Source organism: Ciconia boyciana, chromosome 3 (genome assembly GCF_034638445.1).
Source record: "Ciconia boyciana chromosome 3, ASM3463844v1, whole genome shotgun sequence".
Lineage (NCBI taxonomy): Eukaryota > Metazoa > Chordata > Aves > Ciconiiformes > Ciconiidae > Ciconia > Ciconia boyciana.
Window position 1 is genome coordinate 123203131 of NC_132936.1, and position 144179 is coordinate 123347309.

The 144179-nt window shown below is 41.0% G+C and overlaps 2 protein-coding genes across 2 annotated transcripts; both read left to right on the top strand.

Moving 5' to 3' along the window:
* Positions 1-5201: 5201 nt before the first annotated feature.
* On the top strand, positions 5202-32323 carry TMX4 (thioredoxin related transmembrane protein 4). Its single transcript, XM_072857463.1, has 8 exons — positions 5202-5434; positions 14566-14681; positions 19644-19689; positions 20789-20917; positions 21891-21936; positions 24196-24297; positions 26633-26696; positions 28028-32323. Exons 1-8 carry the CDS (start codon positions 5232-5234, stop codon positions 28312-28314), a joined length of 993 nt encoding a protein of 330 aa, XP_072713564.1. The 5' UTR covers positions 5202-5231; the 3' UTR covers positions 28315-32323.
* Positions 32324-37920: 5597 nt separating this feature from the next.
* Positions 37921-64656, top strand: HAO1 (hydroxyacid oxidase 1). Its single transcript, XM_072858578.1, has 8 exons — positions 37921-38057; positions 46510-46661; positions 54984-55239; positions 58684-58859; positions 59820-59911; positions 63261-63419; positions 63691-63760; positions 64149-64656. Exons 1-8 carry the CDS (start codon positions 37921-37923, stop codon positions 64217-64219), a joined length of 1113 nt encoding a protein of 370 aa, XP_072714679.1. The 3' UTR covers positions 64220-64656.
* Positions 64657-144179: the final 79523 nt, after the last annotated feature.

Below are 144179 nucleotides of genomic sequence, written 5' to 3' on the forward strand. Positions count from 1 at the left end.
TAGCCAGCTTGAGCTTGCATCATAATCTAATAAAAACCTAATAATACCTTTTCATCTAACTCACTCAGCCACATATATCAGGCTTTGGAGGTGTCAGGTCTAAAAAGAGAACTGTACTTCTGCCTTGGAGATATTTTTGTTGCTGAGGAAAAATATATTGCAAGAAACAGTTCCTTACACAGCAGGAGAATTCCACTTTGGAAAAATAAAAATTACAGAAAAAAGTCAGGCAATACAAATTCAAATTTCTTATCAGATATGTCCTGATCTGATGCACTCAAACTTGAAAGCTTCTTCTCCTATCTCTTGCAACTTCTTTCTTTAAATTCTGAAGAGGCTTGACAGGCAGAAAATGAACAGATGCACATTAGAGGTGGGAGATGATCTTGTAGGAGGTCTATACTTGAGTTATGCAAAGATAAGGATGCAGAGGCATGCCTGCATGGTGGAGCACTGTGTGGGTAGAGGAATCCCCCAGCATGCACCTCTTTACAGGACTGGATATTACATAAGGCTTGCAAATGACTTCCTGTCCCTCCATTTTGTACCTTGGGAGGTACGTAAAGTTACCAATACAGAGATGTTTCACCAGAAATGGGCTGCCCTTCAGGTTCCAAGTCTCATTCTTTCTGTCTGTTTCCCTGCTGAGCAGTCATCTTTTCAAAGCCAGCAAGCGTGCTGTTCCTCTAGCTCCCACGTAGGCATTGTATGCTTCCTGAACCAGGTTCTCTCTGGCATCTCCGCTCCCTGGAGATTATAGATGCTTCTGGCTGCAGGAAGTACACTGAGCACTGTTGTACTCTGGTGCACTACTGTTCCAGTCTTTGTATGACAAACTTCACCTTAGTAGCCAAGTGTCTTCTGTAGTTGGACATGCAGGCAAGATGCAAAAGCATGGTTTTTTATATTATATTATTTAATAATACAAGATCAAGAGCAGCCATGCAGGAAGGTAGGGCAGAACAGTTAGTGCCTACTAATGTGCCCATAGTGGTGCACATTAACTTCCCTGTATAAGAAGCATAAACAACAAATGAGAGGTGGGGTTTTTTTGTAAGAAGATACATTTTTCAGTGCTGAATACCTTTGATAACTTATCTTCAAATTGGAGTGTTTGACAGGACAACTCTAGCTCTTCACATTTACACAGGACAGCAAAACTCAAAGTGAGTCAGAGATGTTCTTGAAAACTACATTTAACTAGAAGTATTATGGATACAGTACCCTGACTGGCTTTCTTTATGAAGGTGCAAAATATGATTTCCTCTTGTCATTATATATCTACCTTTTGGTGGGTAGTCATTAGATTCATATGAACTTGATTCAAATGAACAAGAAAGCTCTTGATATATTTCTTTTAATATTCCAATGAATTTTGTAGTCTTATTTAGGAAGGACAGATATGAACATTCCTGGTCAAATGTCAAACTCTTGTATAAAAGGTTTTGTTCCTATTAAATAGATATCAAAGGCAGAGCCATGGTGAGTTTTCAACGGTTAGAGTGCTGTGTATTCACTGATCTATCTATTCTAAACTACACCATTCTCCTTAAATATAACAAGCTTTAAGGTTAATAAATCTCTGTTAGAACATGCATGGAATACTTATTTCTGGCCATATATTCTTTATTCTCTACTACATTACTTGTCTGAAATGATAAACCAAGTTTTAAACTCTTTTACCATTCACATTGTGAAAAATATATTGCAACTATTATTTCGTTAGGCACATGTACAGATTAAATTAAAACTGGAAATATCAAAATTGCTATTGTCTGTGTGATAATAACCTCTTATTTTATAGTTTTACAAACAATCCATCAAAAATTCCAAAAGTTTAGGGGGGTAGTTCTGGAAATCCAGTATAGAACTAAAAAAATTACATAGATGGTGATATTAGGCATATTTTAAGAAAATGAGTGTTACAATAAATTATTCTGCTCTTGGCAGTGTCATGAATCCATCATGGCACACAGTGAAAGAAAACAGATCAAGAATGCTGGAATACCTTTCTTTACTTGAGACACCCACACAAATTAATAATAGGACAACATTCAATAAAGTAGAAAATAAACCTACTAGAAACAAACTTACAGAAAAAGTTTTCTAACTATACCCTCTATACCACACACCTAAAATCAAGGAGTTTTTAATTCCTTTCTTTTTCCAGTGGAAAGCCACATTCTCACAGCAGGCTAAATTTTAGTTCAGTGAACATAAAGACTCGACACAGAGGAAACACTTATGGAGCACAAAGCACAGTCTTCCTCATGTCCTTCAAGAGAAACACTGAAATTACTGCTAGGGAAGTCTAGGAAACAATGTATTTTGGTGGTGTCCTCTGTGCAGAGCAGGGACTGGTCACCAAGGTAAATTATCATTCCAGTACAGAAATATTTGTGACATGCGTGCCTGCAGTATCACACAACAGGAGAAAGATACGTTGTTGGCATCTCTCCCTTCATTCAGGTTTACCACACTTACTTGTTCTTTCCATAAGGTAGTTGACCTTTCCATTTTATAATCAGGATTAAAACAAACAGCTACAGAAGTGAACTCCTAAATCTTTTCTTTCCAAATTCTGTCCAAAACTTAACTGTGGTTAATGGGTACACTTCCATCAACAGCTGTCGAAACCTAAACTGACAGCTTGATTCCTAAACCTTTTCTGTAACAGCAGTGGGAACATGGAAGTTGGAAAACTGTAACTCTCAAGTTCTATGCAAAGCCAGCAGAGCAACACACACGTACAGGGTAAAAGTTGAAGATGTACAGGTTTAACAGAAGCCCCATGAAGCTAAAGGAGAGTAAGTTTTGTAAGGGACAGAGTAATTGAAGTAATCACAAAAGTAACAAATGGTCTGGCCCAGACAGTTGTCTTCTCTAACTGGCCCTCCTTGTTTTCTCTTTTTATCCATTTCTCGCTTCATGCTCCTAATGAGGTTCAAATGAGGTGCATCTTCTCCATCTTTGCAAACCTGACCTACTTCAGAGGGATTAGCAACACCGTGACATGTCTCCCCTGTTTTAGGAACGCTCTGTTCTGTTTTAGGAATGAAAGCAACTCTGTGTTGCTCCTGAGCAGACTTTGCCTGATCTGCAAACCTTCTCTGTGTTGAATGTGGCTAGAAATACTTATAAATTACTTATGAAGTAAGTCTTTTGCTCTTTTCATCCTCAAGTCTTTCTTTCCTGGTCCTTTTGAATGCACAAGAATACTCCCATATATTTGGAGCCATCTTTTTACATGTTCTTTCTTAGCCACTTCATGGAGCTTTGTTTTGCTCCCCCCTTCACGCACATGTTCTTTGAGGACACAAATATAATTATTCAGCACCTTGTACCACACAATAAAATGTTCCTCAGCCTTTCCTTTTGCACATCAGCTCTTTATCACATAAATTCTCCTAGTTTGGCTCCACCAGATCTCAAACCTCTCGGTTTTGGCCAATCACCCCCCCCCCCCCCCCCGAATCTATACAAAAACTAGCATGTTTCCCAGTTCTTACTGAGCAGCACAAAAAAGTCCTTTCTGCACTACCTCCTCACAAGGGAACTTCAGCCAAGTGTGTGTCTTCTCAAAAGATTTCTACCACTGTATGTATTTTTCTTCACTACATATCTCAGGTCTAAACATTGCTAAAATACCACATCCAATTTTCAAACTATCTATTCAGGAAGGGCACTGATAAATTAGAGAAAGCTTTTTTTTTTACAAACCACAATAATACCTAAAGGATTAGAAAAATTGTAATATCGAGACTATCGACAGTCTATATGTATCACATGGAAGATATTAGAAGATATATATGTTCCATGAGGCTCTTAATTAATCCTCAGCAGGCATTAATTGCAGTGGCAAGAAGCTTACAGCTTAGGAAGGCAGGGATCTCTACAATGCTGGGAAGCTGACGACAAATCTTCTTTGGTAATGCAGGTACTATTTGAATACCTAGTGAAGAGAGAATATCTGAGTCATTGGAAGAGGTGACCTACTCCTGAGAAGTAGCAAATGAGGAAAATTGCTGTCACTGTTTCATTTCTGCACAGTCTGAGTGGTGGTACGGGCAGGCCTGTCTCCCTGCTCGCTCAGTGTTGGAGGGACAGCGGAAGCCCATAGCTGCTGCTAAACTCCTCCTGACTAGGGGCAATCTTTTGCTTCTGTCCCCAGATGCTAAAGCTGAGTCCACTTCAGTGTCCATAAATAAAGGCCAAACCTATACTCAGGCTTTAAGGAATAGTTTGATCAAAGCCCAGATTCCTATGGAGAAATATGGGAGTAATGAAAAGGAGCCTCATAAGACAAACTGGCCAAGTGTGACAAAATCCAGAGGTGGTAAGATCTACTGTTTCCTCTACTGGGGGAAAACAAGTGTGTAAATGTTTTAACAACAGGGCTTATTAACTTTTGGAGTAACTGTTAGAAAATTCTTCATCACAAGTTACTTCCAAGCCAAGACAGTCTTCAGCAGACAAGAACTAATTTCTGTATCAGACAGGAAGGCAGCTCAGACCTGTACAGCGATGTCTTCTTATTTTTTCTGGTCGATTTACCAGGCTAACTAAGGAAGACGACTGTCCTAATTACCATTGAGAATGCAATCATTCCACTCAAGGGCAGGGCTGCTGTTGAGAGGAACCTGGACAAGCCAAAGGAATGGGGCTGACAGGAATCCCATTGAAGTCAAGGAAAAACACGAAGTCCTGTGTGTGGGATGGGCTATACAATGCATCAGGATAGACAGGCTGCCTGCCCGGGGCAGACGGTCCCTTGGGGCCCTAGTGACACTTGATTAAACTTGATTCTGCAGTGCAGTCTGACAGGGCTGGTAGCTAACAGCATCCCACTGAAGTGATTATCGCATTTTATTCAGCACTCATAACATGGCACCTTGAATACGGCACCCCGTTATGGGCGCCCCAATACAAGAAAGACTCATAAACCTGATGGAGAGCAGTGAAGCCACTGCGACGGTGGGGTCGGAGCACCTGCCCTGTGGCCCTGCTTGGAGCTGGAGCTCGGGCTTGAGACTTCCCCCGCGCCTGTGACAACGGGGCCTTCCCCCGTGAGGGGAAGGGAACTCCGCCGGTCCCGGCGCAGCCCGCCTCAGCGGGCTCCCGCCCAACGCCTCCGGCCCAACGGCCGCGCCGCGCGCTCCCTCGCGCCCGCGCAGGCCCCGCCCCCGCGGCGGCCGCTGGCGCCCTCACTTCCTGGGGCGGGCGGGTTGAACATGGCGGCGCGCCGCTGGGCCGGGCGGCGGCTGCTCTGCGCCGCGGCCGCTCTGCTCCTCCCGGCGGTGCTGGGTCCTGCCGCCGCCGTCTCTTCCTCCTCCTCCTCCCGGGCGGGCAGTCCCGGCGAGCCGCGGAGCCGCGTGCAGGTGTTGGGCGGCTCCAACTGGAGTCTGGTGTTGCAGGGCCAGTGGATGTTGGAGTTGTGAGTAACGGCCGCTTTTCCCGCTCGCCTCAGAGGCACCGTGCCGGGGAGGGGGGGCGGCCTGAGGGGGGGCTGCCCTGTGAGGGCGGCCGGCCTGCCTGCCTCTGCTCGGCGCCTGCCCCGCGGAGCGAGCATGGCCGGTAACGCCTGCCCTGGTGGTGGTGGTGGTTGGGGGGGAGAAGGGCCGGGCGGTGCCGGCCTTCCCACCCCGCGAAGGGAAGTGGGGGAGCAGCCGCGCACCTTCCCCGCCCCTGCAATGGCTGGCCCGGGGAGGGGGGGCACGGGAGGCAGCGGCCGGGCCGCGTCCATGCAGGGACACCTAATGCCCGCGATCCCCTCTTCCACCAGGCGTTGTTGGCCCTGCGCCTGCAGGCACAGGCTCAGCTTAATTCGAGATGATCTGATGGAGATGGCTTTCCTTCAGGTTCTGGTCTGGGGCGGGCATGGAGTGCCGGAGTGCCCCAAGGTTAATCTGGGCACGTTTCATAGATCACATTTCAGCGGTGTTACTCGAGACAGCTGCCTGCTGGGGAACAGTGTCAGGCACTGCACCTTGCATTGCTTACCCATTTGGGGCTTTCACTGGATTCTGTGCAAGCTAGGAAGGCTGAATTTGGTAGGGAATATTTAGCAGGAGGAGGCTTCCAAAATGGTGTTACATAATATCCCGGTACGCCCTCACTTCTAGCCGCCTTGCTCTAAAGTTCTTGTTGCTCAAGGGAGATGCATCAGATTTCATTAACTTCTCAGTGCCGCTGTTGCTTTATCCTGGTGACTGCCAGAGAGGTTTGCCTATTGCCGGCTAGGGTTTTAAGTGCTTCTAGCTAACTGTAGCGGTGTCATGGCTTCACTTGTGACATGATACTGTTCTTGAAATGCACATGACATTTTATGCTTAAAGGCCAGCTCACCTGCTTGTATTTAGAAGGGCGAAAAGGAACTTGAGGGTTTTTTTTTTAAGAGAGCAGTTTAAAAAAAGAAGTACTTTAAATAGGCTGTCTGCTCACATGTGTGGCTATGAAATAGGATTTTGTTGTGGTATGTGTGCTTGAGTTTGAACAGTTTGAAACAGACTGAGTAGCCTGTGAAACAGACTAGGTTGCCTATTGACAGCTGAACTCATGCTCCCTCATAAATACATATCCAGCTGCTTTAAGTTTTGTTTTAGTATTGAACTTGAGTTATCTGCAGTCTCTTATTAGGGGGAGTGACTGTCCCTTCCCCTAGGGCCTTACTGCTCAGGATTCTCCTGGGACACCTGGTGTTAATCAGCGAATAGATGGGAACAATCCTGAAATAGCTGATCGAGAGACCCAGGGATGCCCACTGTTGTGACTAAGGATTTGGGTTTGATTTTGAGTCTCTTTTTCTTCCCTTTTCATTTATTTTGTTCTAACAGGTGGGGGAAGAGATGACCTCGGAGTGGGAGAAAATAAACTTATTTTTGAAATTTTTCCACTTCTGACATGCAAGTCCTATGTGGAAGCTATTGTATGAAAGTTACCTATTCGTATGTGAGTTGGTGAATCTTATGGAGGAAAAAGGTTATTCATGGTGACTCAAAGTTTTTATTTCTAAGAGAAATATTTAAATAACTACTGGTGCATGCCCCTGAAGAAGAAGGAATAGAGGAACTGACTGAAATCAGAAGTGGTTGGGATAGACAACAGTTAAAATGCTTTGTGAGTCTTTACTCCACTTGAAACATTGCACTCTGGTTTGGAGTGACAGGTAGCTGACAATAGCGATGGTGGCAAAGTTAGCTTTAGTGCTAGCTGAATGTGGTACATGTTGCTACACGGCTTAAATTAGACTTATTTTTGGTTTATGTACAGCGTTCGATGTGTGAAAGATCTTTGGTTTTCCGTGCTACTTTGTGGTACATTTCTAGTGCTTTCTGCTTTTCTCCTAACTGAGAAGGAACCTTTGCTCTTTTGAGGATGCTAACTCAATGCTGCTGTTGTTGAATTAGTGAGAGTTTGAGATTCCCAATCATGTCTAAACAGGAGTTTGAGATCTAGTATTGATTTCTTATGATTACTGCAGCTGTTTTCATGCTGATGGGTTTTGGCTTCTACTGACTGTTTTCTAGTTTAGAGCTGGTGGTCCAGACAGGAGTCCTGTGTGTCAGTTCGTTGATTCCTTCCATGCTGTGGGGTAGGTCTGTTGGCAAGGCTGTAATATCGTTCATCAAAACCTCATTTGCTTGAAGAACCTCCTGTTTGTTTGAGACCTTTGTTTTCCAAGCAGTACTTATTTTTATTTTTTTTTAATGTAAAAGTTGTTATAGGATCTCTGTGAAAAAAATATTTATTTTGGTCACCTGCTCTAGATTGCCGGCTTGAGCCTTCTGCCCTGGTAGGAATGGGTGCTACTACTTCTGTTTAATGTCAGTTTTTCTATTTGTGAAAGTAGTGTAGGCGAATTACTGTATGCTACCACTTTTTTGTTGTTCTTGGGTGCACCAATAGAGAAAACTAAGTCAGAAATTACTTGTGTGTGGGATTTGTCGTGGAAATAGGATTTTTCTTCCTTCATCCCTCCTAGCTGCAGTGTGTGTACTTGGCTGACTTTTTGTAGATATTTGGTAATTCATAGCTGGCAAAAATGCAAGCAACTGGAAGCACTGCTGCATTTCATTGATAAAAATGTTCTTGATAACTTTGTGGCTCTGAAAGACATTGCAACACTTTTTGCTTACTGTTACTATCGCAGCACACAGATCCTCGCTGAAGTGCTGCAAGTGTGAAGCTGGAATGAATTTATAAAAGGTTTCCTTATTGACTTATTCCTAGTCTGTAGCTGCAAGATAATGATTTGTTAATATGAGGAACTTTTTTTTGGTCTTTATTTTTAATATCGTATCTGTTAGGAATATAGAAAACTAATTTCTGGTCTGTTTATTTAAAAGTGTATCTTGCATTTGTAAACATAGCTTGTTCCAAGCTTGATTGATCTTAATTTAACATCCTCCTCTCTTTGAAGTAGATTAAAACAAACACAGACACATGCGCACCCCACATCCCCCCCCCCAAATAATAAACTTGTCTTTATCCCTCTGGTTACAAATTAAACTATTTAATATGCTCCTGTTGCACCTGGAGTACTTTAGGAACTTGCCCATTGGGAAAATCTCTAGTTTAGGTCCATTTAACAGCATGTTAAATGTTTTGGTTCCCATTTGTTTCAGCACAGACTTAGTGCTGTGTGTACCTAAAACCCAATGTCTTAATTTTCTATTTTAATTCTAGCCAGGTGAAAATCAGGAGAATAGTGTAACTAATAGTCATGTTTTCAAGGCTAGCTTATCATGCCCATAGCATAGGCCTGTACTTTATTTTATCATTATCATTTATCATTAAACATCATCTAGTAGGCCACATTATCACAAGGGTTCAGTCCTCCCACTAGCACTTTTGTCTGTAGTTTCAAGGGAGTGTGCTAAAAATCTAGCTGAATATTTTGGTATTTACATGGTTTAATGCTTTTAAACAGTTGGTTTGAAACCCTTTGTGTAAATGAACTCCTGAAGATTTCCATAAATGATTTAACAATGACTGTAACTTAGATTGAGAGTTCAATAAGATTGGGAATTTTCTGTCACTTATGAAAGTATAGTCTCTTACTTCCTCTTGATTTTAGTATCCAGGCTTTTCTTTGTCCTATTCTTCAAAAAAAACCCAAAAAAAACCCCCAAAAAAAACAAAAAAACCAACCCAAAACCCAAAAAACCAACCCAAAAGCAAGGGGGAATGAAATCAAGTTCTGAAGTTTCTGCAGCCTTCCTGACTGACTTCAGAGGAAGTGACCAAATTATCTATGGACTCTTATTAAAGAACCAAACAGGTGGCTGATTACTGTGCCATACATTGGCTGAACAGAAACTGATAAGATGTGAAACTGAAATATCCTTGGCAGCAGATGCTTTACTATTATAGAAGGGGACAAAAACATCTGGAATGATAGAAGCTAATCTGCTCAAGTTCTGGAATATTTCAGATCATTTTTCAGTGATTGATTGGCTTTACCTTTTAAAAATCCATTCTCCATCTTTAAAAAAGAATTGCTTGTGAATGGAAAGTTTTGGGGTCTTTTTTTTTCTTAATTGCAGATAGCACTCTCTTCCTTTTCTTGTTTTTGAAACTAGAGAGCTGAATAATTACTATATACCCTGCTTTGCTTCTCATCTTGTTCTTGGAAGTTTAAAATGCATTTCATTACTGAGCTGTAGAACAAGTGGAAAGTAGCACTTGAAATGTTATCTTAGAGAATACAGTTTGTTTGGCTTCTAGTGCATCACACCACAATGGTGTGCAGTTACTTTTCCCCTTTATTCAGGTATTATTGGAAAAGATAGGCATGTTGGGTTACCGAAGTAGATACAGCAGAATGGGAATTCATAAGGTTGAGCTTGCACCCTGAAACGAATTCCCCAGAACAGTGCCTCGGTGTATTGTCACTTCAGCAGACCTGTCTGTGATTTAAGGCATTTGAGTGAAGCTTGGCAGGCGAATCCAGGAAAGAAACCTCCTTTGTTTGCTCTTTGAGATAGCTAGGGCTTCGGCAATTTGTAAAAAAAAACCTGTTTAACTGTTGTGGAGCAACTGTTTTTGGGCTGGGAGGTCTTGTCTGTTTTGAAGGGGTTTTGGTACATTGGAGGAAACTTCTTGTCAGCTTCCAGAGCCTGTACTATTGTGATACAGGTATTGGTAGATTACAGGGAGTAACTTTTGTATCTTTGGCTACCACCTGCTCACTTGAAAAGTAGACTAAAACCATACAGTTGACTTCCTGAAGCTTATCTTTTGTTGAAATTACGACAAGGCCTATTCTGCCTCAAGACCTATCTGTATTTAGGAACAAGAACAAATCAAATTATAGTCTTAAGATAACACCCAAAGACATCAGGCACTGTCTTGGGGTTTTTTTTTGTATGCTTATGAACTCTGTAGCATTAAGGCAAAACTACTTAAATAAAAGTAATAATGATTTCATTCTGATACTGTTTTTACCATTCTATTAGGTACTGTCTCAACATTTGCACCTCTAACAGTACTCCCCATCTGAAATCCAGCAAATAGCTTGGTTTACTGTAAGCAGTACCTTTTATAAAAGTTGTGTTTTGAATTGAAAAAAAAGCTAGACTAAACGGGGAAACTTTCATCTTGCCTATTTCGCTGTTTTCCCTTCAGCAAATCCTCTCCTGCCTGTATGTGTAAGCTGTTTTTCCTTTGTTCCTAGATTCTTGCAACTTCCTGAAGTTGCTATCAGAGCAAAGTGTAGAATGGTATTTGGGGTTACATCTGTTCAACACTGATAGTTACTGATAATGGTAGTCAAAAAGCAGACAAAAGGAGTCGGTTACATTCATTTGAAAATGAGTGAATTGGTGAATTCCCTAGCCAAGCAGTTACAAGAAGAGAGATTAGTGACTTGGAGTTGGAAACTGTGTGTCAGTAAATCTTAGTAAAGTCATTCTTTGTTTACCAATCAACTCTGTAGTGATATGACTGAATGGCACTTTTGCTCAAACTGGTTTTAACTTGTTTTCTTTTGTTTTTTTCTTTTGTATTGCAGCCATCAGTGAAGTTGCTGGTATTCGAAAGCCAAAGCTTGGTCTTTTATGCTTTAGATCAGAGATAGACCAGACTTTGCTTTTGAGTTTTTTTTAAAAGCTTAAAATTTTGCTTTTGGACTGCTTGCTTTATGCCCTCTGAAAAATCTTCAGGTATTGTAATGGATTGGAGTAGCAACTGGAAAACACCTGGCTACTTTGAAGTAGTGATTTTAATCCACTTAAGTCAATTGTTCTTCCAATGGACCTGACCAGTAGATAAATATTAGTTGCCTCATTTATGGAGGGTAGAGAGTGCCTGAGGATATTTCAGTTGTAAAGCTTTGTGCTATGTACGAGGCCTGGTAACGCCACAAATGAGGTGTATGTTGAGAAATGTGCGATACCTGCTTGCAGTGAGTAACTTGGCAATGTGTAATTTATAGGTATGTGGTGTATTCAATCTGATTTTTAAATGGTGGAGATCAGTCAATTGCTTTTTAATGTGTAACAGACTACTGAAAACTCTTTCCTTAACCAAGTGCCCAGGTCTTGATTTAAATTCCAGTGGACTTGGATTTTTAAATTGCAAAGAACTTAGTGCTGTTTTCTTGGCACACTTGTAGGGCATAGGGCACAGGGCAAACAAGTTAACAGCTAAAGGTACCCCCTTGGGCAAAGGGAGAAGCTAGAGGAGTAACAGCCCTAAATTTGGTGCTGTTGAGGTGCTAATTATCTTCTAGTCTGTCTGTGGAGTATGGCAGAATAAATTTGGTTACATCTGCTTTTGTAAGTGACCTGGTCTTGCATCTTGTGACTTGATGAAAAGTAATGAAGGCTGGTTCCACAACACACACACGGATGTGCTTTCCTGCTCCTACGGATTTTTTTCTGGGGAATACAAGAATGGTAGTTGTACCATGACTCCTGTAGAAATACGAATCGGCCACAGTTCTAAAGGATTAATTAGAAGCCTACGCTGAAATAAAGTACCTCCTTAAGCTTCAGTTCCTCAGGGTGCAAAAAGTTTTTTGAAACTTGATAAAGGTGACCTAAGTGTGAAGTATTTTACTCTTCTGTGTCTTACCAAAAAGAGAAAGTGTAAGGGGAGGTACTTTAAGACTGAGAGGGAGACCCGATAAAGCTTTGGCAGTAGAATGTTTTTATTTCCAGGAGGCACTCCTGAATTTCTTAGTGCTTCAAATGCTATATAACAAGTGCAGACATTAAGGCTTCAGAAAAGCGAGGATGTTGAAGTAAACAGCAGTGATAACTCCTGCAAAAATCTGATGTCGATTGCAAGTTCTATCTTGTATACGTGGGGACAGGGTGTTTCCTGGCTGGCAAAAATTGGACGTGTAATTTCAGGAATGTAAAGCAAATATTTTAATCCTGATTGTGACAATGTTCAGCTTGAGTGGCTGGATCTTGTAGCATTGTTAAGTGCCTGTTGCCATACCGAATCCAATATTGGTAATAAAAACTAGGAAGCCAACAACTAAGGCTTATTGTGAAGTTCATTGTTATGTTCTGTTCTGTCACTACCAGACTGTGATACAGGTGGATTTTAATGCTGCTTTGAGCTAAAGAAAATATTTATAATCATATGAATATTAGCCATGTGTGTTGAATATTCCACTTAACTTCATTTAGAAGAAATGCTCATGAATGTCAAATGTAAACATAAATGTTGATAGGGCCCCAATTTCTATTTCAAGATCAGCTAGTACCTTAAACAGGCTAAAGGGTGTATTAATCTTGAAAACCTCATGGCATGAATTTGACACATCTAGAGAAGCTGGGTTTAGAAAACATTCCAACTTCTGCCCTTAATTTTAGAGCAACATCAGCAGCATTATCTGATGGGTGTATGCAGTTTCTTGCTTATCAATCAAGCTACTGTAATAATACTGTTTGTAAAGTACAGTATCTGTCAAACTATTATTAAAACGCCTCTATAGCCCAGCAGCACAATGGAAAACAGCACTGCATGTGAGACTTGTTTCCAGCATCTTTTTAAAAGATACTGAGGGGCTGTTTCTTGGCAGGATAAGATTTATGTACTTTTTTCAGATGCTCTTGCACAGAATGATGTTGATTCAAAAAACCCAAGGTATTGGCTTTCATACTTAGAATCATAAATTTCTAGTACAGTTAAATACAACACATTTTTAAACTATATCCTTTTAACTTCCAAATGACAAGATTTCCTTTTTTTAAATTCTTAGGTTTCAAAACTACCACGAAGCCCTCAGAGTAAATTTGATTCTACCTCTTCTGTGACAAATTACCTACCTTAGGTTCAGTCTTATTTATGTGAAACATCTGTGGGCGGCTGGGGAGATCTCTGTCCGCAGCCACTAAGAAAGTAAGCATTCCTGATCAGAAGACAGCCAGAGAATAGGAAGTGCCACTCTTTAGGTCAGCTAGTAGTACTGGCAGACAAACTGAAGGAGTAAGGGAACCTTCTAGAGGTTCCCAGTTAGAGTGTAGTGGTTGTGTGGACTATTAAGGATGTTGGACTCTGCCCTTGAAGAAATTTGTTTCCATTGTTAACAACGGACAAGGAGCTTGATAGCATATATGGAGTACGGTGAGAAGTAGTGTTTATCTAGACCCACTGCTTTTGCTATCAGAAACCTGCATATATACATTTTCACCCCCACCCCCCCAATAAATTAGGTTAAACCATGTAAAGGTCCCTTTTTATTTGTAAAAGGATAAGTATGTGTATGGGCAATTGCCAGGGTGCAGTTACACGCTATACCTAGCTGTTCTGTGTTACCTTAATTGTGTGTATGACAGACCATTGCAAGCTGCACAAGTTTGACACAGTTTGTCAACCAAGTTAGGGTAAAATACATAAAGATGGCAGATGGGGTTTTATCAGCATTTAAGCGTTATCTGGTATTATCCTTTCATATTAGCTGTTTTGTCTCTATGTTGATATTAACAATAACAACTGCAAACTTGGTTTGATTATTCCAATTGGTAGTATAGAAAACTCAGCTCTTGAAACACGCTTTCTTATTTTGCTGAAATTAATCCTGGGAAAAGACAAGACTTGAGAAAGACAATCAGTATGAGCAGTAGGAATTTGATGTGCACTCTTTTTAAATCTCTAAAGAATGCTATCAAAAAGGGCATACTTTGATGTATTGAGGAGCGGGCTAAGGCAAATGTAATTTCTAGAAGTTCTGAGGTGTGGGAAATCAATACAAAATGTTACATTGAAGGATACTGCTTCAGAGGACAGCCTGGCTTCAATAATTCAGATAGCTGCCATGGAAATTGATTTATTTCATATGTAAATAGAATAAATCACAACTGGTGAGGGGTTTGGGTATGAATTTCTCAAATCTGTGGAGATTTGTTTTTGTTTTAGTAACAGCAGGAGGAACGTAGGGATTGATAAAAAAACCTACTTGATTGTCTTATTCAGTAGACTTGATTAAGAAAAAGTGTAGGTTTTTTTCCTTTATGATTGATGTGTTTGTATTTTCTCTGTATGGTAAATCAATTTGAATGTCTGTAAGTGTAAGAATATTAAAATATTTAACCTGTCTTCCCCCTTTAGCTATGCTCCTTGGTGTCCAGCTTGTCAACAGATTGAATTGACGTGGGAGAGTTTCGCAAAGGAAAGCGAACGTCTAGATATTACTGTGGGAAAGGTGGATGTCACTCAAGAACCAGGTATAGTATGAAATAGACTGTTTTAATAAAAAGAATTATTCATTGTAAATACCACTTAGTATCTGGGAGTGTGCTTTATTTTACTGGAGTACCTGGGATACTAGCCAAGTCAGAAAAGAGGTTTGTAAATCAAAATAACGTTATCAACATTTTGTTTCTCCATGTAGTTCATATCTGTGAGCCTAACTTTATACACTCAGTTTGAAGGATTAAAGAATTGGGGGAGTGATCTGGCTTAATACTGTATTAAAAGGGGCTTATTCTCTCTTTTAATCTACTTCACTGAAAGCTGTTGCCTGTCTCATTCCTCTCTCCTCCAAACTGTCTGCAGAAGAATCCAGTTCTGTGGCTTCCAGTTACCGAGCGTTTCAGGGTGTGGTAGCATTACCACAGTGTGAGCCTGCTTTAATTTCTTAGCTGTTTCCATGATGGTGCTGGCTTATTGTCTTGTTTAATTGTAGTAGTGCTTTAAAGTACAGTACTGCTTTAAACCATGAATACAATCTTATTTATTCCTTTAGTGACTCCCTTCAAAGTTTTGAATGTGTGTTTGTGTAAGCGGTACCAATATTGTTTAAACCTCTGCATCTCTTGGGAATGCTTCATGCTTGTTTTGGCTTTGAGGGGATAAAAGATTTTTATGAGCAGTATCAAAAGTCTGACAGTGTTAGGCAGAGATGTTGCTAGAATAAAAAGGCTAAGCTTTATGGGTTTTTTTGCCTTACAAAGTGTGTGGAAAATGTGTCCATTTTGTTGGTTGAAAACATGCTGAACAAGTTAGCTTTATCAAATTAACAGCAGGTCTCAGATACAGCAGATACTGTATTAATTCTGGTATTTCAGATACCAGAATTAAACTGTGGTCTCGGATGCGGCAATTTAGGCTCACAAGAAAATGCCAGCTGTTCTAGACCTTGTGTAGGTTAATGTTTTGTTAAAAGTTTAGAAGTATACAAAAACTCTTATGCCAAAAAGCTGCCGATGTGGGGCTCTCCTTTAGTGCATATAGTAATCATTAACAGTTTATTAAACAGATGAGTTTGAATATTAAAATTATTCTCGTAGATGTAAACTTAAAGCCAACTTCTTCATATTAACAAAGTAATGGTTACTGTGGAGTTAAGGCTGCAAATGGGGATCCATCATAATTCTATCCTGCTATTTTCTCCCAGTTACAGGGATTCTTTTGCTTATGCAGTGTTCAAATAAAAAGATTTCAATCTTGATTGTGGCCTTTGGATCCGACTAACTTAAATGCACTTTCAGAAGTGAGGCTGTAAAAATAAAATACTTGAGATGTTGCAGGAATTATTCTTCCTGGTAAAAAACCTGAATGGCAGTGTTGGGACCTGAAGGGGTCAGGTACTTGATGCTTTCTTTTGGTCTAAATTTTTCTGACTGCTGAGTGATGCTAGATTCTTAAGACATTGGATGTGACTTTTAACCAGAAGTTTCTTAAATATTTGAATTTCTAATGTTGCTGAGAGTCTTGACCTCTGAGGATGTTTGACTTCTGCAAGTTGAAGGATTGACCCAAAGTGATGAATTTGTACCAAAGCATGTGTAATATGTCTACAATATCCAGTTCAGCACAAAGCATGAAAACTGTAGCTGCTTCTGAACCTAGTGAATACTCAGACTGGAAAACAAAGATTTATTACGTATTTGACCTTTGGTGCTGATGTGATGTATGAGCTCCTTTGGAAGCTTTCCAAAGTTATTGAGGTATTTTTAGTATAGGCTTATGCTTCAGCCTTTCGGTTGGTGTACTTAAGTGCTCTATCTCCTGTTCTTGCTTGCACAGTGCTACCTTAATTAGCTTTGGTTATGTAACCCCTTCATCAAATTGAAAGTAGTCAAAATGCGTTAAATTAGGGGAAAACCACTAGATGAGTGCCGAGTTGCGTAAAATTGCACTTCCAAAACCTGCAGGAGAAAGTTGCCATTCATGGTACTTAATTACAGCAGATGCCCAAAGAATAAATCCACCAGAGCCCTAATGGATTTACAGCATATTTCAGTCACTTGATGTACTAGTCTTAAAGTGCCTATTCTTTCCTTATCTCTTCTATTGAAACATTCAGTATTTCAAGAGCAAGTAATGGAGATACTTCTGGATCTCAAAGTTCTGTATATTTGTGGTACCTTTCTTAAGCTCCCAATCACAATGTTTACCTGTGTTTTAAAACAAGACTTCTTGGATCTTCTGTAATCTTCGAGTAGTTGTTTGATGAAAGCAGCTATATTTTTAGATGGTACCTGTATTCTCTGTGTATTTGGGGGGGGTGTGGTGTGTGCAAATACTAAAGTTTTTTTCCTATTCTTGATTAGCTGTTGACTTCATAATGGATCTATGTCAATTTTTGATTTGTAAACAGACAGATGCTAAACTGTATTTCAAGTTAAACTATTAGCCAGTTCAAGTTTGTATTAAACACACACCAAAACAATTTACTGTCTGTTCTTAGCTCTTTGTAGCTGGCTCACATCTGGTTTTACTGTCTAAGGAGGTGCCTTAGATAAGCAACAAAACTTCCAACCAAAGTTTTGGGGATGCTTAGATGCATTTTGGCAACAGATTTTATATTTTATAGATTTCATTGTTCATTCTGAGACCATTGGTACTTCCTCTAGGATAGGCTACTAAGAGGGATTTAAGCTAGCTATTCTGTTTTCTGTTTGCCTGACTAGCATTTGTAGGAACTTCAGAGAGTCTTTCTGGGTTCCCATGACTTTCTCTGCTCTTAAGCTTCATATGTTCTTTATGGCTCTCCACCTAGTTTTTCTTGTACAGCTGTGCGTTCTGCTTGATTAATTCTACTGTTACACTTGTGTTTTTGTTTAAGTTATATCTCCCTGTGCTGGCACAGCTTTTAGCTGTTTTATAAAGTTTTCCACCACCCTGCCTCATAGCAATAAAGGCAGAAAGCTGAAAAATTGAAATGAAGAATTCCTTTTTGGAACTTTTAAAGATGCTTGCACTTGGTTTGATTTAAACATCTTAAAAAAAAAAAAAAAAACAAACAAACAAAAAAACCCCACAACAAAAACCCAAAACCCCAAACAACAAAAAAACTCAACGCTTTTTTGCCTATTCCATAGGGGAATTCACACTAGGAAAAACATACTACTGAAACTTTTAAAAATACCTGGCTTAGTTCAACATGGCTCATCTTTGTCTCCAAAGGCAGAAACTCTGTTGCTACGATACTTTTCCGTGGCAAACTTCCTGGTGCCAAAAGATGTTTGCTTTACTGAAAGCTGAATAAGGACTTAGTTTCCCAAAGGATTTTCACAGAACTTTATAAAAGGAAAAGCTAAATAACTGATTTGTGCTCTTCACAGTGGTACGTTATATGACTGTAGCCATTACTAATGGAGTTAGATAGCCCTTACTAATGGAGTTAGACTGCATATCTAGGGGTTGATGATCTCTGAAGTCTGCTGTATTTTTTTTTCCAAAACAGACTGCATCTGCATTAGTAGCATGTTTTTCATTTCTGCAGTCTTTAAGTTGGATGTGTTGAACAGTGAATAATATTACTAAGCACTAAGGTGAGTTCTTTATCTCACTTGCAGGTTTTTGTAGTTGTCAGGAGGTGGTAGTGTCAAGTAGCCCTGACTTTTCCTCAGATTTGGAAGCAGAGGGGAGTGATGTCTTCACCTGACAGCTTAGCTAGTTGAGTCATACAGACAGCCTGCTTATGAGATGTTTGGGACCTTTACGCTTCACAGGTGACTCTTTTGCAATTAAGCCATACACTGGGAGATCTTCCATGGTGTACCTAACATGGCAGTGAAGCTGGAAGCACTTGCACCTATTACTCTGTAGCAGTACTGAGTGGAAGGCCAGAGAACTCCAAACGCCTTGTCCCCCACAAGCTGCTTTTCGATGATTTGGATAATTTTTCTGTCCTATGAGTTGCATTATGTTGTCACTGTCTAGGGTGGTGCTTGTAAAAAGAATACTATGTATTTGCCAGTCAGTGAAACACCCACTTGCAGTATGGGGATCAACTTCAGTCAGCCTTTTGAAAGCCTACTTCAAACTTTCTTTGTCCTTTCTTCTCTGGTACGTCTGATGCTCAAAATGCTGACGTGACCCACCCTTCTAGATGATGTTAAAAATGATTCTTGTGGCTTAAACTTGCAATATTTTACAGAACAGAATGCTGAGACATCCCAAGCTTTATTATCAATCTGTTAGCATACCATTTGTATTTACCTGGAGAGGAATGATGTATGGGAAGGAAGGATAAGAACCTAGAAATTGTCTTGCTACAGTCATGTTTGAGAGAGATTGAACCTTCCTACAGGATATAAGAACAGACTGGTTGTGCAGTGTATGTGGATTATTTGGAAGCAGCAAACAAGCAAATATAAAGATTAATTTATTTCATGACTTGAAGTAGCTGAGATCTGAAATGTGCGGCTCTAAACCATTTAAAATCAGCTAGAGGATGAATTAAAATCAGGGGCCAGAGTTTGTAAGCCATTGTTGTCATTGCTATTGTTGTTAGTGGCCCAACTTTCTAGATGAAACAAAGGTCATCTGGATGAGACTACGCACAGACACAAGCACAAAGCATCCTGGAATATGGATGCATTTGTGTGACTCTTCTTTCTCTTGGTTGGAGGGGCACACTGCTGGTCTGGTCAAAAACTTCAGCTGTGCGCAAATATTGATTAGTGAAATCCACTAGAAAAATTACTGTGTAGTAAACATTCTTCAAGGTAAGCATGTTTCACTAATTTGTCAACAGTATTTTGTATCTATTACTGTTTGTAGCATTTCTGCAGCAAACTGTAAACCTGTTTTTACAAGACAGTGGTAAAAGCTATGCAGTCGGCTGCTTTCTATTCTACAAATACAGATCTGTAGGTATTTATAGATAAATGAGAATGCTGAGAAATTTCAGTTTTATTTGACCATTTGATGTGTTTGTTTTCCTCCCTTTCTAGGCTTGAGTGGTCGTTTCTTTGTCACAACACTTCCTACAATTTACCAGTAAGTGTGTCATACTAGAAACAGTTGTCTGTTTCAGTACGTATTCTTTTTTCCTGTCCTGTTTGAGCATGGAAGATGTAATGAACAACTGGCTTATTTCACTTTTGTCAATCTCTAAAACATTTCTCAGGAGCTCAATGCACTTAATGAACATAAAGTATGTATTTTTAAGTTATGGTGGAAGGTTCTCCTACAAACAGTTTTGGACCCAGATAAAAGTAATGCTTTTTCAGTCTGGAAACGACATTCAATAGCATTTGTAAAAATTGGTGCAAGTTTGCACTATTGGCTTCTAGAAACCTGACCGTATGTGAGCAGGCACACGTGACCTTATATAAGCGTCACTGAAATTTCTAATTTGAATAATTGACTACATAGGTTGCATGTAAAACAGTACAGAAATTTTCCACTGTTCGTTGTACTGCTTCTCTTACTGCTAGAATTCTTCATCTGTTCACTCAGCACCAATATGTAGCTGATGACTCTTATTTGTCACTTGCTTCAAACTGTAACTCTGAAATGCAGGTAGAAATGAAGGAATACTGACTTTTGATTTCGGTTCAGGTTATTGTTTAGAGCTTTGACTGTATTGATAAATTCCTCATCTGAGGCTTTTCTTTAGTTTAAGTGACTTTACTAAGTTCCTCTGTTATGAATACTGTTAAAAACAGATCAGGAAAGATGTTTGCTGTATCTCTTCTCCAACAAAAAGATGTCATCCTTTAAATATTGAACACTTAATAAAGTCATGGTATTGTGAGTCGTGCATATATATATATATATACACACACACATATATATGCACACTTTTAATTCTGAGTTGTGTCCAAAAAATTATTTGGTTGTTAACCTCACGTGCTTTGTATTTGCTGTAGTGCGAGTGAATTTTTATTTAAGAAAAATAGCATTTTTAATAAATGGCAAAAGTTCATGCTGTTTAAAAACCTGAGACCTTCCATCATGGATTACATGATGCGTAGGTGTTCCACTTTCTGAGGCAAGTCAAATCTATAATGTACGTGGATATTTTGGTTTTTGGTTTTTTAGCATAGATACAGTTTAAAGGGTATCCGTGTTAATGTGTATTTTTTGGTTGTAGTGCAAATGATGGAGTATTTCGCAGATACCGAGGTTCACGGACATTGGAAGATCTTCAAGGTTATGTTTTGGAGAGAAAATGGGAAGCTGTGGAGCCTGTAGCAGGATGGAAGTCTCCATCTTCTATAATGTAACACTTTTTTTTCTTAACGACGAATGTGCTTTATAGCTCATTATTCATTAAGGGTGGTATGCTGACAGCTTAGAGACAAAAGGCCTTTATTCCCTAGACATGGAGGCTTTGTGGAAGCAATCTGTGTTGACAGCCTGCTTTCCAGTTTCTCACCTTTAAAAGCAGTTTATTTACTGCACTCGCTTTTGTTCATGCCTACTAAGGTTTGTTTATATCATTTTTGGAAATATATAAAGAAAAAAGTACAGCCACTGAGCATTATGTAAGTGTCAGTTTCAATATCTGCTGAGTACTAGAATCAGATGCATGTTTTTACTTCATGACTTCTGGCTACTTGGGGCAGGCAGCCTTTAGCTTTAAGAATTTCTTGGTTATTTGTTTACAAGGAAGACTTGTGTCCTCCATTGAATAGGAAACAGTGTAGTGCTTATACAGTATATCAGAATTTGTTTTCAGAGTGTTGGATTTGCTTTGAAATAGCGTAGAATGCTTGCATGATATAAAAAATGAACCAGAGATGTGAATGCCCTGCACTTCATTCTGGCTAAAGCTATTATGTGTAAATTCATGTCAAAGATCCAGTGGGTGTCCCTATTTTTCATCTGAGGATGAGGAAGAGCTATAGGATATTTAGTATGGGGAAAGGAGCTACAGGGCTGCATGCTGCTGTGAGTTGGGGAAAAGGTGGCTATGGCTCTACAGGGTTAAGCTGTGGAATTGGTATTTCTTGATAATGGTCAAATGTAATCTTTCAAGTCACTGTTTCGATGCTTTGTACTGAGCTGGCTTACATGAACATAATACAGAGAAAATATATTTATTTGCAGTAACCTCCTTCTGACAATTACTAGGGGCTGAATGGTGTTGAAAGTCCATAGATAGACTCTTTTTCTGGTTTCTGGGCAGTTTGCTGTGTGTTTCAACTCCTATCTGTCTTACAACCTGTTCCTTCCTTTTCTTTGTTTTCTAGGATGCATGGCATGGCAGGACTATTTCACCTCTCTGGATGGATCAGGGTAAGTAACTATGTGGTAGTGTTTTCCATACCTCCTCTTTGTGCTTGGAATAATATTCTGTTTAGAAGTCAAAACCTAACTGAATATTTTTATTACCCTATTACAAGAGTTAAATTTTCCTTACATTTATTGTACATTGGGGGTATAGTATCTTTGCACTATAAATTTTTTAGTACTAATAGACTATGCCAAAAATGGCACTTTGATTGTAAAGATTATCAATGCTGAAAATACTTACTGTTCTTATTATCTTGGTATAGTTAAATTGTTCTGTCAAAGCGTGCTAACATGATAAAGTAGTTTTTTGAGACCTGCTGCAAAAATGGTTGTAAATGTCAGGAATACATTTAGTATCTACCAGGTTCTCTCATTTAATATTACTCCTAAAGATTATATCCAGGTTCATTTTAAGAGTTGCGTATTATGCTCGTCTGTAGTTCATTTGCATCTAGTGTATTGTACAGGAGAAGAGCAAGTAATAGTTTTACTCTTTAGTAAGAACTTCTGCGTCTGGATTTCAAGCTGTCAATGCCATTCACATAGGAGCACAATAAATTTGGGCAGTAGAGTAATTATCAGAAGTAAAGGAGAAATGCTTAGCGTACACTGAAGTATGCTTTGAGCTTAAAAATATTGCAAGACACTTTCATTTGGGAGCTATCAAAGTTTTTCCTGTAGCATGGAGATGCTGAGAATTTTCAGACCTTTCCAGTTTTGATCAGGAAACATACTCTTTCTTAAAATCTCCAAGTGTAGCCAAGACGGAGAGACTGTATTTGATTGTAGCAAAAGTCTTAATATTGTAACATGTGCTACAAAAAATAAATGGAGTAGTTTGAACAGAGTTTGTATCACTTCCAGTAAGCATCTAACTAACCCAGAATCAAACAAAACTTTCAGTTATTAGGTTTCCTGTGTGAGCTATCTTTTGATTCTTTCTTTCACTGGATAGTATTAACTTTTTATAGCCTTCTGGCATTTCTCTTCCATGGTTGCTGTGTAATGATGTTGTCTCTGTCTAGTTTCCTTCCTGAAAGATTAAATGCTCTGGGAAGAAACTTTCTCTAATTTGCTATCCGCTTTGATGAATAATTGAGCTGTACATTTCCTCACTCTTCTTGCTGTGCTGCCCTTGCATATGCTTTAGTAAATGTTGGAAGCTGTTCTGACATTAAAAAAAAAAAAAGACCCTGGAATTTCAATATTTAAACTTTTGTAAATGTTGATCGTGGTTTGTTTTGTAATGGATATACTCCTGGAAGAGATCTAATGTCATAACTTACTTCCTAGCAGACTACCTGACTCTCTGATGCTTGGTTCAGTGAATTGAATTTGTTGGTTTGAATAACAGATTTCAGTTTCAAAGAAATCTTAATATCGTATTTGGATTATTCTCTTTAAATTTATAAGTGAAATCACTTATTCAGTATCTGCTTAGAAAAGGTGGCTCCTTTTAAGAACTGAAGAGCTTGAGTAAGAACTAAATGGCTCAATTTTAGTTAATGAATGCGTTCCCAAATTTAAGTATGTATTTGGATCTTGCACAACTTTGTCTACCGCTCTGCTTCCCAGATGTAATTATGGGGATGAAGCTCTGTATGAGGTTACATTTTTGTCACTTGGTGATGTGCTTGTGAAGTGGGTATAAAAGGACACTTGCTTTTAACCTGACTTGATTGCTTTTTTGTTTCTGAAATGTTTAAGTTCTAGGTTACCTTTTTTAAATACTCAGCTTCGTAGATTTTTGTTAGTGCTGAGACTGTCATTATTGGGGATGCTTTACTGTATGGTTTCCTTCCTACAACAGAGGCCATAAGAACAGATGCACAGGTTCATGCCGTGGGTTCGTCTAGCCCAATAGTCTGTCTCCAACAGTTGCCACCTTCTTACAGAATGTAAGGATCAAGAAAGTTGTGATACTTTCCCGTAGGCTCTGAGCCTTCCTCATACATTTATCCACAGTAAGATTACTCATGGCATCTCTAATGCCGAATACCTTAGGAAGAAGGAATTGTGCATTCTTTGCTTAAAAAGCCTTCTAATGTGAACAACTTGGTAAAGAAAAACAAGATTTAATGGTTTCAAAAGAATTATAGCATGACTCTTAAGGATGACTAGGGCTTGAGAGGGAAGACTTTAGTAAAAATACTGTTAAATGAAAGGTCTTAATTAGATATTAATTTATGTAATAGTGACGGCAGTATAAATCATAAGTGGTGTTAGGTATGAAGTTACTAAGTATCTTCTTCTCATTTCCAGCAAATTCATAGCTACCTCACTGGCACTCTTGGAATTCATGTTTGGATTTCTTATGCAATCTTCATCTTAGCTACCTTATTGATTGGCCTGTTCCTGGGTTTGGTAAGAAAGCATATTACTTTCTTTTTCTCGGTTACCTAGAACTTTTGCTTTGCATTGACTTGTGGAAAAAAAACAAACAACCAACAAAAACAAAACTTCACTGATAAGATATACATTATTAAAATAAGGTACTTCAGTATCTCTTCTCCCTGGTATTCAGTGATAGGATGCGTGGGAATGGTTCAGAGCTGTGCCAGGGGAGGTTTAGACTGGACATTAGGAAGCATTTCTTTACCAAGACGGTGGTCAGACACTGGAACAGGCTTCCTAGAGAGGTGGTCGATGCTTCAAGCCTGTCAATGTTTAAGAGGCATTTGGACAACACCCTTAATAACACGCTTTAACTTGGTCGGCCCTGAATTGGTCAGGCAGTTGGACTAGATGATCAGTGTAGGTCCCTTCCAACTGAAATAGTCTAGTCTGTGCTATTCTCTCCTATTAAAATTCTTAAGTATTCAGTACTGCAGATCCACTCTCTAGTGTTGTTACCTACTTCTGGTAAAGGTTAAGACTGGTTCATTCAAATAAGTTAACCTTTTTATGAAATTCATGCTTCAACTTAGACTTGTTTAGTCCATCCACTAAACAAGTGATTTTTATATTGGCCTTTTGTATCTAAGACTTTTGTACTTAATGCTTGAATGCGCGTGGTCAGAATTGTGTAAAGACTCCAACTTCCTAAAAACACAGGCTTTGTGGAGAGATTTTTATTAGCTGGAGTGGGATTGTATTTGTGGGAGTTAGCCATGTAAGTGTGCTGCTGCACTGTTACTCAAAATGAAAGGATGAAAATGTTTTTTGAAAGGCTTTGAAGATTTGGGGGTTTAATTGATTTGTTCTATTCCAGGGCATAGCTTTGTGGTTACAGCTTGGTTTTAATAAAATCTGACTTCACTTCTTTCTCTCCCGTGATCTCTTGGTTTGAGTTCTCATTAGTAATTGAAAACCTGACCTCTCTTGTTACTAACCAGAACTGGTGCATTCATATATCAGTCTCCAAAACATCAGGAAGGTTATTCAAACAAACCTGTTAGCTATATATGTGAATGTTAAGGACCATATCCTGAGCCATATGCTGTTTCATCAGTGGAAACAGTTCAAAGTAGCTTTACCTGTGGGGTTGGGATTATTTCCTCTCAGAATATTTGAATGATGTGGCTCTATGACCTCTCCAATATCAATATCAGATGAGAAACTGAGCTGGAAAAGGAGATATAGATGGGAACAGAAGTTCTTTCAGACTGGTTGCTTGGTCCACAAGCATGTTCTGCAACTGCAAAGACAGTTTAAAACAGTTATGCCGATAACTGGTTTAACTAGCTGCTAAATCGCTATTCCATGTAGGAAGTGTAAAGTTTGTTTCTGGCACTTGGATCTCTGCCCTTCAGCCCAAATATTAGTGTTAGTGAAGTAAAGAAAAATTGCATGAGTATGTTTCTCAGTACAGGGAAGTGATTTCAAAGTAGTGTGTGTGTATTTAGGCAAAACCACATTTTTATACATAATATGTGTATAGAATTGGGATATATGAGCAAATGTCTTTCATTATACGATTGAAACAGCTGCATTTTTCTAGATGGTAGATTTTCATCACCAAATGACTGCAAATCAAGTTAGCATAACTAGGAGCAAATGAATATGATTTTAAAAAAACTTTCCTTCTTCCTCCTTCACTAAAAAAAAACCCTGAAAAAGCTGAAAAAATGTAAAGTTAATCTCTCAGCTTTTTCTAAAAAGCTTTTCAATGATTGAAATATATTTCTTTTAACATGGTATCATCTGTCTCTTTTCTTTCCTTTGCATTACTCTTGACAATGAGACACAAATATCTTCCTTGCATTTTGATTGTATGTGTTCTACACTAGGCTGCTTTAAATAAGAACAACAAAAAACCCCTCTAGAAGACAAAATCAAGCACAAAAGGTGGAAGTATACATGGTGTATTGGGCAGTCAGGGGTAGGAATTGAATAACATCCCAAAGTAGGGAAAATCTTGACCAGGAAGCTTTCATAAGTTTTAAATAAGTAATTCCTCAACTGTGTTCTGGGCCTCTTCTTAAGATGCAAGCTGTTTCAATACTGAATAAATTTAGGTAAGTAGGAGGCAGAAAATTTGGATTAGAAAGCAGAGAATGTTGGTTGGTATACACTGAGAACACACTTCTCTTCAGCGTTTTTATTTAGCTCCTTAGGACAGCTCTTATCTCCGAGCAAGATAATATAATTTTCTAAATTTTTTGTATGTATATCTAAAAAGGATGAGTAGGAAAATATTTAATAGCGCAGGGGCTGCTGGGATCGTTTGCTAATAAATACCTTTTTTTCCTCTACACAGATACTGGTTTTGATTTCGGACTGCCTTTGCCCATCCAAGTCAAGATACAGAGTTGAAACATCTGGTAAGAACTCTTAAGTGGGTAAGATACTGTGGGTTTAAATGTACACTTGTAGGAGGGAGAACTTAGATGTGAACCATTGTGAAGAAGTTCTTAGATGTCAAGAAGTTAGATGTGAACCAATAATCCAGGTATTCATTTTAGTCACACTGACAAGGATTGATATGCTGGGCTCTAAAATATTGATGTCAAAGCATCCACCTGGAGGACAGCAAAGCAGACCAAAAAAAAAAACCCCAACAGTAATTTGTTCTAGCTTCCACAACTGTGAAGAGGCTAAATGCATTTAAAATGAGGACGTCTTGAAGAAAGATACTGGGGTTTGTGTATTTTATGCAAGTGCATGTTCACTAGACCTGTTGCTTAAATATAGAATGGAATTTGCTTTGGCAGGACACTTCCACATCCTAATATGCACTCTGTATATTGCATTAGGAGGTGCAACATTCTGAACCTCTAAAATTCTCTATGTAATTTGTGGTTGGGGAAAGAAGGAGATAGAGGGAATCAAATGAATCTAGAGACTGCAGGTGTGGGGACAGGGGAAGGTGTTGCATCTGCTTCAAATAAAAGAAGAAAACATGCATCTTTCTGATCCTTAGTGAGAGGGCTTTTGAATAGTATTCTGCTCCCTATGAACATGGGAGGCACAAACTTGCACAGGAAATAAAGTCTCTTGTCAGCACCGGATGTGTGTTAAGCTCCAGAACGCCTTTTGGTACGTTTGTGCTATTAAGTGCAGTCAAAACTTAACTGTAATTAAAAATTTATTTTCTGATTGTGTACATTTGTGTGTATTGGTTTGCTGTTGAAGATGAAGATGCATCTGTGACACTTGCCAATAAGACTTTAGCCAAATTTAGAATTCATAAGTGTGCAAAATTACCATCTTCAAAATCTTAGATGTTCATTGCTATCAAAAGAAAAACGCACCTATGCATACTTGTGCAGTATGCTATCCAGTTGGCTGGTTGACTCAACAGCAGCTGTTACCTGACAGCGCTTACCAGTATCTTACCACTTTCCCACTGATGCGTTTGATAATGATGCCTCTTCAAGGAGCCAAGTAAAACTGATCCGTCTTTAGTTTGTAACTTGGTGGAACAAAATAAAAGCTATCTATGCCTGATATGCGAGAAAAACAAATGAAAATGGAGATAAATGCTACTGAAGATTTATTTGAAATAATTGAAAAATAAGGAAAATAGTCCCATGCAAGTTTTCAATAATAATGTTAATGAATATTTTAGAATACATACGTGCTGATGTAACTTTAAAAGACGTTGTTCTGAGATTCAGTCTAACTTCAGTATTGAAACTCTTCTTTTGTTTAGAAGAAGCAATTACAAAAGATAATGTGGAGAATGCAGCATTAGAAGAACCGGAGGAGGCCGCAGAGCTTTCTGCAGATGATGCGGAAGAGGCTGCAGATGTAAAAGATCTCTCGGATGGAGAAGATGCGGCAAATTCAAGTGCTGATGACTCAGAGGAGGATTTAGCACTTGGAAAAGAATCAGGGGAAGAAGAAATGGAAGACTTAAGTGAACAACCTTTAGCTGAATCAGAGACTGACAGCTCAGTAAGACAGCGTAAGAGTCAGGTGGCTGATAGTGGACTATAGTTGTTTCAGTGGTGTATTTTGTACACTTGGACCAAAGAAGTATCAGACCCTGTGTCTGAAGCTGAAACTTACACTTGATTTGTCATTTCTGTTTACGCAAAACCTGTGCTCTGTCAGCAGGCTTCTCTTTTTTAAGCTAATATGTCCTCATTGGGTTTGTTTATAAGCACGTATGCTTTGTATTGTATAACTTTAGCCATGACAATCAAAATAAGTATATCTTATCTGTTTGAAGTCTTCTAAGAGAAAAGGGGTGTAAGAGTGTCAGTTCACCGGCTATAAAATGGTCATCTATGCTTGTGTTCCTTTAAGCGTTGACCTAAGCAAGATCAGGACTTTTAACTCTTTACAGTAGCTTGGCAGGACTGTGACTTTTCTATCTGAATATTTATTGTTTCCAAATGCCACAGAAGCACCAGATAAGTGATACAGTAGTGAAAGAAGGCACCTTACTAGTCTTCTATTAAAAATGTTGTGTATGGTGGGCTTATTTTTATCACTTTCAAGTGAAGCACCTTTCTCTTTCGTTTTTATTAATGTTTGTTTTGAAAGTTTATCACACAGTGCACCCCCAGATTTTTCAGGTTTTGGTAATTTGGAGGCATGCTGCACAGCTCAAGCTTGTCAGCTGAGTTTTTTGACCCAAGGAGTTTGAGTAATTGAAAACCTCAGGCTGAGAAAGAGTGGCAGCTAAATATTTAGTGTATGTTTGAACTTTTAAAAGGTTTAAAGGACATTATTTTGGTCAGGGAGGATTTTTGCCAAAGCATGACTCTCTTCTTTTTTTTTTTCTTTCCCCTCAAGAGATTGTAGCAAGAAGTACTCACTTTGCAGTCAGTAAGTCGTATATTTCTTGCCAATACACCCTTGTCATATAGAGTGCGCTTCTGCCAGTTCCAACTCAGACTACTTTAGTGATATTAACTGAAGAGGCACTTAAAGTTTTACCTTTGATTGCTTTTCTACTTTTTGTCACTGGAATTGGCACGTTAGGAAAAGAGGGGCACGGGTGGGTAGTGGGGAGAAGCTTTTGGTTTTGCTACTTGTATCAAGATAAAGGTGTGTCTATTGAACTGTGTAAAGTGAAAATGGCTTGCCAGGTAGACAGCATTAGGTGTGGTTAGAAGACTTGAGTCATTAAAGATATCAGTATTTCCCTCCTTTGACTTGGTTAATATATAAGGCTTTTTTTGGTAAGGAGTACCTACAGTGCGATCCTGTATGTTCCTATTTTGTTGATGTGTGATGTGCATAAGATGTGTCTTAATCTTGACTTTTTTAATACATATATTACATAAAGCTTCCTAACATGCATGAATTTCATCTTGTTCTTCAAGAATAAAGAGCAATCGGAGATGAAATCGTCTCATTAGAAGAGACAAGTTGCAAGTGCAAAATGCTGGTTTCCTTTGAGACTGAGATTAATAGGGCCAATTTGTGTTGAAAGTTGTTTTGTTTTTTGTTTTTTAAATGCTCATGAAGAGCACGTTTACTAAGAAAGCTTAACTTCTCCTGTCTGTGTCCTGTTGCATATTGTGTCTTGGAACTATATGGTAGAAACATTGCATTTGTCTGTTGCAGCTGTGTGCAAAGAACAAAATTACACTGCATATATTGAATATGAATTTTCTTAAGGAACGTTCTCAGTCTGGAGCTTGAATTTCATATAGTGGACCCATGTAAATATGCTTTCACATATGTGAAAACATACAGTTGATAATATATATACATTGCACTATAATGAGAACAGTTGTCTTGTGTTATTTGGGTGTTGTCCCATGTAACTGAGCAATTGTAGAAGCTCACAGACAGCAGAACTCTGTAGTAGTTGAGGTACGTAGCAGCTTTTTTTTTAAAAAAAAAAACAACCCCAAAACCCCAAAAAAACAAAACAAAAAAAACCCAAACACACCCCCCTTCCCCCCCCAAAAAAAAAAAACCAAAAAAACCCCACCACCCACAAAAAACCAATCCCAAACTCAAGCTAAGCTTTTATGTGCAAAAATTAAGAAAACTTTGTGGCCACTGTCGTCTGGAGGGAAGAACTGTGCACCTAAAAGCTCAGAGTACAGATTTGTTGTTTCCATGTTGTGTTTGCTTTTTTCATTATCTGTGCATCAGGAGCTCATAAAAGTCTAAAAGAAAAACAAGACTTTAACCATGTTACATGAGACAAGCAGGAGTCGGTGTGTATATTCAGTTACATGAACTTGCGTAAGATAAGAATAGACACATCCCCTCAGTCATGGATCCAGAACTACCAGACACTGAAAAATATGTGGGACCGTATCCAGCGCAAATTGAGGGCGATCTTGACTTTGGTTAGGTACCAAAGAGGATATTTTACACTGTATAGGGTCTTGTGATCCTCAGTGTGTAGGAGGGAGCATGTTACTATTAAATTTTGATGCAATTTCTCTTCACTTTTGTAATAACGTGGAGCCAGTCATCTAAAGTCATCTTTAGCTGTTTAAAGAAGTTTTAACTTTTAAAAGATACAGAACGTCCTTAATACCTCACAGTGGCTTTGTTGTATGCTGTTGGGAATATGAAGTATTAAAAAGTCAGATGTACCTCTTCTCAGAGCTCAAGATGAGGTATTTGGGCTTTTTGAATGTTTAGACAAATTAGGTGTTCTCACAAGAGTTGGATTTCATTACAGTGTCTTTGAATTTAAAAAAACAAAAACACAAGCCACAAATGACACTGTCCTACAAAATACATGGTTTATGAGATGCTGTGAGAAAGATCAGAAGCTCCTGTCTGTGGTGATTCTCTGAAGTCTCTGCTTACGTTTCGTCTGTTGTTGCATGTCACTTAAGTTTGGATTATTTAAAATGAAGTGGAGTATTTTCCATCATAATAGACCTAACTGTAAGATCATTCTCTGATGAGCAAGGATTAAGTAAGCAGGCAGCAAGTGACAGCAGTTCATCTCTTCATAGATCTGTCTTGTGAATCTGGAGATGAGCAATTTTAGGCTTCTAAGGCTTCTTGAACATATGTATGTCATTGCTCCTGTGTTTTCATGAATAAAGTAGGGAATATTAATGCTAACTTGGGTTTGACTGTATTTGACATGTATTGGAATATCTGATTACAAAGATCACTAAATTGTGATTAAGACTTTAGAAAAACAGGTGCTATGCAGCCATTGATATCTCCAACTGTGCTGAACATCTGTAGGAAAAATATTGTAGCGTGATACTGGAGATATTCGAGTTTGACTAATGTTTGTCTGTAGTAGCAAACAATAAGTAGCAAACACTGTAAAGGCTAAATTGGTGTTTAACAGAAAGACCACTAGCTATGCAGTAAGAGTGTGATGTTATCTTCCAGAATGAGGGTTTTTTCCACTAAAACACATTTTAACTGGATCATGCAAGTATAGTACTAATTCGGCTATTACAATAGTATTAAACTTGGTCTGTTTCCAAAAAAAAAGGCAGTATCAACCTTCTGTGCAATCTGAGTGTTGTTATCTCTGTCCTCTGTTATGATTAATTTAAAAAAAAAATGGAACTTTGTTCTTGCAATCTCAGTATAGAAGAATGTCCTTGGAGAAGCTGCTGCTAACACTGTTCAAAATGTTTTGATTAATCAAGGATAGGGCTGTAAGGCTTGTAAACTAGAGCTGTATGTCAAAAATGACTTAAGATTTTTGAGAACCAATTTAAATTTCAAATGGGATGCGTGCCACTCTGAAAACCAGTCCCTGATGGATCTGAGCGTGAATGCTTAAAAGCAAGTCATTCAAAAATCCAGCGGGTTACTTTTTAAAGAGGCTAGAAATACATACAGCCTTTCAAACCTCCTGTCCTCAAGATTTGTGTGAAACTTGTATGTGTGTCTTGGAATACTCTGTATATGCTGTACCCGTGCTGGGCAACACTTGTTATGTGGGCTTTCTTCTTGGAAATGTTATAGAGGATTGTCTTTTATATGAAAGTTTGCAAATTTATACTATGGGTATTTTTACTGAAATTCCATATAAATTTTTTATTTATGATCTTCTTGTAGTTAGTTTTCATTTTCTCAGTGCGTAGATGGCTCATCTGTGTAATTAACAAAAGATTATTTTTTTTAATACTGATCTTCCAGTTAATAATAGAGGCTGTGACTTGTGAAGATTCCTTAAACTCTTTAAAACAAACCTGTACATTAATGAATCGTTTCCTTACATGAGTGAAAGAATGCTCAGAAGAAGCAGGCCTAGATCGAGGGCTTCACTGCAGTAACTCTGGGCTGAGCAGTACGCTCTCCAAGGCATAAAATGCAGCTGGGGCTCAAATGCAGGCTGCCAATAAAATACAGAATAGTGTGACTCGGAACCCTTGAGGGCTTCACCTCTATACCTCTATGTTAGGTTAGTTCCCCCCCCACCCCGATAAATCCACTAACTCTGCAAATCGTGTGCTAACTCCCTCTGGGATTTGGAGGACGGCGGTACGTTTCTCCCTACTGATGTGGTCAAAAAGAAGTGTACAGACCTGAATGGCACATCTTCTGATTGTAGTTCACAGCAAGCAGTCATTGCTAAAGACATAGGCCTCAGGGCCAGGAGGGAGGAGCGACTACCAGGAGCCATTGCTGCAACGTATTTGGATGATGTGAACCACTACTGGATCCGGTACACAGACTCATTCTCTTCAGGTTAGTTTCCTGAACTGCCTTTCACTGCGAACAGAACTGCTGCGTGGGTTGGGTGATTTGCCGTTCACTTTGGTTTTCTTCTTTTTCGTTGCATTGATTTCCTGATGTAAAGTTGAAGGGGGAATGGGATCAAACGAAGCCTTTGTGAGCATTTTGTTGTTTTACTGTTCAATCAGCTGCTGCTTGTTCTGTCTCGTGAGAACATGAAATTTTCCCTGTGAAAACAGGCAGGTGGAATACTACAGGCAAAATCCGATCGGGTTTTGAAAATTACTTTGTTTAAGCAATCAGACAAACATAATCTCTATTGTTATAGAGGAAATATGAAGATAGCTCTCTGGTGCGGTAGAAAAGCTTGAGTTTCTACCTTGGAACTTCGAACTGGACCAGTGGTAACTCCCAGCTCCGGCAACAGGGCTGCCGAGTAGTGTGTGCCTCCTCCTAGGAGCCACTCACACAGTGAAAATGAAAAGCTGCATGGCTTCGCAGCGGGTCTTTTGGCTGCAGTCTGGTAGTGGGAAGGAAATGGATCCCCTCCTTTTCCCTTTTCTGAGTATTACCCCCCCACGCACAGAGAAAACACCAGGATGCTTGGCTGTGAAGGAAACCAGGCATGTCCCTTGTGATGCTTTTGCAGCTCTTCCCAGGAGCTGCCTGTCTTCTCCAAATTTCTGCTTATCCTTCCACTCCGAACCCATCACGCACCAGCGGTTCATTTGTAAGCCCGCTTGCCAGGGAACCAAATCTGCTGATACCTTTCTTTCATTCCCTTCCCTACAGGGGAATAAACCGTTGTGTGTTACTTTTAATGAAGACTGGTGACTACTTTTATCCAAACATATTCATTTCTTTCCCAGTAGAAAAACACTTTAAAAACTCTGTGTGCTTTACTTTCACTTCATCTTTCCTGAGGAGAAAGGAAAGCTCCGTATTTAAACATATGGGGATTTAGTAATCAAATATTTTCACTGACATTTCCATTTTATATGGAAAGGCCATTTTTCTTGGCTCGTTAAAGTTTCTTGGAGCCTGCTAGTACTTTAGACTTTTACATCTGTTCATCTGAATTCCAGCGGGGTGTGAGAGCTGAACCTAGGCACCGCCGGTTGCCTTGGCACAGGCTGTGCCGGTAGCTCACGTGCTTGCAGAGGATGCAGGAACGACAGTGGTCATTCAAAGTGTTTGGCCACCAGTCCCACATCAAGGACGTGAAAACATCATGCTTGATAAGGGCAATGTCTATGTCTGGTTATTGCTGTGTGGCTGGGGGGCCAAAAATGATGCTGAGAACCTCTTTGTAGATCTCCCCTGGATTGTTTTCATTGTGCTCGATCATCCGGATCCTCCCAGGAGAACTGTTCCTCCATCCGATGCTCCAGTCTGCCTCCTCCCCAGCGGTCCCCAGGCTCCCCGGCTGCCTTCACAAATGGATACTCCTCGGGGCTTGTTAGGGCCACCTCCTCACTGTTTATGCTGAATGGCCAAGAAACTGTCATCCCTGCGACAGGTCCACCGTTTTCGACTCGGTCTCATGCTGAAGTCGCAAATATTTTCTCTTGATTCCTCTGACTGACTTGGAGGGGCTGAAGTAAATTGGTTCAGCTGTGATTGATGTGAGCTACTTACTGACAACACTTCACCTTGTAGTGTTCACAGTCTGTAAATGGGTATTCTGGGACTTTATTTGGAGAAATTCACAAATGCCCTCAGGGAATTTGGAAGTCAAAACAGCCACTTACCTAAGTAAAGTTACTTGATAAAACAGCTTTGCACAAGAGTCTTGAGAAATGGGTAATCACTGGGACATTGGAATATATTAATTATCTACTGCAGTTTACTTTTCCAGTTAATCTTTACTGCAGTTAACTGAAGTGAGAAAATCCCAGCTGACTCATCCTTTGCCTATGGAGGTTTTTGTGTGTTGACAGGAGACAGTCGATGTCTCTGATCCTGCAGTAGGACACAGTGGACTAAAGTTTTTGGACTAAAACGCTGTGTAGAGATCTCCCTCTCTCTAGCAAATAGCACACGTAAGGACAAGCATGTTGTGATATTTCTTAGAACGCTGCTTTGGCTTTTGATTGGAGCGCTTTCTAAGGCAGAAGTTGTATCTCTGTGTTTAATAGCCCTCCGTGGGGCTTTTCTCCCGGGATTTGCGATACCTCTTTTTTTGAATTAAAGTGCAAAGGGTTTCCTTTGCAGAGCCTGGTTCAGGCGAGCTCCAGTTACGTGACACGGTTCTCCGTTGGTAACTCCCCAGTGATCTGCCAAAGGAACGAGTGAGAAGCAGTGGATATGGGAGAGGATGTTAACCCTACCCGGATTGTGTTGGGTGTTTTTTTTTTCCTATGCCCTAATCGCATCTGAACGTTTCAATTGAATTGCACGTTGAGTTTTATCGGTGAGGTTTGCTGTGGCTGCTTGGGCAAACTCTTTGCTGTTAAGTCAGATGCTGTTCTTTTGCTTCAAGGTTAAAGTTCAGACAGCTGACATCTCATTAAGCAGCCGGAGGAAACCTCTCATCCAGAAAGATTCATTAAAATGAGGAGCCAATTACTTGGACGGAAGCCATGTCAGAGCCGGTCTCTATGTCGGTGCGAGATGCACTGGGGAGACATTGGCTGTGCTCTCCTTGGGCTTACACCTGTAAGAGGCCAAGTAGTCTTAATTCAGCAGCAGATTAAACTTCTTTTGCTTAGTTTTGCTTCCTTTGTGCTGATATCGGCACCTTCCACCGCACCCCAGCTCATAAACTGGCCAGCAGTGGGTGTACTGCTGGGATAGACGAGTCCCCAGCTCCTGGTGGCCTCGTGGGCTGCGGAGCTTCCCAGGGCACGTTGGCCGGGCAGCAGCAAGAAGTCAGTGGCCCCAGTTGGGCTTTGGTGTGTGGCTGGCACATTTAGGGGAATCTGCAAAGGGTGGCGTGTGAGCAACTTCACGATAGGGGAGGGACGACGAACTTTTAGCCTGAGTGGCAAATAATGACCAGTAAAGTAAAAGCAGTCTGATATCGTGTGAATATGGCAAACAAACATATAAGTGGAGAGAGAGAGAAAGATCAAGGTGGGAAGTCTTCTGAAGAGCGTAACACTTTTTAAAGTGAATATAGACATTATAAAGGTGGGGGAGACCAGTGGTGAAACAGTATCGTTACCTTCAGTAATTTTTGTGCAGCTTTCCAACATTAAAAGCTTTTGAATTCATAAAAGTTGAATTCAGCTGCACGTATTAAAATGTTTAGCTATCGTGCAATGCTTACTGTCTCATGCTCTAGGATAAATACCTGGTTTTAGCACAGGCGATGCAAACTTTAAATAAATGAAAGCAGACGTGTCCCCAGTTTTGTGCTGGGAGCGCAGAGAAATGTCAATGTTAAGCCAGTTTGCATTTAAATTGTATCTGACGCTGATGTGTGATAAATGCCTCGTGGTGTAATTGTATGTATATTGATACTCATTTCCAGTAATTCCTCCCATGAATATTCTGACCAGCTATAAAAATGACCCCACGCACCCCCTGTACGTCTTAATCCCGAGATGCCCTCATCTGGGAAAGCAGTTAGAGAAATAGCTGCAAATCTTAGTGCCATCGTTCCCTTTAAAGGATTCCTGAGGCTGAGCTTACAGCTGGCACCATCCTTCCTGCCTCAGCCCCTGAGATATTTCTCCAAAGAGATTTGACAATCTCCTTGGAATCTTAAGCATTTTTTCTCGCTTTTTGCAGAATATTGTGTTCCTAGTTGTTAGTTATAAACCAGCAGCAAGGAAGACGGGTGTGGTTTTCACAGAGGTATATGTGTATTTAGCTTGATTTTTTTCATTCTTCAGCAAGGCTGAAGAACTCAGATAACATCAAGTCACTTAAAGCCCAAAATTACTGAAGGGAGCAAGGCACGGCCGTAGTTCTATTGCGTTGCATTTCTTCCTCTCAGTGCACCACAAATAATGAACAGTGAGCAAAATACAGGCTCTCTGGTTTGCTCGCACCAGAGGTGTGCGATGAGCGCAGCGCACGCTGCAAAGTCTGCCACATCTTGCGCTATGCTTCGGGGGATTTCTTTCCAATTAAGGTATCGATTTCTCCTTTCTCCCCCAAATCTGGTTTTAATAAAATGGCATTGTTAATAATTGAAATGTGCACAGCTGGAAAACTGACGTATATACATACCTGCTACACTTGTAAGTTTTCCCTGTCAAACAAGTACTGTGTACCTATTGCAAACGGTGTAGATTTGTTAAATTTTAAGTCAAGATTCAATCAAGAAATCTTAACTGAGTCTGTTATGCTTTGGATGAGCGTCATCTCGTTGCGTTTTACTTCCAGCTGGGGAGTGCATCTGACTTCATAACATTTTAAGAATAACTGGCGCTCTCTGGGCTGTAGAGCTGGAATGACCTTAGAATCAGGAGCCATTTGCCTGAGGCCATATTAGATGCCCGAGCTACCTGGCAGCTGGGTCCTTGCAACTTGACTTGGTGTCCAGGATTTTAATGGAAATAACTGGAAACTCACTTGTGTTAAGTGTTGTCCTAAATGCCAGTCCAGGCTGGGACCTGCTTTTATAAATATCTAAATCAGGATTTTGGTTTTTAGACATAAACAGTATCTTGTCTCGGTCTCCTGGATATTTTGGATGATAAAGGCATACGTGAGACAGTACATACCTCTTAGCGCAGGTTTAAGTCATGCTTGCTGCACCTACGTATTTCTCTCCTTGCTGATTCATTTTCTTCTTGCCATTTTTTATGCCATTATGTTCTAGGTTGGCCTTGACCACATGAAATAAAACGCGGTGCTGAAGTCCAATATGGCACAAGAAGTTGGTGTAATTTTTTTTTGGTATGTAGGTGAGTTGAATCCTGATGAGGTCCCGTATTAATGATTTACAGACAAAAATACAGAGCTTAAAAGAGAGAGAAGTGGGAATAAACTAGCCCTGTGAGGTCTGCAGGCATGTCTGGAAAACTAGTTTGCATTGCTGATTTTGAAGAGTATGCTAAAAAATTCCTCCCCAAATCAGTGTATGATTATTACCGATCCGGAGCAGATGACCAAGAAACGCTAGCAGATAATGTAGCAGCATTTTCAAGGTAGGAGGATGATTTAAGCCTGGAGTGGGAGGGGGGAGAGTTGTAAATTCTGCATTATTCGTAGATGTGGTGCAATATTAGATTTTTCTATGTGAACAACACTCAATTTTTCTGAAATTCTTGGTTTTAATCAGAAGACTCTCAAATAATTCCTTTTCTGAACAACTGCCTCTCCCCTTTCACTCCTCCACCTAACATTTTCTGTCAAAAAGCAGTCCCTAAAATCCGTTAGCATCTTTTTAGCTTTACCTGCATTTTATTTCTTTTGTTACCATAAATTCTCTAAAGAGTCCTTCGACTCCAATGTTTAATCAGCTGATGAAACTGTAATTTCTGCATTTTGGGCTATAATGCCGGCAAGGAGTTCTTGTGGTGGGCTTGTACCCTTTAGGTCCTGAGTTGGTTTTCCCTTTTGCTTGTTCCTCCTAGACTGAATTAGTTACGCAGCCTTCCCTGGTAAGTGCTTGTGCAACATTGCTAGATCAGAGCTGCATAGCCTACTAAAAAGGAGTTGCATATCCTAGCTCTGGAGCGAGCCGTGAAAGCCAAGGCTCAGTACTGGGTGGCTAAGCCGTGCCTTGGGGGGGTCTCCAGCAGAAGGTCAGCACTTCACCAAATGATGGGAACTATTATAAACCGGTTTTGACTTAGACTGGCCCCCTGTACTGTTGTCAAAACCTGAACTCAGGCCACCCTTTCCCTCAGAAGTACAAGGTCAACACAAACGAAGTCAGTGTTTGCTGTCGGATTCAGTGGAAGAACGTCAAAAACTCGCGTCAAGGCAGTTGGCTCCATTTCCCCTCAATCTCTGCCGCTGCTCTGCCCCCAGAGCATCAGCCCAAGCGCTGCAGAGGAAAGGCGGCAGCTGGAGGCTGATCGCTCGGCCTGGCTGAGCCCGGTCGAACTGCTTAAACAGCTGTTGGCTTCTCTTCCCTTCGGGTGCCGTGTTGGTGTGGACATTTAACTCCCCTGCGCTTGTCCTTGCTCATCTCTAAAGGCTTTGTCTTAAATCCCTCTGAGTCTAACAAACCAAACCAAGATGTTTCCAATTTGTCTTTAGTCCTTCTCCCTCCCCACATTGCTTTTCTGCTGTAGAGCAGCAATCCTACTTACCGCTCCAGGTGCCTTTCCATGGGCTGTGAGCAATTCAGCTGGAAATCCCATGCAACTTTAGGGCTGTAGGAAACTCTGTGGTAATTCATTTAGCGGGATCTCAAAGGTCAGATTGCAGCAATCAGCTCAGAACCTTAATTTCAGGGCTACGTATAGAAAAGCTTTATAATGTCAGGAGAAGAAGAAAACTAACCTCCACTGTGACCACTTATTCCAGACCTCTTAGCTCCATGCAGAAGCCCCCATCACAGACTGAATTCCCCTTGTGCTTGGGGCTGCTCAAACACAAGCTGAAGGACTGCTCTGGCTCCGAGGAGTAAATAGGAGCCGGAAAGGATGTAGTACCGCTCATCTAATTTTTTTTTTTTAATGCTTCCAGATGCTATGATGTTATTTGCCCTCATAAAACCAAAATGAGATGTTAAGGAAAGGACACTCAAAGGACGCGCTCAGAGGCAATAAACTGTAGAAGCAGTGAACTTTTTACTACTAACCACTAGAGCTAATCATGATTAAACAAAAATTGGATCTAAACTGCCCAGAGACAGGCTAACAAAAAACCGGGTATATCCGCTTGCTGGTTTGGTATTAGCAGACCATCATGTTAGTGGTGAGATAAGAGCAGCTCTGCTCTGAAGCTGTTTCTCACTGCAGGGGCAGATTCCTCTGATAAGACGTCCTCCTTGCATCGGGCTGGTCACCTGTGGGGTTCAGGCTCACCTCATCTTTCCTGGCATCTTCTATCATATTTTCAATAAAAGCCTCCAGTTTTAGGTGTTCAAAACTGCGGAGCTTGCAGGCAGCCTGGAACTGAAGGAGATATTAACCAGCAGTGCCTTGAACAGCCTGAGACGTTAAAAAAAAAAAAAAGATTAAATTTGTCAGGTCCTGGTGTGGCCAAAAGGCCCTCGACGCCGTGTTCCTGCTCCTCAGCAGTGAAGGTACGAAGGGGATGGAAGCTGAGTCTTTGCTCCCCATCCCTTTGTATATTTGTCTTAAAGAAAACAAGATCTAATTTCTGCAGTAGCTTTAGGCCATTTCAATGTCTTCCAAAAAGGCAGTTAATAAAATCTAAAAGACTGGACAAGGGGGTTTGCTCTATTAAATCATCAAACAACAGAACTTGTTGACAGCCAAAGAGAGAGGTCATGGGGCAGAAATGTTGAAGTCAAAGCTTTGCTTGTTACCTTTCCATCGCTCTACATCTACGTCTCTTTCTGGGTGTCCACCAAAGCACAGAAAAGTGCGGTGATGTGCTGACGGTCACCTGGCAGATCAGCGGGAGAGCTGGGATCAGAGCCTGAAACCCAGCTCCCCTGGTGAGACACACAGTCCCCTCCTTCCTGGTCACTGCAGCGCTAGCACAGCTCTTCCACTGAGGACGGGCATTGCAGCTGAAGTCATCTGCTGAGGCTTACCAGCTTTACCTGTATGAAGTGGAAAGGGTGCAGGGCTGGAGCATGGATGCAGTGATTTACAGCTTCGTGGACAAATGTGCTCTTTTATCTGTCCATAACAAGAAGGAGATGAAGTAAAGGTGGTCAGAGTTAAAAATAGCCCTTATGTAGCACTGAAAAACATAAGTTAAATCATTCTCAACATTTCTAGTGCCTTCCTGTACCTGTCTTATTTGCAAACTGAAATATTTCCAGTAAGCACTTGCTGCCTGCAACCAGATGGACCCTCCTCTCTGCAAAGGTGACCCCTTTAATGGGCCGTTGAACCTTTTTGGAAGCATGTTGAGCACAGGGCTCCACGGGCTCGATCTCGATAGCTACAGCGGTTCCCACTTCTCGGTGCTGAGGGACCAGACACGGTGTGGGTTCCTGTTTCCTTAGCACATGGGATGCTACAGTTAACTGTTTATTAGACCGTGTTTGCAATGGCTTCCTGGCAACACATCTAGAAAAGGTAGAGACCTGGTATAAAGACTTCACAGGATTTTGGTTTCTAAGACCTGTTTGTCACAAGCAACTTTTAAAATCTTTCTTTTTTTTCTTTGATGCTGTTAGGAGAAGCATGGCCTAATGGTTAAGGATGCAGGACTGCTGCCTGCTCTGACTCTCACACAGTCCCCATGTGTCTCTGAGCACGTTCCTGGTTTTTCTCCCTGTTCCTGAGCGCAGCTTGTGGGTAAATATAAAGTAAGATGGACTTTACACCCCCGAGCCACCAAGATCACAAAGTCAGATGACTTTGTGAAAGAAACGAGTACGTTCAGCTTCATTTCCCATTGATGTCCACTGTCAGAAGCTCAGCTGCAGGGTTCAGCTTGATTGAAAATGTTTACAGTTTACTTAGATATTTATAGATATATGTATAAATGTTTATGTTTAAAGGGAAGAGAAGAAAGCATGAAACCGAACCAGAAGCATGAATTGTTAGCCTGTATCTTTGTGGTGCAAGATTATTCGGGTGAGCGAGACTGCTAGGATGGATTGTATTTGGAGAAAAATCCGTGTTGGGTTTGTCTGTGAGCTCTTTATTTTTTTTGGCAACCGAATGGTTGCATTTATGAAGAAATAAATAGATTATTATTAAGGACTGATCTAGCAAATGAATGGTAGTTTTGATAGACGCTAGAATACCTTTGGAATGGCCCGTGCAATTTTTGGAGCGGCGCAATCCATACTCGTTAGATTATAAAATGAATGTCCTGGCCTTTTGACAGCACCGGAGCTTGAAGTACTTTGGACCTGTAATCAGATACCAGAGCATAAAATGTCTCCCAAGGGCCAGTGTTTAAGATGAGGTTAACACCAGGTACAGTAACTCTTCTCTAGCTTCCAGCTCTTCTGGGATTGAGGGAGGAACTGGAGGTCGCATTTCAACATCAGTGGGTTCCTGCTAAGGCCAGATAATTATTTTTTTATTCATGGTTTTCAAATGACGTGGAGACGGCACTGGTGTAAGTGAGGTATTAAGGCCAGAGAAGATGATTTGGGATGTCAGAGCATATGTCACTCCCCGTGGCATCTGACTGCATTCACCTTGCATTCGCTCTGCGTCCTGAAACACCGCGTGTCCTTCCCGCACCGTGCTGTCTGGCGATTAAATTTACTCTCAAGTTGTCAAGGAACCAAGGGGCCTGAATGGAGAATAGATTTTATGACAAAGTCGGGATGCCTTTAGCTTGATGGCATTCAAGAAATCAATCTGAAATCTCCCCTCTCGGCATTTTAATGAAGGGGGATGTCTGTGTGTGTAGGAACGCGTTTCTGCTAATCCGCCATGACGTGTTCTGCCACTGACTCCCCGGCGGCCTTTGGAGAAAATGCGTTTTGTTGTCGTGTATGAGGAACAGCAGTCGCTTGTTTATTGGTGACAGCATCGATGCGTATTTTTCTGCAGATGTATCGTTGTCTTGTAGCTAGGTATTAAGGGCGTTAAAATGACTGGGCACATAAATAGTTTAAATATTGGTTAAAAAAGCAAGGCTGAGAATGTGATTGGGGTCAAACAAGCATGTGAAGTTGTAGGGGGGAGAAGAGGAAAGGAATGCTTGCAATAATAAGTTGGTTACGTTTCTGCGATGTCTTTCACCTCGGATTCGCAGAGTGCTGCAAAAAGAGTCGCCGTGTGGATGGCAAGACACCCTGGGAGAGAAAATTGATTTTCCTCAAGCAAGAGCAGCTGTTGCTTGGCCTTGCACAGCACTAGCACCTGCCCCTGAGGATGGGAAGTGGAGCCGTAGGGGAGATTGAAGTAGCAAAGTGGGTTGCGGTTGGGATGGAGACTGCCTGAACGCTGTGTCCTTGCCCAAACGTGCCACTTGCAATGCGGCACGAAGGGATTATTTAGCACGGACTTGGCAGGGAAACAAGAAGAGCTGCTTCAAAATGTGTTGCAGTTTGAAAATTTCAGCATTTTTCACAGCTTAAAATGAGTGGGGAAAACAGTGAGTGCTTCCCTCTTACCCAACTGCAAGATAATTTACATTCTGAAATTTTTTAACGTAGAGGCAAAAGGGAAAAAAAACCCCGCTAATGCCCCTTCCTTTCCTTTCATCCTTCTTTCAAAACAGTATTTAGCTGGAGTGCTCGCTGCCTTCCCCACTGCGGCATCTCCCCACTTCCAGCTGGGAAGAAAGATGCACTCACTTGCAATTGCTGATTGCAGCATGCGAGCGTGGACTTGGCTGGAAAAAAATGTGGGTGAGGAGGAGAAGATGAATTAAAAAAAAAAAAAAAATATATATATATACAGGGTTTTTACAAAATATCCAGGAAATATTTTCACTCAAAGACTTGGAGGAAGGAGGTGGTGTGTGGCAGCTTAGTGAATGCACGCTCTGGTTAGTGGGAAACACTGCTCCTGGGTTTTGCTTGCTGCTTTGAGGGCATTTCCCTATGGCTTGTCCAGAAAATTCCTCACTTCAAGTGTCCAGCAAACTCACAGCTGAAAAAACCCATGTTTCCAAAGCAAGATCAGGTTTTATTTAAAGAGTATGATACTAAGGTAGTGATCCCTTTTGGTGTTTTTCGTGGGACCCAGTAAATACTCAGTTCTGAGTATTGATTTGACGTTGGTTGAGAGGATGCGACCCGATAAGGTGCGAGGGGAAGAGAAGCCACAGAAGGCATCGGAGGAGACGTTTACGTTTAAAGTCTGGGGCTAATGAGTCCGAGGACCCCAAAAAGCTCATGGACAGAGTAATTTGGTGGCACATAAAGGTGAGCGGGAAGGAGGCTGTTTATCGCTGCTTGAAACAGCATCATTTTTCTTGCATACACTGTTGGGAGGATTTTTGCTCTTTCTGTTTCTTTTCCCAAGCTAAAAGCACTACAGAAACATTGGTACTTCAGGACTGATCCTCATGCGCGTGCTTTGAGGTGGAAGTGGTTTGCACCAGGTAAAAATCTGACAGGTCCAGGACGGCAGAGAAACTAGGAGGCTGGGGAAGAGGGAGATACTTCACATCCTTATGCTTTTGAGTTTGACCGTAAAAGTGAGCAAGGTTATTAAAGGATTTTTGTTTTCTTTATATTTGCTGGGAAAAGATGTCTCAGAGCTGGGAGAAAGCCTTCGGAACGAGGATTAGGAAGAAAGGGGGAGGAAAAAAAGTCATGTTTTCTTTGTCCCACCCTCAGCCCATCCTCCCCTGAAAAATAACAAGCGGATACAATAGCATGAAAACAAGCCTGAGGAGACATACTTGCAGTGTGTGTCTTGGCATCGAATAATACAGCTGACTCCCACAACTACACATCTCCTTCCAAGCATCATAACCATCTTTCTCTTCCCTGGGGAGCGCTTCCTGGAGAGCTGGCATGACCTGGTGCTCTAGGGCTTCAGAAATTTGGGTCTCATCCTGGCTCTGTCCCAGGCTTCTTACGAAAATGTCTCTTGATCTTTCTATAAAATGAAGAGATTGTGTCTTTTTTTTTTTCCTAACTTGTTGGCTTAATATGCAAGCTCAAGCTGACCACTACTTGCTGTCGGAGCACAGTCTGAGGGTAACGGTGGCTCTGGTTGCCATCTCCTTGCTCGTAATAATACTGTCAGTCTCAGGCTTTCTAGTGCTGAGCAGGTAGTCAGGTTCAGCAGTACTAGAGCGTAAGCTTTTAATGATTTTCTGTAATTAAAATTCAGTAGCCAGCATCTAAAAAGCGCAGAGTGCTTTCGGAGGGAGGGATGCCTCAGAGAGGTTGATGCGTACCCTACCACCGCTTGCAGAGAGGGTTTGGCCTGGCTCAGCGCACGCCCGTGTGGAGAGGCAGCCCCTGCTACCGCACACCCTCCTGTGGCTTGCAGTAACAGTGACCGTGCTGCAACATCCCCTGGATGCTGAGAAAAAGTCCAATTTCACAGGTACCCCCAGGAATGCAACCCTGTTAAGATAGATTCGGATATTGCGGTGTCATCTAGTCGACCCATAAGAGGGGTCATGATCCTGTTGTGCTGCTGTTGTGAGGGAAACAAAACCATAAATTTCTGTGTGTGCAAGCATGTGACGTCCAGCCTGACTGCACTAAATTGTAATTTCAGATTAAGTGTGTTTTAGTTTGCTCTGTTTTGGAGTCAGCTTCCGTTTGTACCCGGGCCGAAGACCCCAGTGGAGAATAAAGCCCAGCTCTGCGTTGATGTGGTTTCTGGCAGACACGTTGAGGGCAAAGCAAGGTCGGGAGTGGTTGAGCAGATGCTGGGCCACGTCATTCGAGGACTAGATTGTAATTTGCCCTATTGGGAAAGCAGTTGTGCTACTCGGTCTTTTCCTGCACCAAATTACAGCGGCCACATTTGGTTTTTTCCTGGAAGTCTGGAGTCCCTGCGGTACGATGGGCTGTCTCTGGGGCTGCAGCTGTAGTCCCAGGGACTACGTGTTGCACAGCAGCCAGTGACTGCTGGGGACGGGACCTCTCTGAGCAAAGCGACTCAGTCTCTGTGCCAGCAGAGATGCGGTGCAGTGGATTTCCACACTCCCCCGAGCTGACGAAAGCCAGGGCAGCCATCCTGCCCACCCGCTTCCCATGTGGCAGCTCGTTTCTGCGTAGTGTCACTGCAGAGACCCGTAGCACAGGGACAGGGAGGGCTAAGCGTGCTGGCCAGGCTAGTTTTGTCCAAAAATCCTGTGTCTCTTGGCTCCCTAGTCCATAGAAGTAATAACTGAGGGGGGCTGATGACTTCTCTTCCCACACACCCTCTGTCGTCCAGTTCTGCCCCAAGGCTTTTGAGGAGGCTGAGACTCACGGTGAACCTTCTTATTTTGCAGCTCCTGTCTTTTCTTTCAAATGGTAGCAGCCAATAATGTTCAAAGGCTCTTTGCCTCTTTCACCCTCCATGGACATCACAGAATCATATGGGTTGGAAAAGACCTTTAAGATCATTAAGTCCAGCCGTAAACCTAACACTACCAAGACCACCACTACACCATGTCCCTAAGCACCTCATCCCAACGTCTTTTAAATACCTCCAGGGATGGCGACTCAACCCCTTCCCTGGGCAGCCTGTTCCAATGCTTGATAACCCTTTCAGTGAAGTAAAATTTCCTAATATCCAGTCTACACCTCCCCTGGCACAACTTGAGGCCATTTCCTCTCATCCTATCACTCATTACCTGGGAGAAGAGACCGACCCCCACCTCTCTACAACCTCCTTTCAGGTAGTTGTAGAGAGCGATAAGGTCTCCCCACTTTGGTCCCTCCTTGCCCGTTTCCTCCTGGCTTTGTGCGTTTCCTGGGTCCTGCTGCACCTCTGGGCCACGCAATGAGGTTCTGCTCCAGCCCCAATACAGCTTTCACCGTGTTTCTCCTGGTGAAAATTTGCTCTTGCCCATTAGGAACTGTAAATAACCCCAATGATGCAGGCTTTTTATTCTCTTTATCTGTGTCCGTATCAGATGGAAGCTGTACCCCCGGGTGCTCAGGGACGTGTCAGTAATGGACCTGTCGACCTCAGTCTTGGGGCAGAAAATCAGCATGCCGGTCTGCATCGGAGCGACCGCTATGCAGCGCATGGCTCACGCTGACGGAGAGACGGCTACTGCTAAAGGTAAACCGCACAAAGTCCCGCTCGCAGTGAGTTAGAGATGAACAGAGAAATGCGGTGCCTGCTGGTTGTGAGGCCTGGTTTGGTTTCTTGCTCCTGATGCTGTGGCCAGGATGGGTTCAAGTTGCTGCTCAGAGTAATCGGGTTTATTTTTGGTTTTGTTTTTTACTGTTTTCCTTTGCCTGTTTTGTGTGCGGGTTCTCCCTCGCTATGAAACAGGGATGAGAAATGCAGTGTGCAATAGGGAAATTTTTGAGGGAAATCATTTGCAAGAAATACAAAATTGAAAACTACATTTATCTATACATCTGTCTATACATTCTATAAATATAACTATATATATAGTCACAGCAACGTTCTTGCTGTTATAGAACTGCTGCTAGAAATTCAGGAGCCTTTGCTTGTCTGGGAAAAATACTCGCTTTGAAGAGAGCTCTTTGAGCGCATCCCAGGGAGCCAGCGAGATAAGGGGCCCTGTGGGCTAGATGCTGCACAAAGACGTTGCCAGAATGGAGGCTGCAGCCTAAAAGGCTGCGGGAAATGGGATTTTAACCAGAATACAGATGTGAAACTGTTTCTTACTCTTTAACCTAAGCTGCAGAATGACACACAATCTGAGAAAGGTCACACAGTGTGCCTGTTGCATACAAACAGCATGGGGCTGCGTGTTTCAATGCTCTAGCACTGAATGAAGGAGGATACAAAACCTAAATAGGCAATATTTAAAAAAAAATAAAAATCCTGTGCATGGCTGAGCTATTAATCTAACAGCGTTTCCATGACCAATGCAGCAAATGCTAGTGTGAAGTGAGTCTAATTACCTGCCCTGCCGTGGGAGCTGGTCTCAATCCTCATTAAAAAGCCGCGTCGCTGCGATGTGCACGGTGACGGGCTGCAGCACAACTCCAGCAGCAATCTCTGTAAAAGCAGATTTCTCTGATTTTATAGTATGTTTGGGGATACATTTTTCCCTTTCCCAAGAGATTTATTAGGAAGCCAAAGATTTTATGCCTATTGTATGTGCAGGCGCGTTCCACACGATGGAGCTCGAATACCTTGAATTGGTTTGCAAAGCGGCGTCTGGTGGGACGCCTTGGTGCTGTCCTGTCCTTTGGCAACTCTTGCGGATTATTTCTGGCCCAGGTTATGCTGGGAGGAAACTCTGAAGCATTATACTGTTAAGTGCCAACATATTAATGCAATATTAAGAGCGAGATTTGAAACACACAAAATTCAGGATGTTCCTTAGCAAAAATTCCCACCAATGCCATGGCCCAGCCACATTTTAAGGCATAAATCTATAATGGCATGTAAAATCGAGTGGCACGATAAGGCTGACTACCAGGGCTGAGTTATGGTTGTGGGAGATAACTTAATTTTTTAATTTCCTGACTTTTGTGCACTTACATTTTCAAAATTTAACATATGATTACTGCATTTAATGTTCTTGGGACTTCAAGCTAGGAGAGCTTGGTGTACTGGCAACAGTTTGAATGTGCGGTCAAATAAACATATCCATGGGAATTGGTAAATTTTTCATCGCTTTCAAAGGAGAGTGTAATTAAAATCACACCCTCTGTATTGCATTAACGTTTCTTGCAGAAAAAATATGGCTTCGGTTTTGTGCTCTGTTAGAGGTGGAGTGGGGCATTCAGTGCCAAGCTTTTCATTTGACCTTATAAGATGACAGGGACTAGCTGTAAAGTACACGTTTGGCTTAAAGGCTCCCTTAAACTTGGGACATTTGGGATCAGGGGGTTTGCTACATCCAACTTCTCTTAAACTCTGTGATACCTCTGAAATATAAGCGAGCAGATTGTTGGTTGCTTTAAATCAGCTTTTGCTTCAGCTGCACTGATTTACACAAGTCAAGAAAGTCTGATCCATAGTCTTGTGGCTTTTTGCAAAGCCTGGCATACTTCGTAAGCTTCACTTTCAGCTCAGGTGTGTAGGAAGCGACGTACGTGGTGATGCCTCTGCTGTTGTAAAGATCCTTGAAAGCATGGCGTGGTCTGAATCTTGCCCCTTCCCAGCCAGGGAAGCAGGCGTTGTGTGCCCCGGCTTGTGTCAGGGGGCACGGCAGCTGCCCAAAGGAGCACCCACGGTGTGCACGTGTGTGCCCGGCCACTGCCCAGCAGGTACCACAAGCCACGTCTGCCTGGTTGGGGTTAAAGCCCAAGAGATAATCTTGGGTTCACGCCATCCTCACCTGCAGAGCAGGGTGGTGCAGTAGCAAGAACAACTCCTTCCCCGACCTTTTTGTATTTTGAGAACAATGCCTGATCCTGCCAAGGAATTCCCTCAAGCAACAGCATTTTGCTTTGAACTGCTCCGCTCTTCCAGCGGGTTTGCCTGCAGGTTGCAGCGTAAATGTCCTCTCTAGGGCCAAGAGCATGTCATGGTGTGTCTTGTTAGGTGAAACTCCCTGCCCTCATGACCCCTTGCTTTGGGGCTTGCTGGGGTTTTGGGAACTGCTGTCCCTCGCTGCTGCTCCTCCTTGAGGGATGCTCTCCTGCAGCAACTAAGCTGGTGGAAAGGAGCATGCATCTTACCCGAAATAGGGTAAAGTCTGGCAGCTTGCCTTAAACACACCTTCATTGACAATTCTGTTCATTAGTAAAGGATCTTTTTTGGGAAAAATGTTCAACTGTAATTTTAAAAGTTGCTGGTGACAGACCATCCAACACAACCTAAGTTATTCCAAAGTTTAACTCCACTCTGAGCAGAATAAGCTGTAATCGTGGTCAAAACTTGTACAGCTTCAAATCCAGATGTTGGATTTACTTATGCTTCTGTTAGCTAGACTTTAAAAAAAAAAAAAAGAAAAAAAATATTGTCCATATAGGCTGTAATAAGGTTGCTCCTTAGTTTTCTTTGACACGTCTAAATGGGCGTGCAGTCCTTCCTTATAGAGAAAGCTCTCTTGTCCTTGAAACGACGTCACAGACCTTGGTAGTTGTCCCAGTTTTTCCAGGTCTTTCTTCAAGTATATTCCCTAGCATTTTAGTTGTAGTTCATCAGTGTATGTGGCAATTTTCCAAATAATGGATTTTCTGTTCAGTAGAAACTGCAAAATTGGGAGGAAAATTGTTTTGGATTAACTGAAATGTTTAATCTGATCCAAAACGCAATGTTTTATTTCATTTTCCTACTAGCTAATGCTTTTAGCCATAGTTCTATTCTGAAACAAAAGTATTAGCTCAGAAGAAAACATTTCCATTTTGAAAATATCAACACATGACATTTTGACTTAGGTGAATTTTTCTCATCCTTCCCACTCCAATTTCAACCTCTTTAACTAAAAATATTTGCCAAATTTGATGAATAATCTTAGCCACCACTAAAGAGCAAAGGGCTGATCTCTAAACAGTTTTCAACAGAACTCTTCTGATTCTACATGATTTTTTTTTTCTGCTTGTCCATCAGAAGATTCACTATTCCTCCACGCAAAGACATTCATTTGCCATCCTGACTTCATGCTGTGCTTGCAAACCAGCGTGATCCCTGTGTCGTCTCCCTGAAAGTGCAGTACTACTCATGCTCCTGTAAACAGGACCCACCTTCAAGTACAGAGAAACAAAATCTTGTGCACCATCCAGCTGCTGAGCAAGAAATAGCAATTTTTTGAAACCTTAATTGATTATAGAGAGACATCTAGCATTATTTTATTGAGATTTCTAGTCTGTTTATATTGCTGCTAATTGCATAATGCTCTCTTACTGACAGATTACCTTATATTCTCTTGTTTTAGCCCGGAAGCAGTATTGCAATACCTGACTTCTCTCTGACTTGCTGAAAATCAGGCTGAACGGCCTGATTGTGTTCTTGGCCAGATCTTTTGAAAACTTTGAATGCTAGTTGCTCAGATCTGGTGTTTTTACATTCACCCTCTGCAACTGCTCTCAAACAACTTTGAGTTATTGCTGATGCAAGAAGGGTTTCACCATCACCTGTGATGTGACTGCATCATTTGCTTTGCCAAATAGAGAACAGGAATATTGACTGAAAAGCATTCTTTTCCCCCTGTTTTAGTTGAGTTGCTGGCAGCTCTGTCCTTTCCACTAGAGAGGGAGCAACACCTTTGTTCCTTTGGCTCTTAAGACTTCTACCGTGCTTTTTGTTTGCTTTGCTGCTGCTGAGCATCTGAATTCAGGTTCCTTGTGCTCGTTGGACGTGCCCGTGACTGTGAAGCAGGGATTTTGCAATCTGTCGCTTTTCATGCTCTGCCATGGTGAAAATAGCAGGACTTTGTACCCATCTTTCACCTGTTACCTATGTGGTGTTCCAAAAAAAAAAAAAAAAGTTAATTGTGAGGTATGACTACTCCAGAGTCACTGAGAGGACAATATTCACGTGGGACAACATGGCCTGGACTGACCTGGCCCTGACTCCCCCCAGAGACCAGCATGGCCAGGGGACTTTCTGATGCAAGTGTATGCAGGCAGCCTGGCACGACAGCCCTCCTAGACCAGCCAGATCCATTTTGGCCAGGCGTATTTTTCCCTGCTGCCTCCAGCCTTCCTGCACAGCTGACAAAATGCATTGTGTCAACAAAATGATCATAGGCACAACTCGCACGCAGGGTTTTGTAAGGGGTAAGTGAGGTAAGGCTGGGCAGGGGATTTCTCAGCCAAGTGTGTTTCGTCAAGAGAGTAATGTCAAGTACTTTAAACAACTCTGTTTCTTAGGAGATGCAGCTCCAAGAACATAGCTACTTCTCTTGAGAAATACCACCATGCCAGGAAGACATCGTGTTGATCCTAAGTAATGTCCTCTGTCCCCTAACTTGGGGACAGTGGATTCACTGGTGGTTTCAGGGAAGAATGACCATGGTGGGGCGGTTTGGCTGCCATGCTTCAGAGATGCCCCTAAAAGGGAAACGATGGGAATTTGCACAGCTAGAGAAAAATAGCAAGAGTTCCCATTCCCATACAAGGTAACCCTGACAAAATATGCCAGCTTAAACTGGGCTCTTCTCCAGTGCCCTCCCCTGAAGTATGTTGCCTCTGGGTTGCCCATAGGGACAAACTCCATACCCTTCCCATACCAGTTAATCGAGTAATGTCCCATCAGAGGTTGGAAGGAGACTCTGAGATTTCAGGATGAAAAAAGGGCTAAAAAATGTTATCGCTCTGTCCTCCTGTGGACTTCCCAAGTGGGTTCTGTGCCATGGTCAAACGTGATTTGTTGCTATGTAAAATACTTCAGTTGAATTCCCCAAGAATGAGGAAAGCCCCATTTTTTTGAGGTTTATATTCCCTGGTGTGAAGATATGTCCTTGCTCTGGGCTTCCCTGGGCTACAGTACAGGCAGGTAGCAGTGGGGCTGAGGCACCTGCACCCACTCAAGGCAGCTGTGGAGCGAAGGCTGTGTGAAGCTCCCCTTTCCTAGGCACCCCACCATATCCCAATTCTAGTTGCATTTGGCCCTGAAACAAGGTGGAGTACAAATAACTCAAAGCTTTATCGTCCTGATATCGAAAACTTCCCCAGCCTCCTGTGTGTGGCTGATGCCATGCTCTCTGCGCTCTCACTGACCTCAATGGGAGCCTGCAGTCTGTACGAAGGTAAATGTATGCTTTGGGCAATGCTTGGGATTAAAAGAAGACCTGGGGGGGGAAAAAAAGTAAAAAGAGACTAAAAGCAATCTGAAATGGCATGAGGAAAGGCTGGTTTACAAAAATCTGATGTTTGAACTCTGGCAAATGTCACATATTGCCACAACAGTGTCCCACAGGAATATGGATCCAGTCCTGATTTCTAAGAATAATATTTGCAGCACCCTAAAACTGAAATGTAAAATATAGTTGTTGGAGGAAATGAATTGCTTCTGTTTTCTTCAACTGCAGCTAAATGTGTAAGAAATGGGAGTATATTTTTAGCAAAACCTGATTTGAGGTAGAAGAAAAACAGAACCTGGCAACACTTCAGGACTATGTATCGTGTTTTTGAAGGTCTAGAAAATTGTCAAAATAAGCTTTAAAATGATCAAGGTAAAGCACAGATCAGCTAACACTGGAACCTGGAATCTCTAAAACTTTGAAAAATTTTGTGTGTGTGAACTTTGAATTTGACCATGCAGATCCAAAATATGCATGTTGAGCTGGTGCTTTACCAGAGAGTTGTTAACTTTACAGGATAGACGAGAGGAATTTTGTGAGTGTGCTTGCGTGAAAATGCCACAACCCAGTTTGGGATAGTTGAACTCTGATTGAACCAAACTGCTTAAATCTAATCTTAAATAAGATGAAAGCAGCATCTTCTCTATTGCCACGTATGCAGATAAGCTGAAAGGATATGGTATTATTTTGCGCGTTAAATCTTCCATTCACGAGTATATTTTATTGTGCAGTTTCTATTTTAACTGTTGCAACTATTCGTGTGTCTGTAGGGCTGTAGACTTGAGAATAAAAGTAAAAATGGAAATAAATGGATACCTAAAGGCAGATTGAACCATAACATTTACATTTTTCCCTTATCTGATCTGAGGGTTTTGCAATTGCTGGGTTAGCAACCCTCCCTCTCATTCACGAACTCATATTTGACAGAGCAACAGGAATGTGGATCCCTTGTTTCTTAGCATTGGTTAATGGACTTGATTTGGCAAATCATTTATTATGGGATTTGCGGTAATCCACCACAGCTGATTTTAACAGGACTTCAGGCATTCAGTATGCATGGGTTCTTCAGAACAAACTCACTTCTAGGAACCTAGTCTGTGAGAGGGAACTCTTTCCAGTAATTTTAAGGGGGCAAAGTAAATGGCTAAAATGTAGAGTGTTTTGGTTCATCGCTACTGTATTTCCACTGATTGAAAGCTGCCTGGTGGCTGTGCGAGGGTGTAACCAATTTGTTTGAATAAGCTGTTCATAAGTTTCCACTCTAAGAGACTTGTAATCCTTATTTAATAAAATGTTGTCATAAAGACCACTTTTTAATTCCTCAATGGGCTGGAGATGACGTTTTAAAACAGAGGTCCATTTACATTAAAAATATGCATACTGCGGTAGACCAAGAAAAATAAGGCTTTATATAATATTTTTGAGTTTTACAGTGTGTTTTCCTTTATTTTACATTAAGTGACAGATTACTCCAAAAAGAATAAGTGATAGATTCATAAAAATATAATTGCGTGAGGTTAGCCGGTTTGTAGTCCAGCCCTGGTTGGAAATCACCCCTGAGGAGGCAGCCGGCACAGAGCCTCCGGCTGCTTGACCCCATCTGGGATTATTCGATGACATTTAACCTTGGGGCTGCCTACACCTCGGGAGTGATTTCACTCCACAGCTTTTGAAGATAAGAGGAGGGAACAAAACACATAGGGCATGAGCACCCATCCCTTTGGTCTCAGCAGAGACTTTGGAGACCGCTTGTCTGTTGTCCTGGCTCATCTCTGTATTTTACTTTTGGGGTCTTCTGGGTGGGGACTGCCATTTGGGATGTGTTTCTCCCACTCTGAGAGACCAGAACGTCTACTTTTTATTGCCAGAAGTGTGAAGCTTTATGTGTGGGGTCCCTTTCCTTCAGGCCACGAAACGGGCGGTGAAGCTGTCGAAGCAAAGTGGAGTTTCTCCCTTGAGCCTTTAAATAAGGTGGTCTGCTGGACTGTGTCCTTCTGTTTTATTATGCCCTGAAATGCTCTGTAGGGATTACAACAGGCATTTGCTAGAAGAGCACTTCAAGAAACATAGGTTTAATGCTAGTGAATATTTTGGGGGTGGGAGAAAGCAGCCAAAAGGCCATGATCAAAATGCTCAAGGCAGAGTGTGTGGCAGTGGTGAGGACTGAAGAGCAATGTTGAGAATGACAGAGCTGAAACATTGATCTGCAGCAATGTGGCAGTGTACAAAAAGTTGGAAGCCTTAAATGCATTTTTTTTTTTAGGTCATTTAAAACTCTGCATGTGTGTGTATGTCCTTAAATGTATGTGCCAAAATTTCTGACAAGTGGTAGCCAGACGCTAGGGGCTTACAAACAGGCTCCCCATAGGATAAAGAATTATTAATATGGGTTAGGCTTAGTTTGATTATATAATCTTTTCTTTCCAGTATTGGAGCAGGGATCATCCCAAACAGTGTGCAGACAGCACTCACCAAAAATTTGCCTGTAAACACAGAGAATAAGCCAGAGAGCTCTCACAGCAGCCCACCGCTGTTAGTTACTGCTAACCATTCCTGTAGCATTCCCTAGAAGGCTGAAAATGTGTTAAGGCTGAGGAAAGGCAGTGTGAAATTATGTGCACCAACACACTCTCATGAGCCAAGTGCTCCTGTTTACAGGAGCCTCTGTTTTGGATAATCTCAAATATAACCTTGTGTTCCTCCAGCCTGCCAGGCAATGGGGACAGGGATGATGCTGAGCTCCTGGGCCACCTCCTCCATTGAAGAAGTGGCTGAAGCAGCTCCAGCTGGCCTTCACTGGCTGCAGCTTTATGTGTACAAGGACCGGGAGGTTACCCAATCCCTCGTGAAGCGTGCGGAGAGAGCAGGTTACAAAGGGATCTTCGTGACGGTGGACACGCCATTCCTTGGTAGGCGCATGGACGATGTGCGCAACAAGTTCCAGCTTCCTCCCCACCTCAGGTAGGTGCCCGCTGGTGGGATGCGGGACGGGCACATGGAAGTGCCATGGTCACCATGAAGTGCTGTGGGGGAAATTTGTCTCTGGCACAAGGAATTTCTTCCAGGTGCCACATACCACGCTGGGTGATAACACCGAGGAACTGAGCACATATCTCTTGCTGTGCTTGGGCTATGATCTTCTTTGGGTCAAAACTAAGCTTTCTTGGCTGTTTGCAGACTGTAAAAGACACTGCATGCCAGGCAACGTGAGGCTGCAGACTGATGAAGTTAGAGAGACGGGGCGTTTCTTTGTACACCTGTTAATATATTCTTGGATGTCTTCAAAACCCAGCTGGACACAGCCCTGTGCAACCTGCTCTGACTTTGAACTTGGACCCAGCTGCAGAGTTGGCTGTGCTCTGAATGGGGGCCTGGACTAAGCGGACCAAAGGTCCCTTCCAACTGATCTTATGGTCCCTTCTAACCTATGTTACTCTATGACACTGCACTGGGTCCAGGGCCATATTGCTACTGACCAAAGAGCCCCTTTCCAAGCAACTTCACCTCTTCTTTTACTCAAATACAGAAACACATGGGTATCAGTCTTTTTAATCCTTCATGAAGGCAATTTCTACCCCCACGTGTGTTTTGGGACATTTTCTATATCTCAGAAGAATTTGTGGCCTCGTGATTGACTTTGGCACTAATTCTAGTTCCTCTCTACTTCAGCATTTAATTTTAACAGAGTTATCCAGCAGTGTTGTAAGGGCACCGATTTCACTAGCCTTTTGCAAATATAAATTGGTAGACTGTAGAGACCACCCTGATAAGCATATGCTGAAGTGCTGGCACAGTGTTAGCAGCCAAGGATGGGCTGGAAGAGTATTTAGTGGATGGGTTAGCCAGGACTTGGGTTTACAAAATGGAGCTAAAAATCTTGCAAGAATCTTGCAGGTACGTCTTGGCAGTGACTACAGTCTGCCACGGCATATATTAAGACTACTGTGTTTGCTCTTATTCAGAGCCTGCAAATGAACACAAAAATGGAGAGAAAACAAAATAAAGGATAGCTGAACATATTTGGAAGCAGATTAACTTTGATTTGAGTTCTGGGTGAAAGCTAGTTTTGAATACTATCAATGGATCTGAAGTGCTCTTCCTACGTCTCCTAAGACTGTTATGTTATACTATGTACATACCATATGTAACAAGTATATAGCAAGAAATATAATATCACATCCTAAGGTCTTTCTTCTTTTTCATAATATTCAAATTGAAGGTAAGCCATGGGACTCTGCAATGAATCGGATTCTTCACCTCACAGGCAAAAAAAACCTCCAGAGCTTGGGGTGTCAGATCTCCCCCATACGCTTGTACTTGAAGCTAATAGATGATATGATGAAGGTTGACAGAGCAACCTTAACTCTGCCTATGATTTCTGTATCTTATGAGGAAAGCACTAGAAACAAAAAATCCCTGACAAATGTAACATTAAAATGTGCCCCATATAGTAATCCTGCTACAGATCTGTGGTGGACAAAACATTATTGATACACACTGTCATTTTACCTAAAAAAAAATTAAATAATTCTTTAAGTAGCTTTTCTTAGGGGCAGTATCATTTTAAGGCCTGGGGTTAGAGTTTTTGAATGTGAGTCAAATAACCCAAAAATATTTGAGGAAAGCGATAGAGCATTTCTGAAACACTTTGACCCCACCTGACTGAACTGTAACAAGGTTTTGTTTGAGTGAACCGTATGAAATAATATGAAGTTGGAGTAATCTTTAAAGGTTCAAATTAATCACTTCAGATTTCAGAATGATCCTGGGACAGTGTTTTGTTGCAGAGTTGGCAGTGAAACTCTCCTAGCGTGGGGCTCTGCTCATTTATGTGATAACTTTTTCTTGGCTTCAGGATTTCAACAAAGTTTCAAAGCAACAACAAGGTGCCATTGTGCTCAGAAACGTATGTAAGGCAACATTCATTCAAGTGTTGATCTGCATTTCACAGGCCAAGAAAAACAACAGTTATTTATATAATCTTATCCATGGTTCTGTTTTTCCCTGGGTACCCCACCCTCCACAAACCAACAGCTGAAAAGCTCTGTCTTGCTGAGAGCCTGCTCCTTTCTCATTTTCTTCTGGGCCTGGAGCTGAACAGAAAAAACAGGCATGAAATCAGCAGTGAAACTAGCCAGTTTCTATGCAAAAAACCCCATGCATTTCCCAAAATGTGGAATATGAGTATAAAATAGCGCAATGTGGAACGAGACACAGTTTCCAGAGAACAGAGCGATCAGCCTTGTGTGGGGACATGGGTGTCCTTGGTGGCACTGGTGTTGCCAATGCTGGCTTAGTGCTTGTGAGCACGCAGGGGCTGCGTCAGCTTTCTAATGCAAGCACAGCCTCAGTTTCTCTATTTGCACTCCTTTCCTCTTCTCCTGTGTTGTGTAGTAAGGCTGTGAACTCTTTGGTGCAGTGGCTGTCACTTATCATTCAGTTCCTAGAACCTGTGAGATTGATTTGGTGCTGAAGAGCAAATAATAGCTAATGTTTTCCTATGAACTTAATTTCCCCCCCTACATTTTACAAGGAAACATACAAAAAAGACACAAGGTGAACTGTCTGGATGTTGGTCTTGTTGGACAGATGAAAATTCTGAATTCTTTGCAAGGCTTCATGCAGATCCATTTAACTCATGAAGCTTAACAAAATTTCCCTTCCTTCTTCTCCCCTCCCACCTACCCAATCCCCTATTCCATCCAGTAGCTGAAATGCCTGGATTTGGGAAAAAACCAAAACCAAACAAAAACAACAAAAAAACCCCCACCAAAAACTAACCCCAAACTTGCTGCATGAAAGCTAAGGGGATTTTTGCTGGTAAGTAGGGGTGCACCTCTGACTTCAGTGGGTCCTGGTTATGTCAAGCAAGACTGATGCTCTCTTCTCACATCCAGCCTGTACCACTCTAGGGTCTGAATGTCCTACAGCCTCTGATGCATTTATTCTCACAGTGCTCCTGGCAGATAGTGTTTTTCCTATTTTATGGTGGGAAACTGAGGCAAAAGGAGTGGCTATGTGTAATGCCCAAAGTCATGCGGGAGGTCTGTGGGAAGACAGATGCTTGAGCCCAAATTAATGCCGTCACTGCTGGGTTTTCCCTCTTGATTGTGGATTTGATGCTGAACCTTTAGATTTTGGACTTTATCTGATTTCTTTTGAAACCACTAGGACTGTTGCCTTGGGCCAGAGAAACTCGCACCAATGTTATCAAATGCTTTGCCAGCCAAAGGTTTGGGCTTACTAAGGACTGTGATCTGATATGCTGGGATAGGCTTTTTTTGTTCTCGCTCTGCAGTACAGCAAAGGTTTATCACAGATATATTGAATGCTGGCATTAGGGACTGATTCGTGGCTACAATGAATCTTTCTCGGACTGTTTTTCTATGTCTTTTGTTGTTTTAGATTAAAAAACTTTTCAACCAGTGACCTGGCATTCTCCTCAGGGAAAGACTTTGGAGAAAATAGTGGACTGGCTGTGTACGTAGCCGAGGCGATTGATGCAACCGTCAATTGGGAGGACATCAAATGGCTTCGAGGGCTGACCTCGCTGCCCATTGTCGCAAAAGGAATCCTCAGGGGTGCGTAGTTCTGCTGCTTCCCGTGGGTGAGGCGAGGCGTCCCTTCTCGCAGAGGCGCCAGAAAAGGAAAAGTGCTCGTGCTGGGGAAATTTCTGTAGAATTGCATAGAATTGCATTACTTGTTAACAGCAAGCATCCGCTTTGCTGATATGGAATATGGTGGGATGCACATTCATATTTCCGTGCTGTGCTAAGTAGGGAAGATTTGCCAAAACAGAGCCAAAAACAATCAAAGGGAAAAAAACTTCTCTTCCTCATGCATGGTTAGGAACCCAGCAACCCAGATACTTGCAGAAGCAGCTGCTTAAATAAGTACCTGGAGCTGTCAGATGGTTTGTATGGCTGTGCTACAGCATGTGTCTACCTTGATGTTCATTAGGTAGGGACCAGAGCTACTGATCACTTAAACTAGTCGGTTGGTTGGCTGGCATCGCATCAGTTATATCTGAAATCAGATGCAGCCAGGACGATTGAACTTGCTCTGTTCGTTGCGCCTGTAAACTCTAACTCTGATCCGAGTTGTACACTATTTAAAGGAAAGCTGGATTTCCATTCTGTCAAAAGAGCACTGAGCACAGTGAAGTGGTTTCACTAAGTATGGATTATTACTGTAATCATGCTGATAATTTTGGCTTGGAGAAAATAATTTAGCAAAATAATTTCTTAGTGATGAGTTGTGGGACATAGTAGAGAAAAAAAAGGCTAGCAACCAAAGTGGCTGCTAATCCAAAGTGGTAAAATGTTCTGCTCCAACATTTCAAATTACTTTTCTGGTCTTATTGCTTAAAGGGAAAACTCTTTTCTGTGTTGAGATGGGGCCTTGGAAGGATGAAGCCCTAAGGTGGCTTTGCATTAGCTGGCAATGTTTTTTCAGTGATGCCAAAATTTCCCTCATCGTGATGTCAATAAGCTCCTAGTTATGGAAAGGCATATCTTGTTTGTTTGGGTTTTTTTTCCTAGCTGATGATGCTAAAGAAGCTGTAAAGATTGGGGTAAATGGTATCCTGGTGTCAAATCATGGAGCACGACAGCTTGATGGGGTCCCTGCAACTGTAAGTACTGGTGCCAATATGCACCAGTAGCGTCTGTTTTTCTCTACCTTTTGGCTTCTTGTTTGCTTTCTCTGAACACATGGTAGCTGGAGGAAAAACCTGTAAATATGTATGTTATATGCCTTAACCCATGAGCAGTAATCTCTCTCCACTTCTCTATGTATGTCACATCATACTGTGAGTTAGACACAGCCTCCCCTTGGTCAGATCAAACAAAAAACCACAGGAGGGTTTACGTGTGGCTGTTTCTTCAAGCTACCTGGGCACCCTGTCCTTGGCTGCAGCACCCTGCATGGAAATCTAGACGACCAATTTCAGATAGTGTATTATTGTCAGGTAAACATTTAGAAATTGGAAAGTCTTTAAGAAAATTTTTCTAGTCTTCTCTTTTATTTCTCCATTCTCATCCTTTTTGAAAACTCCCTGCTGCCGTTTGCAGTTCACTGAAGGTTGTACTAGAGTTGTTTCTCACTTTTAATATTCTTCAGAGACTTCTGAAAAATTACAGAGTTACAGAACAGCTAAAGGCAGAATGAAACTCTCCATTTTTCTCTTTTCCAACATTTTCACCTTTGGAAAAGGTACAGGGTGGTTAAATTACAGTTTTTTCCTTTTTCCTTTTCCTTGTTGTGCTATCCTGTGCCTTTTCCAAAAGTGAAAAGGGATTTGAGAAGTTCTCAACTGGCAAAAAGAAAGAAGTAAAGGAAAATGAAAAAGTACATGTTCAGGCTGAAGGAAAACCCCCAAAATTCCAGTCATCACTCACCCTTCTTCATTTGGTGTGGGAAAGCTGCGCCAGTAAAAAGAGAATGAAAAGGAGGAGAATCAAAGCCCAGTTGTGACTGTTTCAGTATTCCTAATGTGTCCTTGATGAAAACCCTCCTGTTTTCCATGATTATTTTCTGAAGGGAGAGGGGGAATAGGTAAGTCCTTTCTCACTGTGGAGTGTTTTGCACGTGACATCTTATCTGCTGGGCTCTGCTGTCCCACTGGCATGTCCCCCACCTCCCCTGGAGCACTTCTGTTCTCTGCTTACCTCCTTGGGGGCAGCTGAGGATTTCCCCAGCCAAATTCCTTCACCCACTGATTTTCTGAGGTCTTCACATGGACCCATCGATCTCCTGGTTGCGTTGGCTGGTTCTTCACCAGCCAAGCCCTGCATTGGGTAGCCAAATGCCAGCACAAATGGTTTTCTAAATTGTTAATGGAGTTGAGGCATCGTCCTCTGAGTTGAGGCATCATCCTCTGAGTTGAGGCATCGTCCTCTGAGTTGAGGCATCGTCCTCTGAGTTGAGGCATCGTCCTCTGAGTTGAGGCATCGTCCTCTGAGATGCTCTTGCCTGACTCTCTCCAGGTACTCCTGGGGACTGGTAGGAAAAAGACCCCTTGATATCAAGACTTCTCCAGTTTCAAAAGAGAGACTGCAATTTTTCTTTTTTCAAATGCAATTTTGTGCTTTTGGAGAGTTTGCAGCTATTCAGTTTTAGACACCTTAAGGGGAACTGAATTTTCAGAGTGTGGATGCCTAATACTTCTGAACTGAATTTTTCTTCTTTAACTTCTGTCCTCTTTATCTTCTTGTCACCTTTTGAGAATGTATTCCCCAATTTCACTAAGAGTATTTGAAAATCTTGGGCAAATCTGTGTGTGAGGTAGTCCAACAGGAAGAATGTATGAGGATATTAAAAACATCATTTTGAAGAATGAGAAAGCTCAAGAAATGTGAATTAATTTTTTGCCAACTGCAGTAGAACAGAAATTAAACTTGCAAACTACTTGTTATGAGTTACTCCTTTGCAACATGACAGTGCAGAGGAGAAGGCACTATTAAAGCTGATGTGTTCACTAGATTCCATCATACAAAACTACATTTCACAATGCAGTTTTCGTCATGTGAATATCTGTATTGGATCATGCTAAATGTTTCTGTTTTAGAAACATAATTTGCTTTAATTTCATGGGTTTTCAGAACGTGAGCTGAACCCAAGCTGGTTAATATTTCTAGTGTCTAGTTACACATTGAGGAAATCTGTTTTAATTATGGTTTGCATCATACTTTAGTTATTATAGCACTTTAATGTTGGTACAGTTTGTCAGGATGTAGAAAGTGGTCTCTGTTTATGGAAACAGATCAAAAATATGTTTGGCAAGAGAGCAAAACCAAAGGGAGGGGAAAAAAATCACAGCAAGTGCCAAACTTCAAGAAAATTTTAATCCAAATCTGAAAAAACCCTGCACTTTCAAGTTTTTTTCCTTCCATCTCCTAGTCATTTTTTATCCATTAGGAAGGAAATTAATTACATCCGTATTTGAAAGACATGAATTTGTGTGCCTTTTGTCTTTCTACCACACACTGTTTCCAGTCTCCTTAGTACTTGGCTTCCAGTTTTGTGTCTTTCCTGATTTTCATGAATAGGAACTAATTAGGCGTTACAGGAACAGTTGCCCTGTAATTAACGCTTGAGGTTTGAATTCAGGAGGCTTGTATCTTTGATGGGACCTCTTGCGTGGTGTGGACATGTTACTTGACTGCCTGGTTACTTACTTGTAACTTAGGAACAGTAAAAAGCCTTTTCCCCCTTACCTTTATCACTGGTGTAGGGGATAAGTAGGGCTTGGTGAAAGTAATATATACGTGCATTAAAAGAAAGCATTTCCCACCTTGCTCAAAACTCAGAGGAAAGCTAATTTTTTCCTATGTGAAGAAGTTTCCTCTACAATTATTCCTGTAATTAAGATGTATTTTCAAAAGGAAAAATATATTCATTAAAATTTTTCAGCCAACTCTAAGTTCCTCAGGGCACATCTTTCTCTTACTTCATGTCTATAGGTACAATGCCTGCCTCTGGGCTTCTGGATGCTAGCTGACCCTTGGTAAAGATGAATAATAAATTTTAAAAAGAAAGTGAAGATTATTATTTAAAAAGTGACAGTGATTCAATTTCATCTCCAAACTAGCGAACACTGGAAGTTTGGGGGGTAATATCAAGGAAAGGCCGCCTCTGTGCTTGCTGTTTCTTATATTCTTCCGATATCTTCAGATATCTATATCTGATACTGCCTTGTGTTGGATACATGTCATGGGATCAGATGGACATTTTGTGTGACCCTGCTGATTCTCATTCTATTTATGTGACTCTCCAAATAAATTTGACCTTTGTATATATCTGCTAACATGCTAAGTCACTACTGTTTTTCAATACAAAGCTGTGTTATTTGTGCATACAGTTAGGCATGCAATTGCTCATTTAGCTTCTTTAAAGCTTGGATCCTGTACATAAGGGTTCATTCAAAAAATAAATAGGGTTACAGAAGCAGACAAGATGTATTTCTGGTTTCAATCTTTTAGATTGATGTCTTGCCTGAAATCGTTGAGGCTGTGGAGGGGAAGGTGGAGGTGTTCCTAGATGGTGGTGTAAGAAAAGGCACAGACGTTCTCAAAGCATTAGCTCTCGGTGCCAAAGCTGTATTCATCGGAAGACCTCTCATCTGGGGCTTGGTTTATCAAGTAAGTTAGAAAAAGCTCAAATTTCTGGTTTTAGATACCTAGACTAGCTGTTTAGGCTTAGTGTATGCATATGTGTGTATATGTGTGCACACAGCGGTGCGTGTGTGACGGTGTCTGTGTATATCCAGAGCATCTAATCTAAAATTTGCTATGACAAGTACTCAGGAGTTACGGTTGTGCATAAAACTTTGTTGGCACGCATATACGTGTCTGTATCTACACACGAGCTATATGTACACATAATAGTACATATTGTCTCCTAATCTCCTAGGGTGAAGAAGGAGCAAAAGAAGTTCTCCAGATGCTGAAGGAAGAGTTTCGCCTGGCAATGGCACTGGCAGGTGAGACATCAACAATTCCTCTCAGTAATAATCACCTCTGTTTCGCATTTCCTCATAGTTTTCATTTGCCTTGGGCAAGATGCTGTAGTAACCCACAGAAGGGAGACAGAAATGTCTACAATAAAAACAGATTAAGCTATGCAGAGATGGGAAAAGGACTTGTTGTTATCCCTGTCTTAGAGATGGGGAACTGAGTAGCTTAAGTAAAAACACGTATGTTTTTTCACAAGGAGAGCAATAAATCCGTGGAAAAGTAGTGGCAAACCCTTGGTCACTAAGGGGTGGATTTCATCTGACAGAATGTAGATTTCTATGGGATAGGAGAAGAAAAGGCTTAGAATGGGATAGAAAAGCAGGGCTTTCAACTGATATGTAACTTTTCCTTCAGGATGCCAGAGAGTAGAAGAAATTGGCAGGACACTGATACGAAGACATCAAGTAGTATTTTCCAAGATTTAGGTCTGAAGACTATTGCCTCGTGTGTTGCCTGTTGTGCAGAAAGTGTTCTACCAGACAAAAAGCAACTGTGTTCGCTCCTTGGGCCTCATCCTGCAATCCTGACTGAGAAGGGGTGGTCTGTAGGAGATCACTTGTTCAAGAAAGTACTTGAAACAAGTTTTACAGGTGTTTCTGTATTCTCCTAGGCCCTTAAGGAAAGCTGCTCTGCTGGGAGTTGTGATTAGAGATGGGCCTTTATACAAGACTAACGTAGATATTTCAAAGTGTTTTGCAACAAATGCTAATATTAACTTAAATGCCTGGAAGTAACTTCGCTATTAAAATGAAACTATAAACTATAAAATGAAACTAGAAATGCTTTGATAGCAAACAGCTATCAAAATGCAGAAGTTTAAAATGTAAAAGATACTTCTTGCTCGCTGTTTAGAGAAACTGCACTGTAGATAGTAGAGATTAAATCTTGCTTTCTTATGAACATAGTGTCATTTCCCTAGCCACTGTGTGCTATTACTTTATAAGCATGTGGGCTTGTAGCATGCAGGCTGTAGGAGCTCAGAGGACTCTTAGTTGTAAAGAACTGAACAGCAAAGCGAAATTGGGGAAATTCTGCTGTTTAAGTGACACAAACCCCTTTGCAATCAGACAACCATTATGTATGTGCATCAAGTATAGGTCAGATCCTATTTGCTGGTGCAAAACCTTGTAGCTCTACTGCCTTCACCAAACTGTGCCAACTGCACCCAGCTGGAGCCCTGAGTCACATTTTTCACCTGGATTCATTTGCTGACAGTGGCAAGCGAAGGCTGATGCTACCTGGGAGAGTTTGTAGGATTTGTAGCCATGTGCAAAAGAGAAACTTGAGTAGTTGACGTATTAACTCATGACTTCAGAAGATCCTAGTGGCTCTATTCAGTTTCCATGAACACCCTTCAGACAGATAAATCTTAGTGTTATTCACTCGGCTTATGACGAGGTTATGGAGACGTACAGGATCTGCTCCCCTATTCTCTGAACAATCCAAATACCCACTGAATTCAGGAGAAGTTTTGCAACTGTAAAGAACAAAGGAATAGCTTCATAGTGGAAAGTGACCTTTCCCAAAGTGAGCAGGCAGAGGAGGTAAGACTGCTGATCTCATCTTGGGTAAAACTAAGGCTGGCTCTTCATCTGTCTCACTTCTGTTGCAGGTACAGCAATGTTACTGGGAGCAGGGAGAAGCCACTGCAGAAAGATTTTTGAAAATCTTGTGGAAATGTAGTGTTCATTTTTAAGGAGGATTTAAAAAAAAAAAAGTCTTGATTTCACTGTTTCACTGTCACTGACATCACTGGCTCCACCATTTGTTTCCCATCAGTGTCAGAAGGACTCATGCATTCTGACTCTCTCTGCTCTGTTTGAAATATCCCTTACTGAGCTTTAGAGGCAGCTTTGGAATAAAATGATGGAATATTACAATGTGAACTAAAGCTGGGGCTGGAACTCAAAATGGGGAGAAAACCCAAAAGGCCACATGCTTGCCCTTCAGTTGTAAAATTTGTATTGTTATTTACTGCAGAATGTAGTGTGTTGCGTGAGGGTTGCGTAGCAACAAAATAAAGTTTATCTGTGTAAGGAAATATGAATGTTTCTCAGAGCATAGAGAAGCATAATTTCTGCTGTTTACTGCATTTATCATATCTGTTGCAATGTGGACTGTGTCAGATGTCAATTACGGACTAACTTCAGAAAGACTGTTTATTTTAGATAATATAAATGTTACTTAAAAGATAGGGGCATAATATCTTATGTTTACATGTTTAAGATCTATTTCTAAAGTTTAGAAGATGCAGTTTCCTGTCTTTGCCCCAACCAGACTCAAGGAAAGTTCTGTAACTCTGTGGTCCAGGATAAATTTTGATGGTGAGGGAACTGGTTTCGTTACTTGTGCGTAATTAACTGTTTCTAGTTCCTCTGGGATGATGGGTTTACGTTGTTTTTTCCTGCTTGTTATCTGAGAATTGTCTGACTGCCTTCCAGTTCAACCCTAGTAAGAATAGCCATGCATTAAAAAGCACAATTAGAGCCAAATACTGAAAGGCTGTGAGACGGTGTTAACAGAAACAAAATTCATTTGCCTGGTAGAGTTTTGTTTTTAAAGTATTCCACAGTGAAGAGAATTTCCCTTGATTTTGAGACATCCAAACACAGCTGCTTCTGGAAGTTATTAAAAAAAGGCAGGAATTCTGTTTGGTTTTGATTTCAGGTTAGAAAGGAGAAGGACTCATGAGAGTCCTCAACAATTTCAGAAGCTGAACAATGTCCAGTCTAAGCATAACTCTACCTCACAGTTCTTTCACCTGGAGAAGCTGAGAAGAAAATGTAGCACACATAGCAGATGGTGGTGGTGGTAGATATTTCTGCAGTTCGTGAGGGTGTTTCTGAAGAGAATATAGGCAATATAACAGAAGAAAATAATAGGTCTTTGTGGGATATGTTAAGTAGAAAAATACAATATTTGCCTCCAGAGTAACAAGTGAACACAACAAACTGTTAGGAACAGTAAGTCACAGTCCTCAGATCAAGGCATAGATGTAGGGGGGGGAAAGAAGTTGTATTTGATAAAGCATTTATGATGCTTTAGCATATCTGCCTATCTGTATGTCAAATACCAAACAGTGTCTTGATGGTTTTAATTGTGAAATTATTCTCTGACTTTACCTTGGCTCCATATTAGGCCATAGATACTAAGAAAAAAATGTTTACATAGAAAAAGTTCTAATAAGGGAGGAACATGGAGTGATATTTATCTACCCAGAAAGACAGCACTTAACTGGTGTGCTGGGTGCCTAGAAAAAAACAACCCATTTGGGAGGCTGGTGACTGAACAATAACTGAATGGGGTTCCCTAACCACCTCTGAGGTAGACCAGGAATATTCCCTTGAAAAGGAGATTGCAACTCTTAATGAAAGAAGATTTATCAGATCTTTTGTGGAGATAGAGGAGACCAAAAGCAAAACCTGAGAGTGTGGAAGAGGAGGAGGATTCTGGACTTTTTGGGAGGTAACCACTTTGTCTTAAGAGGATAAGATGTGAGGCAGGCTTTTACATACTGATGTTTCATATTCAGCCTACAATGTTGATTCCGCTGGTGCTGTCATTTTGGAAAATCCCATTTTTGGAAGCATCCCCACAAAGTTGTCTCCTTGGCCCCTGCGAGCCTATAGAGGATTAAACCCACTGAAGAGAATATGGAAGAGAGCGGCACTCTAGAGAGAGGATGTGTAGAAACCACACAGGAGATTTGGAGAGGCTTCAGCGCTGGTTTGGGATCTTAACAAGTGGACTCCAGAGACCCTTTTCTAGCAAGAAGTTCTAGGGAAGACAGTCTGTGTCCAAGTGACAAGGTCAGTGAAAGAGCCTGTGATATTGTCTGGACATCTGATAGAGCACATCAAGGCTAGACATGCAGGAAGCATGGTCCTCTTAAGAAAAAACAATATGCTTCTGCAAAAGACGACTTTGAGCTGCAACACATTGGCGGTCTGGGCCTGGAGGACCAGTTTACCTGCATCAGGAACGTATTTACCATGAGAGCCTGGCAGTTAAATACAGCAGAGGAGAGCACCAAAGCGCAGAGGTGCAGGACTGCAGGCACGGCAGTCTGGTGAGCAGAAGATGGCAGAAGTCAGCCGAGGGTTGTGAGACCATCTGAAGTTTCAGATAAAAAGTGGAGGAGGAGGTTAGTGTAGCTTTGGGACAGATTTTACTCTTTCATTTAGCCTGTCAGTTCTTTGAAGCAGAGACCTGCTGCTTTTTGAATGCTTGGAGCCTGCGCACAGGGTGGGGAATCCAGTAAGTAAATGATAGGAGTCATAATTCAGTGCACTGAAGCTGAAGAGCTGTGAAAGACATGATCTGTTTTCTTGTGACCTCCACCTCTCGCTGTGACTCTGGGACACGTTATTGTGTTTTATTTTTACTAGTGGCCAAGTCAAACAAATCGCTCTGGAACTGGCAAGAACTCCACCTCCATCCCCAATTTTTCAGGTTAAGCATGAAACTTGTCTGTCTTACTGGGAATTTCTGAACATAAATAAACAGACACTTAGAGTAACTCACTTTGATAAATGGGCAGTGTAGGTCGGGGCCTGTTGGATACGCAGGCGACTCAAAGATGAAGCAGAGCTGGGGAAATAGGCAGGAATGGCTCTGCTTTTCTTGGCTTCTCAAATGGTTTTCAGGCTGAAATCAAATACTTAAGAGCACGAGGAAAGCTGGCTTCTGAAGTCATGATTTTGCACTGAACCTCACTGTAAGGATATCTCTCATAAAGCTACTTTTGATGTGGAAATTTGGCTCCAAACCACACTGAAGGCCATTATAAATAACCACTTCATCACAGGACACACAGAAGTTGGCTTCCTTGAACACTCCTAGAAAGCAAGTCTAACCTTATTGAGCCATAACCTCAGCTAGTGTAAATCAGAGAAGCTCCATTGACTTCATTAGTTTATACTGATTTACACCAGCTGTGACTGTGGCCCACAATACAGCAAGATATGTCAGCTTTTAAATTTTGTCACTGAGTGTTGAACAAAACTGTTTTTAAAACAAGATTGGCAATCCCAAATTTAGATACTAATGAGACACAGCACTGTAATTGTTTCACGATGCCTATATGCTCCATTTTGTTTTCATTTTGCCTTGCTTCTGTTTTTCTTATCTCCTGCCAAACAGAGGGAGAGTACCACATATGTTACATTCATAACAAAGATGTTTTGCTGCTTTGAGGACATGTCCTCCAGATGCAAAATGCCTTTGTGTTGTAGCTCAGCTTCTTCCTTTGCATAGGTAGGTTGGTTATGTGCCAATGTAAGAATGCCCTTGAGGGCTAGCCCCATGTTTCTCCAGGCTCTGGAGCTCCTGAAGGGGCAGCCAGAGGCTGTCCCAGCTGAACTTCAAAGATCTGATTCCCCCTCAGGGCTTTCCAGCTCCTAAGTCATCATTGCAGATGGACAGGATGAATTGTGTCCAGGAGCACCCTGATAAGAATGCCCTGAGACCATCAATACATCTCCTGTCACAATCCTGCCGGGTTCTCATGCAGTTAACCATATTGAGTAATCAATTGCACTGGCGGCACCTTTATGGTAAGCAAGGCTAGTAGATGCATACAGATGGTTTGTTCAGCCAAGGGGAAGACATTCATGCAACTAGACTGACAATGATTAATACTGATTATTACTTTATGACAACAGCAGCTGTAAGTTCCAGTCAAGGTCAAGATAGCATTGCGCACTGCAAAGATGCTTTTCTGCAAGCAGCAGTCTCTACCCAACAGAGTCTGAAGTGTAAATTGACAGGCACAGGAAGAGAAAGTCTCTATAAAGTGAGGATAGAAACAAACTGATTTCCCCAGTTAAGTCCCTTAAAGTTTCCATTCCACTGCCTTAATTATAAATCATGCTGTTCTCCCTGAGGCAGATAACTCTGGGGTGGACATCACCTATCCCAAATACCCCACAACCATGGGAGAGGTCCACAGATGAACTACAGAGCAGAGGTAGATCTGGGCTACAGCAGAGCCTTTAACCTGCATATTTTTCCTTGCAGAAGGTGGAGCTCCTTATGCAACTGGGACTATACCTTATGCTCTGCTAGTTTGCCAAGGAAAATCTGGTTGTGGTGGCTTTGCAGTACGGGAAGGGAAGACCTCTTATTTCTTGCTGGTTATCTATAATTCAATAGCATAACATGATTTTACTTGGGTTCTCCCCAAGCCCCTCAGTATACTAACCCCTTTAATTCTGTATACTGTGTTTTATTAGATTTTCCTGTTAAGAGAACTGAAAGTAGTGGATTTAAAACATTTAGTTGTCATTAAAAAGGTTCCTGCACACCAGGTACTCATCGTTAGGTTCATGTCACATGAGATTTGTCTAATTTTCAAGAACAGTCATGAAGACTTCAAAGGAAGGTGCAAGGATCCTACAGTAAGGCAACATGGCATAAATTTAGCTCTTACACGAATTCAGGATATGTATTATACATATTTCTATTTGGTATGGTTAGCAAATAAGTTTAGTGTGTATTGTTACGGGACCCAGAAATCCAGCATGGATGTGAGATAATAATCATAATGGGTGAGACCTGAATGCTGATCAGAGGTGGATATTTGAACAGCGGGATCGTCTCACATACCTAAGCTTTCCTCTGGGTGTGTATGCATGCTCTATCAAAGATAAGCTCACCTGGTGTGTTGAAGAGTGTAGGTGGGGTGTCTCTCATAATTTTAATACAAACTGTCACTGTCTCTGGAGTTACACATCTACAGTCTTCCTATCAGGTAGTTAAGAGCAGCAAAAATTACTGAATTTGGTATAAGCAAATTCCCTTTGACAAGCTTACGTCTCTACCCAGGAATCTGGAAAAACTAAAAAAGCACCCTTCATACAAGAAACTCCACTGGCAAGCTCTTTGAAAGAGTTACAAACAGAGAAATTTATATTAGGAAAAGAGAACTTGGTCATAGCCTTAGGAAAGCACAACAACGGAATATATCTGCAAATAAAGAATAAGAGCTGGCAATAATCCACCTCATTTCCTTACTGCCTACTGGTGAGTTTGTTCCACAGCTCCTAATCCACGGCTGCAGGTCTGGGGGTGCCAGCATCCGTCTCCACTTTGTTGTGGCATTGCATCTCATCACATCCTGCAGATTGCTTGCCGTGTCTGCACCAGCCTTTGCTGCAAAGTCCTGGGTTTTGATCTCACATGGAAGCTGGAATGAGAGAGATGCTTGGGACCTTTGGGCCGAGTCTTTGCTGTTTGGAAAGACTTTGAAATGAGGTGTAGACAGGCGTGGGTGTTGGTGAAGGGCTTTTGGCTAGAAGGTAAGAGCCCTTTTTCATTTTTCAAGAGCCCCCTACCCAGGATTAAAGTTGAAGTCTAGTTATAGTGGTTTGCCAGATGGGACAAGGGAACCTGCATAGGTGGGAGTTCGGTGTAAGCCATAGGCGACCTATGGTGCTTCAGCAGTACTTTACGTCAGCAGAGAGCACAGAGTGCCTCCTCAAGGCAGAGGATCCCAGTCCCTGGTTCCCAGGCTACACACCACCTACAGCCATGGTAAAGAAGTTAAAAAGGAGGCTAGCAAAGACCTTAAAGTGTTCTTGCCCACATCATGTTACTTGCTCAGTAGTGTTGTCCTGGGGCCAGGGAGGTTAGGGCTTGCTGTTCCAGAACTTCTGCTGTAACGGTCATGCATTTGAGTAAATAAAGAAGCCCACCACCATTACAACATTCTTTCCACTTCATCTGTTTAGATGCTGATACGATCTTTGTCCAAAATGTTTAGGGCCAAATCGTGAGCTAGCATAGCTCTGTTGCAATCTGTGGAGTTGTACTGATCTGTGTTGGCTGAGAATCTGAACCTAGAGGCTCCTCTCTCCCTATCCCAAGAGGCACCTAAGTTTTCATTGGTTTCACTGGAAGCTTTGTGTGCACCCCATCAGGTCCATAGTATTTGAATTTGTGGGACTTGTAGCTGTCATGCGAGGTGCATGGTTGTCACTTTTATCAGGAATTTTGAGACGAGCTAGAGGAAAGCAGCAAGTTTTGCGGCAAGGCCGTGATGATTGTTCTTAGTTTCACAAGGCTCGTACAGTTACCTTCTCAATGCTGCTGATATTTCCCAGCCAAAGTTGCCCCGTTACAGAGTTGATACTGAATATCAGACATTTTTCCGTATGTGTGAATGGAAAAATGAAAAGCCCTGGTGCATGACATTACACACTTTAACGTATAAATAAACATGTACCTTATGACTTCCGTACTTCACTCTCCATGTTATCTATCCATAAATTATACCTTACCCAGATTCGGTCTCCCAACCTTTGCTTTTTATGTGCTTACTGTTAACTTGGAAGACTGCCACAGCTGTACAGCAGGTCTAAAAGACATCTCTGATAGTTCTAGCTCCAGCTTATTTTCTGTTTATTCAGTGGTGCCAGAGAAACTCTGAAGACCTCGTGGTGCATTATCAACAGTGTCTTCTCATGTTAGTCTATGGATAGTCACTTGCAAGTAGTTATGCGTACATTCGTAACTGCTGCATAACAGACTACAAAACCACACTCGACCTAAATAGTTTGGTGGCATGCTAATGAACAGTAAACCCAGACAGTTCAACCATCTGCATCCTCTGCTTTTTATCAGTTTCAACTGTGTTGGATTTGGGTGTATGTGTCCCCCCCCCAACATAAAACCATACTTTTGATCTATCACAAAAAGGCCTTTTTACGATAAAGATAAAAAGATAAAAAAGTCTTCATTTTGATTCTCAATCCTTTTTCCATTATTGCTCTGATATGGATGGGAGTTGTATTGTCAGTTATTATAGAGGATGTAGAGTGCATTCAAAGAACAGGGAACTATAGAGTGCATCCAGCCCACAGGCTCGTTTATCAATTTGTGTTGCTGTTTACTGATATGTTTGGAAATCTTCAGTACTATATGATGAGCAAAGATGTTGACTGCAATGTAAAGCATCTCTAAGCCCACACTGCATGCTGCTGACATCATCTCTAGAGCTGTAGCAGCACACTCATGGAGAAATTTCCATTCTGACTGAATCTTCCCTGCAATGCACTGGATAATTTACCTTAGAGGATTTTTATTGCCTCTATCAGAAGCTTTTTGGTTATTAATACAGGAAAAGTAATATGTATATTACTGCATATATTAATACATGGGAACCCAGGAGAGAATATCCTGAGCTTCGTTGCTTTTGATGGTTAGAAAAGTGCAGTGGCTGATTGACGTTTTCCAAAGAGTATGAAACCTTTATAAAAACTGTCTGCATGCCATATAACACGATGCATCAAAGTAAAGGTGTCTTTGCACAGGAGACAGCCCTGTTAAGTAATATTCCTTTCTCCATAGCTAGCCTTTTTCAGTCTCACCTTCCCACTCTCTTGAGAAAATGGCTGAGGAGAAATTCCTTGAAGTTTCTCTTTCCTTTTTGACTCAGCATTGGTGTACACTCCCTTCCCCACTGCCTCATTGGCTGTGGGAAGGTGCCGCTGTGATTAATTTTTTTTTTCCTTGTTTTTGTTTCTAGTGCTGGCAATATTTAGACCGTCCTGCGGTGCAGCGTCATTATAGTAAATGCCAGAAGAGCTCATCTCAATATTAGTCTGTTCAGTGAAGTGTGTCAATTAATTACTCTTCACTTATGCTGTCACAGAGACACTTCTATTGCCCTAACAAGATGCTTTTCAGCAGCACAATAGTATGTAAACAGCTGATAAAAATGGGGTTGTCAACCTAGTAAGAACTTTGGATTTTTTGGTGTAGTGTCATTTGCTGCAAGAAAACAGTCAGTATGTAACTTTACGGGGCATTTAGTGTCAAAAGTAGTAATTCCTGATACATTATTTTCTCTTTGTGAATTAAAATCTTCTAAATCAAGTGATCCTAATTCCCACAGGTGATTTAGGTCTGTAAAACAAAATTTTGCACATGTGCCTGGCTAAGGGGCTGCCTTTTGATCTTACATATATAGATACACCCCAGACGTGCACACACGAAGTGGTTACTTGGATGTGGAAGCAAAGGAGCCATGCTAAGGTATGTATCTAATGTCTGCCTTATAATTTTTTTTCCTGCCCTGATCATGACTTTTTGGAATTCATTTATGTCCATAGCCGAGTGGCTCTAAAGAATAAAGCTCTAGCCAATGTGCAGCTCCCTGGGCTTATTGGTTTTACTGTTCTTGAGACACGTTAGCTAAAGGCTGCCTGAGGTCCTCACTGAACCTGCTGGTGAACTTGGGTCTGATTGCACAGAGATGAAGTCTGCTTTTTGCCTGTAGGTGGAAGCCACGCAGGACCTAATACCGTTGCAGCCTTTATGTCAGTGCAAATATACCGAGAAGTGTACATAGCTGATCGTTAAGAAGGTGGAGAGAGTACTGGATCTTGGTTTGGAGGTACCAGTGAGATGATTTTGGGGCTCTTTCATCTCACAACAAAGGCATACAGGATCCAGTGGCTGAAAGCTGAAGGTATTAAAAACAAAGTGTGGGGGTTTTTTTTTTTAGCAGCAAAAGTTATTAGTGTTGGAATGTTCTAAGGGATGTGGTAAATTGTCCTTTGTAGTATTTAAATGAAAAATAGAAGTTTTTTGAGAAGATATGCTCTATTTTGGCCACAAAATATTGGAGACTCGTTGGGTGAAATGTTCTGGCTTTTTCATAGTGAAAATCAAATTAGATGATTGCAACATCCCTAAAACTTACTAAGCCTATCACTTTCCTTTTGAAGTTTTTGGTGTGTGTTTGTTTGTTTTTTATTTTATTTGTGGATGAATCTATGTGAACTAGGCAAGACAGGATAGTTTGCATGATTGATATGTGTGACCCAAGCTATGAAGAGGTGTACCTGTTCCCTGACCCTGAATGGTGCTGAGCCTCTTTATCAGAACTTCCCTATGACTGTGGGCATTTAGGATTTTTAAGCCTCTAAGATCCAGTGATGCTTTGGCTTAAGGTCCCCCGTCTGTGTCCATCAGTACAGCTCTCTTGGCTGGATTGGTACCTTGCTGAATTAGGCTCATTAAGGCTCTGGGCTGTCATCTTGTTTCTGTGACATCTCTGCTTTTGACTTTGCTGGTGTAGATACGTCAGATGTCTTGGTGTCTTGCTGATCCATGGTAGGTTTGAGAGCATAATTGAAGCCTTTGTGAGAATGGAACATTTGTAAAGCAGCAGCCCCTCGCTAATCTGCAAAGGGAAAGCACGTATGACAGGCAGCGGGGATTCCATTTTTCAGGATCCAAGGTTTAAGACAGGCTTAAAGGAGTCTTATTAAAAGTGTTTTCCAGTGCATGTGGCTCCTTCTGACAGCACCCAGGTGGTTAAGAAACCAGTATTAAGAATAAAAGCTGTTTCTTTTTTCTGCACAACAAATGGTTCAAGTGTCTGGTATTTGATTCAGAAAGGAAACCTGCAGCAGTCATGTCCCCTGAAATAAACCCACCAACATTTTGAGCTGCCAACACTTCTGTCTATTACGTCAAGGCATCACAAAGTTTAAAGTGTAGCAAAGTAATATATACATTTTTTTCAGTAATCCCAGGGTAAATATTAGGTAGACAGCATTTCTGCTTTGCGCATTAAAAACCCGACTGAATTTGAAAAGCCTGCAAGTGCACTTTGGGGATTTCGGAAAGTGTCGTTTGGCCATGAGCTAAGACCAGAAGCTGCCATTTTGCAGATGGGGCAGGAGGGAAAGGCGTTTGGCCTCATTCATAACTTCACAGCTACTGCAAATATCAGCTGATGAATATTTATGTTATGACTGGCAGAGGCCTGAAAGAGCAAATGGGGGGGGGTGGGGGGGGAGAAGCGGAGGGGGAAGCTTAACTTAGGAAAATGGTTGTCTGAACTCTGTGGGATTTCTTTACCAACACTTTCCATGCTTGAACAGTAGCTGCTGAATGAAATCATTATGTACTGAGCCCCTGTGCAGGAAAACAAGGTTTGTCAAGGCTCTGTTCATTAGCACCTCGTACTTTGTTTGAACCTTGGACATATGCTGGGCCCTGTAGAGGGAAACTTTTTTGTTCTTCAAATTAACCACGCTATAGAGCTAGCCAGTTTTCTTTTGTTCGGTTATTGCTGTGATGGCACTAATTCCAAAAGAGGGTCTTGTCATTAGGAAAATAGGGGGCCAGACAGGAATGTGAAGTACTACAGGGTGGTGTGGCTACTGAGGAGGTGCTGCTGCACGGCAGACTAAGATAGCAGATATGGAAAGGGTTAAATTAGAGGTGTCATTACTGAACAGACCTGTAGTGCTTGACTGTGCCCAGCTGTGTTGGTGTCTGTAGCCTCATCCTCTGTGCCAGGAACACACTTGAAACAGGACCTCTGCGGTGCAAGTCGCTGCACAGCTGTTGATAAGCAGAGGACATGAGGGGAAATGCAAATTGAATTATTTGGGCACAGAGCTGGGAGGGACGAAAAGCCAGCTACGCTCTCCTCTTTGCACAAATCCTCAGCACAAACACTGTGTTGCATTTAACTGCTGTAGGCAATCAATGTTTGGTTAAAATGAAAGTTATGTTGTTTTTTGCAAGACAGTAGTTCCCCAATAATTCCCGAGTGTATCCGCAGTCTCCAGTGCTACTGGTTTAGTTAGTATTGCACTTGAATTTTAAGGAAGCAAAAGAGGCGAGTGTTCTTCCTCTATATAACATAATTTCAAAGTAATGTATTTCTTCATATTTGTATTATCTCAAATCACTCATTGAGAGGGGAAAAAATCCAAATCTCTTCCTTTTGCCTTCACCAGGCTGTAAATTAACAGCAAGGAGCAACTTTCAATGAAGTTCGTGAACGTGACTTCACTGTTGGGATGAATCAAGCCCAGGAAGGAAACCGGCTGAAATAAGTAACTGCTGAAAGTCAGCTAGGGCTTACCAAAGTGACGGCCGGCTGCGGGTGGCCAGGCTGAGCCCCCTTCACAGGACCACAGGGACAGAAAGCAGCAGCTCGGGACTTCATGAACCACAAGCATCTTTAAAGGCAGGCAGCCTGAGTTAGATATATAGAAAAAATAGAAGTGCCCAGAGTTAGTTGGTCACTTCAGAAAATCATTCCCCAAGGGCTCTGCAAAACTGACCAGGCGCTGCTTTAGAGGAATAGGGAAAAGCCTAGATTTTGCCTATTGTACTTCTTCAGAGAAATCCCTAAACTTGGCACTAATTTCTCCATTGTTTCTCCGGGAGGTGGCTTTTCTTAGACTGCTTATTTAGAAGGAATTAAGATTCCTTTACAAGGAGGAAAATCTTCAGGAAATGCCCATGTACAGGAAACCACAGGGGCCTTGCACCCCACCAAAACCACTCGCAAAGCCCTTCTGCTCCTTCCTGCTCATGTGTCCAATTTACAGAAACCAGCAGATGGTGCTGCAATACATCAAGTATTTATTTCCTTGGACAGGGAAAACTTGGGACAGATGTACTAGGGGCTGCCTCTCACCACCCCCAACCCCTGAGGCAAACCGTCCCCCCCGTCCCCCCCCCCGCCCCGGCAGCCTTGTGCAATTAGAAGGGCAGACGGTGCAGCTCTGTCTCCCGCCCCGGAGGATGGACGTCCCACTCGTTGTTATTTCCAAACCTGCGAAGCAGTTTCTGACGGGGAGGGGGTCTTTCGCATTCATCTTTCGTCACGCAGCAGCGAGGTGGAGCGACCATGAGGGTGCGGAGGGTGGCTGGGTGAGGGGAAGGTGCGTGCCTCGCCTCAGGGGTGGTTGGTGTAGGGGTGTGGGGACGGCAAGGCAGCCGTGATCCCCTGGCTCTTTGCCCAGCTCGGCCTTCCTCACGGTGAGGGGCTTGCCCGGCAGCGCAGGTCGCAGTTTTGGCGGGCGTCCCTCAGAGAGGGTGGCCATGGCTTGCTCCTTCCCCAGCGCTTTCGTTGGTGCCAGGTTTGTGTCTGCAGCTTGGAGTGGAGGTGCTTGGGGCATAGGGAAAGGCCTGTTTTTCCTCAAAAATTTTAAGAATATCTCAAAAAACCCAAGAAACAATGGTGAATTTGTGCCCAGCCCTGCTGCCAGCCCGGCCCAGAGCCCCGGAACCTTCTGGCGCTTCCCCTCTCAGGGCAGTGGGGGGCCACCCAACTGCTGCCTCCACCACCCACCTCCAGCCTGTGTGGTGGAAATAGTGAGGAAAACACCCCCAAAAAAGGGCAGCAGAGGTACAGGGGGAGTTTGGAGCGAGGTGAAGAAACACATGCAAAGCACCATGAGCAAGCAGGGCGTGTTTATGTGCACAGGGGCTCTGCAAAACATGGCAGTGTAAACCAGGACCGGCGTGGATGTGATGCGTTATTTTTCCCCTCCCCTGTGGAAAAAGGAAAGTTCTCAAAACGTTTGCCATTTATTTGTGAGATTGTCCCTGTCTGCCAGCCAGTACCTGGTGCCCTGCGAACCGCCAACGTGCCACGACGAGAAGGGGCCGAGGAGCTGCTAACCGGCAGGCAGCAGCAGCGAGGAAAGGGGATGGGATATGCTCGGGGAGGGACCCAACAACTCTGCGCAGCTGTTTTTGTTATACCACTGAGCTGTAAAGTTGAAAAATGATTTGAAAAGCAAGGGATGTGCCGGGAGTACTGGCGTGTCCCGCTTATGGGCGCTTGGGGCATTCTGTGTAAATTGAACTTTTTTCCCCCCTGTTTTTTTGGATGGCTTAATATCACAGCAGTGGAAGGGAAGAGCAACAACATGCTTGGAGTGCGGAGCCTCTTCCCTGATCCCTCTGGCACCAAACTGCACCAGAGTGAGCTGAGGACAGAGGCGAAGCCCGGCTGCTCCCTGTCTTTTCATTGCTGTAACAAAACCTGGAGGTTATTTCAGTGCGGAGGTTGCATGTGAGAAGGCCCCCAGTTTCTTTTATTAAAAAAAAAAAAATTAAAAAAATCACCTGGGACAAGAAGGATAACTTGTGCATGATGTACTGGACAGCAGGGGAGTGAGTGGAGGGACCTGGCATGGAGTGGAGGGGCCTTGCTGGAGATGGAGCGATTTGCACTGGGGGAACATCTGGCCCATCAGCTGTACCCAGCAGTTTGTATGCTGATGCTCTGCAGACTGCGGTTGCAGCCCCCGGGAGCAAGACTGCCTACATCTCTTTCACAAGTAAATAGCAATATGCAACTTTTCACTGCCATTTACTTGATAATTGTGAGTCAGGGGTGTGTGTGGACGTTTCTGGGGTTTTTTTTGTCTGCTTGGTAGCCTTTTTGGAAGGTGACCCATTTGTTTCCAACCAAAAGCACCTAGGAAAACCTGCCCCCTGAGAGGAGTTATTCATCTCAGTGGGGGAAAAGTGATGGAAAGACAATTACTGTGTCTTGTGACTAACGTAATATATGACTCAAAATGTTAAGCAAGAGTGCTGACGTGATAGCCTCTTCCCCACAACTTTGAATTCAGTGTGAGAGGCATCAGGTTGAAATGTGAAGTAGTTCCCCTGAAGCCAGGTTGCTCTTTGCATCCAAAGCCGCTTGAGTTGGAAGTTAGTCTGTAACCTAGAGAAAATGGAAATATTGAAGGGGCTTATTCCTATTACAAACACAAAATGTAGAGGTCTCTACCGTAGTCTTTGTGTTTTGATTTAGCAGGTAGAAGGTGGATTTCATGCCAGAAAGCAAGAGGGTGCTGTGGCAGTGAAGCAGCCTCATGGTGTCAGGGCCTGCAACCCTACTGGAGGCTCCTGCTATGGCTCAGGCAAAACCTGCAAAGTAATCTCATCTTTTCCTCCTCACCAGACTCTCCTCTGTCATTCTTGGATTTGTTGTACGATGCAGATTTGCATTTCGTCTCTGTGTGGGAATGGGTGCTGGTGTTCCTTTTGCAGGATAAGATGGCTGTGGGGTGTTTTTTCTGCCCTCTTCTGATATACCAGTCCATGTCTCTGCTCCAAGAGGTTTGAGGAGCTAGGAATCAGACTGTGAAAGGATGGTTCCTTGCAGGGGCTCCTCATGTGCAGGGTCTGGAGAAGCTGAGCTCTGTACAAAGGACAAATAATTGGTTTAACTTGGCATTTTTAGATTTCAGAATATGGTTTTAGGCCAAGTCTGAGTGACAATAAAAATAATTATTCTATGAGAAAATTGGACAGTTACAGGAAATTCAGTAATTCTCCTAGAAAACTGAATTTTATTTTGACAAAATGCAAAAAAAAGGGGGGGGGCTTTTTTGCCTTTGTGTTTAAATTTTTTTAAAAAAAGAAACCAACCAACCAAAAACTTACTATGATGACTTAATTTTTTATGCACTTTCCTCTGGGAAATATCAATATAGAGAATTCTTTTGCTACTAGGGGAATCTTATCTTCCTGTTCTGCACATGAGCAAAGTCTTGATTAAGCTGATGTTTTCCATTAGGATATTCTGCCGGTGGTATTTCTCCTGGAGAGCAATTGCCTTGTGTGGGTTGCTGGGTACTTCTTGAGAAAAGCGATGCAGTAGTCCCGCTGAGGCAGGGGCCTATTACTACTTAAGTATAGTGCTATCAATTGGAAGAGGATATGCATTGAGAAAAGAAAATGCACTATTGCTGTCATGAACGGCTCGAGTCTGTATTCTTGTTCAGGAGTGGTTTCCCTTGTTCCAGTCTGTACTGGGACGTCCCACTGAAGCATTATTAACAATTTTATTGGTGGTATGTACTGAGGTGATCTTGCTCTTGGAACTGTCTGCATGCACTTGGTTTCTCTCCCTTGTGTGCAGTGATGCACTAATCTGGGGTGATACTCCTGAAACTTTATATATAAAAAGTGTAGCTGTTGCAAATACTTCCTGCAACACATAAGGTTTTTCAAAATTACACATTGCAAACATTAGTTTAAAAGAGGCAAGAAATTCGGACTTAAAAAGGATGTGAATTACAGAAACGTCCCTCCTTGTCGTTACTCTCTTCCCTAGCTTACCTCTTCCTCCCTTCAGACCATGCATTTATGGTTTTGGTCTCTGAGCTTGAGCACACAGTTGTTTCATTTCTTCAGGTAGCAGATACGGAAGGAAGCGAAGCTTTAGGTAGATAAAACATTCATTTTGTTGTGGAAACCACACGCTGCCTTGTGGCAGCACCTTGCAGAAAGTGCCTTCAAAGGGCGTTGGCTAGATCATCGTGCCTGTGGGAGAGCTGCCAAGAGGCTGAGCTCCTCAGCGTGGGGGTTAAAGGGATTGCGGTCTGACTCAGGACAAACCAAAGGTGAGCGAGCCCGTCTGTGAGCTGATGTCCCATAGAAAAGAGTGTGCTTCCTTCTGCCCCCAAAATGTTTTGTGACTGTTTTCACGCTTACTTCAGAGCCTGTCACAGGATGTAGCACATTCGTGTGACTCCTGTTGCATTGTACTGCCCTAGACGATATTTTTTTGATGAAGAATCATTTTGCAAAATATGTTGTACTGTGTTTTGCAATAGGGTGGCAAATACTGCTTTGTTTGTCAACTATGGGATGTACCGTGGATGGCAAGTGATTTGTTGCCTAACAGGCAAGAATTTCATTTGTAAGAAATGTCTTTAGCTTGGCTTTAAGAAATCTGTATTTTTTGTACAGAAGTCTTGTGAGAATGGTAAGAATTGGATGAACTTTCACAAAGGCAGTTAAGGTAAGTGGGAGATTAGGCATCTAAAACTTTGGCAGATTTGGCCATAATTTTGTGCAGTCACTTTAAAAAAAAAAAAAAAGTAGCTGCAATTTTATTTCTGACTTCAAGGAAACTTAATTTTATCCCTTGCTTTGGGACGTGACATGCACAGTTGTTATCCCTGAGATTGGACAAAATCAAAGCAGATGGGTCTGCTTTGGAAAGGATTTCAGTTTTCTTCTGGAAGTCCATGAACTTTAGCAGATCACAATATACCTCCCATCCAGGAAAGTGTTGTGTGGTTTGAGGTTTTATTATAGACTTTTTCTACAGCTCCACTCAGGGTAGATTCGTGCTTAAATGGAAGCCCAGCAAGGCAAAAGCCAGGTGTTTAGGATGTGGCATTGGTGACTCAATAGGTGGTACACTTCCTTCTCCGTCAACATTAAACAAGTGCCCTTGTGTGGTAACAGGGATGGGTTATTTCTTGGCTGACTTGGAAAAAAAACAAGGTCACTACTAAGGCTTTGGGACTTGTACAGGAAGATTTTCTGTTCTGTGTAGTGAATGGGAAATTAGCCTCAGGATCACTACAACAGAAAAAACAGCATCCTTTAAAAATGAAATCTCTAAATGTTGTATTGCAATAGAAGCAAGAAACCCCAGCTGATGTCAGGGTCCCATTGTGCCTCGTGTAAAAATAAGGATGGGTAAGTGGGGAGTTCTCCCTGCTCATGTTCAGACAGAAACATGATTGAGTGAGCACCAGAGTTACCTGAAAGGGCACGGGTGAACTTGAAGCCAGGATCCCAGTGGGGTACGTTAGCAGAGCTTTACCTTTCCTGTCTCTGAGCAGGTTTGTGAACAGTATGGTCCATCCAGTTACCCATCACTTACACGTTTGAACTTGAATTCATTGGATTTGATGCTTCCTCTGCTACTTGCTCTTTGCTACTGATTTGGGGACTGATTTGCCTGCCAGAAGGATAAGAGAAGGACAGGTATTATTCTGGCCGTTCAGTTGTGACATGGCTGGGCTTTATTTGTCTGGGAAGTGAGAACTGGATTTAAGTGTACCTCTAAACTGTGCCTTTGGGCTGAAAAGGGCCAGTCTTGATGGTGCTGCCATTCGAAGTCCCCTGGTGCTCCAGTGCTTGGACCCTGTAGAGAGGCAAAGGAGAGGTCCCTTCAGCTCTCAGAGGTCTCCCTGCAGTAAGCCTGCAGATGCAGGAATAAAACTGTATATCCCACAGTTTCAAACCTCTCTGAAGCCTGCCAGGGCTCACAAATGACCAAAGCATGCATGACTCTTGCTCTGCTTTAAGAAGAAGAAGAAAAAAAAAGTAAAAATCACATCTTGGAGCAGTAAAAGTGTTTTTTCACCTCAAAGACTGTTATTTCAAAGGATATTTTCTTAGTGACTGAAAAAGGAACTGGAAATCCCATATTATTTCTCCTTCCCTCCCTCAGCCAGGTCCTTTCTGTGCCCAGAATTTTATCTGGTGTGAGCAAAAGGCTCCCTGGATAGACTGTGAGATGTTTGAAGGCAGAGTATTTAGGTGGTGTTTGCCATCTGGCCCAAGCGTAGCTAGGTGGCTGCTGCAACGGTCGGTTAGATGTGAGATGGCATATCCATTGCAGATGGCACATTAGGGGTTTTCTTTTCCAAACTCTGCCTTAAGGGACAGGGGGAAAATCTTAGAGATTTTAATTGTAAAATGGAGAGAACGGTACTTCTGATAAGCACATCAGATATAGAAAAATATAGAGATAGCTTACTGCTCTGTGCGTGTTCCCACAGACAGTAAGATACACCGTTGTTTCTCTTTGGCTACAACTGGACCTAGAATGTGGAATTAAACAGCAAAATTTGGAGTCCTGACAAAATGAAAAACTTTTCTGAGCTCAGTTCACATTTAAAATCTGCTTTATTGTAGCCACAGAAACAAAAAAAATCATAAACAAAACCTCCGATTCTACAGCACAGTTTTACAGCAAATAGCACCTTCTGTATCTCCAGCGTTACAACTTACATAGGCTCTTAGTCTTGTTAGAAAGATCACAGTACACCTTTTCAATGTAAGGGTTTGAACATCGTTGCCTGTCAAGATTACAGTAGATACGTGTTTCTTCTTCCTGTGGAAATGGCATCTATGTTATTTTTTTTACTACATTAAATCATTACAAGGGATTATGTAGCATTACATTAAGCAGTTTCAGGAAAAGGTATATGTCTTTCTGAATGCTTTCATGGCCTCACTGGTGTTTCAGCAGAAATCTAGTGTCCTAAATGTTTGTGTTATCAAAGGGAGTTAGATCCTTAACCTCTGTAGGAACCTTTGAAAACCCCATTAAGTGCTTATCTGTGCTTAAACAATTTTGAAAAGTTGATCCTTAATCTCCCTCCACCTCATTTGCATTGTTCTGTCATAACATGAAGAAGTACCTGGGCTAATACTGTTCTAGTCTTTCTTAGAGTTAGCCATCTTCTTGACTTCCTTGAAATTGCCCACAGAGAAATATTTGCTGATTAGTGGAAATAAACCTGGTACCTTTCCCCCTGTATTTTATAAACAAAATAAAATGCAGTAGTTGTGTAGCTTCAAAATATTTATAAAAATACATGAAATATATTTTTCCTACTTTCAGAGCGCCAGATAAGAAGCAAAATAGTATCAGTGAAACATTGCAGGCGAGTATCATGTGGCTCGCTTTTAAGAAAGAGGAGTGGCAGGTTACTGATCTTGGGGGTTTTGCCATTCCAGGTGGTGGGACTTAAAAGGTGATACTGTGATTTACTGGGACATGAAAACCTGTGTCATGGTGCACACGGAAGCAAGGCTTGTTTGAAAGGCAGACCAGGAAAATGGGGCATGAAAGAAGGTAATACAAAATTAGGAAATGCTGGTTGTGATGACGCTTTTGACAGCTGTTGCTTCATAGCTGGAAGCAGCTCTTCCGTAAGCACTAAATAATCAGTGGCACCTGCTACTAAGCTGTTACGTTCAGGATAGATAGGTGGAAAGGAGCATGTGTGTCTTTACTGGTAAGTGTAGTTGCTGGAGTAATGTTTCCACTATAATGTAACTGTCTGTACCGCCTATATTTTAAAAAGAGAGGGTAGGAAAAATACCTTGAGTTATATCCTGATTAGTCATGTACAAAGGAACAAATGCTGAGGAAAGTTTTCACTGAACTATAATGCTTACTCATGGTGGGTATTATGATTTCTTAGCTGGAGGCTCAGCTGGGGATTAGTGCTACAGAGAGACACCCAGGGAATGACTACAGAGGGAAACAGTGGCCCAATTAGTCTTGGGCTTCCAGGCAATTAGTACCTCGCGCTGATGTTGGAAACATTTTATTTTTAGGGAACTTTTGTCTTTTTGAAAAGCTGAAAATCTTTTTGCTGGGTGGACTTTAGCTCTTCTGATGAAAATTTGTAGTTTGTTATGGAAAACAAAGCCTCCACTTGGAGGCAGTTGTTCTGATGGACATACAGATGGCTTTAGATGGAAACATTTCCTACCAGCTCCACACATTCAAAAAAACCTGTTTCTCAATGAGCTTCCCTAGTGACAGTGACACTATTCCAGTAAGTCTCATGCAGGCAGAGTGTCCATGCATTGGCATATGGCTGTGTTCACTGCAAGCTGTCCAACTTCAAGTTACTTTTAAGACAAGTAATTTTCGTTCCAAGACTCTTTGCGTTGTGCAGGAGCAGCTGCAAAACACCTTGTATTCAGTAACAAGTTTACTGTTATCTATAATATCTCCTGTAACATGAGGCATTATATTGAGCTATGTGATCTAACAGCTATGATTGCTAGGACCTGCAGTTAACAAAGTGCTAGTGTTTTTTTGCAAAGAATGAAACTGATTCATAGCGAAGTTAAATGAGTTTCTGCATGCTCTGCTGGTGATGATTTGAAGGTAGCTTGTGGGCTTTCACTCTCGCTCAAATTTAAATGGTTCCCAAATTTCCAGCAGATTAATTTTTTTACATTTGAGTACTCATAAAGACACGGCTCTTTAAAGCTTACAGGAGCTGGGTAGTTTGAGTGGCAGCTGAACCTCCCTTCAGCAGAGAAAGAAGGAGGTGAACTCCAGTGGATATTAAAGTAATGTAAGATACTAGCAAGCAGTACATGGCAGGAAAATCTTCTCTCAGGTTGGTCTGGCTGTCTGGGGAAGTGTCGGAGTACAAATGATGAAAGATGTGAAGTTCTTAAAAGATTGGGATCTGCAGGAATAAAAGGTTGGAAGGTGAAGGGCAGGGAAGAAGCCAGTCCGTCAGGGAAGCCTGACTGCCGTAATCATGGCTGTTTTCTCCTTATGCTCTTTCCTCGCCATCACTCAAAGCAGATGTGTCTTTTTCTCCTGGCCTACTCACTTTTTCTCCTGAAACTGCTAGGGTCACAGCTAAAGTGCTCTTCCAAGCATGGCTATTACTCAGGATGTGCTATCTGTACTGGGCTTGAATCCCAGCCCCTACGGACGACCAAGGGCTTCATGGCCATCGCAGTTCTATTACCATCAACAGAGAGAGCAGAGGTCAAATGAATGCCTGGATTAACCCAAAAGGATCTCGCAGGGAAGCAACAAGAGTGGTGTCCTGGCATGTTATGAACCTGAATTTACTCTTAAATTTGCCAGTGCTACGTGAGCTTAGTATTGAGGTTGTGCTCACCTTACAGTGCACAGTGAGTCCATCCAGTGGAGATGAGGAGCATTGGGTGGAGGTGGACGGGGGAGGAGGAATGGGAACCTATAGCTGACAGACCCTGTGCAGCTGCAGGTTTTCATATCTTCGTCTCGGTCATCTATTTGTGGCATTGGTGATTCTCATGACCTTGGGTTTTTGCTGTGAAAGGAAAGTTTTAAAAATTACTGTCATCTATTTATAATTAGAAATAGTAATAAAAATAGAGACAGTTTCTGGGCTCAGTAAATTCCTCGCAGCAGGATTCCCCCTTGACACCAATCTCTGTTCCAGGCTGCCCTCCGTTCCCTTTCTGCACTAAACTTTCCCTCCTCTGAACAGTAACCCTGTGTTGCTCCCTGTAGCTCAGTTGCACCATAGTGCACCGCGGTGTTGGTCCCACTGTCTCTCCCACTCCAAGGCCTCCTGCACTATTCCTGTGCTCTGATGGGAAAGGAGTTTAAGCAAGAACAATTCCAGAATATTTAAATTAATCTACAGATTAGGTTCAGAGAAGTGACACCCAAGTATGCTATTTGTACATGTTTCCAAACAAACTGTATGTTTTCTCTGAGATTTTAAAGCAAGCTTTGTAGGCTGAGTATGGCAAAAATCAGTGGGATCAGCAAATACTGACCTTTATGATAGAACAGGATATTAGCTTTAGTAATTGTGGCCCAGGTAGGGTGACCTAGGTCTGGGAAGAAGATAAAGTTAATTTGTCTCTTAAGGTGATCTGATATTTCTTAACATCTGATATCTAGGAATAAATGTCATGTCATAAAACCACAAAGTTACGACCAGAAAAATAGCATGGAGGTTTTAAAATAAAATAAGTTTTTTCTTCTTTTTTCACTTGGGCCAAAATCTTGTGATATTTTTAAAATAAAAAAAATATTATTGTAAGTATGTGGTAATATGGATCTAATAACTGCCTGGAATAAGGAATCAGATCTCAAATGCCTTGTACCTGAGTTGTGGTTATTTTAAAAAGCATACAGTCAGTACATATGTTTGAGCTATACTGATTCACACCAGAAGAGAATCTGGCCATTTAGTGGTTTGGGCTTTTTGGCTGAGTTCTGTTACGAGTGTAAAAGTTAAATAGTAATATTGACTCACTCAAGGCATTGTATAAGCCTTTTTCGCCTTCCCCTGGTCCCCAGATTTGTTAATATGTGTTAGTCTGAACGTTCTGGCAGTGACTGAAATGTCTCTTTTTGATATTGGCCTGGATTTAAATAGGACTAGATTCTTTGAATTCAAGTAACTAATTTCTACCTTATAGAGAGAGCAGACCTGGCATTCTTACATCATGGTCATGAGAAGCCCTACCAGTGAAAGTCTACCAGTAATCAGGCTCACCCAAAATAGAAAGGCAAAGGCTGGGGAGGATTCTCCTCCCTGAAATGAATGTATCTTGAGTTTTATCAGCTTTCGTTTTAAATATTTGTTCTTTAACCTGAACACCCTCAATATTAATTGAAATTAACATCCTTTTAAACATCAGGCAGCTCTCAGCCAGCACAAGAGGCTGCCTCTAGATAGATTTTAGCCTCAAGCACGTCATCAAGTTGCCAGTCATCAGCTGAGCTGTAGCAACCGATCACACATGTTTTCTTAGACAAATGCTTACAATTAATATGAATGGGAACTGCATGTACAGCTTCCCTAGTGAGATTTGGACTTTTTGTCCAATTTTAAAATATTTTTTATTTTGTTCATTTTACTCTAGAGACATCTGTTTGCTTTTATTCCAATGGAAATTAAAGAGCTAACCTCGGTCAAAGTTTAAATTTGTTATTAGTGTTACATGATATTTTCAGAAATTTAATCAAGCCTAAGTTCACTCAAGGAAATCAGCTCCCCTTATTAGCCTAGCCTTCTTTTAGTCCAAGTTCTTCATTGACAAGTTGTGTTGCTTTTTAGTGGGCAGAATTACAATTAACCTCCTATTCACCTGAACCCAAGACAATACTGAAGCTAAGGCAACACAACCTCATACAGTCTTGGAACTGGCTTTAGGAACATACATTTCTAAGCCATTTCATTTATTGCCCCTTAATATCAGTCAGTGATAGACACTCATGCTTTTGTGTGATATTCCAGTTTTAAGGCTCCTCCCGAAGAATGGGGAAATGTTGGATTGGATTGGTTTTAATTCTACTGAAATGCTTTGCCATTTTTTAAATTGTCAGCATCTGGATTTCTCTGGAATTGTCACTGGTGGAAAAAGTTCTTTCTATGGCTGCACAGAAAGAGTGATTTTGACAGAGGACTGAACTGAATTGTTGAAGTATTGTACATCCGGGGCCTTCCAGAAATTCCATTAAATTGTCTGGGCATGTAGACGAGCTGAGCATTAAACCAACTTTCATGGAATAATAAATACTGGTTTTTGAAATTCAGTCAGTCAGTCTACGGAGCCCGTGAATGGTAGAAGGGAAAGCCACTCTGTATAGCTACGTAAACACAGATCTTGCTGTATATAACTCAAAATAAGACTTTGCAGCTTAACACGTGCACTTCTGAATTCTTACATCATACATCTTCAGCGTTTCCTCTGTAAAAGGGTCAGAAACTTGTGTTAGAGCTGTTTGCTTTGAAATAAGTTATTCAGTACTGTATCCATCTAATCCAAAGCTTTTCCATCAACACTAGACTGAAAGTTTCCTGTTCTTTGGTTTTCTGTGGTCTACCTTCTTACTCACCATAACCTCTTGACTGCCAGGTCATACATGACTTGTAAGTTCAGACTTGTGTTTGATTATACTATGAGCTCCTACAACCCTTAATTTGGTTACTAATTCCATTGGGAAAGACTGAAATATGAGTTTGAAAACAAAATGTTATCTATTAAAAAGCCCATTTTACTAGTATGTAAAAAATGTCCAGTTCCATCTAAAACCAGCTTTTTTTGTCTTAGGATATAACATTCTGGTGACATCAGAGACGCACTTACTATATTATTTTTGGCCCATTCACAATGGCTTTAACTCTCTGTCTTATCTCAGCCAAAATTGTGTCAAAAGGGGTCAAAAAGGAGGATATAGTAGCCAGACTAAGAAGGTCATTTTTGCTTAATATGTTGGGTGTGCTCACTTAAACCCTGGGGCTTAGTATCTGAAGAACATTTGATTAGCTTGGATCAAGTACAAGTGCTTCTATACTGGAAACTAATCCTGATAGATTTTACAGGATGTTTCAAGTTACTAAAACACAAAACTCTGGACGACAGCAAGTTAGAGGGAAGGGGGACCCTGCTGGGCTTGCCTCTGGAAGAAACGTCAGATGCATAACGACTCATTTACTTTAAGGAGGATGAGTGAGAGGGCGTTGGGACACTGACTAAGGCTGACAGACCCTTGATGGCTGGGGAGATGGGAGTTACACACCATTTCCATTATGTTAATGCCAACTTAAAAACACAAATGTCAATCTTTGTAACTCTCTCTGCTCCACATAGCCTTCTAGCAGCTAAATACAAATAACAGCCTAGCTGCTGTGTTTCCCCCTCCCCAAACTCTGTGCAGCACTCTGCTCTTAGTTAAGTCTTTTAAGGTGAGTCCACATAAGGTCGTGAACATTATGGGCAGTAGGGCACATATTCTTCATGCAGAATAATGGGAAATCTTGGCAGAGGCTATGAAAACCTTCCTCTGACTTCCCCTGAGAGTTCCTTGAGACTGGGAGCGATTGCTGCAGGGGAGATGTTAGAAACAATGTGATAGACAAGGGAGAATCTTCAGGTTTATGAGAGGGGAAAGAGAACTGGCTGAAGTACACGTGATCAAATAACACCAGAGATGGAGTGAGAAAAAGACATGTGTGGCCCAGGAGCCCACTGCTGAGATGCCTCTTGAAGTGTATTTTCTCCGCATGGTTCTTTCTTGGGAACCTCTTGTGCTTCTCTTCCTCTGGGGAGTTGAGAAGGCAGAAAAATTCTGCTGTGCTCCTAAAGTCCATGCTGCTTGCTGGAAAAGCGGTGGGTGGCAAAGATGTCCTTTCTGTTTTCAAATGTGATCAGTGATGAGATCCTGATATAAACAAGCTATTGAATAATCCGCTTCAGCCTTGTTTTAGACCTACTTTAAAATCTTTGAAAATTTGATGTTCACTGGTATATTTCTACTAAAGTTTTTCCTTGGTCCTGACCTTTTTTGCTATAGTATTTTCCCTATGTGTATACTAAGTATAGTATTTTCCCTATACTTAAGAAATTATGTAACAAAACATTAGGACTCTTAACTATCAAAATTTGCTAGAATTTGAATTATGCTAGGAAAGGATGAACAATATATTTCATTTTATTAGCTACCTACTAGCTATTTGCTTGTTCATCATCCCGGATGGTATTTAGATAAAATTTGGAATTAAACTAGAATGCACAAAAAGACCACCAAAATGTGTTTTTTTAGTTGTTTAAAATATCTTAATGTTTCTGATTATATAGGAAAAAAAATATTTATCTGAAGATATTTTGCATGTAAAACCTGTTAAAGACAAAAGTAAAGAAATTAAAAGGTCAGTTTCTGGTTATCATGTTCTTCAACATTTCAGAATTATTAGGCATCATCCTCTCATAACTATCTTTTATTTATAGCTAAGAGGAAACCAAGCTTTCCTGTTCATGCATGGATTATAAGAGGAAAAGAGACCTTCCTTCTTTTTCAAATCCCAATCTCTTTACCAATTCTGAATGAACTAGTCATTTTAGAGAACTGATTAAATGGACGAGAATTAGGACAGTACTTCTCTTTTTTGTAGAAGAGGTCCTGCTGTCAGAAGCTGTTAGTTCAGTAAGTGTTGGTTACAGTGACATCAATCTACTCAGAGCTTTAACTTTCTATATGAGTTTGATAATAAATACATCTATCTCTTAAAACTATTTTAAAAATGTAATTTAAAATATTTTAATAATTTTGGGGTTTAGGCTTTAGCATGGATTTGTCATTATTGGATAAATATTTCCTTTTAAACAGGAAAAATATCTCACTGACATTTAAATGGCTGAATTTATCTTATCTTACTCTTAAATGGCTTTTGAGTCCTAAAGGGCAGAATCAAAACTAGACTTGGTGTTGATGTAGGCCACTTAATCATAGAGGGGATTCAGAGCTAAGCTCACAGGCTTTTCCTGCCAGTGTGAATGTCAAATGTAGCAGCCTGCAGTCATTCTGATGTTTGTCCAATGCTCTTTTCACCAGGGTTCCTCTGAATCTGCTGTGGTGTTCATGGCTGTTGTCGTAAGCCTTGAGGGTCTTCCAATCTGTGTGTACTTTGGTGTGGGAATGGAAGCCTGGGATGTTGTGGATTGAACTCTTGAAGTAGAAATTCAGATCTTGCTTCTGACAGTCTTTGGATGGCCCACCTAAGCAAGTAGGTAGGTTTTTCAAAAATTTGAGAAATGTATTCTTTTCTGCTTAGCTTTTGTTATCAGTGCTGGTGGTTTCAACACCATTTCAGTAATTTCATGAGCTCTTGTGTTACTGATGCTCTGTTTGCCAAATGGTCAGTTTTAGGTGCCATTTTATTTGTAATAATTCACCATTAAAAATAACTTGGCTCATGGTCTCCAGATAGTGAACCAAATGCTTGTTCAGAGACTTTTCTGCAAAGGTACTTCTACTCCTGCTCTTTTTGTGCTAATGCCTCAGCTGAACGGATAGAAGCAGCACGATTTTTAAAAATGATTTTTATTTCTGATAGTCCTGGATCTGAAAAGAACAAAGATCTATCAGATGTCTAATTTGTGAAGTGGGAGTCAGTGAAACTGAAGTCTTGTGTGAAAGATTACGTTCACATTATAGGCTTGGAAAAAACCTTAATGGTCCCCTCCCCTGAAAACGCTGATGTGATTTCTCTTGTCTCTTTGTGTTGAAACCGTTATGTCTAAGACCTTCTACTGAATTCATTCAAGTTGGTTGCAAGTCTTGCGCTGATCTCAGTTGAAGAATCAGGCCATAGTGAAATTAACAACATAAACAATGTCTCTAGGAATAAATGCCAAGGAAATAGGAAAACTGGCCTAAATTTCTATGTCTTTGACTTAGGTCAGGAAGAAAGAAAACAACAGGGACAGTGTTCTTTTCACAGAGAAATGGACAGGAAGCATGAAGTGTGAAATAAGTCAATTATGTATTTCCACTGCTGTTTATTGGAAAGCAGTGAGAACCTTTTTCCTGCCTACTTCGCCATGAGGAATGAAGGGCTGAACTGAAAAAATTTGAGTTTTAATTTCTAGCTTTTCTACTAACCTTTTATGTGACCTTGAGCAAGTGACTGATCATTTTTTTAGCCTCACTTGTTCTCATTTGCAAAATGACGATAGGAAGTCTTTTTTGTTAGACTTAAACATGGGATTTTTCTTATCTAGCACTAGTCATCACTAAAACCCTAAAAAACAAAAAAAAAGTTAAGCTTTTTGTCTAAGTAACTCTCTTCCTAGAGACCAAAGAGAGATGAGCACCTACAGAGCCTTCCCATCCCATCCCATGGATGGGATGAGTTGTCATTTGAATGTGCCCATCTCCTTTGATGGTACGAGGAGACTTTATGACCAGTTCTTAGTCAGAGGGACTGTAAGCATGGACTCTTTCTGTACAACACCTAGCATGTCTGGGGTCCCACTCTGTTTTTATTTGTACTAAGAAATATGAACTGGAAGCAATGATATCATGGGAGGGGTAGAAGACCCTATCTGGGTAGCTCCTAAGACTCTTATGACTTCCTGGGATCAGTAAAACAGGATCACTTGTTGTATGACACCCTCATTAGAAAATGAATTCAAATATTCACCCACAGGATTTGCAGACACTTGGACAAAAGAAGGTTAATAAGAAAGCATTGCTGGAAACAGACTTGTTCTCAAAACATTTTTTAGGCCAGTTTTACCCAGTATCATTTTGCAGGTAATTTGCACCTCTGTGTGCATGTACAGTGTGACATGTTTCCACTAAGCCCAGACCCATTTCCATTTCTGTGCAGAAATCATGTCAAACACATGGTTTGGCACAAGTCAAACTGAAAGCATGAAGTGGGTAACCAACTGGCATTCATACCTTGTAGGTTTATTCAGCTGGAGATGAATAGACTTGCTGTTTCCAGAAGACTGCTTTTCTGAAGAGAGCACTTGTATAGAAGTTGTAATGGAAGAGAAAAAAGGTTTAAGCCCTCATCCTTGCTTGAAATAATAGGAATTAGACCATAGAGTCACCATCAGCAGCTTTATCGACCAGGGATGCTGGGTGACGTGGTGGGCCTGCAGAAGTCCAAATACCCTGTGTTTTGTGGCCTGGGATTTCACCCACCTCAGACCGCGTAGCTGCAATATTGAATTAGCTTTTGTTGTCCTGAGAATATTTATGATTGTGAGAGCAGAAATCTTAAAAACAAAACAAAACAAAAACCCCCAAACCCAAGCTGGGATTTTCTTCTGTGTGTGTATGTGTATTATTTCTGGCTACCATGGCATTTTTCCTATGAAACTTGGCTTTGTTCAGTTGATAGTATCACTTTGGTCAAACCAACTACATTTCCAGACCTGGGCTGCACAGACCATTACTGAGGTGAACAGAAGGGTTTTTAACAAATAACCTCATTAAGCTGTTATGCTTTTTACTCAGCAAGAAAATGTTCAAGGTGTAGTGTCACAGTTCTCTGGGCTCCTCAAACCAAGTGGAAGTTGCCCACCTTTTCATGAGGTGCTTTTTTTCTCGTCACATGTTCTGTGCTGTTTACCACACATGAGTTACAGATGGTGATTTTAATTTAAAAACCCAAATGTAATAAATTCAGCAGATTAGTATTTGGCCAGGCTTGAGTGCTGAGATTGTTCAATTGACTATTATGGAAAACACATCAGCCAACCTCATCCCTGACCAGAGAGCAGTGGTTCCATCCCCTTACAAACAAAGCCTTTGTTATGTCTTCCTTGCACTGTGACTCTAGTCTCTACTGTGCATTTCTTTCCAAAGCAAAACAAAGAATTCATAATCCTTGGCAGTTTGAATATTTCAACTTGGATTTTCCTGTTATATAATTTACCTACTAGCTGATTGAATATAAGAGATGACCTCACTGCTGAGGAACAGTATGTTTTCAGATTCCTTCAGCCCTATTTGTTTCTAGTGCAGCTTTAACCAAGAGTGAACTGTAAAGCAGAGTCTAAGGATCAGGGTGCTAGTGCTGCTACCTCGCACTCTGTGCTGTAGGAGGACTCAAGCCTGCTCATTTGGATATGACTTTCAATAGGTCCCAGAGTTTGGCACTCTGTGACTAAGGTTTGGCTTATATCATTGTTATGCATTCAAGAAAACAAGGGCTTCTTTTTTCATGGTAGACTTGGAAAAATTTACTAGTTATTTTTATTTGGAGTTTCCAAACATAGATAGGATAATATATATACTCACAAATACTTGTTACTAGATACATTATCGTCTGTATTATTTAATTACATTTTACAAACATGTACATACACAAATGCATTATTTATATTCACTGTGATGAAACTGTAGAGGGGTACAGATAATCAAAGTGTGTCAGTGTATCATACAGCTTTTGACTGGTTTACCTGTATTCTGCCTATTGCTTTCCTCCTGGTTATATATAACATATCTAGACTTCTGTCAGATTTAATGAAAAAAATCATAATGGCAACAAAGATTTCATTTTTCTTCCAAATGTGCACCAAACTGACACTGGCTTGGAGTGCAGGATGAACACCTTCCTGCAGTGCAGACAGTCTGGAAGTCCTGTCATGTGGCAGGGTATGTACTGGGGAGAGATTTGAGCTTTTCAGTGTAACCCTCACAAAATTCAATTTTCCAGTGAGTCATGTGATACCACTTCCATATTATTTTGGCCATTCTGTTTAGACAGGTTTTAAGTGTTTCATTTTTTTATTCCCAGGAATTGAAAACAAGATCCAAAGAAGCCTAGCAGAAGAAAGTAGGAGAACACGTAAAAAGCTATAAGGTACTGGGCTGTTGTGTTTTTTTTTCTTTTATTTTTTTCCCTTTTATCAGTGTAAACAGCATGATCAGTTAACCATTGGTCATGATGGGCTCTTCAAAAAAGCAACTATTAATTTAGAAAGTGGATAGACTACCTGAGTAAGGACTGCACCAGTATTAGGCCTGAAAAATGAGCAATGAATGACTCTTACTTTTTTGATTAATATTTGTAGGATTAACATATAAAGTTGAAAGTTGAACGAGAGTGAGGAAGTGAAAATGGAAAGAATGACACTTCTGTACAGGCTCCTCTGCCAACCATTTGGTTTCTCCGAGAGTGCATTTTTTGACATTTAGTAACAATTATTTGCTTTATTTTAGTATTTGAGGATGTCAAGACCCTGACCAAGACTGGGGATTTGTTATGCATTACGCCCTGCACATGTAGGGACAGCTCTGCTCATAGGACTTGAAAACCGTAGGAACAGAAATAAAGACACACAAAGGTGCTATTTGTTTCCATGGGGTGATGGAAAAGGTTGAACAGCAGGTCACTGACATAGCCAAGAGTAAAGCCCAAGTGTGCTGACTCCTGGTCTTGTGTCCTGCTTACTAAACTTTGCCTCCTTTAGGAGGAAAATGGCAGCCAAAATGCTGCAATAGCCTGGGGTGGGAACAGGGGTGGGAAAGATGTAGAGAAAAAAACATGTTCAGCTTTATATGAAGCTGCCATAATCATGATTTGTCACTAGCAGTGACAAAACTGCCTGTGTAGTTTTTGTCTATTGAGTACTGCTCTTCACCCAAATCTGTTAGTGGGTCTTGACTTCTCATACTCCCTCTCATTTCAGCATTTCTCTCTGCATAGTGACTATATAGTCTGGTACTTCATTTGATTGTTTTATAACTTTCCAGTGATGACGAGTGTATACACCCAATAGCAATATATGAAATTAGGCATCTTTAAGTAGTGAAGTGATGGAAATCTAAAGCCTGGCAAATCATCTTTTCAGGAAGAGTTGGACAAATGTTCTGTCCATTCTCCTGAAGCCTTTACACACTGGCACGTGACATGTACAGTGATTGCCATAATCTTTTATTAGAACTGTTTTTCCATTTCTGACAGTGAACAATACCATGGTATCTGCAGCATTCATTGTGTTCACTGTAGGAAATGGATAAAGCATACTCTGCATATGGTAGTAAAGCTAAGTGCCTGCCAGCTCCAGAGACGTAGCTGATAAGTACTGCATGGGTAAGAATTAACATGCTCAGAGTATGATAGGAGTGTTGGGCTCGGAGTCATTCTCCTGAATAGTGAGTTGATTGAACTTCTACCATTTACCACTGAGACCTAGATTTATGTGTTTATAGTCATTTCTATGTCAGTACGTCAGTGCTTAATGCAGATCAGTTCCCTGTGAAGTAGACGGGAATGGTCAGATTTCCTCTTTACTGATGGGTGAACTGGAGCCACAGAAAGACTTCATAATTTGTTCACACAGCCAGCCAAGACGGAGCAAGGGATTCCCAATTCCCAGTTTGTTGTTCTAGTGATTGGTGGAGTCTGTTTCTATTCCCAAGCAGTAATGTCTGTCCTAAACCCATTAAGAACACTCCTTCCTATTCTATGTTCCAAACTAGAACAAACTGTACTGATCTGACCCAACTTGTGAAGCTATAAATTTAATTTACAAGGTCATTTATATGGGAGGAGGAGTAGTGTCAAAATACAAGAATCTATGCAAGGAGAAAACAGAAGAGGCATAGATAACATAACCGCTATAAAATGTCTCCACATGTGATTTGTGTGGAAACAGTTGCTCTGAGATCAGAAGAAAATCTGTTGCTTTTGGCAAAACTGGTAATTCTACAGCTCAGTAGTTATTAGGGCCTCTGTGTGATACTTTCTGAGCTATGGACTTATCTTAAAGACTTCCTGTTTTGCAGCTTTCAGTCCTGTCAAGATGTATGCCTTAGCGTGATTCAGTTCTGTTGTTATAATGATACCAAGATTTACAATGAACTGGTAAAAGATTAAAAGGTAGTATGACAGCAAGCATAAAGATGAACATAGTCTGGAATGGAAAGAAGAAGAGTACAGAAGAAAATTTCAGACTGGATTTTGGTTTAGCAGTGTTTTAGGCACTCCATGTTTTCTTATAACCCTGTCAGTCCAGTGAGCCTATCCTCACTATAACACTTGTTAGTACTAAAAACCCATTTTCTTCCCCTGTTAGGTAGCTGTTGTAATGCAGCGTGGTCTAAAACAATTGCAGAGGGAGATAGAAATTACCAAATTAAATTAATCAGATTTGAAAAATATTAACAATGTCATTACGGAAGTAACTAGAGGATATGATATCTAAAGCTCTTCTTTGCTAGGTGCTGGCACAGCTAAGTATGCACACTGAGGTGGTCTATTCATTGGTAGCTACTCTAAGTGATGTTAATCAAAATAGGGAACAACCATCTCTGTTTTAAGTTGTGGGCCCACAGGGCTCGTTTTGAAGCTAATAAAGACAATTATAGCTTCATTCCTGTGGAACTGTGGAGAGATCTGAAAAATAAACTATTATTTGGCAAAAGGATCTGACCATGCAAGGTGTTCCAAAGGCAGTAAAGGGTCTGACCATCAGTGGGAAACACTACAAAATCTTCCTCTTTGAAAAGCTTGTGAAAGTAATACAAGACTGACAGTGTCCTATCTCAACCCTGCCAAAACCCAATTTACCTCATACTAGATTACAACAAAAAGCCATGAAATAAATTGATCTTAAAATCACAAATCAATGCACTTGGGAAAAAATGATGTCATAGCAGAGCTCTTAACTCCTAAAGACAGGGCAGATAGAAATCCATCTTTTATTGGACTTTGTGTGTGCTCTCAATTTCAGTCAATTTTATACATCAGGATACTCAGGTGCTACCAAGATGTGGTGCCATAAAATAAAGAGATCAAGTAAATAGCATTAGAAAGCACAGCAGAACCAGGTATTTTACCAGCAGTGCTTGAGGTGTTGGACAGCACTTTGTCTGCAGGTTCAGGTTTCTTTCCTGAGTAATGTAGCATGCATCTCAAGGAAATAGATCCAAGCATGAATAGAGTTCTCATCTGAGGTTTCTCCACACTCTAAAGAAAATATTAGCAAGCTAGGGAGAAATTGGGCAATTCCCATCGATCTGCAAGGCAAACCAGGAGGGGCATGTCACACTGGTACAAGCTCTGTGTTAGAACTAATAGAAATTTTAGAACATGAGATTGTTTCTGGTGAAATGCACACAGAACAGAACACTCGAATCAAGAAACCTGGAAGAGATCTGCCCTTCCATACAGCGTTGCACTAATTAACTTGCGATGCAGCACAACTTAAGTACTGACCTAAGCAGCACGTGGGTCAGTGGGCAACTATTTTCTCCAAAGCCACAAGTGATGACTGGAGTAGTTTATCTAAATTAATGATTTACTGTTGCTTGTTAGGCTACAGCTTCCAGTCTGCCTGGCAAAGTTTTTGGTAAAAGAGGCAGGCTCCAAAATTAAGACTTCTAATACTTCTAAGTGACAACAGTTAATGCTGTCTTACCTGTCTGTAGAAAAGAAAAAAAAAAAACAAACCAAAACAAACAACTCGGAACTGCTGCTTTTCTAGGCTTCCTTTTCTTAGTTAGGACATATGAGGAGGGAAACCTTGGTTCTGATGAATTAGTGGGAATTTTTGTCTTCCAAGGGGCCAGGATTTTACCCAGGCCTCAACAGCAGGCAAGTCTGAAAGAGAAGGTAAAGTGCCTCTTGTTCAACTGGTGTAGGCAAACACTGGGCTAAGCTGGGTGATCTGGGCGTACTTCAGTACTTCTTCTCCAGCCACTGGAAAGATGAGGGAGCTTCAGGCTGTTTTGGAAAGTGGAGTTCTGACTTAAATGTCAGAAATAAAAAAGTGTGAATGGATGAATGAATGGAATGAAATGATGGACTAGCTCATAAACTTACAGTTACTCACCTGGTCTCCTCCATGGTATAAAGTCACCTTCCTCCTTTCAGTGGCACATTTTGTTGTTACATGTAGTTAATAGTCTAATTAAACAAACATAGATTTGACATGAAATTTATGCTGGCCTCTCTCACATTCATGGAATAAGTGAAGAGATACCTATCTGACCTGGCCCTATGACATATGGGACCAATCAGTCAAAGGGTTTGCTTTATAGAACAGTTGTTTAGATAGCAATTCACAAGATTTACAGAGGAGATAAATTAGACTGGACTCCAAACCACACCACCTCTTTTGCTTGTCTTAAGGTCGAAAGGGGAAAAAAACATTTACTAACGGATAGAGGACTGGATGGGAGCTGAGCTCTCACTCCCACTCTGCCACAGAAGAACTTGTATGTATAGCTGGTTTAGGCTGCATTTACATATATAGGAATCAGAGACTTCTGACTGTGCTGCTGAATTTGATGCAAGCGTGGGCACTTGGAAAGGTGCTGATTTAATAACTCTTGAACTCTGTAGAGGTTCCTCAAGGGATGACGAAGCAGCTTTGGAAAAAACCAGTTTGTTTCTGTTGGTTTTGGGAGAAGAGAGCTTCAGTGGCAGCAAACATTCTGTAATAGACTAGATTTTTTGTATTGTGCTTAAAAAAAAAGAAAGAGAAAAATCTCTGTTTTGAGCTGTTATTAATTGTCACTGTGCAATTGAAAGGTCAAACCTGATGTTCTTGCTCAAGCAAAACCCTTCTCAAAGCCAATGGAGTTTTGCCTGAGAAAATACTGGATAGAAGCATGCACAAATGTCAGCATTGGGACTGGATTTGAACAGTATTCACGCACTAGTTAAGAGAGTTCCAGAATAAGCTCTAAATGTAGAAAGAATGCTATCTTTAAAGGGTACTTTTACATAAGAAATATGGGGTGATATCCTCAATTTACAAACTTAGGAAGGGGAAGCAAGTGGCTGTGATTCATGGTTCTGTTCCCTTGGTCCTAGAGGTGCCAGTTATCAACGTGTTGTTAAATAAGTCTAAGGTCAGTCTAAATGCTACTCCAAAAAGTGCCAGCTGGCTGTCCACATCCTGACCCCATTCTCCACTCCTGAGCAGGTGGTATAAAGCTGACTTTCAATTCAGGCCTGTTCACAAGGCCTTTGCATCCATTTTTCCTGAATGTGCATGAAGCAGCAAGAGTATTTACAGTGTAATTAACAATACATGATGCAGCAACCAGGAAGTTGCTGGAAGAAGCAGGATTCATTTGTCTAGCAGCTGCCTATGCAGCTCTACTGCTTGTCTCTTTTCATCCTGAACTTACGGTCCCATACCAAAACATGTGCCTCCTGCTGTCTGATCTCTTCTCCTGTGATACTTATTCTGTAACATTCACAAGAAGACCATTTTATCTGTGACTACTAAAGCACTGGCTGAAACATTTCTTGTTTCTGTGTAAAGTTCCTAATTTGACCTTTGCAGATCTGGTCTGAGCAACCAATCATGGGACAGAAAAAGTAATGACTCATTTTTGTAAACAACTTACACAACACAGAGTACTAAATTAAATAATGAAATGTTAACAGCAAACTTCTCGTAAGTTATTTTGGGAGGGAAATGGCAGAGAAGTTCACAAACCCTTTCAAATAAATCTGAGAATATCTCAAGCTACTCAAAAACAAAAGAAAAGAGGTGGAGATTTTCCAAGAGATTTATTTCACTGCCCAACTCTATTGCTGTCCAAAAGGTTGGGAAAATGAAGAGTCACTTCTGCTTTCGCAATTTTAATTTCTAAACAGAATGGGATACAAGGTATTGAGTAGATTGTGGGTATTACTGCAATGAGCGATGTCTCCTGGAAGTAGGATGAAATGTTTGCAAGTCTCATGTCATTCTGATATCTATGAATGAGACCTTCATGCTGACTGTTCATATTGGTATTTTATCTACTTCAGTTATGTTGGAAGGCATGATGGATGGAGGTGAAGACATATGGAGGGATTCTTGACTCTTAAAATAATATGAATAGTAACGGTAATATTAAAGGCTGGAAGGACTAAACCAGATATCAGCTATCCTTGTGGTGAAGCATGATGGTCTCTGTATAGAGACTATTTCCATATACTGACTATTTAAAGGGCAAGATAAAGTAGAGTAAATAAATAACAGTCCTTTGCATCAAAAGACAAAAGAAGTTCAGGCTCTTCACTTTATTGAAGTGCCTTGTTCACAGCATACAATTTTCTGACGGTCAAAAGATTGTGATTGTGGAGTCTTCTCTACTCTGACAGATGAAGGTATAAAAAGAGCCAACAAATAGAAGAAGGAGGATCCATTCAAACTAGGAGTAAGGCTGCATTTTTAACAATGAGGTTATTTAACAAGTTTGGAAAAATTTATGCAGGAACATCTCCATCACTGGAAGTCTTTAAATCAAGAATGGATGTCTTTCTGATGACTGTGCTTGTTGCTGTAGCAGGCATTATAGGCTTTGAAATTCCATGGCTTGTGTCATCCAGGAAGCCAGAGTAGATGATTTCATTTGGTCTCTAGTGACCTTCCAGTCCCTGCAAAGCATTCAGCTGGATTGCTACTTGCAGCATGTGTGGAAGAGGAAAAGTAACATTTCTCATATCTGGACAATAGATGACAAGTGGTTTCCACTGGAGTTACAGATCAGGTTTCCTTTAATTTTCCAGGCAGTGCACTAATTTTTCAGGGAATAAGGAAACTGCCAAAGGACCTTTTGGTTATTTTAAATTTCATTATAGCAGCCTTTCCACTCCTTCCACTTGTCCTCCCTTATAAACTCAGTGTAGAGGTAAACAATGCATAGAAGTGGTGTACTGGTCCAAATATGAAAACACTGGCACTGAACAACTGTGTTTGCAGTGGGCATCCTTTAAATGACATTAATAAAAAGTTGACTGAATTTCTCTAAGTACTCTGAAATGAGTTTTGAAAGAAAACAGCTTTCAGTGATTTGAAAAAAAAAATTTCATTTGCAAATGGCATATATTGACTGAGGTTGGCCATAATATTTATGAATAACCATAGAAACATGATGAACAGGATCTACACAGTTACTTCCAAACTTCATTGCCAGAATCAGTATATTCATATAACACTCCTAATCTGATATACCAGGTAATGGCAAATATTACGTACACGAAAGAGAAGAAACAAACAGAGGCATTCCTTAGTGGTGGTGTTCTGCAAATAGACCAACATTAAGCACACACTTTGAGCAGACCATAGCCAATTAATCAAACCACAGAATATCTGCAAATATTTACTTGATGGCTGTGGTTTGAAAAAGCTGTAACAGTACATAAAATAGATTTGCTTTACATTTCAACAGGCTTGTTGGTGAGAGTAAATGATAGAAAAAAAAGAGGAAAAAACTAAAATGAAAGCAAATAAATTATGTTTCCAAAATCCTAACAAATACGTGATCCACTGAAATTATCAGACTGTTAACTGCTTGTAAATCTGCCTAGACTGGGGTTGTGAAATTATTTTTAGTATGACAGCAGAAACCTTTCTAATGCTACCATTGTGGCACCGTGTCAGCTGAGTAAGAGGCAGCAAGAATGGCATAAGAGTCAGCTGGGCAACCTGAGAACAAGGCAGTTTAGCAATACGAAATTTTCTTTCCAAATAGAGGAAGAAGTATACTGATGTAATTGCATTTATAGTCTGTGAACTTCTGAAATCCTAGGGAGAGTACATCTGAGGACAATGCCGTGGCTTTACATAGACCAACTAGCAGCTACGTAATTTCTGAAGAAGAGCATCAAGAACTCTTGCTCAGCTGCTTAACAGAGTGTGTTAGAGCTCTGCTGTCCTTAGTGGAAATGGTACCTTCCCAGCACAACAGTTTTGCATCAGTTATTGCCAACCTCACCATCCCCTCAGTTGTATCTTATGCTTCCATAAATTGTAAACTTGGTTTAAAATGAAAGAGCTTCAACTAAATGTCTTCCAGTTATTTTTATTTCCTGTCTGGTTTGAGAGTTTGGTATTGGTAGGGAATAAGGTTTTTGTGGTCTCCAAAGCGTACTTTCTCCTGTAGGACCTTTTGCGTAGCCCATGCAGCAGGCTGGGGCATGGTGGCAGCAAGGAGGACTTTCTCTTTGGAAGGCAGAAGAAGATGCTGTTGTGGAGGTGTTCTGGAGATTAGGAGAGCTCTACTGCTCTCAGCTGCCTTTTGTGTTTTCAGTTCCCATTGTGCTATAAATTATATCAACTACTCTACTGTTTCCAATGAGTTGTACACACAGATACTGGGTATGTATTAGGATTTTAGGTTTGTGGTTTTTTTTTTTTCTATGGCACTGAGGAAAAAAATGGTAGACTGCAGAAGTTCAGCTGAGCATTTCTGCTGACATCTTTAGCTGTGGAAGAGTTAACAATGTTGACACAGACTGTCATCTTCTGGTTTCAGATTTACTCCACTAGGATGAGAGACACGAGTTTGCATCCCTCAGACATATTGTTTCAAGCTATCTACAGACTAGACAAGATAACAGTGCATCAGCTTACATTTTTATGGTTTTGCTTGTAATCACAGAAAAGGAAGACTGAATTTTTGAGTGTTGATTTCAGTGGGAGCATAAATGCAGAGGCGCTTTTGAAAATCTTGTCTGCAATTTATTTTAGAAATGAAACTTAAGATTTTTAATCTCAGTTCTGTGAAAAATGTCAAAGACGGAAAAAAGTATTAGGCCCTGCATATGTGCAGAAATAGATATGACAGTTCTACCTGATTAATTCTGAAGAAAACCAGCATAGCTTTATGCAAATGAAATTGCTCAGATGTATATGAAGTCCTGAAAAATTAAACTAAGGGAGGTGAAAACTGGCTTTTGAACATCAAACTAAAAAGAACTTCTTACTTAACTTTATAAATCATAACAATTCAATTTCTCCAAGCTACTCAAACAAATTGAGCTTTGTCTTCCAGGCCAATAGAAATATACTATACAGTGCTCTTGCAAAGTAAAATGGCTTCAGTGACTTTATGGAAAGGGGAAAGGTTCCCAGGCTTTCTGTTCCCAATTCAGTTTAATTTTAAGTCTCATGCTCAGTTTCACTTTCAGAGTGCCCTAAGAGAAAATGTAATTTAGACTAGAGCTGCATTCACAAGTTAATGGCACTGACTGTAATCCTTCAAAATGATGGATACTGGAATTTTCCCCCTTTACAGGAGGAATTGCATTTCTCAAAGTCACATAAGGAAAAGAAACAAACATGCAGAAACAGCAACTGACCCTCAAATCTTTGAAGATACATTTGTGTTTCCAAAGCTGAAGTAATTTTCCTGCCAGAAATCATTGTGACCTAAAGTTAGGACTCCTCTATCTGTGCCCTTTGTACTGTGTTGACCTTGTTAAAGATATAATTCTATGTACTATAGAAAAAATGGGAACTGCAGGGGAAGCAGAGAGATCATTAAGCAGGCTAGAGTTTGTCTCTTGAGGTAAAGGAAAAGCTTAGACACAAAGCCTGGGTGCTGTTGTCTGTCTCTTGTGTTCTGCATGTTGTAAGGTATCAGCAAATGTTTGAACACAAGTATTTATCGGTTTTGACTGGTTTTGCAGTATCGTATTTGTTTTTGCTTTATTTTGCATGGGTTTTTTTACTGCTGTTGCTTTGCTACCCATTCACACCTGTGCTGTGCACACGAGGAGGTCCTGCTGAAAGGCAATACCCTCAAAACGTTGTTCTTCAAGAACCTTTGAGGGTAAGAAATTGATGTTTTTGCCTGAAACGGGGATGGAAGGATGATACAGAGCCATTCTGATCTCTTTCTCCAGTAGTACAAATGGTAGTAGCATGAAAGGAGGCCTGAGAGGGATCTACTTTTCACAGACAATAGGGGGAAGGTTATTACACTTAGACTAATCGAACTACAGACCCGAACTCTGCATCTCTGCAAAACTATCCATGTCCTCTATTGGAACTAGATGGAGAAGGTAATTCTGTCACTTTGAGACTATTGGATGGGCACAGTCCTCACACCTCAAGCTCAGCACCATCGAACACAACAAAGGTCAGAAACCCCTAAAAACATTGAAAGCAACAGCTGGTAGAACAGCAGAGCATGTCACTCCTGGCTAGTAAAAGCAGGTGGAAACAGCTGTGTGTGCTACTAATGGAACTACTCAGTGTCTCCTTCAAAGAAGGTGCACATCATACTCATGGATAAATATAAGGATTTAGCCACTCAGACAATCAGCACTCAACCCTGAGGGACTAAGAATCATTAAGTCTTTGCAACAGAAGGCATAACTCAGCGTTGACTGGATGCATGTTGTACTCAGAACTAGCTGTTAGAGTCTTCACCAGGTTATTTCTCTTCCAGATGACAGTTATCCATTCAGTGGTAATGGAAGCAGGATGCATAGAGATGGTTTTATGTCACTATACAATGTCTTGTGGCCACAGATAGAGTTGAAACCTCTGTGCTTATGTTGCTGGACTTTGCTGCAGCTTCATTGGCATGAAGTACAAGGTATTACTATTAGGATATAGTAGCGGCAGTATCCCCAGGAATCTGGACAAGAATATTAACTGGAATAATATTAGTAGCTTCTCATGCCCCTTTAGCGCTGGTGTATCTAGTCTGAGGCATATCCCGTTATACTAAGGTATTGCAGTGTTGGATGGAGTTGGTGTTCTCCATGTATTTCCACAATACATGGTGTTGTCCATGTATTTTCTTTATATGTGACTGCCATGATGTGGAGGGGACAGAAAGGGTGAAATAATCAGGTGATTTTCCTGGGCAGTAGCAGGCATTGGGTCTTGTTGATATTTGTGTTCTCTGCTCTTCTGAGGTGCCCCCCTCCAGAAATCTTCCCTTACCAGTAGGTTTGTTCCCTTTAAAAAGGCAGAGAATAATACCAGGAAAAACCATAATAAAAGGAAGGCTACTTCTTTGTTGGTGTTTTGGGGAACATTTTGGTGCAAAGACTTTTAACGTTTGTTTTTGCAAAAAGATATTTACCTTCAAACACAGACAACTGACAAACAAGCTGGAGTAGGTTACTGGATTGTATCAAGACTGTTCGGTGATGCATTGACATTTGGTGTCATGACTCCATTAATCAAAAATATTTGGGAGAAAGTTCTTCTTCCAAAATAATTTACACTGGGAACAGTGGGTCTAAACCTCTTTGGCAGACTGAAATCGAGGAGCATGATGAACAGCTAGCCTGGCTCCTGAGTGACCAGACGCCCACTGCTTACCAGGGGTCTCATTTTTTTTCAGGCATGCAGTTAGCCTGTTGTGCCTGGAGGGACCTCACACTAGATATTTGTGAATGATAAAATAAAAAGGGGCTGAGGGCCCAGGGACTCAACAGAGGATCTTAGGTGAAAGAAAGCACAGTTGTTAACCTTCCTGTGCCTGATATGTGGTTTGTCAATTAGGCAGCAGAAGCTCAGTTGGTTGTATATTGACCTACAAGCATTAAACAACTGGCTGGGAGCCATATCCTGTGAAGACTATCCTGTCTTTTTGATTTGAAAAGCAGCACCACAGTTGTGGTTCCACTTAGGGTTTTTGAAACACAGGCTTTAACAAAAAAAAATTTAAAAAAAGAGAGAAAGAAAAGTATCTTTCACCAGGTGCACTTTGACTATTTATTTGGAAAAAATAAAAAGGTTTTTTTGCACAGAAGTATCCATAGTTTTTCAAGGGTTGTTAACATGCATAGCCATGCCTGGCTTGACCGTGCAGTATGCTCCTAGACAGAATGACAAAGCTGGAAAAATGAAGTCAAGGAAATATGAGCTGATTTATTTTTTATGTGTAACAAGCTAAACCTTGATCCAGTGCATCTGTGGAGCAAAAGAATATTTTTTCTGTTCCACCATCGAAAACACTGAGAAACACATGAGGTGAGTGTGAATTGTCTCAGCTGAACTCATGTATTCTCCAGACATAATTAAACACTGGACCAATTTTTAATGTGGGCTACTTAATTGGATGTCAGAAATTCCGCATTTGGAGGTTCAGTTTGACCTTTAGTTACATAAAAGAAGCATTTAAGAGTCTCCAGTGAGTGTCAGTGTCTGAATGCAGATGCCTTATTTGAAAACTGTGCTCTTTTACAATGATGCATTCCGGGAGGAGAAAGCCCTGATCCTGCAAACAGTTTGAAGCAGGCTTCAGCTTGCTGCCACTGACACCAGCTTGCTGGAATTCACTCATTCCAGGGAACGGTACGCTAGTAAAGACAAGCACATGTGGAAGCGGTTGCAGGGTTCAGGTCTAAATTAGCATGAGATTTTTCTCCCATCTAAATACGCTATAAATTTGAGAACATACTTTAATTCCAAGGTGGAGATTCTAAAATGAAAGAGAAAGTGCTCAGATAACCATCTTTCTCAAATGCCAGAGGATTTGTAGAGAAAAAACCAAATCAATTACAGTGAGACTTTCAGTAAGTGGCAGAGCTTGTTAAAGCTGGTGTGACCAGGTGAAAATGGGACTTGGATATACACACAGGGTCATTTTTAATCCAGCCAGCCTGGAGGAGATAAACAGCACTGAAACCTGGCAAGATCACCTGTAGCTCACACCATCCACCTAGGAAGGAAGCAAGGGATGTAGACAGGTATTCTTGCTCATAGCTATTGGAGAAGTCAGTAATCCCTAGTGAAGTGTTCTGAAGGAACACTTGTGGAACAAGGAAGTCTTAAAGCATCTGAAGCTGTTTGCACAACGAAGCTTTATCTGTGCCCCAAGACCTTGCAGCTCCTGCTATCTCACGCTTGACTCCTATCAGCACATTGCACAGCAGAGTTAAAGCTAAGTGAAGTAGACTACCTGCTCACTGTGACCACTGCTCCAGTAGATAGGTTCGTATAGGCTGTGGCTCACATCAGCTACCTTTGCACAGTCTGTGATTCCCTTTCTGTAGTTTAAAAAAATAGTCTTATTACAACACCAGAAAATTAACTCATAAAGGGAAATGGTTTGCTGACTAGTTTTTAAATGCTATGAGCTGCTTAGAAGGTTTAGGAATGACGTGAGAATCTCCAGACTTAGCTTTGGTTTCTAATATTGCTTGGATCTGTATGTACGGGTCCCTATTTACTATGACGTTATGCTGAAACATGCAAACTGATGTTCTTGTTCCCATATTGATTTGTTTGGTCAATTAAATTAATGCAAAAAAATGTAGCTTTAAGGGTAAAAATGTCATCAGTAAAAGGCATTGCTCACTGAAGTGTGTTCCTCACTTGCCAGCTACTACTTGGCAGGAATGAACAGGCAAGGTCATTAGTTTGGTACTTTCTGGAGAAAGATGCAATATACTTCACACAAACTGCAAAATCCAGGGGATGCCAGACTAGCAGCGTAGTTATTTTGTTTGCTGAGCCACAGGGGATGTTAAAAATCTGTAGATAACTTCTCTACTTTAAACAAGTGTTCTAACTGTATATGGCTTGCAATTTGCACAGGGCAGATGTCCATGAGAAAACAAAACTAGATGAAAACTGGACTGTCAGCAGTGAATGTGCTCCTCTAACTGGAATTACATCCACAGTACTTGCTAGCGCAACTATATATAAGACAGTTTGAATTGGCTGGTCTAAGTGTATAAAGTAATCTAGCAAACAGGGAGTTCTCCAGGAGAATTATGTTTGTCTTTAGAAGTAATTATTTTCTAATTGTATTTATTTAAAAAAAAAGTTTCACAGATAAAGAAATGGAAGTCCTTTCCAGGCAGAAAAAATACTGCATAATAAATAATATGTGATTGGGTAATTCTAGTGATTTGGATCGTAACTTATGGAATATACGGGGGAGCGATCTACAATCTTGTTATTTCTAGTGGTTCTTAAATCACAAGTCGATCCTTGCAATATTATGACCAAGGCTTCAAAAGTAAAGACCATTCTAAAATACAATATTTTTAAGCAAAAATAACTTGGGGTCCATGTTTCCAGGTTTTTTTTCTGTAATTCCGTGGACTAGAAGCTAAAAGAAAAGAAGCACTGAAATTCTCAAGATTGCAGGAGCTGGGTCTTTCTTTTCTTTTTTCTTTTTAGAAAAAGCCCACCCAGTATCAGAATAAGTAGCAAAAATCATGACTGTGGCAATCCTCTTGTCATGCTGAATTTTCTGCACTTTTTTTTTTAAACAGATGATGGCCCTGGTGAGAGGGTGAGACTGTGTACAAATGTTTGTGGTTTAGAGCCCAGTTTTCCAAAGAGAAGTCCAGAATACACAATACGTCACCTGTTTGTACTCCAGCTCCATGAGGCAACTAAGACAGAATTATACAGCGTTTCCAGATCAGCTCTCCCATGGGGCTTTAAAGCTGAGTTTTGGTCTCCGCAACACACAAAAATGTTTCCCCGCATGAATTCAAATATTACTTCTTGGCTGTACAGCATGCTACAGGCTTTATCCACTGGTGTTACACTTTTATACTGTTTTAACCATTCCCAAACTAAGGTGGGGAGCATGGGTTTGCCAATGTAGCATTAGTCTGCCTTTGGCTAAGGAAGTATTTGCATTTCTTGCTATTACTGCTAAGCAGATTATTCACTGTTTATGTGAAGAAAATTTATAATGTCCTGCAAGGTTGTAATATACCTAATGACAGCAGAGGAGATTTTGCCAAGTGGGGTGGTTCTACCTCTAATTTGATCCACTTTTACGACTGACTTTGGGAGCAGCAGAAATCAGACCCAGTGTGGATGTTTTTCTTTGATGTTATGTGAGTTTAGTTCCCAAGTGAATACCTGGGCATGGCAAAAGAAGGGTTGCTATTATCTTCAGTAGCATCGGAGGATACCCAGTGAATAGTACCAACAAAGACTTTACTAAAATTAGGACTGATGCTGGCACGTAGCTCTTCCTCTGTGCCTTTCTCCTAGAACTTACTTCCAGTCTGTGAAGGGAAAACTAACCTTGTGAGAATGAACAATTTTATGACGGTACACAGATTCTGTGTGCTGATAGTCAGCAGGAGAATCAGCCAGTGTCAGAAGTCCCGATGGGCATGTTTATTCTGCCCCATGGTCGTCCATATGGGGGCATCTATTGGCTCCTTTCCCACTTGTGCTCCCTTGGCCCTGCTCTGAAGACATACATGACAGGTAAGCCAGGTGCTGGCTCCCAAGACATGGAGTAAGTCCAACAAAGGTGGACCTGAGCGATCCTTCTCCTGTGTCAGATTTATGAATACAAACACAGAAGGAGCACAAAGCATGACTGGTGCATACAGAAATGAAGAAGCTGGCAGTAGATAGCTCAGTTTTTTATTACATTTTTTACCCACTTACATATCATGTAGTTCCATTGATTATTATTACATTTTTAGTTTTTACAACTATTCTAGTTCTTTAGTTGTAAAAGGTCTTCGGCCAGGTGGCTTTAAGCTCTCAAGTGATATTTATATTAGAGACAAGCTGTGGTCATGTTTTCAGACACATTGTGGTCATATTTTCAGTCAGGAAATAGGGCAAGAATAAGACCATTCTTCTCCCCTCTCTAGTTAGAAATGTTGGATAGAGGCATCTTTCTGGTGTCGTTTCATGTTTGTTCATTTTGGTGTGGACAATAGACGGTGTCAATCATGCTGCCGTGTCAGTAGAGCAGAAAGACTAGACAAGGAGGGGAATTGATGTGCATGCTCAGACTCAAGGAGAGTATATACAGTGCGAATAAATGGAGAAGGCAGGCTACTCAGAGCCACTGAGTGTTCCCTTTGTACATCAGATTGTGATTTTTGGCTTTTGAAGGCAAGTAGGTAGGCAAAATAGAGCAAAGGAGAGGTTTTTCACTAGCCAGCTCTAAGCTCACCTTTGCCAAGAAAATAAGTGCAAACGGAAACCCAATCATATACAACTGCATGTTGAATTTTAAGGGATGGAAATGTTGTGTGAGAGTCAGAGTCCATGTTTGCTTTCTTGGTGTGTTTTTTTCCCTGCTCTCTTGAAGAGGAAAATGGAATTTAGAGTGGGGAAAAGAGGGAAAAGAAAGAGCTGGCAGAACTGATAAAGCAAAACGTATATTGACACTACCTGACAATAATATGCATTTAACTGCCAACAAAGGGAATGCTAAATAAATATGGAGCTCTTACCAAGTGCTGCTGGCTAGATTTATTTTGGTTTTGCATTTTTTTTTCTGCGCTCGGTGTTTTTGCTAATTATAAGCTGTGGCACCAAGAATATTTACATTTGTTGAAAGGATGTGTGGTTTTTTGGGTGGTGGGAGTGAAGCAGCCAGGCATACTACAGAGGTGAAGTGTCCTAAAGTAAAGGTTTTAAAGCATTCCTTGTCCATCTAAGCAAGCACCTTGTGGTGTTGGGGCTTTATATAGCTTTACCACTGAAGCCAGCTTCATGGTGTTCTCTGCACATACCCTTATAGTTTCAGTGATAAAACTCCATAGTTCAGCAAGGTGGATTCAGTTATGCCAGGATAAATGTCTTCATTCCAATTTTATTTCTTTTGCTGATATATCTTTACTGATTTTAAAACCTAAATGCAGAATGCTGTTCTAAAAAACTAGTGACCCTTGTACAAAAGCTGTGGAGTCTGGACACACGTGAATATCTTTGTTGACTATCCTTGTTCCTATTGTTCTACACTGTGGTCTCATCTATCTGCTTCTGGAGACATCTGCTGTAACCTGGAGGAGTTTACTGGTGTAAATGGAGGGCATCAGCTTTTCTGTCAGCCTCTTTGGGAACTTCAAATATTTGTCAGAGCAGAAAGTGAAGGAGAAAGCCGGGACACTAGAGAGTTTTCAGCAGATGTTTAAGCCATATGGAGCCCTAGGCAGCTGATCTGCTTTCACATCCTTTATGCAATTTTCAAGGCTGAGGCTGACACTGGATGCTCTGGGAACTTGAACTGGCCCTTTTTCTCCCTACCTTCACCTGGGATACCAGTTGGGAGTCTTCCTGAAAGGATTGCCCATAGCAAAATAAGTCAGTCTTAATTCACTTGGCTTGTTCCACTGCAGCCAGTCGAATCGCTGTGAAAAAACAACTTGAAACTAGTTACATGGGTACAGACTTCTTGTAAAGTACCGAGAAACAAGGCCCAGAATCTTATACCCTTTTTTTTTTTTACCTGGAAACCCCCCCAAAGACTTCATTTCAGAGCCAAACTTATTCTATCAAGGTTTAAAAAAAATACAATCTATTTATGACTCCTTAGAGCATATACAGAGCTTATCTATTGGCAGGAACCAAGACAAAGTTCTAAATCTGATTATTTTAATTCCTATTTTATTTGTGGGGAGGTGGCTGCAAAGAAGTAACGTGGCTTCTCCGGTGAAGATATGTACTTTGGTATTGCCTTCAGGAGTCCCGTTAGTTGCTGAAATTAAAGTTTCTGGGGTGTTACTAGGAACAGCTGTTCTTATTAAACTCATTCATTCAAGATACAAACAAATAAGCCTTTAATCTCATCTGTTGATCAGTGACAAGTCAGCAAGTTCATTGAAGGTATTACCAGCTGAGGTGAAATGTGTGTTTGCTGCTGCTAACTGAGTCAAAACAAAATGGAGAGTTTTCCTTCATTGCCTTTGAATTATTCTCCAAACTGTGAAGTGGATCCTGTCCCACACTCGTTTTGCATCTCAACTATCATATATGTGAAGAACGTGTTATGGGTCACAGGTAGCAATTGTTATGGCTTATCAATAACCCGTACCAGTTTCAGTTGGATTTTGGGGGACAGGACTTACGCGTATCAGTTCAGGAGAGCGTTCATGGCATGTAAGGGTCATAGTACTTTGAGTGTTAGAAGTGCTGACACAAGGCTTATTTTTTTTAAGTCCTTCTGTGGACTTGCCATGCAATTCTTGCAGGCTTCAGTACCACTAGAGCTGCAGAGCGATTCTGACAGAAACTCTAGCTGAAATACTTGCTGGCAGAAAATATTAATATTGTGGAACTAATTAAGTTTCTGTTATAACTCTGTATGTATAGATAATGATCTGCTGATCGTGAGTGGTAATCTATGTTTATAAAGCTAACTGAACCAGCTGAGCCATGATCCCTGTAGTCCAAGAATTCTTCTGTGGTCACAGAGACCAGTATCTCCAGAGAATATCTCAGGTGGTAGATGTTGTCTGTCTTCCTGCTGACTACAAAGGGATAGGATGCTCCAAACTTAAGCATGTCCTTTAAGTTTCTAACTGTAGGTAGCATGAACCTGGAACTAGGGATTTCTTTTTTCTCTCTCCTTTTTTTCCCCTTTTAATGTAAAAAAGGTTTTAAAAAAATTGAAATAACTTTTACAAATAGCAGCCAAATCATAATAGCATTTTCTTCTTTCTCCTGCTACTCTGAGGAATAACACAATTTCTTTTTCTTTGCACGGTGGACATGAAGCTGAAACAAACATTAAGTTTAGAGTAACTATGGCTGGAATATGTAAGAACCAAAGTCAGGCTGGCCTTTGCGCTTCAGGTTTGGAAGGAAAAAGTGATTACGCTAGTCACAGCCTTGGCGTTTCAGACTCAGAGCTGTGGTCTTTTAGGGTCATGTCTGCTCAAATGATCTTCAACTAGCATGTTAACAGCAGTGGCATTTGTATTTTCCAGGTTGATTCTACCTTCGATGGTCTGTTTCTCTCTACCTTTCCTCTTGCTCAGCAAAAGGCAGCCCTGCATCACTTCAGATTTGCTAAGTTTTCTTTGAGATGGAAAAAACCAAAAGCCTTAAGCTGAAAGCTCAAACCTGGCATGAATCTATACCAAACCAAATAAATGCTCTGAGACAAGCATCCATCTGTATCCTGATGTCTCTGAAGAATGGCAAAAGTGTGGAATATCTTAGATACAGCAATCCAGTGAGTCTGTTGTATCTAGCTAGGTTTTTATATGATGGGCCAGCTTCATGGTGTCTTGGTGCCTTTTCAGTTCCCACAGATCTGCTTAAAGTTAAGGCAGATGTTTGGAAAAAAAAAAAAAAAAAAAAACAAAAAAACCCCGCAGGTACTGATCTGTTGACACACAGTACAGTGTTTATTCTGCCAGTGTTTTATCAACATAAAGGTCCTCAAAACAGTAGGCCTGGAAATAGATGTTTCTTTCGTCTTAGCAGCAGCTGGGTGGTCTGACTTCTGAACATTTGTTAAGCATTATTGAAGACCACTGTATAAAGGTGAGTGTCCACAAAAATGAAGTACTGGAGCTTGCACTTCCTTACATAAAAGTACACTCGTTTTTACACTTTTTAGCTTCCCTACATAGTTAATAGTAGTTCCCATATGTAATGTTTAATGGTTTGAGCTGCTGGAAGTCCGCTGAAACTTAGTCTTCAAGTTCAAAGTTAAAGGGCTAAAGCAGAGCCCCCAACGTTGTTGTTGTTGTTATTATTGTTATGTCAGCACTAAAGAAAGCTATCATCACTTTTATAGCTGAAAACTGTGCTTTGAATGGTTACAAAGACTGCACGTGGGGCTGGTCAAAGAAATGGGAGAATACTTTTGGGACGCAACTTAAAATTCCAGAAGTGGAGTAGTGGTGCTTTTTTCTGGGTTTCAAGTAGAACTGTTCTCTTGCTATTCCTGCTGCCCCCATCCCCACCTGCCCAAACTAGGTACCTTATGGAATTTAGATATTGAACCAGTTTATAGTTTTTAAAACTTCAACAATCATGAAATTGGGAAACGTTAGATATGTTTTTGTCAAATACATATGTTTATACTGAAAAATCCTGCCAATTTTGTATTTATGTACGTAGATAACTACATATAAAGTATTTGCATTGATGTCGATGCATACAGGCACTTTTGGGACCTTATTTGTTATCCTAGTAATGGGTATAGCAGACCAACTTCTGAGAGTCAAGTATGAAAATGTAATTGTAGTGGCACAACCAGAGCTTACTATCACTGTGCTCTGCAGCATTAAGACATAGTGGAAGAAGTAATATGTATGTGTACAGACTGTGTATGTTATACAGGAAACATAATATTGCCAAAGTTGAATCATCTAAAGGGTTGGAAGTGATCTAAAGTGGAAATGAATAGGGGTGTGCTTTCCAAAAAAGTCTACTGAAGATTTTCTCACATCAATTGTCATGACAATAGGTGGCACCCTTATGCCAATAAATATAACCTTGTTTAACTAGACTAGACTTTCTTGGACTTAGCTAGTGGAATTCCTTTATCCAAAATTATTGGAATTAAAAGCAAAAGCAAGTCATCAAGGCAGAATATTCATTAGGTAAATGGGGGACATGCCTGGAAAACAAAAATACAAACTCCATTCTGACTGTTGAGTTTAACACGTGACTTAACTACCAGTACTGCTCTGTTGAGGGATTTTAGAATTTCGAGTATGGGCATACATTGAGTGATGCACGCAGACTGTGTAAATGTATGCTTTAGAACTGAGGATTTTTACTTCTTTGGGGTTATTTCAGAGTGCAAGAGAAATAAAATGTGTCCTGTTTTATTTGCCCTGTTACACAAACACTTGGGTGCATGGGATATCCAGATGATCTGAAACTCAAACCTGTGTAAAATCAGAAAGGGAATCTTATAAGAATGGACTTCTCTCAGTAGAGTTTTTGTCACTCTTACTTCCAAAGTGAGCCAAAACCTGGAAAACAATGTTAACCAAACTTTGTCAAGCCACAAGCATTTTGGCTTGCGGTTTGGGTAAGTGTTCGGGTCACTTCTTAGTGTATCCTGAATGGACCTTATTCACTGCTCCTCTGCTGAGATTGAAAAGAGATTAGGAAGAGGCAGAAGAGAGAACATTAAAAATGCCTAAATGCATTGTAGAACGATGAAAGGACACCGCATATTAGGAAGTGTGACAAGACAGACGCTTTTATTGTATATTGATTTTGCTGATATAATTGGTTATAAGAAGAGAAGTTTTGCTAAGCATAAATTTTATGCATTTTTTTATTTTCATGAAAAAGGGTTTAAAGATCTGATGTAATTCTGAGGACATAAATTGTCTTGGGCCTGCAGATGGCCCATAAAATTTGCAAAGCCTCGACCATTTATAAGCTGGAATTGCATCAGAAAAAGTTTCAGGATTCATTGAACTTTGCTAGTCTTGGCAATGTCTCTGTTACGCTTTTGCTGGCATTTTATTTCATCCTTACATTGCAAAAGTAACATCTTATGGTGGTAGTGCAAAACTGAAGGGGAAGAAGAATTTTGAAAGAATTGGTGGAGTTAATGAGGGCTCCATTCTAATTTATGAGACTTACTTAACACAGCTGTTCTCTTAGCTAAAATTTTGCCAAATAGCTATGATGTTGTAGGGAAAATTAAAATTTCCAGTGCTTCATGAAATGTTATTTATTTGGACCGCTCTTCATTTCCCTTTCATCATCTCATGCTGATTTTTGCAAAGTTTTTTGCAAAGCAGCGTAATACCTGGACAAATTGTATTCATTAGGATGAATACTGTCTCCGGGCTTTGGTGCCAAAATGGCATTGTTGATTTCTGCTTAGCATTTGCTTCTCAGCAGCAAGAGATCTGGTTTTAGATAGGTGGTTACAGAGCCAATAGGACCAAGAGACTATTGCAAGTCAGTTAAGTCTATCACATTGCACTTAAATGATACTAAATGAAGATGCTTTACCAAACACTTTCATATGCTCATCTTGGACTGAAAAATATCCTCTTGCCACCGTTAAGTGTTTCTATTCCTTGAATTTCACAGATGGGTAGAAAATGAAGTATCTTGTAACAGTGTCATATTTTGCAACTTTTAATGAAAATACAAATCCTAAGCCTGATTTCTTTATGTTTAAAAAAAAAATCTTTTTTTGCACCTGCAAATTCTGTTTGTTATAGCATAAAAACAGCTGAAGGAGCTGTACCCCCCTCCCCCCCTTCCCAACCTTTCATGTGTGTGACTGCTTATCCGGCAGAAAAGATGCATGTTTCTGGAAAGAAATACTTGTAATACAGTTTGGGGCCTTTGGTATTATGCTTTTAAAATAATCTTTTCAGTATCAGTGAGAAAGAAGGTAGAACTCCTAGATGGAAGGTCTGTGCCAAAGTTGCTGGTAGCACTCTAACCTGTTTGGAAACCTGTGCCATGCCTTTGCCAGCAGTAAAGAAAAATTTCTTTTTTTTTTTTTTTACACTGCTATTAGGGTAGGCAGAAGCCATTTCATTGCAACATGTATCTTTGGGGGAGGTGGTAGGAAAGGCTTGCCAATCCAAAACTCTTCCAGTGAGGCTGTCATTTGGTAGAAGTATGTTCTGCTTTTTTATGGGCAAATAATTGAAATTGAAAAAGAAAAACTTGGTTATCTTTTCATTTTTCATGAACTAACTTTAGACTATTTTTTGAGAGCATAAAATGTTACTCATCCACAGTTTCTGAAACAAAAAGGAAGAAAAAGTACTCTATATATTGAGAGAACTGTGCAATGGGACTGTATGGAAGAACCCTTCCCAATTTCATTTTGCTTTCACGACTAGAGTTCCATTTATCTGGCTATGATTATTTCCCTTGGTATTTTGCATATAAAATCACTTATATCTGACATAAGCTGTCAGACTCCTGAAGAGCAGTGGTAAAAACTAAGCACTGACTTTGGGCCAGAAGGTGCTATCTGTCTTTAAATAACACTTTTCCTGAAGTAACTGTCTTTTCATACCAATGTATGACAAAAAGTGCACCAATCATGCACTTGTTCTAAATTTCCTGTACTTTCTTGGTGGTAGAAGGACTGCCAAAACAGTGGTGTCAAAGTCATCAACACGTGGAATACTTAGTTTTTGGTCCTGGTGAATCACTTACTGTGTGGTCTAGGAATTTGTCCTATTTCCACTGGAAAAATGAGCTCCTCCTGGCAGAGATGCCAACTGAAAGGCAGTGTAATTTCTGGTCTGCCAACTGTTGATAATGAGGTGTAGGTTGAAGTTTAGACCCCTGTGGTCCTTAGTGAGTGGACAGTGGACTCTGACTTTGGTTTATGCGATATACACGACATATTAAATTTGTATGATATCTTTGTATCTGTATAAATATATCCCAGGGAATGATCCCCTGAGGTCCAAGCTGAATATTGTAAGATGACCTGTGTGTGCATCGCTCTGGGCTAAGTGCACGTAGAGCTGACTTGCCATGTTCACATCACATAGCACTTAGTCCTGGGCTTCATGTTGTCTCTCTATGGTCCAAGACATTGCAAGTACTTGTTGGTATTTTTATAGCTCAAAGTGTCTTAACTGCTGCAGCCCACCAGAGTGAGGTTCTTAAAACATGTAATTGTTGCAAGTCCTGGTACAGGCGGTATTGTCCAAGGATAGAAATCTTGCTGGAAAAATGGAGCCCTACATAGGGAAGATGGAGACAAAGATGATGCCGTCTCATTCACTATGTTTCTTGAGGACATTCCATGAAGTGAACTGTAGCCAGAGTTAAACCTGGATTTTGTTTTGGAAGGACTTAGCTGACTCCAAGAGACAGCCTGGAAGGAAGCTGATATTTATATAATTTGTGTGATTGGGGAACAGGACTTGAGGCTGAACTGGGAACTCTTGATCTTAAAGCATACATGTACCCAGTCAATACCTTAGATAAGCTCCATGAAGCAATGGAGCACTGGTATTGTGAGGGCCAGGAGAAAGGAAGAAATGTCTTCCTATTACAAGTGGTAAGAAAGAAAATATTGTTTGCCTTAAGCAAGATATTGTTGAAGTACAGACTGAGTTCAGGGAGGGTAGCAGGACAAAGGCTCTTAAGATGTGAACTTTCTACACGGCTACAGAAGCACTCTTTGCAATCCTCCTGATTTTAAGAGTTTTTAACTGGAGTCCACGAGGAGTTGAGTCCAGAAATACATGATTGATTGTTCGCAGGTATGAGTGAGGTATCACTTATCAGAGGTAGACAGACACTATTTTATACAGGCTTGGAAAAGTCCACTGGTTTTGAGGGACCTTGCTGTCTCATGATTCAGATATGGGACAAATAGGTGGATTCTTTCTTTCTGTGTAGCAACTTCTCTAAAGCTTATTTTTCCTAATCTCCTGAAGTAAATCAGTATCAGAACAGTACATTGGGGATAATTTGCATAAACATTATTTCACAAATGTTTTAGAATTTCTAAAATCAGGATCCTGCCTAATCTAGTGGATTAAACATTAGAATTACAAACACTGGTGGTTCTAAATACTATTTTTGATTTCGCTCTCGATGGGACAGAGTTTAGGATGTCCAGAGCATACTGCACCCTGGCATTGGTGCTGGCATTGTCCTCTGTCATTTTCATAGTTTTCCTTCAAGATACATTATTTGGATTTTTCACAATGCAGTCATTTTTTATGATTTTTTTTTTTTTTAACTTCTGAGCATAGAATAAGTAATTTCACATTAATTTTTACTGGTTACTATAAGAAGATTGTTCTAACTTACAGAGTCCAAAGTTTGGGAATCAAAAATATTCACAGAAGTAAATTCCATAAGGTATCAAGCACTTGAAGAACCTTTCTTCATAAGAAAGAAAGGGCCTATTTACAGCTCACTTGTACATACACAATGTATGAAGTATTCTGGCTCACTATCATCTGGTCAAATTTTATATTAAAAAAACCCCAGATTGTGTGGTTTGCAGGGAGTTGCAAAACTAAATGAAGCACATTAAAAATACATTTCTGGTCTAATTCCATTTTCCAAATCCACGTATTAAACATGAATATAATAGCCCAGGTTTCAAAACCAACAATGTTCTCCTTAGAACTCAGCATCTTTGTTTTCAGAGTGTTAGGAGTTTCCATGAGTTACGCTGTACTCATAGCACACAGAGATGGGTGTGGGTAGTAGGACACTGGCCTTCATGGAGCACTGTGAGAGCCCAGAAATTTTTGAGCAGTATGAAGGTTAGCGGTAACGTCCACGTTTGCAAGCTTCATTACAAGTTCTCAAGGTTTTGAGTTTCTTAGCTGGGGGCTCAGATTTGAATTCCAGCCTAGACTTCAAGGATGTAAATACTTTTCTAGAAATAGGTCTTAATGTCTCTGTGATTCAGCTTTCTCTTTTCTGCTTGTGGGCTGTGCCCCTTTGCCTGTTGAGACAATAAGTTCTTTGGGGCATAGTCTCCTCCTGTGGATACATACAGATCCTTGTGTGAGGGACTCTGAGCTCATGGGGACAGGACCTCAATTTTTTTCTCTCTCATTGAACATCTCTTTTTGGTAGAATAGAGATGTAAGTCAACTGAGTGTGTCCCAGTTTTTAGGCTGGGACAACCTGCTGAGGCCTGGAAGCATTGCAATGATATGAATAAGTAGTTCCAGATGCCTAATTACCTGGTGAAGTAGGTGCAGGAGTGAGGTATGCTTAGCCTTTTGTAAGAGTATACAGCTTCTGACGTGCTTAGTCAGACAAGCTTTTGGCTTTCCCTTATTTTGTTTCCAGCAGTACAGCAGAGATGCTAAGTGCTTTGTTGATGCCATGGAACAGGTCACCTCTTAGTATTTCCCCTTTCTGTTACCTCCATGTTTACTAGCAAATGGTTAAATAAGGCATGATAGCCTTGCTAATCTTCAGACAATCCAAGGGCCTTCATGCATCAGACATTTCCACAGGACCTGTGGGGAGACAACAGTAGGGCTGACCACTGAAATGTGCTATTTTATTGGACATGGGCAAACAAGTAAGGTTTTGGTCAAAGTGGTTAACAAAGACCAAACTGGCATGCTACTCGCTCATTTTTCTGAAAGTTTTGTGTGTCCTAGGGAGCTTTGGGCTTAGCTGGAAACCTTGGATGTCGTTAATGAGCCACTGTGCTTTACTTACAAGCCTTCGGTGTAAGGTTGAAAGGTGAAAGAAAGAAATCCCAGACCTGCGAACCATGCTGCAGAATACACATATTTATTATGCACGGATCTCTGGAGAAGTCTCCCACCAAGCTGACACTAACACTGACAACCAGATGTGCAACTCGGATCAGAGCAACAATGAAAATAGACTGTGGTTTACAACCGCTTGCAACAATAAACAAAGCATATCAAAGGATCCCCCAAAACACACTTTCTCTGTAGAAACCTACATGGTTTTATTATTCTAGTCTCTAACTTTAAAGCATTTTTGTCATTTTTGTAGGAGAAGAATTAAATAGTTGCAGATTCCTACCAGGGACAATTGTCAGGGACTGGACCGGACTTACTGGTCAACCACATCCATCCCAAAGAGACTGTGTGCATAGTCAGCAAAAACTTCCTTAAGGAAGATGTTACTTGCCAAAATCTACTTTCTTTAATTTGTGATGCATTTTTATAGGGGCATTACTTATATACGACTCTTCCCACTGCCCCATGCAAATTGTTATAAATGTCATTTCATGTAGCTTCAGGTGGACTGCACAATATTCAGTCCTTCACTTAACTGATGGTGAGTTCATCTACCTGATTAACAGGATGAAACAAGAGTGTCCATCCCTTCCAAGCAGATGTTAATTGCTTTTTACAGGTATACACAAATACCATAATATGGCATGACAAAATGCCATAAGAAGCCTTTGAAACACATTTCAATATGTAAGCATTTAAAATGTGTAAGGTGTAAATTGGAAGTGTTGCCCAGTAGAAAAATTAATTCAGCTTTGCAAACTGATCTGGAAGAACTAGCCTGTGAACGGGAAAGTGACAAAAGCAGCTTTAATATGAAAACAAGTAAAGCCTCTGTTTCAGCTTGCTTTTTTCCTGAATCTAGTTTAAATCTTTAGCATTCTTTTAGCCTCCAGATTTCTATAAAGTTGAAAGATGCCTTGTTCTCCAAGGCTCGTATCACCTTACTAGGAAAGCCATGGAGGAGGACTCATAATGTCTTCTATTATACAGCTATATCTTTACTTAATGTTGACATGAAATTCTTTACTAAAGTTCTGGCAATAAAGTTGGAGAAACCTATTCCCTAAATTGTTTCAGCTGATCAAGCAAAATTTGGAATTCTCTCTATGTCCTGAAACTTCAGAAAGTTAATAGTTTGTGTTATCCTGACTCAGTGAAACTCTTGTCACTTTCCTGGAATCTTTGTGGGCTGAAATACTTGGGTATTTTTACTTTTGCAGACATCTGCACTCTACCATGGAATTAAATGTGAGAAGATTTTAGTTGTATTTTATTACTCAAGAACAGTTCCCTTTAAGGCACTCTAGGTGGAAAAGAACAGGCAAAATAATTGTTCTTGGATTAATTTCTTCTACACTGGCCCTCTCCTTTTTACCTTGGTGTATTACTTCTGGAAGGTTCCGGATTTTCTTGAATCAAGCTAGGAATAATCATCAGGCAACAAAATACATAGGTGATAATTTCACCCAAGCATAGTAAGTCTTCAGATTTCAAATGACCATGCATAATGTCATCATTTCTTTGCTTCTCAGAGGTCACAATTTAGGAAGCTGGTTGTTAAGGAAGGATATCAGAAACAGAATGCCTGCAAAGAAATCTGTGAGTTCACTGAATTACAGGAGAATGAAGGGAGGTTTTGAGCACATTGCTGAGAAGGTAAATGATACTCCTTGTAGCAGCCTTTGTCTCAGGTGAATGTTACTCCATAATAGCTAATCAATCAGAACCTGCTTTTCTCTAACACTGAAGATTAAGCTCTCTAAGAAGGTGTGATGCAGGTAAAAATGGTAAAAGCAATCAAAACAGACCTGCCTGTCGAAGTTGGTGGCTATGGAATTCTGGGTGTGAACAATTGTGACCTCTTGAGTTTTAAGATGAGATTAAAATGTTCAGAAAGTAGAGACAAGGACTGTGTGCCCTCCCCTGCAGGCTATACAGACGCTTTTTCTCGCTGTCTTGAAGACCCAGAGAGCTTGGCAGCCTTCGTTGCACAGTGGCACGGCTACAGAAAGGAGAGTTTCTGTAGCCTGGCTGCAAAGTGGGAATACAAGCTTAAACATGAGACTGAAGAAGACCTAGCATCCGTGCCTCCCACTTTCTGGGCGTATACTGTTCCTGGTGTCACCTGTGAGAAGAGCAGATAGTATTTGCTTGGGAATCTTTATCATCATCTGCATACATCATTACTGCTGTAGGTAAGCCAGTAGCTGTCCCACTGTGGCCCTCTTTTCCCAGTATTCCTGATAGACTACAGACTTGTCAATGAGTGGAAGTGGGGTGGAAGCTGGAGTGCTTTCCTAACTCACTGGATAGTCTTTACATGCTGTAACAGACAAGCTCTTGTGGTCATGGGATTAAAATGTTACAAGCTTTGTTTTGAAACAATGACACAAGGAACATTTGCAATGACTCCTTGTGCAGTGGTTTGTGATTTAGCTCATGTCTGGAAACCACAGTTTTTCTAGATTGCAGGACAGCTCATAGCTTGGGCATTTCCAAAGCAACTATTAACTGGAATGTCAGTTTATATAACTGTGCCTGTGTGAGTTCAAGTTTTGTCCTCTTACAGGTGGCAGCGGTGCTGGGCAGGGAAAGGGAGAACAGGAGAAAACCTCTTACTGTTCATTTTGCGTGGGTGTGGTGGAAATTCAATTTGACTCCCATCCACCATGTCTGGAATTAATCTATCTGGCAAACCAACTACAATCATGGCAAGAAGTTATATTTGCTACACGGAAGCCTTTCCTATGGGGCCGATCCAGCTTCTTATAAGGTCAATGGAAAAGCCTTTCTACGCTTCAGTGGGAGTCAGAACAGCTCTAAGTGGGCTCTGTAGGTTCTTCAAGACTTAAATGGATGCGAGGGCCTCTGTTCCATTCTGAAGTTCATTCTGAACTAGACACTGCAAAATGGATAGGATCAGAAAGCACGTAGGGGGGTGCTTGAGACCCTTTGCTAAGAATGAGAAATACCATCTCTGTTGTGTCTTCGTCATATTTTTTATCCAGTGATTACCTAAGGTAAAACACTTAGAGAGTCCTTGCAGAATACTGTGAACTAAATACATAACAACAAGAAATTACTTCAGTCTGACCCTGTAGTCCTATAGAGGAGCCTCACTGCATCTGTACATTAAGTACCTAACCTCAGGCAAGAGGTATGGTTTCAGGCACACCTCCCCAGTTAAATGGTTTGCACAGTGGTTGTTAGAAATCTCAGGTTAAGATCTCTGCTTTTTTTTTTTTTTGTTTTTCTTCACCTTCATTGTATATGAAACTAAGGTGCGAATTCAGCACCATAAATGCCAGCCTGGACAGTGGTGCTCAGCTCTGCTGTTTCCTTATTGAATACCTGCTGAAGCAAAACCACACAACTTCAGTTCTGCAGAACAGGACCACTTCTTAGCATGGGACCACATAAGGTCAAAGACTGAGAATGAGAGACTATTATCTGCTGAAGACACCATGAGCTGCAAGAAAATGTGTACACTCCCCCAAACCCTTGTCCAAATTCAGAGCATGTCTGAGCTGACTGGACACTAACGAGTGAGAAAAAACATTAGGAAGGAATGAGAGGCAAGAGACTATGTTCAGAATGTACTTTGTTTGTTTGTTTTGCTTGGGTCAGTATATCTTCAAGATGAAGATGAAAGATTCTTCAGGCACTCAAAGCTGTGTGCTTTTCTGCTTTCATTGCCACTTTTTTTCCTGACAGGAGTGGTGTCTGCTGCAGATTTGGTGCCTAGGGAATGCAGTAGAGAAGCCAAGAACACATGCAGTACTGAGGCACGCTTAGATCGGTGGAACATAATGAACTTGTGGAGGAGGTGCTTTCAGAGGACCAAATGCAGTAACCTGGTGAGGACCCAGCTGTGGACACCAGGCTAAGAATTGCTAACATGAATTTTTCCAAAATTGTCTTCCCAGGCTCTCAAAATAGCAGTACTGGCCTAAATATTAAGAAATAGAAAACCATAATATTGCCACTGAATTATTTTTATTTGCCTTCTCATCTCTTTCACTTGAAGGTGGCTAATGATGTGTTGTTTTAACCCTTTTGGAACTGAGTGCTCTTAGACTCCCACATAAGAGGAACGCCTAGCTTTCTTCAGTGCCTAATTAGTGCCTTTTTCTTTAGTCACTAATGATTCCTTGAATTTTTCCTCGTATCTATCATGACTAGAAATCTAAGCTTTTAAGGTCAAAGCTCTGATTGCAGTTTAGTGTCTTTGACTGGCAGAGCCAAATCTTTTCAACAAGAACCACAAATATTGAAGGATTCCTCACACAGTGGTGAGAAATGTTAACATTACAGACATGTTTACTGAAAAGTGGTGCAAGCATAATAAAAATGGGTAGTGAAAGCTAATGAACCCTGCTCTAGAAAATTAAAAGCTGCATTCATAGCTGAGACCCTCATGTCAGGAAATGTGGTGACATGTTTTCTCTATAACCATGAGTTAGCAAAGTTTACAGCAACCTGCTTCTGAACCTGGCATAGATATTTTCTAGAGATGAACTGTTGCTCAGACTCCGTGAATCTGAAGATTATTGGACAAAGAGGGACAGCAATCCTTTCTTCTGAGTAGATCTTAGATTATTTTGTAAAATGCAGAGTTGTGCTAATACCTTAAATGTAAGAAAACAAAATGAATGAAAGGATTTTAAGAAGGATTTTATCTCGACAAGTGAGTGATGCATTTTAATACACCATAAACATGTAACCCTCACCTCTTCTGCATTACAAGGTAACATATTGTTTTGTTTTCACTTTACCTCCCACCCTCTAACTGTTGTTCTGTTTTCCATTGCTGCAACTTGCAGTGTAACAACAGAATCGTTGAATCATATGAGAAGAGTCCAGCAAATCTTATTTGTTCCACCAAAATTCCTTCCATGTGTTGAAGCTTCCTTTTTTCTTTTGCTAATTTTTGTCATGTGCTTAATTTTAGTCATTTCTCCCACACATTGGAGGCCAGCATCCTTCCCTCACCACTGACAGGTTTCGAGGCCTTGCAAGAAGTAACCAAAGCCTGTTGGACTTACCACATCCTTAGAAGAATGTAATCACTGTGCATAACTAAAAGCTGCTCTCAGAAAGAGGGGAGAGGAGAAGAGCAAAAAAGAATAGCAAAAAAAGAGGACTTGGGCTGGAGAATGTAATTGGTGATTCAAATTAGATATGCTAAATGCTATGAGAAGAGAACTACACAAGAGCTACACAACTACACTCTCACAAATATTGGAGAAACATAGGATTTCAAAATGGCCGACAAGACATAAAATCAATTAGCTGAATTAAAATGAGGGAAAACATTGCACTTCCAAGACAAACTGAGCAAACTCATATGGGAGAGTGCAAGGCAGTGTAGGTTTTTGAGCATGTTTCTGCAGTAGGCCCTTTGAAGTCTCTCAGCTAGAGCTCAGAATCATACAGGATTTTGTCAGGAACTACTGTGCACTTCATTTGCTCAACAGTGCATTTTGTGCATATATGTTTGGGGGCAGGTTTCCAAACATTTAATGCCTCTCTCTTTCCTTTGGGAAAGGATAATTTCGGTCATTGGTCTCTAAAGAACTTTTTCCAACAACGGCTTTGATTTGCTCAAGAAAAGTGAATGGGAATTCTATTAGAAGCAAATGCATAGCAGAGACATCTACTACTGCCCTTTAACTGCTGGAGACTTTGCTCTTGTGTGTTTTATTCACCTCATAAAAAAAGCTTAGAACCTTGTAAAAAATATATATCACAGAAAAGATGTGAGACTTAGCACAAATATATACCACACACATAGGGTGGTCTTCTCTTTGTGTGTATCCAATAAACTTTCTTTTTTTTTCTTTTTTTTCCCCCCCCAACTTCCCATTGTTTCCTCATATATGAATTTGCTTTGGCTTGGGCCATGCTACCTCCATTGTTGTTGCAGGCTTTTTCTCTCTCTACAAATTTATAGCTACCCAATAAAAAAAAGAGAGTGAGGATACACTTTGTTAGCAGAGCCAAAGTATGTAAATGTTTATAAGAAGCGATGCTTACATTAATCTTAAGTAAACTGTAAGAACATATAAAACTTAAATGCTTAATATTTTCTGGACACTACATTTTGGTACAGGACTCGAATTTTCGCTAGCCAAAATGTTAAGGATTAGAGAACTGGAGCTGAGATCCAGTGCTGTCCCATATAGGTTTTGAATATGGAGGGGTTTTAAAGCAGTGTTTGAAAAAGTATTTGAAAATATTTCGGTCATATTCATAGCCAGGCCCCAGAGGGATCTTTGCATTCTTCCATTGGGTCAAAGGCCTGTATTTAGAGAGGTGGAGGACTCAATGTTCTTCCTCATGGCCAGTTGTCCGTCAGTACAACTACTGCCCTTGTTGCCTCTGCAGTTGCTGTTCCTCATTCACATTCTTACTGGAGAAGCCAAAGACTCTGGAACGTGGATGCTGAAGCATGGTCTAAATTATCTGTCTTTTGCAAGGCAGAAGTTTGCTTTTCAGCACAGTCTTTAATTGCACAGAAGGAGTTAGGCAGAGTATTTGCACCAGCATGCTACTTATTATCAACATGGTTTTCATTTGAGAACTTTTTTTAAAATCAATTGTAGAGTACTCTCCTTTTTTAAGATGTTGGACTTTATTTTCTTAATCTTAGCATCACTCAAGTGTCCTGTAGAGGAATAATTTATCCATGACCCTCCTCCTCTATCTATTTTATTGTGCTGTTCTCAGATGAGATGAATTTGTAGTGCTGCCTTTTAGTGTAGATGAAAGCTTCCAAGGGTCAGAAAAGCCCATGAAAATCACTATTTTGACCTACTGGGTATTACTGGCCTTTGAAAATCACACCTGTAGCCCTTCCTGGGCCCAATAGCTACAGCTAGACTAAAACATTCTTGAGAAAATGATAGTTTGACCAATAAGCCTGTATTACTGTTCTTGTGAAGCACTGCAGCAGCTTCTGTAAGTTGTTTTTTAATTTTTGTCTTTTTTGTTTCTGAAAATGAATTTTTTGTTAGGAGGAAACACTTCAAATGAAAGTTACTACTTTTTCAGTTTTGTTGCAGTTTTGTGTGTGTGCATGGGGAAACACTATTTGGCCTATCCAGTGAGATGTCCTTTGCATAGCCTGTGTCTGAAGAAATAGGGTGTTTTCTGAATAAAGGTTTCAGCATTTTCTGTTTCATATCAGGGCATTTGGAATTCTGCTTCTACATTTAGAAATGGGTACATTGAAAAAAAAAGTGCATTTCTTCCTTCTCTCTCACCTGTGTGAGCATGACTCTGTATTTCACTAAAATACAAATCAATCCCAGGGAGTTTTGAAAGAAGCTGGTAAACTGTGATTTTTAAAAAATTAGTGGTATTTACTATATTTAATTCTGAAGTCATGATTTTGATAGAAACTTCATGGGCATTTTGAACACAGTGCTTATGATGTTGGGAGATCTGTAAAAAGCTGAAGGAGTTAAATAAGCTCTAATGATGCACTGGTGCAATACAAAGTAAGCTCAAACAGGTCATAAAGCAGGCTGTAATATGGAGGTTGAATACTTACATGAACAGCATAAACCACTGGGTGTGGAGCACTGCTTTCCCAGTGGCCACTGCTCTGTAAAGCTGGCTGGGAAGTAGCCTGCTTCCACAGGATTCCTCCTCGCGGGGCTGTAGTGAGGTACTGTAGCAGCTCTGTTCTCAAGAGTTATTTCTTATTTGTCCCAGCAATGACATTTCCATCTCATGACAACTTCCAGGTGTCTGAAATTTCTCTTTATTCTGCCTTGGAATGAAGACAAGTCCACCCAAACCAATGGCTCTTTCACATGCTTTCACAAGAAGCAATGCCTTCTGTTTCAAATCGAAAAACTGAAGTTTTTGACCAAACTCTCTCTTTTTTCCTGAAAGTGACTAGAAAGCCCTCCTGCATGTTAGGAACATTACTGTCAAAATCTCTTGCCATGGAACATTTTAACAGAACTGTATTCTTTCATGAAGAAAAGCTCTGTCAAAAATATTCCGACCATCTCCTATAAATGTTTCACAAACATTTTTTAACCACCTTATTTGGATTTGCACTTTCTTCTGACAGGGTTATGTGTCTGAAATGTGCTGTTATTCCTTTGGACAGTTGCTGTTTCTGTATCGAGATAGTCCTTTAAAGACTGAAATGATACTATCTGAATCTCTTTTGTGCCTCTTCTCTCCTCTTTCAATCTAAGCCTTTCTTTATTGCCACCAAGGAAGTCCTGCCAATGAAACCTGTCTATCTCTATCCATCACAACTTACTTTCCATGAGATCTGTACTCCTGTGTCCAATTCAATTGAAATCAGCCAGTGGGTTCAGAAGTTCCTGGTGGGGGGGAGAACACACCCACGCCCACAAACACAACACGTTCACATCAGCCTCATTTCCTTCGGAAACCAGCTAAAAACCACAGAAGCGTAAATTACTGCACGTGGTGAAAGGCCTGGGTGAAAGAGGCCCCGTGGTCCAGTCTGTGCTCTGAATCACGTTAGTGTCAATGCAGATGAGCTGTAGAAACATCAGGAAGGCCAAGTCCAGGTCCCACAGACTCAGCAGTAGGGCTGTGGCCTTGGGGATTAAGGTTATGACAAAGGTTATGAGGACTCCTGGACAAGCATCCCACACGCTTTTGGCCTTATTGGTGAGTTATGCTAGTCTCAGTGCAATTTTTGCAGAGTTAACGAGAATTAGCCTTACTGACTGCAGAAACACTGTTAACACTTAAACAACATACTGACCGTTCCTTACTTGGGTCTTTTCTCAATGTTCCTGTCTGTCCTAAACGGAACCAAGGAAAAGTTGGTTTTACTCTAGGTGAACTTTGAAATCTTCGTTACTTAAGTAGGTTTGATATTGGTTTACAATTAGACAAAAAAAGAGTTTGCAAATGTCCACTAATAATATTTCCTTTTCACTCTCCTCAAGCTGTAGTTGTGTCTCTTTTACAGCCTGTTTCTCTTTGGTGGTCTTAAACCCAGAAGACTCCTTCCAGAGCTCTGCTGCTCATGCCAGATGCCTGCAGTGAAATTCAAGGGTGGTAGGAATGGGCTCCAGCCATTCTACAACCACAAAAATCTCCTGATGATTCAGAATTTTCATCTAAACAATAAAAAGCAGGGTACAGATAACAGAGAAAAGAAGAAAAAAATAAGATGCAAGTGTGTGTCTCCTTTACATTTCATAGCCTACATCTGTTGTAGCTAAAGATTTCATTAGTGCAGCTGGTGTCTTGCACTGTCTACTTTATACTTAGTTCTTCCTATGAAAATGTAATACACTAAATCTGGACTGAGTGTATTAGATGCCCTGCTCTTAAGATACTTGGGTGACTAGGGAGTGATTCTATCACTTTATAGATCAGGCTATTATCTGTGTAGAGCTTTATAGGATATCTAGCAAAAAAGGGGTGGTGGTGGAAGGAAGTTACTTGAGTCAGCATCTGTGGGAAAAAAGGAATAAAATATTGGAACATTTCTTTTTATATGCTTGGCAATAAAATTGAGACCAAAGGCCAAACTAGCAGCTGCTCATTCTCATTGAGATGTAGATATTTCTTGGGGGGATCCTGAGTCACCTTTTCCCCCTGTGACAGCCACACTAATCCACTGATTTCAATGGAGAAGGCATCTGACCTTGTGACTTTTCATCAGTGATGGTATGGACACAGAACTACAAGAATTGCTCCTCTAGAGCAGGAATCCTCCCCTGTGTGTTTCTGATGTGCACAACTTTGTTGCTAATGCCTGTTATACTAAACTCTTTTAAGTCAGTCATAATAGAAATGGGAGACTCAGCGCGAATCAGATCCACAGCTGCCGTGAGTCAGCAGTTTACCTAATCGAAGGTATAGGCTTGCTGCATAAACTAGTGAACTGAAGGTAACCAGCTCGAATTTTTCTCTCCTTCCAGCTTTTTTTGTGCACATCTGTTGACATGAAAGAAAGTCTTCGTGGTGGGAAAGGGAAATTGGAGCACAAGAAAATTGTAGAAACTTTAAGCCAGTAACGGCCTGATGCTGGACAATACTTTATTTCACAGATAGTCTTAGCAAAGGAGGAAAGTCCGATGATATGAATAATCAGCTTTTTCTAAATTAGGAGAATAACTTTGGTCTTTCTAGTCCTCTGCCAACTGTGCCCGTTTCTTTGATATTCATTTTTCAGGTGTGGCTATTAGAGCCTCTCTGGTTGCATTTTACAAGAAGAAATAACTCAGCTCAGTATGTGTCCCAGTGTCAGTTGTGAGCAAGATGTCTTGCGAGTCATTGTCATGACTGTTCACAGTTGGCAATGAATATTTAGACATATAGAGAAGCTGGTAACAGAGTGTTATAAACCTGCGGAATTAGCTGTCATCTGACCATGAATTTTGACCCGAAATTTAGGTCAAATGCAAGTTAATTGCCTACATCCTTTTTCTGGTTCTAGCCTTGGTCCCCCTGTTCCAATTGAATTGGTTGTTTGTGCTCCTTTGAAAAACCAAGCTGATGACTGTTAAAAGGCCTGAAAATGTTTTGCCTATGCAGGAAAAAAATATTCTGAATCCTAACCTTGAGCTTTGTGTACTGTGATCAAGAATGTTATCACATAATAATTCAGGGAAATTATCTCTACTCAAAGCATCGTCAAGTGACCACAGATATGTTCTATCACATTCTTTGGGACATCTTTAATGTGTTAGTGGACTTTTATATCCCATTCCATTTGTGCCTTTCCCCTTGGCCTGTCACGAGATTTTTTTGTTTCATCTTATTCTTCAGCTAGCAAACAAGGTTATAAGAACAAGATTTTTAAAACTATTTACTGTTGGGAAGTAAGTTTTAATCAATCAAATGCCTTACACGTATAACAACTGTTTTAAAACAAGCTAAAATTTCTGGGGAAAAATCCACACACAAATAATGCTGGGCTTTAGTTTATGTTCCTTATTCGATTGAAAATACCATGGAAGTCATTCAGATTTTTGCTGAAGTGAGAACACAGAATATCAAACTTTGATTCTTTTAAATATGCCTTTTACTACATTGACAGGAGCATGTCTTACTTTGATATTTAGGTTCTGATGAAATAGTATCAACTGGCAGCAATGTAATTAAGGAAAAGAATGAGTGAAATTCTCTACAGACTTACCACAGGCTTTGAAGAAGGCTTATTATTCTCAGGCACAGTAGCAATAAAAGTTTCTCTATTCAGCTACATCAATATAAAGCATGATGTATGTCTACTGCTGTAAATGGAGTTCACTCACATCTACCCTGTGCACTGCATAAGGTTCAAATGTCCTTGAAGAACTTACCAATCAGACTCCTTTACTATCCCAATATATTTTTGGCAAAAAACACTTAAAAGTTACCACTTAAAGTGAATCTGATAAGTTTTCAGGCAGATAGCCTTCTGAAGGCATTACCTTCAGTGGGCTGTAGGGTACCATAAAGGAGAGCAAGCTCATGTCTGTTTTGCTTACCCTTAAAACCTCTGTGCTAATAAAAAATCAGCTGAAAAAACCCCTAATCAATTAGGAAGAGGACAAGGCAGTAATTTTTGAGGGAAATATAATTTGGAAATGCTGATTTTTTTCAAAGCCAGAACAACTTCCAGGTTAAAAGTCAGTTTCAATCAGTTTCTGATTTTCACACTCAATTTTGAGCAAAACCAGCAAGAAGTTACACTTTTGGCATTATTTAAATGAAAAATTTTGTTTTACAGAGCTAAATGACTATTTGAGATGCAAACTGCTGTTAAAACAAAAAGTTAAAAGGTTAACATTGAAATATAATGTATTCTAAAGGAGTCCTTCGAATGAAAATTGTGGAGAACCTTCACATTCATTCAGATCTAGACAGCAGCAAATAGAGAAATGGAAGTCTTATGTATTAATAGATAGGAAAAAGTTGTATCTTGCTGCCATAACTATTCCCATTTTACAGATGGGAAGATTGAGGCAAAAGAGGAGAAATTTTTTTTTTTTCCTAATGCCTAAAGGGGGTAGGAATCAAAAGGTATGTCAGTGGGTTCATGCTATTTGTATTGTATCCTGACCACAGGAGAAGCAGTTCTGCATAACTGCTAAGAGGGAGGCTATATTTGCTTGGGCACGGCTCTTGGAGCACAGGCAGATGACTTTGTATCTACTTGTCCGAGTGTAGGTAGACGTATTCTGTAGAAGCTGCACTGTGACCCACAGGGTTAAAAAGATGTTGTCTTCTCCAACCTGATGCTTATATTTGGACTGTTGATAACTCTTGAATGGGTGTATTTGCTGGGAAGCAAAAATAGAGATGAGAGTTGCAACTTAACCTCTATTTGTCTAGACCACAGAATAATGTTGCCTGCAGGGAGACTTCTGGAAGTCATCTGGTCTAACCTCTTGCTCAGAGCAGGTCAGCTTCAAAGTGGGATCCACTTTAGAGTTAGATCAGGTTGCTCAGGGGCCAGACAGCAATTCACAGGGTTTGGATGATGTTCTGAGCAGATTTGTACTCCAGCTCTGTGCTCTGTGAGAGAAGCCATTTTACAACTAATTTGGGTAATGTGGACGACAGAGTTTCAGTGATAAGGAGTAAAAGTCTCACAAACTTTGGCATTTGAACTGCTGAGGTTAAGAATGGAAGTCATCATCATTCAGGCCAATATGTAATATCTATGCAAGCAGGCAACTGACAGAGCAGCACCAAATGCCACAATAAATGGCTGCCCGATAGCAACAGCTGGTTTCCCAGGAGGATGAGCAACATGGACAACATTGGCAGATTGTGCAACAAGCAGTGGCCCTGATGTAACACGTGGTGGTGCTGCCAGCAGCCTAGCACAAGTGTTAACAACTGGATTAGTGAATCTTTTAAAGATGGGGGCTACCAGGAGTATATTTTGTTCTCTCTTTGCAAATGGTGACATTAGCTAAGTGACTGTCCGATGAACTGGCCAATCTGTCTCCTCGTTGCTCGTGTGGGGCCCAGCCAGGAGCAGGCAGAGCCCTGACCACATAGCTGTGACATGATGTTGGAGCCTGGCACCATGCCAGGTGGTCATGAGCAGGACCAGCCACCCCCTAGAGCATCTCCTCATCTTTTCTCTAGTCTGCATGAAATTGTGCCCTCCTGTTCAGGCTGGCCATACTGAACTGATGTGACCTAACCGAAGAGATGCTCTGACAATGATTCCAGGAAAGAGACAATTCCCTGGGGAAGCTGGTTGTATATAATGGCTTGTGACCTCTGGCTGTGGTTGAAACTGAAATGTCGTAGCAGAGTGTGGGTTGCAGAGCTCATGCTTGTGGAACAATCTGCTCATGCAGTCTTGGCATGGGATGGGGATTTAGCACTGAAGCACCATGTTGAGACGATAACTGGCTTATGGGGAACTATGCAACAGCTGTGGCAGCCTCTGGATCGCCTCAGGAAAAGTCACAGGAAGCTTGGGAGGGGGGTGAGAAGACTTTTCATTTGCAGGCACTGTCATTGCCCCTGGTTGTGCCAGCCTCTATGGGGTCTGGCAGACTCATGCCTTCTGTGCTAATGGCAGCAGTAGCCTTGTGGCTACCTGACCAGCTGCCCCTCCTGTCAGCCTCCCACTTGCTGGAGTGGGGCAGGGAAGGCCAGAAGGGACTAGCAAGGAGCAGATGTAGCCCAGAACTGGGTCTAGGAATGGGAAGGCTATGAGGAAGCAATCCACCAGGAGTCCAGGATCTGGTTTTGTGTGTAGGTATAGAGGGGGCATCTATTGCAAATAGCCTCTGCAACGAGTGCTGCTCTGGACATTGGGCCATGCCTCAATGACTGTGGTGGAGCTAAAAAAGATGAGCTGAATATTTTTCTTTTAGAAATGTCCTAGAGGGATAGTTTAGTTTGTGGTGTTAATAATGTAAGAATTCAGAGACAATCGCTGGCAGAAGGGGAAGTGCATGTGGCCCAAAGCATTAGGAATTTGTCCTTGAGGAGAAAACTCACGCTTTTAGTGATCTTGAGGCTGAAGTAAAATCTGCTAGGCAGTAAGGGATTGCAGCTACTAAACACAACTAGGATAATTATCTGTAGCTTCTGAAAAAGACCAATAGGACAAACTTTCAGGTATTAGAAATAGGTTTGCAATCTTAGATAGTGTAACGGTTAGGGTAATATTAATAGTAATCTGAAGTACCTGATCAGAGTGGCTGGTTGCTTACCTTCTCAGAGAGGAAGGCAGAGATTGATTTAGATGGCTAGGAAAGGATAGTATCATAGTGTAGTCTAACAGGGATAGACTAACAGTGTAGTCTAACACTTGTGGGATAACAATAGTGCTCATAATTAAACTGGAAAACCCTTTGCATCTTATGGGAAATGCAAAGCCACAGCAAGCTGTGTCTAGCAAGTACCGTGATCTGCTCATAAAACATTTGCTCTACTGATAAGTAAGTACTGATATCAGTACGTTGATATATTTCAGCAATGCCAAAATATGGGACCAAAGGAGAACTGAAAGAAATTCAACATTATAATCACTCACAGACACTTACATGAGTTTAATAAGTTGTTGCAGGGATTGTGAACATTTTCCAGAGACTCATAGTAAATGTGTCACTGCTTAGAACAGGATAACCTGTACTGAGGAATGACAGCACTGGCAGAAATAATGCTGAAAATGTACCAGTATTAGACAAGGAGCTGTGGAAAGAGAAAGCAAAGGAATTCATGTTCTGCCAAATAATTTTTTGTTTCCTGGAGATGAGAAATAGTGTGCCTGGGCTACTACATAGGAAGGGAAGACGGAATCACGGCAACTGAATACAATGAAGCCTTGGAAGACAATAGAACTGTGAGCATAGTTCTTGTATAGGATAATGTCACATGTTTTCTTCTAGAGCTTCAGCCTTATTAGAGCCCTCGTGTCAGCTTCTGAGGAAGGAGACAGGAAATGTCTAAAAAGCTATTTGAATACTTTAAGCTCCCTGGTGGCTCTCTGCCCTAGACAAGGATTTAATCTGTCATGTGGTGCATTGCCTGGAGGGTAGGGGTAGTCGTGTTACACCATTCAAGCAATTTCAGAGAATGACAAGCTGGATATGCGTCCAGATACTGGCTAAAGCTGAATGAGGCAATTCCCAGAGAGAAAGAGAGCATCTATGTTTCATTCGGGAAAAAAAATACACCCTACAACGTCCCGTCCCTGCCCCCCTCCACCCCTGAACACTGTCTGCATGAGAAACCTTCTAGTAAAATGACAGAGATCAAAACAGCTGTGAACTTCTCACCAGCCCTAGCATCCTCCTAGATGTAGAGCTGAACTTCTCTCTTACTCAAGAGGGCCCACAGCACAGAACATGGGATGCCAGTCTTGATGCCATTGGCTGTATTTGTACAACAGGTAAGAGGGAAAATAAACTCATGAAACGCTGAACAGTAAAGGCTTCCCTGAAAAGTGAAGAAAGCCAAAATCTCTCCTTTCTTGGATCTGGCAGCATCTGCTACAAGGCTGGAAAAACCTGGTAAGGGTGAGGTATTTTGTGAAGCATGAGATACTGTTCTTCGGTGGGATGGGATCATGTTTTCACAGGGTTATGTGAAGTATATCCTGCATTTTTCATGTGAAATCTTTGGCTTGGAGCTATTTAGGTCACCAGGAAGATCTGGGAAAAATAGTGAAATGTAATCAGTGTCACTAGTTATGCCAGCAGATCATCCTGCTACGACGTGTGTTCTGTGGAAATGGCCTGGACATCTGCGATTGAAAGACAAACACTCAGTAGCCTTCTGCCTGGGAAAATGGCTGTTTTCAATCAGCGTATACGCACACTTGAAAGAAGTAAAAGAGTATGTAACAACTTTCACTTTGGAAAAACTCACCCATCTTCTCACCAACCATGGGCAGGATACTTGCTGAGCAAAAATGAAGTTAAATCTATTCAAAATTTCCATGTTATCCAGATTCAAATTACCAGGGAAGGATAATCTTTATAGTGGAGATGAAAAATAAATGATTAATGGGAGCTTGGAAATGATTTATTTAGAAGGCTATGAGCCCAGCCCAGATTTTGATAGGAAGGAAAGTTAGGTTCTCAGCATGCAAGTGGGTGTGTAAAGGAAATAATCCTTTGAAAAATAGTCCCGGGACTTATACCAGAGACCAAAAGTTGTTTCTGAAGTTGGGTCAGTCACTAGCAGCAACTCAGTTTCCAGGCTGGATGCTGGAATGGCCTGGATTCCTCGTTCTTAGTGATGATCACAAGATAGGTTGATACCAGGATTTCTTGTGAATTACGTAGAAACAGCAGAGTCTTTGCACTTGGGTGATGGCCATCTGCAGGAACGGAGGCCAAGCTGAGATGACATTATTTTGGGAATGCCCAAATCAGATACATCTAGACCTGCTCTGCCAGAAGACTGCCAGAAGTAGACCTCTTGGCCTAAGGACAGATGCAGCAGCTGTGTTGAGGCCCTGCCCTTTGAAAGAGATGTCTGGGATGTAAATGTAGAGGGGAGGTATTAAGGAGAATAGTCGTGCTATCCAGAGTATTACAGAGTGGTGCCGTGCTTTGCTCCTCTCATACTTACATCCTGTTTTGCAAGTGGAACCTCAGCTTCTCCTTGAAGCACCACTGAGAAACGTGATGGTAAGGTCCTGCCTGGGGTACTTTGAAGGAGAACTTAAGGAGAGAAGGTGGACTGTTCAAATGAGATTTTTTTTGTGTGTGTAGGGTGCTGTTAAATAAATCTCATTGCTTGCTCCATAACTGAAAAACTACCTCAGAAAAGGGTTTGTCAACAAGGGAAAGAAGAATCATTTGGAACAGGGGAGAAAGGTCTAAGAAAAGCCCCCAACAAGGAAAAGGAGGTAGTCAGCTTGCTGAGATTGGAAGATGTCTTTAGTTAGGGAAAGCTGAGTAAGGAAGTCCCTTTCTGCATGTCCAGTTTTGGCCATGCCTGTGTTTTCCTAGACCTTTTCCCTATGCCCTGTATAAATAGAAATGGTCCTCATCTCAACTGGAGATGATGCTGATCAGGTGGCAGGTTAATACACTGGACAAGGTGAATTCTAGCACAGTGGTTTCTGGAGCTGAACCATGGCCAAAGTCCAAGTGATTTTGGTAACCTTTTACTGTTTTGTTTTTTACACAGATGAATTGCATATTCCGATTGCAGGCTTCTGCAAAACTGTCAGTGTGTAGCTCATGCAGAAGGCAAGGTGGAGGTGGCCTTGACAAATACACAGCCTACTGTGTGTAGATTCTGTCTGTGAATGGTTCTTGTTCACTGAGTTCTGCCTCACTTAGAGTCCCAATGAAAAAGCATCTGGTTATTGCCTCTAGAGATGCGCAGTATGAACTGACCAAACCTTACCTGTGCTGCCCATTTGTACAGTCATTTTTTAACAAAGGAAGCCTTTCCGCAGTGTGTTACAGGTCATTCAGGAAGGAAATCTGTGAGAAATACGTGATGACTACTTATGATGTTCAGGGCAGGAGAGTACAGACAAGCAGCTTCTGCAACTGTTGGCAAATAACTGAAAAAGCATATTGTTTACTATAAAATAAATGAACAAAATACAAAGGCTGTGACCTGCACGCATAGGAGTAACGTGGACTTTTTAGAGCCTGTTTGCAGAATTCAGCCTGACACTATGGAGCCTGAACAGCTATTATAAGATCTAATGGAAACAGAGGAATTTCTTCAGTGTTATCATAGTTAGCAATAGCGGAACTGGCTTTATCAGGGAGAAGGCTGTATGTGAGCATGTAGCGAGAGTACCGCTGTTACCACCTTTGCCATTTTTGCCTCTCTGCTCGCTGGCCCTCTGGAGCTGTCCAGCAGAAGTCACATAGGTGCTTTGTGGTAGTGTCTGGTAGGAGGACAATCCCCAAGCTGATCTCAGCCAGGGCACCCATGGTGGTTTTTGTGTTTCTTACACACAGAGGAAGCCCTGGGATACTTCTTCTTAGACAATCATTTCTCTTTCATGACAGCTGACAAAAAGAGCTGAGCAACTTTCCTCAGAATTTCCATCTTGAAGTAATCCTCACAAGCTGATGTTTGTTTCAGTTCCAAATCTGCATGAAAAGACAATATAATGGAAGTTTTTTGTGGGTGAAAAGCTCAGAGGAATTTTCATGAGAAATAACTATTTGACAGAGTGAAGCAGTTTAGTCAAAAACAATCTGTCCTTCCACACACTTCAAACAAGTCATGGACAGCTGTGGTTTCAGGTCATTAACTTATTATTTTGCTTTTCAAGTCATGGTCTTGATTTCATTGATGTATCTCTTCATGTCTGTCATTTCCACCTTTGACCTTATCTCCAGACAAAAGTGTTGTTGGTGTGCAATTTTATTACCGTGAGCTCTGCACAAAGCAAGACTTGCTACATTATTGACAATACAAAACGTTTTCTTAAACACATGCAATGAAACTAGATTGAGAGCACTTTGACTTTTGGTTCTGATGTTATAAACCAAATGAATGCAATTCATCCTGTAGCTTTGTACTTGAACAATAAATGAGGTCAGAAAAGACAATTCAGACTGAATATTTCCCCATCAGAAAATGGGATTTAGTTAAAATAGAAATAAATCTCTGCATCTGTTTTGTGATATTGTCTCCTGGGACCCATAGTTCCAAGCCTCTGTTGTTTTATTCTCTCCCCCAGGACCTGGATGGTAACTGCATTACACTGCGGGATCTGCTGTGATACTGCACTGTTTTATGAGTGATGAAGTCTGTCAAAAAAAGCAGGTTTTAGGGATGCAGATGCTGTAAGACATCCAGAACTACTCACCTTCAGCCACAGAAGGGATTCATTTATTCACTGAAATGGATGTTGACATCCAAAAAAGTATTTGGGTGTGATTTTTTTTTCCTGATGAGAGTTCTGTGGCAATCAATTCTTTCCTGCAGAATAATAAGAATGCAATTACTGCTTGTTTTTCAATGGGAAAAATAATTCATTGGACTTTTTTCTAATTTGTTATTATTTGGATTGCAGTCGCATTTACAGGTCCCATCTGTGTTTGGGACTTATTTCCCAGGGCACTATGCATTCTCTCAGTAAGAACCAAATGAAAAAGCAAAGTTTGGGAGGGACTGAACACATAGGCCTTTTACATTCCCTTCCTGAAGAGAATCTATAAGAGCAGGATTCAGAGTTACTATAAAGGTAACAGAAACTGAGGCATTTGCACCAGGTGTTCTACAATCTTAAGTAAAATAAATTGTATTTATTTAAAATAAACTGGTTTCAATGATATTTTCTCATTTCTCAAATCTTCAGTCTGGACTGGAAATTTCTCCTATCCAGCTGACGACCTTGGTCTTTGACCAATCCAAATCACCCCAGCTGCTTCATGCTCCTGCTAATGGCTCTGTCTTCAGATATGCCAAGATAGGGCAGTTTCTTTACCTCCCTCACAGTGAGGAATCCCAGAGCGCTAGAAATTCTGCAGTGGAAGAAAACAGCAGGGTCTGGGCAAGTGATTGACCAGTTCCCTTTCTGGGTTACTTGTGTCTGGGACAGATTGATGTTAAGAACTGAGAAAGGATGCTGTAATGTGCCTGAAAGGGAAGGGTGAAAAGATTTTTTAGGTTTAGGAAAGAACACTTAAAACCTCTACATGCTGAGCTACACTTTATCAAGCCTTGACACTTTACAGAGCTTACCCTTTACTCCTTATTACTCAACATCACGTGATACCTGCCTGTTTTCTGTATGGAGATGATGAAATTATTGGTACTGGGAAAAGTACTGGAGATAATGTGCCTCCTTCTCTTGAGCTTCCTTTATTCTAGTATGTTTGCAGTCTTGGCTCAGTATTTAACCTATTTAGAAAGTGGTTATGTAGCTTTGAAATGTGATTGTGTGATATTGCTAATTTGATGTGTGCTTGAAGGGGGAGAGGGAAATAATTGGCTGCTCTGTTATGTCTTGAGGCACTGGAAATAAAATTACTTTGACTTCTGCCTAAAATAGCTGGTTTCCCAATACGCTGATAAAACATAAAATACCTATGTTGAAATCAGTAGTTCAGAATTCTCAAATGAAGGCAACCTGTGGGTAACCAGTTTTAAATACATATAAGGTAAAGGCAATTCCTTAAGGAAGATAAGTCTTTAGTGAAACTTAAATATCATAATATTCCTTATTCTGCACTGTTATCAAATTCTTCTCAGTTGTGGTTTCTGTGGAAGGCTGATTTTCTCCATCCCCTGCTCCAAGAAGTTACTATTTTCATTCACCCTAAGAAAATAAACTCAATGGAGGCATATATAAACATTTGCTTCAAGCTACTCCAGTAGAATCCAATCCAACATGTACAGAAGTCTTTCTAGTGACTGCAGTTTGATCATTTGCATTCAGTCCTGTAGTGAATGACAGTTTAGTTTAGAAAAAAGAATAGGAAGAAGGCTTGGTGAAAAACAGCATTTGGTATTTGTAAAATGAATCCAAGTGTAGCTGGTTTTCTGTTGGGTTACACAGTTGTGTTGTGTGTTGTACTTTTAGCAGTTCACATGTGTTCAGAAATATGGATCTGCATTGAATCCAGTTTGATCTGTAGCTCCAGACGCTTGTTACTTACATACCTATGTCAATTCTTCACAAGAATGATTTAGCCTACTTGATTCCTAGCAAATTATTGCTTTCTCTGACTGTATCAGGTACTTGCTGTTTTGCAAGTGCATCTGTAAAGGCGTCTGAACAAAACTGTGTAATAAAAGCAATCCTGAAGAGTCCTGGTTAAGTCTGCTGGCTTCAGAGGGCACAACTCTTCCCTCACTGACACTGTGTAAGTCAGGTCCACATGGTGTGATACTGATTTTGAATGACTGTGATAAAAAGCCACATCAGACTCCTCAGCTGTGAAAGGAATGGCTTTACAGGTCATGGTCATATTTTGGTTTGCTTGTGACATGAATACATAACCATACACCACTGTGTAACTTCATCAATACTTCTGAATTTCTGTGACGTAAGTGTGCAATTACTTGAACACGGCACCAAGAGAAGCAGACTGCATCAGGAGTTATTAGACATATCAGCAGACTCATCCTCCATCTCAGGATAAACAAATCCCATGTGCCACCATGGGCTGAGATAGCTCAGCCTCTTATTTCATGCTCTTAAGCTGGAGCCTGAGCAGGACTGCGTGCTGCAACTTGTCACGTTCTGTGGGCAGGGGAGCGCCAAAGTGACCCTTGGAGTGACAAGCTCTTTCAGTTGTGGTTGGTGTGCAGATTGTCAGTTCAGCAAAGTCCCAAGGAGCTACAAAGTACACCATATGTAGGACTGGTCCCATTAGATTAGACATCTAATTTCTCTTCCTGCCTTCACATTCATCTCATAGGGCTGCTTCTTTGTACGTCAAATGTTTTGATTTGGATCTCCTTCTTTGCCAGTCAAACCAAGACTACACAAACTCCGTGTCTGGGTAGGTTTTCTCTTAATGATGTGTCATGCAGCATGTCCCTTTGCTGTAGCCAAGCTCAGATCATATGTCAATCATAGGAAGTTAAAAAAAAATACGTGGTTGAACCACAAAACCAATTTCCAAGACAGAAAATAAAAAATAGAGATGTTGCAGAATGGGATGCCAAAATATCCTGGCCATCTGGGAAGAGACCATTGGGCAAATTAAATAGAAATTTTCTGTGGAGATGTAACAAATGGCAAGTGTGTTGCAATGCCTGCAAAAGTCTCTGTAGTCCTTGATTTGGGTGAGTGATGGACTAGACTTTGAGTGGCTGTTCGATAATCCTAATTATTTATCGAAAAGGTAGCATTATTATTTCCCAGTGGCCTTTGCTCAACTGTTGCTTTTTAGTTGTGCTAATTGTCACCACTCGCATATGAATTATTTGTGTAGAACGAAAGCACTAATACACAGGAAACTGAAAGCGTCTGGTGTATATGTATCCCCTTAGCCTCCCTGCTGCATGTGTAGAAGAAAACAGCATTTAACACTGGCATTAGCTGACAGTAGTGAGCTGCTGCTGCCTGTACTGCTGATTCCTAAAGCGTAGTCCACTGTCAAGATGATGTGACATATATTCACTGCAGTGTCCCAGTATGCAGAGAACTACTCAAAACAGTCAACAATTCAAAAGGAAGTTTCCTTGCTCTTTGATCCTTTGGTATAAATTGACGTCATTTCACTAATTTTGCTAGTCAGAGAATAATTTGTATGAAGTGAGGATCATACTTACAGTCTGTATCCCCAAAGATCACACGTGTATGCCAAACTGCCTGAGCCTTTTGTGCTCCTATTCAGTGCAGAGGTCTGAACACTGCAGCATAACTAGGCTGGTTTAAGAGGACAGTATGTTCAGAGATGTGGATTTACCTGAGTAGACTCAGGCAAATCTGTGGATTGACCAAAGTATCCCAAGATTACCAAGCAAGGAAAGACTGTAGAAGTCTGTCTGCTGGACTCCCAGCTTATAAAAGAAAAAGCTGAAAGTTTGGTTCAGTTATGTGTCTTTGTCAAAGGAAAAATGGACCTGAAAATTACATCATGCTGAGTCTTCCTTCCTCCTTCTCCTTCCACCTGGAGCCTTGGAGTGGGTGATACAAAAATGTTGTGCCAGCTCTGCTTTGGACCCCTGTACTGGATACAAGAAGTCTTTTGCTATCTCTTCTGGGTGAAAACGACCCAAGAGACTGAGCTCACGTATCTAAGGGAGACCTTCCCCCTACACACACAATTCCAAAATGCTACTTTTTTCTTTAGCATTCAGTACATCTGAGAGGGAAGGGGAAGGGTGTTATTTCTCACCAAGAACAACATAGCTCTCAGCAGTATTGGTTTTTTCATCAGAAGAAGCCCAGAGTAAGATGAGCACCAAGTTAAAGGAAACAATGGGAGTGTAAATGTCATTTAAACATATACATCTGCAAGCCATTCTCTCTTAAATGCTTTGGAAGTTTACTGTCTAAATATTACTTTTTCTTACTGTTTCCCTGCTCTGTCTAGCTCCGATTGTTCTCAGCCTCGGGACAGAAGGTGGGTGCAGCGCACGATACCATGCAGCGCACCATTGCTGCAGAAGTCTTTAAAGTCCAGATATCGCCCTGTGCAGAGCAGTTGAAAAGCTCTGCCATTAAACAGGCAGGTGGAAGCCTCGGCAAGGAGCCCAACGCAGGAACTAAACCATTGCATGCACGGCCCCATTAAAGTACCTTTCAGTTTGGAAATGGGAAAAATGCCTTAGGCAGACCATTCTCAAAATAGTGTTGCAGACACAAAGCCAATATAAACATTAGAAGCTCTTAAAGTGCATTTGTTTGAATCATGGGTTTGAATTGACTCCTTCACCACTGACAGACAGTGCATATATCTCACTAGCAGCTCTCCGGAGAGTTCTCAGCTGTTTG

Excerpts from the sequence above, each read along its gene's own strand:
- TMX4 (XM_072857463.1), top strand. The coding sequence starts at position 5,232 with ATGGCGGCGCGCCGCTGGGCCGGGCGGCGGCTGCTCTGCGCCGCGGCC. Across the intron at positions 5,435-14,565 it reads GGCCAGTGGATGTTGGAGTT|CTATGCTCCTTGGTGTCCAG; the intron begins GTGAGTAACGGC and ends TTCCCCCTTTAG. Across the intron at positions 20,918-21,890 it reads AAGTCTCCATCTTCTATAAT|GATGCATGGCATGGCAGGAC; the intron begins GTAACACTTTTT and ends TTTGTTTTCTAG.
- HAO1 (XM_072858578.1), top strand. The coding sequence starts at position 37,921 with ATGTCTGGAAAACTAGTTTGCATTGCTGATTTTGAAGAGTATGCTAAA. Across the intron at positions 46,662-54,983 it reads AGAGACGGCTACTGCTAAAG|CCTGCCAGGCAATGGGGACA; the intron begins GTAAACCGCACA and ends GTGTTCCTCCAG. Across the intron at positions 55,240-58,683 it reads CAGCTTCCTCCCCACCTCAG|ATTAAAAAACTTTTCAACCA; the intron begins GTAGGTGCCCGC and ends TTGTTGTTTTAG.